The sequence below is a fragment of the Amphiura filiformis genome, chromosome 12 (assembly GCF_039555335.1).
Source record: "Amphiura filiformis chromosome 12, Afil_fr2py, whole genome shotgun sequence".
NCBI lineage: Eukaryota > Metazoa > Echinodermata > Ophiuroidea > Amphilepidida > Amphiuridae > Amphiura > Amphiura filiformis.
Window position 1 is genome coordinate 63,469,903 of NC_092639.1, and position 144,179 is coordinate 63,614,081.

The 144,179-nt window shown below is 36.1% G+C and overlaps 3 protein-coding genes across 3 annotated transcripts; 1 reads left to right on the plus strand and 2 right to left on the minus strand.

Annotated features, from left to right (window-relative positions):
* The first annotated feature begins 36,356 nt into the window (after positions 1-36,356).
* Positions 36,357-53,056, plus strand: LOC140167009 (lanosterol 14-alpha demethylase-like). Its single transcript, XM_072190488.1, has 10 exons — positions 36,357-36,447; positions 37,332-37,457; positions 37,962-38,018; positions 39,685-39,848; positions 40,515-40,594; positions 43,161-43,290; positions 45,149-45,217; positions 46,476-46,571; positions 48,100-48,212; positions 50,714-53,056. Exons 1-10 carry the CDS (start codon positions 36,357-36,359, stop codon positions 50,955-50,957), a joined length of 1,170 nt encoding a protein of 389 aa, XP_072046589.1. The 3' UTR covers positions 50,958-53,056.
* Positions 53,057-75,337: 22,281 nt separating this feature from the next.
* On the minus strand, positions 75,338-109,949 carry LOC140166563 (cytochrome P450 1A1-like). Its single transcript, XM_072190057.1, is given in 11 exon segments — positions 75,338-76,264; positions 78,646-78,744; positions 81,749-81,777; positions 81,779-81,986; positions 86,109-86,234; positions 86,488-86,577; positions 86,580-86,695; positions 90,349-90,507; positions 92,269-92,365; positions 92,727-92,903; positions 109,779-109,949. Coding segments are annotated over 11 exon segments (1,524 nt in total). The 5' UTR covers positions 109,939-109,949; the 3' UTR covers positions 75,338-76,001.
* Positions 109,950-139,901: 29,952 nt separating this feature from the next.
* On the minus strand, positions 139,902-140,531 carry LOC140167010 (uncharacterized). Its single transcript, XM_072190489.1, has one exon. The coding sequence runs from the start codon at positions 140,529-140,531 to the stop codon at positions 139,902-139,904; it is 630 nt and encodes a 209-aa protein (XP_072046590.1).
* Between the last annotated feature and the right edge of the window lie 3,648 nt (positions 140,532-144,179).

Sequence of the window (144,179 nt, forward strand, 5' to 3'; positions counted from 1 at the left end):
AATATTCTATTTCATGCTACCCAATGACCCCCCTTTTTAATTTAGGTGGTATTTGTATTCTCCTTAAGAAATAATGAGATTTCTCAAATTTTCAAGGTGGCCAAGTTGTTTTTTCGCAGTTTGGCACTTATTAATGTGTACTTAATAATACTCTTTTGGCAATCCTGTGTACCCAATGACTCCCATTTTACAATTTGTTACCCTAATGACCATGCTTTTTTCAAGGTTTCATACTGAATGACCCCATTTTCATTCAGGTTGTGTACTGAATGACCTGATATTTTTGTAATTGTACATTTGACCTGAATGCCACCTACTTTTAACATGGTCGGGGCACATCCATGCCACTTTAGATAGGGAGTGCCTCCCCCGGGTAATGGGGAATAAGTTTCAGGTTTAGGTACTTGATGAATAGAGCCCATGCATTCGTCACATTATATTAGGTTTAGTTTTTATGCATGCAAAACCTTGGTCAATGAAGTGAGACGATTATATCTTCTACATGTAAATATCATGAAACTAACTTGTCTAAATATCAGATATATCGTTGCTATTTTGTGAAGGCATGTGACAGCATCTAGAAAGATGATATTTTGGCGATATATATCATGTAAATATCATATAGAAACTGACGATATTTGGACGAGATATATCTTCTAAGTATCATGAAGCTAGACTTATCTAACTATCAGATATATCGCCATTATTTTTGACGTGTTAGATCGCAACATCTAGAGAGACGATATTTTAGCGATATATAGCATGTACATATCATATAGAATCTAGCAATATGTTGACGATATAGTTAGGCGATGTATATCTTCTAAATATCATGACGTTAGACTTTGGCGATATTATCATGTAAATATCATATAAAGAGTAGCAATATTTTGACGATATTTAAACGATATATATCTTTTAAATATCGTGTGAGCTAGATTTGTCTGTATAATGATAGTTTCGCGATATATATCATGTAAATATGTATCGAAACACGATATTTGGATGATATATATCTTCTAAGTATCATGAAGCTACAATCAAGTGCAAATTTCCCTGGGACACTTGTTCATATTTCGCGCCTTCTGTTCAATAAAACCGGTCATATGAAGTTCACCATATGATATTTTATTTGTATAGTTTCCAACCTATTTCGAATCCCTCCTCCCCACCAACCAATGTTGGAGCAAAATATAGGTCATTTACAAAATGAGGCATTTGGTATACAACATTGCATAAGGGGTGCGGGGAGGTCATTGAACTATGAAAGTGTCCCAGCAAATTTGCACTTGATTGTATAGGGGATGCGAAAAATAATCTATTAATATCAATAAAATCGCCATAACTCTCGAACGCGTTGCTCGATTTTCATAATTTTTCAGTGATGTCAGGATAATTTCATTATGCATTACATGATTAGCCAATTTTTAAAAATTTTATTAAAATAAACATTATTTTGAATATCAAACCCTGCAATGCATGCATTTTTCAAGGAATATTTGACACATTGATTGGTTATATTAGAGTGGACATATAAATTCTCCTTTGGAAGAATTTACAAACATAATAAAAGCAAACCAAATAAGAAATTAAGAAAATATAGAAATAAATATAACAGAATCATGATGTTTGTCTCATCATTGATCTTTCAAACTCATTACCCTATTTCAAATGCTATTATCGGAATGCACGTTAAACTCTTTAATATAGGCCTTCAACTACCCATCACAGACACGCTAATTCAACGTAACAATGCCATGCCAAAAAGTGTATAATACAATTATATACAATTACACATTTAAAAACTCAAAAATAAAAAAGAGATAAAGAGCACGATTTAAAAGGAAACATATCGGCGACAATGAGCTTCGAACCGTAGCCTCTCATGATCACAAGGCAGTAAGCAAACCACTACACCATGGTTGAGCTTTTGTTATTCATGCGAATTTATTTATAACAAGGATAACAAGAATTAATGACGCAATAACGGTCTACCAGAATAATATAACTGAAAAGGTAATATATATTTATTTAACATTATGGTAGACCGTGCTCATTTGTCTTAAATGGAGGAATGATTACCAATAAACATATCAAAGTTAGGAAGGTATGTATAATGTGACCGTGTATATTCAAAATATACGTTAGATAAATGCTGAATACGACCAAAACATGAGTTTTAATGAATGAAGTTCATTAGATTGAAGCTCAATAACACAATACAGTAGCATTGCAATGATAGGATTAAATACGCTGAAATCGAATGCAATTGTCATCAGTCTCCCGGTGGCATATAGTTACTGGCCTTGCTTCTCGCCCCCGAGATCTCGAGTTCGAATCCATGTCATGCTATTTTTCTTTCTTTCTTTTTCTTTTTTCTTTCTTTTTCTTTTCTTTCTTTCTTTCTTTCTTTCTTTCTTTCTTTCTTTCTTTCTTTCTTTCTTTCTTTCTTTCTTTCTTTCTTTCTTTCTTTCTTTCTTTCTTTCTTTCTTTCATTTTTGTTCTTTTTTCCTTTATGTTGCCAATTTACATTTACATTTACCAATGAACTAAAGGGAAACAATTGTTTTGTTTTATGATTTTTTTTGTTATTTCAGTAGGTATTTTTAACCGATTGTACTCTATATTTCCAATATGATTTAATTTTGATTAGTTTTAAATTGTTTTAAAAGTGAATTTTGAGATAATGCGCTTATAATAGCAATCATGTGTCAAATATGCCTTAAATAGTGCATATATTACAGCGTTTTGATACCTAAAAATATTTATTTTGACAAAAATGACAATTAAAGTAACCAAAAATGCGCGATGTTATTTGTTTTAAATTAGTGAAAAATTCATGTCAATCGAGCAACGCGTTTGCGAGTTATGGTAATTTTACTGAAAGTAATAGATTATTTTTTGTCTTCTTCAATACAATCAAGTGCAAATTTCCCTGGGACACTTGTTCATATTTCGCGCCTTCTGTTCAATAAAACCGGTCATATGAAGTTCACCATATGATATTTTATTTGTATAGTTTCCAACCTATTTCGAATCCCCTCCTCCCCCACCAACCAATGTTGGAGCAAAAATATAGGCCATTTACAAAATGAGGCGTTTGGTATACAACATTGCATAAGGGGTGCGGGGAGGTCATTGAACTATGAAAGTGTCCCAGCAAATTTGCACTTGATTGTATAGGGGATGCGAAAAATAATCTATTAATATCAATAAAATCGCCATAACTCTCGAACGCGTTGCTCGATTTTCATAATTTTTCAGTGATGTCAGGATAATTTCATTATGCATTACATGATTAGCCAATTTTTAAAATTTTTATTAAAATAAACATTATTTTGAATATCAAACCCTGCAATGCATGCATTTTTCAAGGAATATTTGACACATTGATTGGTTATATTAGAGTGGACATATAAATTCTCCTTTGGAAGAATTTACAAACATAATAAAAGCAAACCAAATAAGAAATTAAGAAAATATAGAAATAAATATAACAGAATCATGATGTTTGTCTCATCATTGATCTTTCAAACTCATTACCCTATTTCAAATGCTATTATCGGAATGCACGTTAAACTCTTTAATATAGGCCTTCAACTACCCATCACAGACACGCTAATTCAACGTAACAATGCCATGCCAAAAAGTGTATAATACAATTATATACAATTACACATTTAAAAAATTCAAAAATAAAAAAGAGATAAAGAGCACGATTTAAAAGGAAACATATCGGCGACAATGAGCTTCGAACCATAGCTCTCATGATCACAAGGCAGTAAGCAAACCACTACACCATGGTTGAGCTTTTGTTATTCATGCGAATTTATTTATAACAAGGATAACAAGAATTAATGACGCAATAACGGTCTACCAGAATAATATAACTGAAAAGGTAATATATATTTATTTAACATTATGGTAGACCGTGCTCATTTGTCTTAAATGGAGGAATGATTACCAATAAACATATCAAAGTTAGGAAGGTATGTATAATGTGACCGTGTATATTCAAAATATACGTTAGATAAATGCTGAATACGACCAAAACATGAGTTTTAATGAATGAAGTTCATTAGATTGAAGCTCAATAACACAATACAGTAGCATTGCAATGATAGGATTAAATACGCTGAAATCGAATGCAATTGTCATCAGTCTCCCGGTGGCATATAGTTACTGGCCTTGCTTCTCGCCCCCGAGATCTCGAGTTCGAATCCATGTCATGCTATTTTTCTTTCTTTCTTTTTCTTTTTCTTTCTTTTTCTTTTCTTTCTTTCTTTCTTTCTTTCTTTCTTTCTTTCTTTCTTTCTTTCTTTCTTTCTTTCTTTCTTTCTTTCTTTCTTTCTTTCTTTCTTTCTTTCTTTCTTTCTTTCTTTCTTTTTTTGTTCTTTTTCCTTTATGTTGCCAATTTACATTTACATTTACCAATGAACTAAAGGGAAACAATTGTTTTGTTTTATGATTTTTTGTTATTTCAGTAGGTATTTTTAACCGATTGTACTCTATATTTCCAATATGATTTAATTTTGATTAGTTTTAAATTGTTTTAAAAGTGAATTTTGAGATAATGCGCTTATAATAGCAATCATGTGTCAAATATGCCTTAAATAGTGCATATATTACAGCGTTTTGATACCTAAAAATATTTATTTTGACAAAAAATGACAATTAAAGTAACCAAAAAATGCGCGATGTTATTTGTTTTAAATTAGTGAAAAATTCATGTCAATCGAGCAACGCGTTTGCGAGTTATGGTAATTTTACTGAAAGTAATAGATTATTTTTGTCTTCTTCAATACAATCAAGTGCAAATTTCCTGGGACACTTGTTCATATTTCGCGCCTTCTGTTCAATAAAACCGGTCATATGAAGTTCACCATATGATATTTTATTTGTATAGTTTCCAACCTATTTCGAATCCCCTCCCTCCCCCACCAACCAATGTTGGAGCAAAAATATAGGTCATTTACAAAATGAGGCATTTGGTATACAACATTGCATAAGGGGTGCGGGGAGGGTCATTGAACTATGAAAGTGTCCCAGCAAATTTGCACTTGATTGTAGACTTGTCTAACTATCAGATATATCGCCATTATTTTTGAAGTGAATTACAGCATCTATAGAAAGATGATATTTTGGCGATATATATCATGTAAATATCATAATAGAGAGTAGCAATATTTTGACGATATTTAGACGATATATGTCTTTTAAATATCATGTGAGCTAGATTTGTCTATATAATGATAGTTTGGCGGTATAATTATATCATGTAAATATCATATCGAAACTGACGATAGTTGAATGATATATATCTTCTAAATATCATGAAATTATATATATACCTGACGATATTTCTATGATATTTCTTGTTAAAGCAGAGGCTCACAAGATAGTCTCACAAGATATTTTCAAATAAGACTTGATAGTTGTTTGACGCTGCCATGATATTTTCAAATGAAACTTGATTGAAACCTTTATGACCAGTTGGTTATAACAAAAAATTAGTATCATATTAAATATATTAAGGGATATACATGTATACAAAACATGGCCTGGCCTGGCCTGGCTAGGCCAACTGAAAACCTGTGTTTTTTACCCGTAACACGCACAAAGTGGATTTTTGTTTTGTTTTTTTGTTGTTTTTTTTGAATGGAGGACCTGGATGAGCGACCCCTGTGTCCCGGCCCCTGTGTACGATCATGGAAATCAGGATGGAAATAGACTATCTGTTATTTCCATGGTACGATGTGCCTTAATAAAATAATAATCGGCGAAATTATATTACCGGTAGTTTGAAAGCGAAAATATTTCATTAATAGACACAATTCTAATTTTAACACCAGAATATGTTTAAAAGATGTGGTTTTATCTGACATTACTGAAAAATGGAGTATCGAACGACTGCTTTCACCACGACTATGCATAACAATAAAAAGTGCAGCTGCAGGTCAGTAGCGTTTTGAGTGAGTCCGTGGTAATGCAAACTGGCCTTCAGATATTCTTTATTACCAACTTCTATTATTATGCGGCATTAAATGTCGGCTCAGCGATAACAAAATTATAATGACAATTGCAATATATAATAATAATGCTAAATCTGTGTCAGAATGCTACATGAAAGACGACGTTTAACCTTAATAATTAAGAAAGCGATCAGATTGATGATTTTATATCTGTCATTGTTAGGTGAGATAATCCCACAGATTCAAGCAATTCCTACATTCAATCAGAGAAGATGAAAAGAGAGGAGATTTAGATTAAGCTGATTATCCCAATTATTGACTCCCACGTCAGCATTTGAAGTAAACATTTTTTTACCTTTCGTTAGGGAGGCATAGGAGGAAGGGGTCAAAAGTCCGATTACGTTTGTAAAAAAAGTAGTTATAACATCGGTCAAAGTTGATCTTTTTTAAGGATTTAATATATAAATTTTAGTATTTTCTGAAGTACGATATTGACATTTTACAGTGGTTGCTTCGAAATAATTTCAAATCAATATAGAGTGCAGTAATCGCAACCTGCCATTTGTAAGTTCATTTTTAATCAGCTGTACCGCACCACCTTGATTGATTCTTTTTTATTTGAAAATCCAGCAAGACATTATTTTAAACAAAAAAAAAAGGTATGAAGAAAAATATTTTAAAATAAAATAGAATATTGGTTTCTTCCAAAACGTGATCAATATCATTGCATGCATTGTTGCACTCCTCCACATCCCCATCCACCATAGCGACGGTCCTGTATCCTATGAATCCGGGTTGGAATTTTCGATATTTGAAAACTTACGTTAGAAGGGAGGGGGAGGGGGTTAGCCTTCTAACGAAAGGACTTTCGTTTATAGGGCTTCACCGAACTTTTGGGTTGTTCCCTCTGAAGAGAAAGTTTATCTGTTTTCAATGCAATGTGATATTCAGTCTCTCTTTGAATTATTTTAAACCACTTAAGGGAAGGGGTATGAACGTTTGGACAGTATTTATTTTGGGACATTAGAGCACATCAGACATATCGAATTGCATTCTGAATACGAAGAATGTCCTTCTGATATCAAATAATAATGATTTTTGAAATTCGCAATTTAATACACATTTTATGGCAAATCATTAAAAATTGATATTTTTAACCATGTTAACAGTACTCGAAGTAAACTTTACAAATCTGATGATTTATACTTAAAGTGTATGTATGTGGGATTAAAAGCCGACGATCAATTGAAAATTTTGACCTTTCGTATTGGAGATATGGATTTTTTCCCCAAAACGCTAAAAAATTAGGTCTTTTGGGAAAAAAATCCATATCTTCAATATGAAAGGTCAAAAAAATTTTCAATTGACCGTCGGCAATTAAAAAATTAAAATTATTTGATATCAGAAGGCCATTCTTCGTATTCAGAATGCAATTCGATATGTCTGATGTGCTCTAATGTCCTAAAATAAATACTGTCCAAACGTTCATACCCCTTCCCTTAATGATTTAGAACATTGCATGATTGTCCCTAATCCAAATGTTCCTAATCATGTCATGATTTATAGCTGTTGATTTCTTGGTTTTCAAATTCTAGGGAACATAAGACAGTTTAGAATTTGGGGATGTATTTTAACATGTTTAGAAAGACATAATTCAAGCATGGTGAATTTGGCCGGAGAATCGAAATTGCACAATCATTAGGTAAATTTTGCTTATTTTTCCGCATCGAGCTCATGAAATATAGTAATTTGAAACCATTTTTGGACATTCAAAAAATTTGGTCAAAACATTGTTAATTTTTGGACATTCGTTAGGCGTATTAGACCACATTTCGCTCTAAATTCATTTTTCTGCATTGATCACGTTTCATACCCGGGTGTCTTGGAGTAATTGGATACGATTTTTGGACATTGAAAATGTTGAGTGTTTTGATGAATATTTTAAACTCATTTATCACAAACAATCAGCCTGATTTCTTTCATGAAGTTTTTTAAAAAGCTTTTCATTTGCATTTTGAAAGCAATTACTCGGATTATATCGGATTCTCTCATCGTAATCTCTTTAAAAGCTTTATCAATGCTCGGTGTTTAAACATAATAAAAGTTGGTGATAAAGAATACTTCAACTCCTGAATACCTTGAATTAAAAAAAAGCTTTTCATTTAAAAAAAGGGAAGGACTTATATATAGCGACAACCTCGAAAGAAATTACTTTTGAGGTCCTCGCACAATATTCCTTCCAAAGACATTTTTCATTGAAAGATAAACAAGAATTCCTGAAAAAAATTGGTGTCAGTTCCAATTTACAATGTAATTATTATTGGCGATATATCATGTAAATATCATATAGAAACTGACGATATTTGAACAATATCTTCTAAATATAATGAAGCTAGACTTGTCTAAGGGGCCGTCCATAATTTTCCCCATTTTCACTTACGTACAAAGCGTACGTAAGAGGGAGGGAGGGGGTACAAATCCTGGGCATGTGTACGTAAGAAAAATGGCGATTTGTTTGAGCAATATAAAAATTGAAAGTGAAAAATTATGGTATTTTCCAATATTTTGTTCATAAGTTATAACCAATTGACCTAAAATTGTTCAATTCGTTTTAACAATTTCTTTAACATGCCGTACAAACAATGGTTTTCGCTTTAATTTTGAGTCTAATATGCAGAAGCACAGTGGTCCTATTTTACATTATGCTTAATTTATTTCATACCAAAAGTATTTTTTTATCTGCGCTATACGCTAGGATCGACATGTGGATTGTCACTGTTGCGACAAAAGACATGGAACCCATAGATTAGTTGCAAGAACATACACCAAACATGCCAAAGAGATGTCCCCTGGTCCCCCCTATATATGATCCCGGGGGTTCTAAGTGGAAAAGAGAGTATAGGATGTTCAATAGATTTTGGAGTGCATTAGTCATTTAGTTTAGATTCGGGCTGCATTTTAAGCTATATTTTAATTTATTGATGGCTTTCGTTTTCATGAAAATATGGTTTAAAAAGGAAGTTTTTTCAGCATTTCTCAACTTATCAGTAAAAACATTAATCATGTTAATCCAGAACCAACTGTCCTCCTGGAACACTAATACAATCCTAACCCTAAACATAATCGAACCTTTAACCTATAGACTCTAACCAAAACCCCAACCCAACATCTCAATTTTGCTATTAGTAGTCGTGGAAATCCTTCGTCATTTTATTTGTATGTAACTCGAGGGAGGGAGGGGGGTAAAAAGTTACGTACGCTTTGTACGTAAGTGAAAATGGCGAAAATTATGGACGGCCCCTAACTATCAGAAATATATCGCCATTATTTTTGACGTGTAAGATCGCAGCATCTAGAAAGACGATATTTTTGGCGATATATCATGTAAATATGATATAGACGATAGAATATCATGACGTTAGACTTGTCTAACTATCAGATATATCGCGCCATTATTTTTGAAAGGCATGACAGCATCTAGACTAAATGTGATACTTAGAAACTGATGATATTTGGACGATATATACCTTCTAAATATCATTAATCATGGTTGGAATTCCGAAAGGTGGTTTAACTTAAACCGGTGCTAACTTAAACCTGGGTCTAACTAGTCCCGGCTTAAGCCTAAACCTAGGTTTAAGGTATTTTACGATTCCGAAAGCTCGGACTAGTTAGACCTGGGTTTAAACCTGGGTTTAAACCTAGGTTTAAACCCGGGTTTAGCTAAACCTAGGTTTAAACCACCTTTCGGAATTCCAACCCTAGAGTTTAAAGTTTATGACAGAATCTAGAAAGCTGATATTTCGGCTATATATATCATGTAAATATCAGATAGAAAGTAGCGATATTTAAACGATTATAGTCTTCTAAATATCATGACGCTAGATTTGTCTAACTATCAGATATATCGCCATATTATTTTTGAAGTGAATCACAGCATCTAGAAGGATGATAGTTTGGCGATATATATCATGTAAATATCATATAGAAAGTAGCAATATTTTGACGATATTTAGACGATATTATATCTTTTAAATATCACGTGAGCTATAGATTTGTCTAATGATAGTTTCGTGATATATATCATGTAAATATTATATCGAAACTGAGTACCATGAAGCTAGACTTTTCTAACTATCAGATATATCGCCATTATTTTAGAAGTGAATCACAGTATCTAGAAAGATGATATTTTGGCGATCATGATATCATGTAAATATCATATAGAGAGTACCAATATTTTGACGATATTTAGACGATCTTCTAAATATCATGTGAGATAGATTTGTTTGTATATAAAATTTATAATGATAGTTTGGCGACATCATGTATATTATAAATATCATATCGAAACTGACGATATTTGGACGATATAATTATGTCTTCTAAATATCATGAAGCTAGATTTATAACTGACGATATTTCTATGATATTTCTGGTAAAACCAGAGGTTCACAAGATATTTTCAAGTGAGACTTGATAGTTGTTTGACGCTCTGATGATATTTTCAAATGAGACTTGATAGTTGTTTGACACTGTCATGATAGTTTTAAGACGATAGTATCGATGATATTTGATATTTTGTGACGATATTTTTCAAAAAGACCAATCCTGCACCTTTATGCAAAATGTTCAACCAGTACTTCATTTCTAATATATAATGCGATCAAGCAAAATCAGTCGAAACTCGGAAATATTGATTTTGTGATAAAGGTAATTAACACCGAATTCTTTCATTTTGGATGTAATTAAATCCACTTTTTTTTAAACTTCAAAGAAATTCACTTTGTGTTGGAAATATGATTTTGAATTTCCAAATCATTATCTAAAACAAATTTGTTTTTAAATGGACTGTAAATAGTTCACTTTATTTTTATTTGAGCCTTATCTGGTAGTTGATATTTTTTGGTGGCAAACTAGGCTCGAAGTTTAAAAACATGATTTAAGAAATGTATTCCTTTGACAATGGTAGTGATGATGATGATGATTATGGTGATGATGGTGATGATAATGATGATGATGATGATGGTGATAATGTTAATGATGACGACGAATCACTGTCAATTTTTTTATTTATTTCTAAAATGTCATTACCATCGGAAAGGAAATTGTAAACAAAACGCAAAGTACGGAAACTAGTCTTGGGACACTTGAGGACCACGCACCATATTCGACCCCTCCTCCCCGTAACAATGTTGATTTGGGTCTTATGAATAGCCTCCGTGTTCGGACTCTGCAATTTTGAATCCTAATTTGTTTGGTCACGGGAGCTTAATAAAGAACCCAACATTGATTGGTGGGGAAGGGGGAGGGGAGGGATGGGGTGTTAGGAAAATGTTTAGGTTTGAGCACTTCATTTGCATTCTTTATAAACAAGTAGTAACCTTCAAATTAAATGACGTTTAGTCAAGTGTTTGCTTAAACATTGATATGGAGGGGAAGGAATGTGAAACATTAATGTTACATTATTGTTTTGCCTGTCTTGCCGCGTGTTATGTACAACCAGACGCACATTTTTCTCGCTTCATAATATTTTGCAATGGTAGCCTGTTTTAACACACAGATGCATAGCGAAGCATATATAACTGTCTCTCTCGAGGACAACATTAGAACTTTTACAATGAAACAATTCCCAGTTCATTTCATTAAGATCCACAACATTCTCATCTATCAGGGGAAGTTCTTATACCCCAATACATGTGTACATTCATTGAATGACCTTTGAAGATTTGGGTACAAAAACTCATACTCTGCAACTTGAGGTCAAATTTTGCACTATGATTATGTAATTGAGGTTATTGAACTGTGCCATTGGACGAGGCTCTTGTGGTCCATAGTGTTTGCTTTGAAAGGATACCTTACGTAACCAAATTAAATCGGCATACTCCCCTCAAACATGTTGAAGGACGAGCAAGGTCTGCTGACCTTTTATGACGAGAGGCTAATTATGTACTACGCATGTTTGTGCGTAAGCACACTTGTTTGTCATATACGCGTACTGTGTTCGCACACGTATCGCATTTTGAATAGTATGCGTATAATGCGCAATGCGTTTTGGGCGTTTAAACATTACTAGTAAAATGTACTGGAGATGCTTGTGCGTATGTGTATGATTTGGAAATTCAAAATCATAATTGCCAAACAAAGTGAATGTCTTTGAAGTTTTAAAAAAACTGGATAAAATTACATCCGAAATGAAAGAATTCAATGTTAATTGTTTCCTTTTGTTTTGGAAGTCTTCAATTGCTCATATCTTTGGAACTGGTTGTTCAATTTCAGTGGAGTTTTATGCAAAATGCAGCTTTGCAAATGCTATTTACTATCCTATAAGAAACTGAAAATTTAATATTTCCGAGTTCCGACTGATTTTGCTTGATCGCATCACATTATAACCAGCAGAAATAATCGATATTTCTATTGTGGCTTGCAAAGTCATCCATCCATGGGTACATTTGCGAGTTGATTTTGACAAAATTGGTAGTCGAAGTTGAAAAATGGTGCAATCAAAACCGAAATTCTGATAAAACTATGACATATAGCTTTATATGATGTGCTTTAGAAAGTTGGGAAATATCTTTCGTTAGCGAATTATGTTACTTTGAAAAGCAAAAACGTTGACCCCCAAAAAAGCCAGTGAAAATCAAAAATCTTACACTAGAAGCCTAAATTTCACACCGAAGTTGTAACACCAGGGTTTGAAAAAAATATACAGCACCGAGCATTATAGTTTTCTTCTGACATTTACTGAAGAAATGAAAATATTGCTTTTCATTTGGCCGAGAAAAATAATTTACATTGAAAAGGTTGCTCATTTCAACATCAAATTCGATCGTTTGTATTGTCTCATTAAATGACTGAGAGTTTTGCATAACAATAGATATCGTTGTGAGTGCTTATTCATTAGCTGAATTTATACTTTATCGCTTTATAATAATAACAATTGTGATGTACATCACTCTAGAAAAAGCGATGGTGGGCATGATGGGTAATGCATAATGGGGATGCAATATCGCTTGTAGTTGTAAAAAGTGATGCATCGCTTGCTATAAAAGCCCTGCATGCTTTTATGGATTGGAAGCCTCTATATCGCCGCAAGGAAGTTGCAATTTAAAAAACTGCGATAATTTAAAATGGCGGCAATTTTGCAATGAACAGCAAATCCACCAAAAATTTCTCATATGTATATCTATAATAAACATCTCAAAAAAAAGTAACTACCCCCCTTAAATAATGACCATTATTCAAAAACGGGCTATTGTATTACAAATCTGTAAAATTCGTTTGAAGCCGAATTTATTTCTGCGCATTTTGACACCTCATCTGATACAATAGCCCAGAAAACAATAAAATACCGGTCAATTTAATATAGTGATGTCCAGATTTGCAATTACAACAATACAAAAACACACAGATACCATTACACAAGACTTCCTTCCATTATACTGAATACAAATCAATAGATTTTACTGCAACTTTCAAATCGGGATTCGTTGCGATCATTCAATCTGGCGCGAAAAAGAATGACACTTTTATTAAATCGAACGCACAAGTTGCGAAATTGACCAGGAAAACTTATACATGTCATTTTTTACCATTCATTTCTGTGTAAAATTGCAATTGCAAAGTGTTTGTCAACACATCATAAAAACGGGGAGCCCCCTAATATTTTTGTTATTTCCCAAACCCTTGCCCCAAGCTTGAAGATAGTGTTTGCAATGTGTTTGTAAATGATAACCAAGAACTTCTTAACATGTCTTTTCATCACAACAATTTTAGAAACAAAGTAACGGAGCAAAGAAGAAAAATAACAAAAATATTTGAAAATCTCCCAAAATCGGTGAGGGTGGGGACGATATACATGTTATTTAATTTTACTTGTACCTAATGGAAAAAAAACGGGTAAAAACGAGAGAAAAAAACGAAAATAATGGAATTAGGTTACACAGGGACTCGAACCCGTACCCAAGTTTTACAGCTCAAAAGTCAAGTGTAACATAGTCCAGTCAGAGTTTTTTAGCAGGCCGAGAGTGGGGGGGATTTTTGGCGGGCCATACGTAACGAAAAATAATGATCTCAAAGTGACTAGGCTATATGTAATAGTGTCAATACAGACTGTTATGGTAAACAAGCTTATCGCCCCTGCAATGTCGGACGTATCGATGGCGAAAAACTTCGTTTTTTGCAATATTAGCCTTTTGGAGTGAAAATGAAAGTGACAGAAAGTTGAGAAATAATGTAACAAAAGAATTTTTGTCATGAAAGATTCTCGAAAATGTTCCCCCAAAACGGGCTTCTCAAATAAATGGCGACATTATTTCTTTGATCGGTTTGTAGTACTAACCCTAACACCCATAAACACCACAAAATATCACGATGAAAACCACTGCGCATGCGTGAATCCCAGGGTCTGCGATGACGCAATCATCCTAAGTGTAAAATGCGCACGGAATACGCGGATTTATAATTGAAGATCAAATTAAAAAGACTAATTTGCGTCTGACGTCAGGGCAACGGCGCGGTGTGGTTGGTTGCTGAACTGCGCAGTACTGCATTTTTGGTCTGGTTGACAGGACGTCAGACGCAAACTAGTCTTTTTAATTCGGTCTTCAATAATAGGGGTTCTCTACCGGAAGTCAATTTGTGCCGAAATTCCTTCCCACAATGCAATATGCGTATTGCATAACAAAGAATATTGATTAACCTCCGAACTGTATCTGTTGACTGTTATGCAAAACACTTATTGCATTGTGGGAAGGAATTTCCGGTAGAGAAACCCTAAATCCACGTATTGCTATCCGGGGCAGCGTTACCCGTGTAGCTACCGGTCCGTGATCGTGTGCTTCGCATGCCGGGGGTCAAAGGTTCGAATCCCGGGGGTGCCAAGTGACTTCTTATTCTTCTTCTCTCCTTCTTCGTATCTTCTTTAACTTCCGATATCAAAAAGCAGGGTTTGGTGTTAGGGTTAGAAAAGAGAAAGTAATCACTTGGCGTCGTTTTATGGTTCTTGACGGGACACTCATTTAAAAAAACAAAAAACAAAAACAAACAAACTTGAACATGTTTTCTATCTTGTCAACCTGGTGCGTGAAAAGGATACAAACGAAGGATATATTCAAACGGAACATAACAATTACATGTAGATATAGGGCCTAAACATACAAAAAATAATGTAAAGCTATATCCAACGCACCAACATTTCTCCATGGGATGGGTATATACAAAAGATGGCCTGGCCTTGCCTGGCCTGGTCAATGATGGCCAACTAAAAAATTTTATGTGTTTGTCAAAATGTCAGATCCTGAATAAGTATTACTACACATTACTGGTTGAGACACGATAATACGCCCAATAAAGACAGCCAGTTCCAAAAATTGCTTATCCATAGCAAATCATGGCTATTCCTCTTTGAGCTCATAAGGCATGCTGTATATACTAGGTGAATGATGTCCAGTAGCGTAGCGTTGCCCCCTGACAAAAAATGAAAGAAAAAGGTGAAAGTGAAAATCAGGAGGAAGACAAAGGAAAAGAAAAGGGGCACTGAGCCCCTTTTCTACCAAAATTCAGCCCGATCATGGGCCAAAATAGTGTAAGAAACGTTTTAGATTTAGGAACCTGGTAATCTTCATTATTTCTCGTGTGGTACTTGTGCAGAGTACTCTGCCTCACAAAATACTTTTGAAATGCTTCTGGAAGTTGATTGGTAAAATGTTTATACATAAAAGTACTTAGTTCAAGATCATAGGTATCGTAAACATTAAGGGGTACTACACCCATTGCATTTTTTTTGCGGTTTTTTTGCATTTTTACGGCATTTGTTTCATTAACTGAATATGTATCATATAGCAGGTGTTGGCTGTGGGTGTTGGCTGACATTGTGCTTCACATTTAGTTCAGTTTTTGTCCGGGATAAATGACTACGGGACAAAATCGGACGGTATACACGTCTTTAAAGAGTAAAGAATTTTAATATAATATTACTTTCTTTTTTATTTATACAAACGTGTATATCGTTCGTTTTTGTCCCAAAGTCATTTTACCCCGGCCCAAAACTGAAATAAATGTGAAGCACAATGTCAGCCAACACCTGCTATATGATAAATATTCAGTTAATGAAACAAATGCCGTAAAAGTGTGATTTGTTTGACTGTTTATCGTCTGTAGAGCGTATATTTATATACATGCATCTTGAATAGCATTATATATATTATAGTTTAAGCCTGTTTGGTGTCTCCATTGGGCTGGCCCAGGGCGCCCCAAAAGGGTAAATTCGGCCCTTATCACAGCACTTAATTTCTTGCCATCTCTAATATTTTTGTTCGTGATGTTTCTCAACAGGATTTGAATTTACCACCAAGATTGCCATCCAAGATTCCTTTCCTGGGATCGGCTATTGAATTCGACAAGAATCCCATCACATTTCTAAAGAATGCTTATGATAAGGTAAGTCTAATCTAATGCAAAGCTGAAATACCGTAGAAATTCGACAATAAGCATATGTGCCTATTAACGAGTTGCTCGCAAAAGAACGAATTGTTAGGGTAGTTTAAGCGATTTCATTTTTTCTTTCAATTTACAAATATTTGTAACATAGATATTTCTAAATTTAAAGAAAAAAAGAAAGCAAAAGTTTAACAAACTACATTAACAATTCGTTCTTGTCCAAGCAACACTTTAATAGACACGTACACTCTAAATTAGAAAGACTTAAAATTTAAATCTTAGTTGAGACTTGAAAATTTTGAAGTCTTTAAGATTTATTTTACGTGGGGTTTGATTTAAATTTTCTTTGGGATCGGGAAAAAGAAAATCTATTTTTAAATCTTTCGAAAGACTTAAACATTAAACCAATCACAACGCGTTGGTGCGTGCACGTGATCAAATGGAAACGTTTTCCTCAGGTGGTGGTCGTCGTGCATTCTCTAAATTCAGTAAATTTTCATCGTCAAATTGAATGGGATTATTTTGAAATTTTAAAACGCTTGAAATATCACAAACAAATAGGCCTATGTTAATAAATAATATAAATACAAGCTAAAACCGTTGGGGTTCGATAATGAACCGCCGGAACCCCACAAAACTAACCGAGTATATGGAAAATGCCATACGGCCGGGCGGTTTCACAAGTTGCCGGCTCGATAATGCCATTCGCCGCCTGGTTTTCCTGGACTGCTCAGCCGCCATCTTTCTTTTGCGATTTCATGTGGTAGCGAGCGAATGAAGTGATATGGACGAATTTGTTTTGCAGAATGACATCCCAGATGCTGTAATATGCTTGTTGTGCACGAAGGGCCAATATGAACATTATCTTCAATCGCCGAGGTAGTAGTCTGTGCTTCTGCTGTATAAGCTTTGTTTTGTTTGTTTTATTTATTCTTTTGCCTGTGTTACTCATTCAGTGGATGTTTTAAGGTATCCTCTGTTCTTCCATGAGGCCCAGGGGTCACATTAAAATATACATCAAAATACACAATAAAATATACATCAAAATACATCAAAATAATTTAACAAAATATTTAAGGTTATTAATTCTTTTAAACTGTTGTGATTTGGTAGTTCACAGCATCTTACGAATGGTAGTGAGCTTTGGCAAAAACTGCATTGCTCAATTCGTAGCGAGCGTGTAGAAGAATTAAAATATCACAGATATACTTTTATAGGTGCTGCGGTTCTTGAGTTACGTTGTAAAGAGGTCTGAAACAACAACACTTTTGTAAAACGTACATAACTCATTAACAACAATAAATTAAGCAAGTTTGCAAAGTATATGATTTGTAGAATGAACTTTTGCAAAGCATCAAGGTGTTAATTTTCAATAATATATTGATCTAGATAATGAAAATCGATTTTTAGGTTGCTTCGACCAACAATACCTCGTCTACCCTTAAATACATAGGATCCATAAATACAAATTGATTACTATACACTTATTTGCTAGAGCTGCTACACTGTGTTTCACGCATTACGGCGATCGTCAGGCAACTGATTGCTGAGATGCACACACAAAGCTATTTCTTTTTCTTGGCACGTTTTGATGGTTTTGACCCGTGCCTGCACTTACTGATCAATTCTGACCTTTTATTTATGAAGTTCTTGAGATTGATTATTTTGATAATTTCCAGTTTTTCATCTATGCATAGGTTACACTGCCCTGATTGTCTTCTTTCTGTGTTTGACTCGGTTACAATTTCCCATTTAATTGAATAGTCCTTGCCCTTTTTCTTTAATTCCCAAATGTGTTTCGATAGTTCTGTTTCTTTTTCATATTTTAAGTGCCTAAACGATTTTGTGTGGTTGTTGAATCTCTCTTTGAATGTCCCTCCCGCTAAGCCTACATATGATTTGTTCATGCTATCTGATTCTACTACCGCTTTATACACGATTTGTGATGATAGGCACTTTCCCCGCAAGGGGCAGCTATCTTTTTTCCTGCAGTTGCATTTTCTCTGCATTTTGCTGGGTTTTTTGGTGACATTGTTGTTGTGCGTTTTGATTATGGCACCCATGTTGCTCATGCAACTGTAACTGACTTTGGCGCAGTTTCTGTTGAAAATTTTGTGAAGCTTGCTCCCTGGTGGAAAGTGCCTATCCAATAGTTTTAGAAATGTACCCCCAATGTTAGATTTTACATTTCTGCTATAAGGTGGGTTAAACCAGAGTACTTTTCTCTTTCTGTTCTTCTTCTTTCCCTTACTGCTTGCATCTGCTGTACTGCCTTTGCTATACTTTATTTTCTCCTTGTAACCGCTTTTGCTAAGCGCATCATTGTATGCTGTGGCAGCTTTGTCAAAGACTTCTTGGTTTGAAGATAGCGTGGATATTCTTTTCTCAATAGCAGCTGGCATATGTCTCACAATGGATTTTGGGTGGTTAGATCTAGTATTTATGTAGATTGGTTGGTTATTAGGCTTCATAAACGGCTCATGCACACCTGTACTTAGGTCCATGCATGCGTCCAGGAAGTCTACTTTCTTGAGTTTCACCTGCACAGTTATTTTTAAACCAAATGACTGGAAGATCCGTATTAGATTCTTCCTCATTCTATCGCATTGTGTGCCTGAGCACTTTCTGAGGACCGCCAACCCATCATCCCTGTAGAGGCCTATGCCAGCTGTGTTGAGCTTACTCTCGAGGTTGTGGAGAATAAACAAGCCTACCATTTCACATATCTCCGCGCCGTCATACGCGCCCATTGCGACATCGAATGCATTTTCCACCCCCCTCTTTACCCATGGTTGTCCCTCTGTGTCATAAAGAAGTGTTTTCCTAGCGTGCATTATTGTTTCATGCTCGGTTTCAGATACCTGCGTGAATTGCTTAGCCCATGTTAGCGCGTTATTCAGGAGGCTCTCCGTTATTGAGGGGTAAAAATCCACGATATCGAAGACCATGAATGTTAGGTCATTTTTTTCTTTCAGGTTGTTGAACCATTCTAATACCGTCTGCGTATTCCTCCATTGATTTACCTGTATTGCGGATCTGATTTGATCGTTCATTCTGTCGAGCATACGTTTGCTTATGTAGGAGATCAGAATGGACGGGTAGAGAAAACATTGTCTTTAGCGTAATTAATATTAACCAGCAATTAATAAGGAAATATCTGGAAAAGAGAGCCCTGGGAGATAATCATTCTGTTTACCCCAAAAATATATATTACCATAATCAAGCCATTTATCTCAAGTGTTTGTCCACCGTTTATCGGCACCTTCATTCCCCCCTCTATTATTATTCGGGTATCATTTTGATCAAACCATAAAAGGTAATCAATAATATCACCAATTCTGAGATTTTTCTCTCCTCCTTATTGTGAAGGATCAAAATGCATAATCCCAAAATTAAGTTAATTGGGATTATAAAACTAACGTTGCTGGGATCTTTACCCTATCGTGATTGGTCCAAAATGATCAGGAGATGGCCTAACACACCCTGGTCTGAAAAATCAAAAGAAATCCCAGTGTCTTTGATTTGTGACAACCATCGGGAGAGGACCTGTCTTCAACTTCACTCCCCACCATCTAATCAGACTTATCATTTTGCCATCAAGAACTTATGTTATTCAGCCATCTATATACAACAGCCTAAATAAATATATATTTAACCAAAAGTTATTGGTATCCTGCGTATGTGTTTTCATCGGTGCTCCTCCAAAAGAACCTGCCCGTTACTCGCTCACCATCTTCATTCAGCGGTAACAACTGGTGCCGTGACCAGGATGTGTTAGGCCATCTCCTGATCATTTTGGACCAATCACGATAGGGTAAAGATCCCAGGGCCTAATTGCGGCCACCAACGTTAGTTTTATAATCCCAATTAACTTAATTTTGGGATTATGCATTTTGATCCCTTCACAATAAGGAGGAGAGAGAAAATCTCAGAATTGGTGATATTATTGGATTACCTTTTATGGTTTGATCAAAATGATACCCGAATAATAATAGAGAGGGGAATGAAGGTGCCGATAAACGGTGGACAAACACTTGAGATAAATGGCTTGATTATGGTAATATATATTTTTGGGGTAAACAGAATGATTATCTCCCAGGGCTCTCTTTTCCAGATATTTCCTTATTAATTGCTGGTTAATATTAATTACCCTAAAGACAATGTTTTCTCTACCCGTCCATTCTGATCTCTTGGTCTACTTCTGGACATTACCATTATATTGTGCACCCAAGCACAATAATTGCTACCAACTTGAGTGGTCACATCATTTCATTTCTTTGAGGAAGAAAACAACATTATCATGATTATAGCTTACCTCTATTGATGGCAGTCACAAAAGACTTCACATTTCAATTCACTTGCTGCTTTTAAGGTTGGCTATATGCATATTTTATTATAAGAGAGAGAACGTTTTAATATGGCATGTATATGTCACTATGACTCTACATAAAAAGACTTGTAATGTCTTCATCACCTCCAAGAAACATTCTGTGATATGAACACCTCCATGATATTGCAACCAAGTTCAGCACCATTTCATCAATTTCCACGTGGACTGTGCAACCCCTCCTTATTAACATTGCGGACACGCCCCTTTACAAACATGACGACCTTCTTCATTGTAGGAACGACATTAACATTGGTACTTCATTGGCTCCAGGACAACAAGGATAGTGCTACACATCCATGAACCTTTAATTTATGGACACCTCATATGGACATTTTGCTTACATGACCACTTACATGACACTTTTGTTTATTTTCATAACTGATTTACCTGCATGCTTGAGTTACTTCAATGTTTTATTTACATTCATATTTATATGTCATAATGTTTTTGTTCTATATACTTACACTATTATCCGATGGTTAGGTTTCACTTACCTCAATATTATTTACTCTGTTATTCTCGTTTTTTCTTAACATTACTTTTACTGACGTACGGCCAATTAGCCATACCAAATTTTATTCCTTATTATATTTTGATACAAGTCATTTGATCCCTTAACTTCATTTTATTATATTTCCGTCCTATTCAGTATTTCCCAGGTTCTCTGATCTATATATATCAATTATTTTCTCTGCTAGTCCATGCATGGTCTCCTACACGTATTAACCCTCCTTTATTATTTTCTACTTAGCATCATCAAGCAGGTCCTCGTCAGCGCGCGATGACGACGGTCCCGCTCTCATTTAGGACAGATCCGGAGGATCTTTACGTGGAGGGGGAATAATGTAGGAGATCAGAATGGACGGGTAGAGAAAACATTGTCTTTAGGGTAATTAATATTAACCAGCAATTAATAAGGAAATATCTGGAAAAGAGAGCCCTGGGAGATAATCATTCTGTTTACCACAAAAATATATATTACCATAATCAAGCCATTTATCTCAAGTGTTTGTCCACCGTTTATCGGCACCTTCATTCCCCCCTTTATTATTATTCGGGTATCATTTTGATCAAACCATAAAAGGTAATCCAATAATATCACCAATTCTGAGATTTTCTCTCTCCTCCTTATTGTGAAGGGATCAAAATGCATAATCCCAAAATTAAGTTAATTGGAAAACTAACGTTGGTGGCCGCAATTAGGCCCTGGGATCTTTACCCTATCGTGATTGGTCCAAAATGATCAGGAGATGGCCTAACACACCCTGGTCTGAAAAATCAGGAGAGATCCCAGTGTCTTTGATTTGTGACAACCATCGGGAGAGGACCTGTCTTCAACTTCACTCCCCACCATCTAATCAGACTTATCATTTTGCCATCAAGAACTTATGTTATTCAGCCATCTATATACAACAGCCTAAATAAATATATATTTAACCAAAAGTTATTGGTATCCTGCGTATGTGTTTTCATCGGTGCTCCTCCAAAAGAACCTGCCCGGTACTCGCTCACCATCTTCATTCAGCGGTAACACTTACTTTTCCCATTTCACTTTTTGTCGGATTGATTAACCTGCACTTTGGTTTATTGAGAAAGTTTTCCTTGTGGTCTTTCAGTGTTATGAAAGCTTGTTTCTTTGGTGTTGTGTCTAGCCTATCACTTAATCCAAGGTTGTTAGCGATAGCGTTGAACTCATTGTTTATTTCATTACTTACTTCCTCATCCGCTAATTTGTATTTTTGCGTAATGTTCTCATTGAGAAGCTTCTCGTAGCTGTCTCCGTTCATTTTGTACATGTTCCTGGTTTTGTCCCCTTTGACCAGTACCTTGTCTGTTGAATTTATTTCTCTTACGTCATTTGCTAGTTCTTGTTGAAAATGGTCGTCTACTTTGCGAAATTTGCTTACCATGTCCAGTAAATCCGTTTCAAAACCTGCCATATCATGAATTTGTGGTGGTGTCCTTTTTGATTTGAGGCCATAATAATCCTGGGTGCTGTCAGGAGGGTGAAAGTGCATAGGAACAATGCCGGAAACGACGTCACGCTATTGTTCGACTTAAACTACATCATTTTTAACCCCTTCCGTTTCCGTTAATACAGCTTTAGTCTCCTCCACCTTCGCAACACGGTACGTGGAGTGACTGGAATCACAATGACAGCGGAGGAGAATACTAGCTGGTCAGACAATTTAATTCTATCAAGCATATAATACCTGAACAATCACCGTCATTTGATCGATTTACTACAGAATATATTGTATACACAAAATATAATTTTAAAATTGTAAACCTGTTAACTTATATACTTGTGTACTAAAGTATAAGGACACGTGAATAAAATCATGTAGAAGACAAAATGGCCGCTAATCCGCCTATTGTCTAGACTTAAACTACATCTTCCGGTTTGTTACGTAATACTAGGATGCCATGCCCTGGTGCTGTTATCGCTGGTGTCACTATTGTCACTGTCATAATCGAGCTCTGGTCATAATCCTCGTCTTCTTTGGTCAGACAAAAGAATGCCCTCCATCGCATCCTTTTGATTACACTTTCTACCTTTTCTAAAAGCTTCTTTGTGTACTCTCTGCAAGATGGTGGTGGAATGTTTTTATCCGAGTAGTTCAGAGTAAATAATTCCATGCTTTCGGATGTATAGTCCTTGTCGTGATAAAAGAGTGCTCAACCCAAACATTATATTTAATAATATGATCCATAAATATATATTGGCATACACAATCATGAACTTAAAATGGGCAAACTAACCCATATTTACAATTTTAAAATAAATAACCAACACAGCTCATCAAATTTAAATACAAAGCCCTTTTATCAAAATTAGAAAATTCAAAATTCAGAAATTGCAAGCAAACACCCAAACAAAACTTGGGGAATTTTTCAACAAAAGAAAAGATTTCAGATTTCCAAAATACTGCATAAAAGGCATGTTTTTGAAACAAAATAATCAAACAAAGATTTCAGACAGCATAGTATTTATATAACAAGAAAATTCATCATTTAGTATTTGAAATAAATAAACACCTTTCACAAATTATAAAACAATTAAAGATTTAAACATACTAAAACTTGATATTGTAAGAAATTTCATCATCATTTCAATTATTAAATATACACATTTCAAAACTAAAATTTATTTCAAGCTTACCTATACACATGATATAATTTATAAATGGGTAAGCTTATTTCCATTAAGGATCGCACTCGGTCACTGCAGTGAAACTGGATCACTGGCACTGCAGACTATTGCTTGAACTTTATGAAAGTAGTCCTGACTTGGTATTACTGCTGTGAATAGACGTATTGCTTGATAAGAAGTCACACAAGACTTGTATTTAATATCGATATTTAAATCCCCATAAAGATTTATATTATTTTGAAATAAATCCCAGATATGCTTAAAAGTAAATCTTAAAGGACTTGAATATTAAATCCAATGGACTTGCATTTTTAAATCCCTGTGGGATTGAAATTGATAAAACTTTGCAAAGACTTATTTTAATCCTATATTGATTGGTCCCTAACTATAGTCTCTTATGAAGTCATACCTCAAGGAATAGCAAATTTACTAAATCATATGACCAAAACTGGAGATCACCCTAAAGAAGTAAAGATAGGAATACTAAAACCTTTACCAAAACCTGGGAAAAAACAGGGAGCACCACAAAACTAAAGACCTACCATTCTATTATCTGTAATTATAAAAATTCTTGCCATCATAATGACCATGATCACAAGAACGGCAGAAAAGTTAAACAGCCGTATACCGATAACTCAAGCAGTATACAGATCAGGTAGAGGTACAACAGAACATGTATTTACCATCAAAACTCTTGCTGAAAAAGCAATAACATCATCAAATTATGAAATAACTATTCTTTTACTCGATATGAGTAATAAGCCTTTGACACTATCAAAAGAGACTTACTCATGGAAGATTTAAAAGAAGTACTCGAAGATGTAGAAATACAAATGCCGGTAGATGCATAACAATAGAGGGTGCAGGTCAGTAGCGGTCTGAGTGGGTGGGGATGTAATGCAAACTGGCCTTCAGATATTCTTTATTACCAACTTCTATTATTATGCGGCATTAAATTCCGGCTCAGCGATAACAAAATTATAATGACAATATTGCAATATATAATAATAATGCTAAATCTGTGTCAGAATGCTACATGAAAAACGACGTTTTACATTTTTACATAATTAAGAAAGCGATCAGATTGATGATTTTATATCTGTCATTGTTAGGTGAGCTAATCCCCAAGATACAAGCAATTTCTACATTCAATCAGAGAAGATTAAAAGAAAGGAGATTTAAATTAAGCTGAGTATCCCAATTATTGACTCCCACGTCAGTATTTGAAGTAAACATTAAAACCTTTATGGCTGAAAGTTTCCTCTTCAATTATCTTGCGCCATAGATCACGACGCGGAAAATATGCATTTTTTTCTGCTCGCTACCATAGCTACGCTCGCAATATATAGATCTAGACCATTAAGGTTTTGCAAATTGGGGTGCTAATACTTTTGCATGTGCAAAGTGGTGGGGGCAAAGATATTTTGGGAGGCTAAGCGATTTTTGGCTATTTATTTATTTATTTTATTTTATTTTATTTTATTTTATTTTATTTTATTTTATTTATTTATTTATTTATTTATTTATTTATTTATTTATTTATTTATTTATTTATTTATTTATTTATTTATTTATTTATTTATTTATTTATTTATTTATTTATTTATTTATTTATTTATTTCAAAAACTCCGGTGTTGCCGAGCTGGTGTTGACGCTTCTGGTGTTAATTTACGATTGATGGATTAAGGGCTCTGAGCATTAAGATAGCACTCTCCGAAAAGTTTTTCGATAAATTCATTAATTTCTCAAAAAGTAAAAAGGTTAACAAATCGTGGTTAAAATGAAAGTCACTATTTGGGGCCTAATTATCGTATCATTACAAAAGGTCTGACACCAATATAAACATTTGTTTCGGCGTCCCAAGTTCATAGTCATTAACGCTCACGCACTTTTTTTCAGATGGCCAAGAATTGCATATTTCGGTTTCAGCAATTGCCCGAAAAAAAGTGGCATGTTTATAAAATATCATATAGAAACTGACAATATTTGAACAATATTATATCTTCTAAATATCATGAAGCTGGACTTGTCTAACTATTAAATCGCCATTATTTGTTGACGTGTAAGATCGCAGCATCTAGAAAGACGATATTTTAGCGATAGGGGCCTATATATCATGTAAATATGCTAAATAATAAATGCTAAATAAGTGCTCTTAAAACTTCTATGAATGGAAGACAATAAACAATGAAGACATAAACATTTGAAGTACTTTTAAGCTTGAAAATCAAAGGATGCCTACATTTTCATGATCAAAAGAGGTGACTGACCTTTTCAAATTAAAACTAAACCATGATCTATAAAAAAGATAAGTACTTTCAAATATTATGATGGAAAATAATAAGTTTGCTTCATAATGATCATGATCAATTACAGATGAAAATATAATTTGATATGAAACCAAAAAACCCTACATGCAGAATACATTTATGATTCTACATAAATTTAGGTCATGTAAAATGACAAATACCATATTAAACCATAATTTTACATAGCTATGATGGAAATAATAAATTGCCACAAATGATGGATAAAACATAATTTGAAATGAAACCAAAAGTAAAGGGGGGTTCTTGACGCCGGTTACACATGTAAACCGCTCAAATTTCTTGAGCAGGTACTAACTATGATTATCTTCATACATACATCATTGAAATTTTTGTTTGAAAGATCGTTTGCATGTTTTATGCAAAGCGCCTTCACATCCATATTTGGACGCAAAACAGCCATTTTAAGAAAACGACAACTCCAATTTTTATGCAACTTTCATAAATGGAATTCTAGACATCAATTACATACAAATCAGCACCAACTTTAACAGAATTAGGCATATAATAATGATTATTGTCAAAATATTAATTTTCAGACCCCCCCCCCCGTCCAAATACTTGTTTTGGTCGGCACCAACTCATTTCTTGGCAGATTTGGATGAACAAATTTGAAACATCAGGATTCCTTAACCCACTAAATGTAAATATCATATCGAAACTGACGATATTTGGACGATATATATCTTCTGAATGTCATACAGCTAACCGACAATATTTCTGATAAAACCAGATAGTTTCAAATGAGACTTGATAGTTGTTTGACGCTGTGATGATCATGAAACCTGATAGTTGTTTGTCGCTGCCATGATAGTTTTAATACGATAGTATCGACGATATTTTGTGACGATATTTTTCGGTTCGAGGCTTCTGGGCTCTGGGGGGTGTTTTTTCATATCCTGTCCACCTACTCCACTGATCTGTACATGATAATATCAGATTACTACCTCTCTTCGTTGTCATGGTCCTGAGAAAATAACCAGGGAAAATTGCTGATTCCAACCAGTTTTTATGTCTTACTCACAACACTGTAAAGTTCTCAGTGTATTAAACATGTTAAAGGGGCAGCAAGAAAGAATTAGAAGGAGCCTATAATACACTGAGAACTTTACAGTATTGTGAGTAAGCCATAAAAACTGGTTGGAATCAGCAATTTTCTCTGGTTATTTTCTCAGGACCATGACAACGAAGCCCGGCAACGAAGAGAGGTAGTAATCTAATATTATCATGTACAGATCAGAGGTGGGTGGACAGGATATGAAGGCACATGAATAAAAGAATAAATCGAGAAGCAAAAAAAAAAAAAAAAAAGAAAAGAAAAGAAAAGAAAGAAAGAAAAATGAAAAAGAGGAAAAATTAGAAAAAAACACCATCCCAGAGCCCAGAAGCCTCGAACCGAGGCTACGCCTTTATGAAATCGTGGAGGACTGGGCTGATATGATCGTATTACTGTCTGTCCAATTAACTTAGACACCCGGTTTTTATGATTTGATTCGAAAAGTTTTCACTTTGGCAAAAAGTCATGAAAGAAAGGTTACTAAACACGGTCAGACCTAACAGAAATTATTAGTAAAGCGATGAAAACATATTTTTCCTTGTCTACTTTTATTCAATTTGGACCGATTTACAGCAAGATATCTGGGTCCAGGCGAATATTCCTAATGACTTGAAACTTTTGATGGGATAATCTATTTAGAGTAAGGGGTGTTTGAAAATTGTAATCATGCATATTGATCAGTGATACCACCCTTTTGTCTGTGATATAATAATAGATTTTTACTAATTCACAATAATGGCGGTCTACTCAAATGCATTCAACAAATGCATGTTTGCAATCTACCGCGAGAGTTCCTCTCACACACATAACAAATACACTACGATCAAATAGGTTGATGACAATATTTGATTGAATGGACTGCACTGTGCCATGATTACGGTGAAGGCCACCGGTTCAAATCCTTTGTTTGGAGCCAATCAATAATTTCATGCACAACCTCTTTAACTCAAAAGATGTCACAGTTGGTGCATCATAACAAATGATAGGGCAAGTATGGGTTTTTTTTATCTTTTCAGTTTCCGTAAGTCTTTCAGTAAGTTACTGTAATCTGACTTCATTGTTAACTCTGAAGTACCAATCAGCTTATTTCAATAGAGGTGATTGCTTATGTCAATAAAACCGGGAGAAAAAAGATTACGTTAACACCAGTGTTTTTAATGGTCTAGCGCCCTCTCGTCTTTACATTGGTAAATTGATCTACATTATTTTGACAAAATGCATGCCAATCCGAATGACAAAGTCCACTTTTTTCTGTAAAAACGTTGCAAATAAGCCCTAAAATCACAAAAGGTCCGCTTATGAGCCTGTTGAACCCCAAAGCACTTATGCATGGCCACAGTGTCGCCCTTCCATCAATGTCTATTTCTACTCCCTATTTTGCTTCCTCCTGACCCCCCCTCCCCCATGATCAGTCTCCCCCACTCCCTCCCGGTCCATCCTCTCTCCTCTCGAGTTCTTCTTTTTCTAGTCTTTCCGGTCTCTCCCTCTCCTCTCTTTCTTCCTCACCCCTCCCACTCTCACTTGTTCAGTCTCAAGTATTTCCCTCCCTCTCCATCCCTTGCGAAATTTATCAGTATGATCCATGACTGAAAATAAGCTCTGCAAAAATAAACATTTAAAATAAACCTGAGCCTTGCATAATAGACCCAACCAATTATCAGATTAGCTTGCAATAGGTACGAATGAATAGAATACATTATCTTTGCTCCAATGCAATTCTTTTGTATTGCATTTCAATATAAAACATGATTCCCAAATCACCAATTGTACGCGCCTCATTGGGAGATATTTGACTATTTTAGACGCTCGTTTCATCGCCAATATGAAAGACTTTTGCTTATAACTTGGCAAATGGTTAGTATATATTTCAATGCATGACTATTTTTAAGAGCCACTTACCTCTAGGCGTAAGTGCATATACACCAAACACAAGTCAATTGAAGCCGTACAATTTACCGCGAATTTAGGACCGTAAAATTTAGACTCTTCTTTTGTCTAGATTAGCACCCAACCGCACATCTCAAGGTTTTATGTAAAAAATCAATATAACTTACCAAAACGAAAACTGAAATTCACGAGCTTCAAATTTGCAGTAACTAACAAAAGGCTAGAATAAAAGATTGGTCACACCTGGGAGACTACCACTTCAGAATAACAATGACTTACAAAAACTTTTACGGATACGGAAACAGAAACTGAAAAGATAAAACGACGGTATGCGTCTGGAGTGTATTGTGGATTATACAGGGTGAGTCAAAAAAAGTGCAATAGAGAAAAGAATCCATTTTTATTTAAGAACTGAGTTGAACTTTTTAGGTTTTAAAACATTTTATATATGATATATCCATCAGCAACCTTGTGTGAAAAAACCAAGGAATTAGCATTTACCGTTTTGTTTTTATGACACATTTTATACCGATACCCAATTTTAATGTTTGTCCACGAGACATCTAAAATTTGAATGTCAGCGCACTCTGTGAAAGGTAGATTTGGAACAACCGCCATTTTCTTGGCATTGAAATAAATTGGAGCACCCATTGTTATTGCCCTTAGTCTTTTTAAGGAGAAAACAAACATTATTTGTTGTTATTTTCATTTTACCTTTACTTTAAAGATGTTTATTCTCAATCAAAAACATACAAATTTGTTGGCTGTTTATTTTCAAATGCCAAATGAAATGCGCGCAAATTGAAGTGGAGTGAATTACAGAATATCCAGTAAGTTGGACATATTGGGGTTTAAAAAATGGAGTTGGGATCGAGTGAGGTATGAAGGACTTAAAATAATATTAGAAAATCTGTTTGAACAGAAAAAAAAATTAAAATAACGCAAAACTCAACCTTATTTAAGTTAAAGTCAGTTTCAGAGCTGGTGCCTTTACCGTGCATTGTGTGCTCTCATTCAAAATACATGGTATCTCGTGGACAAATAACGAAATTGGGTATCGCAGCAAAAGGACCTATAAAAATTAAACGGTAGTCGCGATTCACTTCATATTTTCACAGAAGGTGACTTTTGAGTGTGCCATTTATAGAATTGTTCAATGATGGGAAGGTTTGACTTGGTTCTTGCATAAATATTGATTCTTTGCTCTATTGCACTTTTTTTGACTCACCCTGTACTCCTCACCAATAACATCAGAACATTCATAGGACATACAATTTGTATTTTTTTAGAATCGGGCCAAGCCAAAAGCATGCACAGAAGAAGATTCAAATACCGCGCCGAATTGTTGTAATTGGCTGAGGGACAGCTATGATCACTGAGTTAATACACTAAGAATAAATATGTCAATTAGAAACACTGTCTGCATTTCATTTTATGAACTGAATTATATTGAACAAATGTTTTTGGTGAGGAGTATAATTAATTTATTATTCATCCATTCACTATCCAAAATCATCATACCTACAAATCTGTATAATGAGACCTTCCAAAATAATGGTACCCAACTTCAACCGGATTATTTTTAAAGAGTTGAGAAAAACCTTAAAATTTCAATAGAATTTCTGGTAAACTCTCACTCAATGCTTTGGAAACACAAAAATCCCGTTAGGTCTCAGCGAATGTTAACACTTTTCTTTCATGACTTTCTTTGAAAGTGGATATTTTTTCAAATAAATAACAAAAACTGGGTATCTAAGTTAATTGGACAGACAGTAATTTAAACAATGTATTGATGTAATAGTGCAAAGATTACGGGTCTGAATTTAAAAATGACAATTTCTAAATGTTATGAAAATGTTTCACTTTTTAAATCAAGAAGTTTGTTATAGCACAAATATGACCTGTAGCATACTCATGAACTTGAACATGTAACCTGGCAAACAGGACTTTTATTTTCAATTTGTAGAGTTGAGACTACGTCTCGTCCAATATTTTAAAACTCATAGCTCGACCAATAAATATGGGCTCAATCGATCCAATTTTATATCACTATTTGTTCTGCACCAGTAAATGTAAGCCATATGTCAAAATAGAATGTTTTTCTTGACCAGTAAATTAAGCAAAGTTATTTCAAAGGAATTTTATATCCTACCATACATGTTGACTTACTGTCTGTTTAGTTCGCAGTGCAGATTTAATAAACTCAACCCAGAAAGTATCGAAACGATTATAGATGGTCAGATTATCGAGAACTGAAATATGTAGCAAAAACTTATTTAATGTATATAAAGCGCGCTTCAGACTCCGTATTGTACGTACAATATTGTATGTACAATACTTTTCGTGACGTCAAAAAGTATTACACGTGCAATAAATAGTATGAACCGGGAAAATGTGTATTTTGCTACAATCATTGGTTGCTTAATTGATACGGAGTTGCCAAATTTCTAAGAGTGGTAAATTTAGTGAGTGCTCTACTACTTAACATCTTTTAATGTCTTCTTGTATTCAACTGTACTTGAATTATTATATAATCAATGGGCACCTTTTTAAAGTTAATAATATTAATACTAATATTAATAATATTAAAATGTTCAACTCGTCGTGGCACGTATATTTATTACACGTGTAATAATTTTTGACGTCACGAAAAGTATTATACATACAATATTGTACCTACAAAGCGCAGCTTTCTCCTGCCCATTTTGATACCTCTTTTGTTGCTCTACGATATCATTTGGTCGAGTTATGCTTGAGTGGCTTCAAGTCGGATTTTGAAAGTTGCACTTAGCTCCTATTCAAGCCAAATGCGTTCGTCGTGTACACACACACCCCACACCCCCACACACCCACACAAAATCAAGACAAAGGGCACCAATGTGCTCTGTTCACTTAACCATGAACTTTACTTTATTTTAATCCTTCTACTTCCAACTTCAATACTTGCTACCCTTTACTTATCTTTGACTTATCTCATGAACTCTTTCTGCTGACATCTCAATACTTGGTGTGCCCACCATCACTGTCTGTCACTGCCTGGATTCGTCGTCGCATGCTCTGAACAAGATGTCTTATCTTTCCTTGGTCAATGTCTCGCCATTTCCTGAGCAGGATGCGCCGAAGGCCTGTCAGGTAATCTGACTTCAACAGGAGGGTGAAAGTGCATATAGGAACAACGCCAAAAACTACGTCACGCTATTGTTCGACTTAAACTACATCATTCGCCATTTTGTAAATATTAACGCATGATCGTTGCTTTGAAGTTTCCACCGGATAGTCTGTGGATAGCGTAAGAGCATGCTTTGACCATGCACAAAAAAATAATTGACAGGTGTATCATGAAGATGTTTAAGATTGATTCATAGATGTTTCAAAAATTACCGTCATATTGCATAGATTCATCAAAGAATGGTTTGAAGTACTAACCTTATTTAGTAATTTTACAAAATCGGGAGAATTTTACAAAATCAATGTTTTTACCTGTCGGTATTACAACTCGTGAAACACATTAGTGATGTGCCTGGGTGACCTAATCTACTAACCTTTAACGTTTCCTCTATGAACTCTAACCCTCCTGCAATATGGCGCCTATTGTCTAGAGTTAAACTACATCTTCTGGTGTGTTACGTAATACTACGATGCCTATCCCATTATATCGATCCCTGCTTCAACCTCATATTGATTTATGCCTACCATTGTTGACCATTGAGTACAATTGATGGTCATCGCAATCAATTTATCCAACTAGCGACACACATACTCATTTGAATTTGGCGGACAAAAGCAATGGTCATTTATTGGTCACAGTACAACCCATTTGACTTGAATAGGAGCTAAGTGCAACTTTCAAAATCCGACTTGAAGCCACTCAAGCGCCCATAACTCGGCCAAATGATATCGTAGAGCAACAAAAGAGGTATCAAAATGGGCAGGAGACAGCTGCGCTTTATATACATTAAATAAGTTTTTGCTATATATTTCAGTTCCCGATATATCTCATCATCTGTAATCGTTTCGATATTTTCTGGGTTGAGTTTAGTATTTAATAGTATTTAACTTAAGCTGTTAAAGGCCCATTCAGTGATTTGCTCATCCGGACGATCGTAAAAATGATCAAAATTCATATTTTGGTACCATTGTCATTGTCATAGATGTGCTAACATAACCTTCTAGTACAATAGCTCAGCCGAAAGCCGTGTATAAAAAACAAAATAAGACATTTTACACGAATCTGCAATTTATATTCTGACAGTAAATAAATAATAATGTCATTTCCTTGTTTTTTGCCCAAATTTTTCATTTCAGAAATACCCAATATCAATTTTAAAGACGTGTCATTCACTTTTAAGGGATTTATACACAATTTTAATTATTTATACTTTCGCTGGAATCACTGAATGGGACTTTAATTATGTTGCAATTAAAGACCTGAGCGCAAGAAGACCGTAAGTCCGCTTGGCCCCTCAACATGTATAAACTTACGTTACGTATAGTTTCTCAGGGTTTTATGATATTTAATACATGTTCCAGGGTGAAAACATCATGAAAGGTTGTGAAAGATTTGTTTTGGCCCCTGAACATGTATAAAACATTACCAAACTATACGCAACTTTAGTGTATACATGTTGAGGGGCCAAGTAGACTTACGGTCTTCTTGCGCTCAGGTCTTCAATTAGTTACAGATTAACTCAATAGTGGACACATTTATTTTGCCAATCATACTTTTATCAGTGTTTTACTCTATATATGTAGCATATTTTGTGTGGTACAGGTTGCTTTATATTTTATCAAGCTTTTGCCAAGTACAGTACTGGTCTACTTAAAAAAAATACCCTGTTCTGCCAAATGAAACATAGCTAAATACTAATCCTTTAGGGAGTGTTCAGAAATACCTTGGTGGGGGCTGAAAAATATGTAGGGGGTCATAAAATGTTTGGAGTTCTGAATGGGGGTTAACATTTTTGGGTGTGTGAACAGGGGGGGTTAAAACCTATTTGGCACGTGGGGGGTAAAATTTTCGTGCGCTGCGCACACAAATGTTCCAGTAGAACCAGAACAAACGTACATGGCAGATAAGGGTTATTGATCGCGTACATGACGTATTTTGATTAATCGTTCAATACTCCACTGTTTATAACTTAATTTTGGAGCTATGTGTCAGTTCTTTCTGGTCTGCTCTTTAAATCACTAAAAAGCTGCAATATCTTTGTTCTTCGTTCACATTTTGCAACAATGTTTTATGTAGTACAGATTATTACCACTGTATTTTGACCATTATCTTATATTCCAATCATAGGTGGCGGGAGAATGGGGGTACAGGTTCCCCCCTATTTTTTCCATGTGGGACATCCCGTAACATGCGCGTATTTTTTTTTTTTGGGGGGGGCTTTGGGGGCGCCAGCCCCCCGGGGTAAAAGTATGGGGCGGCCAAAATGAAGGGGCGGCGGAAGGAGAAGGGGGGCAAAAACAGGGGCGGCAAAAACGAAAGGGGCAGCAAAAAGAATTAGTAAATAAAAAAGGGCGGAAAAATTTGATAAAGCATAAAAAAATGTTCAAAATTTTCTTCAGCCCCCGGGGTTGGGGCGGCCACGGTACGCCACTGCGTAAAATCCTTAGAAGAAAAATGAAGCAATAATTGCCCTGTAAAGCTTCGTATTTAGCACAAAAAGTATCAAGTGGTTTGGGCCCAAATATGGTAAAATTGCAAAATTTTGCGCTTCGAACACACTGGTCCATCAAATAGCAATACACATCTTCATCTGGGGCTAAAATAGTCTTATATAAGTTTTTCATGCGTAACAAAAGGTCTCAGTAAACCCAGAACTTATTCCCCGACCCTATGTCTACTTGTATACAGCAGCCGTTCTCCGGGAATGGCTACCCCGACCCCCCTCTCCTTAATGCTTCCGCCGCCAATGATTCCAATTAGCTCCAATCATTAATGGATGGTTTAGAATACTGGGTGGCACTTGCACAAAATTTCACTGCACATGAATACAAGTTTTATCGTTAAATTAATATGTTTCCTTTGTCCTTTGAGAAAAATGAAAATTCGTCACACAATTTATCAGGGGGTGTAGTACCACCTTAATGTATTATTTATTTATTTATTTATTTATTTATTTATTTATTTATTTATTTATTTATTTATTTATTTATTTATTTATTTATTTATTTATTTATTTATTTATTTATTTATTTATTTATTTATTTATTTATTTATTTATTTATTTATTTATTTATTTACTTGGAGAAAGATGACTATCTTCGTGCAGAGTGCTCAATGCATCAAGAGCTAATAATACGGGCAGAACTTGTGGAACGAAAGTTGTCTATTGATCGCATTAGCGTGAAACTGAAGAGTTTTCATTTGGCAAAATTGACAACAGTACAGAAAATAACAAATAAGCAATCAAGCCACAAGAAACGCCCAGCCAAGTCAATGTGCTGGATAACCCATAAAGTTGGCTAAGTATGCCAACTTATTTCCAATATTTCCAATGGGGTCCATAAATGAAAAGGTGCCTCCAAAAGGTGATGAAAACAGAGCCACAAAAGAGGGGACAAAAGTGATGATAAAGATAAAGATAAAGATAAAGATAAAGATAAAGATAAAGATAAAGATAAAGATAAAGACGACGATGATGATGACGACGACGACGACGATCATGATCATGATGATGGCTTCAATTCAATTGGACCTTCATTTTGTAATTTTTTCAAATTTCCAACTTCCTCAGACACCCCCCCCGTGATGTCGAACCTTAGCAGTCCTTAGAGATAGCGGACCGGTGCGCCTTTTAATTTTTGGAAATTTCATTTTCTAATCTTTTTCATAACCGATTATCAAAATTAAATTTTAGCCTATACTAAAGATTTTTATTGCTTACACTTGTGCCAAGTCTTAGAATTTTGTGACAATTTTCCCTCAAATTGAAAAAAATATTATAATTTGAATTTGATTGCGCCGCTGTATTTAGTGCTGTATTTTTTATGGAAGTAGTTCTTTTGATTTTCAGTGCTGTAGCAAAATTTAGCCACCAACCTTGATTCTGATTAAAATTTGCTTTATTTTTTCTCATTTGTTTTATTTGTCATGCTCAGTATGGAGATGTGTTCAGCTTCACCATGGTAGGACAAACCTTCACCTATCTCATTGGTCCTGACGCAAGTGCTCTACTACTTAACAGTAAAATGACCAACTCAATGCAGAAGAAGTGTATGCCAATATAACAGTGCCTGTGTTTGGTAAAGGAGTGGTGTTTGATGTACCAAATCCTGTAAGTCTATAGATATTCTCCTTTGCGCAAAGGGGTGTAAGGAGAAATTTTAATAAACCCTTTGAAGCAAGTAATTGCCTCCAAAGAATCCGTCCAAAATATGGTCGTCTCCAGAAAGATCCCATATTCTTGTATGCATGGATTTTGAAATAATGCATTAATATATAGTATCATTAAACAGAAATTTGTAGAATTTAATGGAATACTGGCAGAACTCGCTTGATTTTACAACTTGCCATGTTATTGTCTGATTGTCTGATACAAAATTAAGTAAGTTCCAGTATTAGATTAAATTCACTATAATATCAATAAACAGAATTGGCAAAATGAATTGATGCGTGTAACAAATGCAGTTGGTTTTCATTGTAAAGTCATTGAATTTTACAAATGTTTGAATAAATAATCAACAGAAAATCATCTCTAATTGTGTTGCAACCTAATAACCAAATACCTTAGATAAAGACATTATAGTACTCTGGGTGATTGTGAAGCAAAATACATTGCCTATAGATCTGATTCTATTCTAAAAGTTCACATTTTATAAACTAAATGTATAATGAATGTAATGGAACGGTTCTCAATTATATTTGTTCGCGAGCCTTGGACATGTTGGAGGGCCAAACTCTAGTCAAAAATCTGTGTTAGATGCCCGAATAGACCTTGTTTTGCTCGGTTTACTGTATCTTTTAGAGCTGCGCAACAAGAGCCAACCACAATTAGTCAGAGGGCCGGGTTTGGCATGTGGGCTGCCTATTGAGAACCAATGCATCCATAACCATTTTGATGGACTGATGAAATTTGAATTTGTTTTGTTGATATCTAGTTGTTTTAGAACAGAAGAAGATTTTGAAGACAGGAGTAACCAGCCGTCAATTTAGGAAACATGTTCCTCTTATCACAAAAGAAGCTCAGGAGTACTTCAAGAGATGGGGAGATAAGGGGGAGACAGGTAAGAACTATACATGATCTTGAATAAGAGTATGTCTTTTGATGAAAGAGAAACTGACATGAAAACACTCTATAAAATATAAGTGCATGGGAAGATCATTCTATTGGTCGACTATAAACCGGTATATAGGAGTTTCAAAAGGTGAGAATCAATTTATTTTTTGCAAAGACCTTAAAATACCTTTGGAAAATTCCAGTTTGATTCTCCAAAAATTTCATGCAACATGTTGATGTGATTGTTATCAATTTACACAAATAACAGTGAATTAGAAATCCTTTTGCATTACTAATAAATAGAGGACTACAAGTTGGATATATTTGGGGGAGGCCATACTAGCTGCAGCTTCCTCCTGTCACCATTTGTGTAGCTTTCAACAGCATTGCAGTCAATCATTCTGCACTCTCTCTTGCATGTGTTTGCACTTCCCATTCAAACAACTCTATGTTCTGGCAATAGTTGCTGAGAGGGGTTGATTTAAATGTGCTTTTCCTCATTTTCCTGCAGATCTGTGTGTTGCCGTGTCTCAGCTGCTTGTCCTGACTACTAGCAGCTGTTTACATGGTAAGTAAAGATTTTAATCTACCACTTGTAAGGTAACTTTTATGTTATTGTGGTTTTCCATAGTGACAAATACAAGATAAAACCGTCCCTGTATAATCTTGACCCAATTATGCGAGGTGCCAATCACAGACGGTGATATTGGTAAAAATAGCTTTACACTGCAAACACTTTGATGCCCTGAACAGTCTGTATAATACAAAGGGATGGTTTGCACTAATCTGACATTCATCATTATGGAGCAAAAAACAATGAAATGCACAACAAAACTGCTAGAAAGGTAAGGCACAACATCTTTTTTGGTCCTATAGTGCTATCGGTGCCCGATGAGGTACCGATGGCACTTTGTATAGTACCCTGAACATTTGTTAAGTGCATTCGTTTTTATTTAAATGAAAAACAGTAACACTATGCAACGTTTAGTTACCAGTGTACTTCGGTTATATCTATAAATGCGCTTTTATAAATGCGCACGTGACCCATGGGCACGACATACCAAGACCAGCAAGCGTGACCAAATCCTCATGCAATGACCACTATACAGAAAGGGATAGGAACTCTGTAGATAAATATCATCAAATTTAACTATTAATTGAATTGCAACATTATTACACATTTTGCAATTCCGAATTTGTAATATGTTATCAAAAACAATATTTTGAAAGCATTTGACGACGGAACAAATATTAAACGACGGAAACGTTTACAATAATCACAACGTTGAATTGAGCAGTTTCATGTTGTTCCACCTTCGCATTCAAATGTATAGAAAGACCACTCGCTATGTACCTTCTTTTCATTTATATTCTTGTACATTATTCGAGCTGATAATTTGTTTTAAATTGTAAATAAACTGTGTGTCTGTGTTTTCCAGTCAATTGTTTTGGAAAAAAGGGTATGGAGTTCATTAGAGGAAGTTTTGGATGAGAAAACGGACATTTTGATGACATTTTGATGATATTCTCATTCTTTTGGATGAGAAACTTCCTGGTGTGTGTGTCAATCATTATTGTCTTATTAAAACTGGTGAGAATTGCTAATCCCCACTGAGCTCAAAATAAACATTATTATTTTCTCATCCAAAAGAATGAGAAAATTAAATTCTATCCATGTTGGCCGTTTCTCACCAAAATGTCCGTTTTCTCATCCAAAACTTCGTCTAGTGGTTGTGTATGCCTGTTTGTTGATATTGGATAAGGCGTGCGCTAGACTGTAGTTAGGATGTGGTTGCAAGGGTGTGTGGAGTGTGGTTATGGGGGTGTGTGGTATGTAGGGGTGTGATGGTGTTGCGGTGTATTTAGTTTGTGTAGGGTGTTTGTAGTACGAGTGTGAATTGGCAAATGTGTAACTGGAAGTAAGGTATACATACTGCTATAAGGAATGTTATTACTATTATTATGGTTTTTTATTCAACGTCTTGCTTTTTTATGCTTTTATAATTTTGTTACTATCGTTTTAATAATTTTGTGTGGGTTTTTGTTTTGTTTTGTTTTGTTTTTGTTGTTATATGGCTTAAAATGTGAATGATATTTGTTTATATGGGTATTCTGCCTTTGCTGATTCACAAGTTGAAATTTAAAAATGTTAAGTATCTGAGAAATGTAGATGCAATATTTAACATTTCAGTTTACGAGAAAGACTACTTCTTTTTAAATGATGTTTCATCTAGGTAAAGAGATTCGTTCAATGTTGAATGAAAGAGTGGCACAGCTCTATGCCGACCTAGAGAGTGGATTCAACACTCTGGGATGGCTCTTCCCACCTTGGGTCCCTTTCCCCAGTTTCCTTACGCGAGACCGAGCTCATCGTGAATTAAAGAAAATATTTTACAAGGTAAGCTTGTTTTGCTACAATATATGTTGAATGAGTGTTATAGACATTAATTGAATTTTATTCAATGCTTGGTACATTGCAAAGCACAACAAGAACCTTGTTTGTAGAAATGAATGAAAGAACACTCAGGTTGCATCCACTGGATCAAGTATAGGGGCACTGAGATTCACCTGCCCAAACTAACCTTGCAGAGTTAGGGTGAAGAATATGTAATTATTTATATTTATATAAAAGTCATAGACGAATCCAATTTCACGCATTCCTACACCTCAATGGCAGCCATAGCTGGGTCCCCGTCGGCTCCATCTCACCTAAAATGTGAAATGATGCGCCTTGGAGGGTATTTTAAACTGCATTCTATCACCCGTGTTACACGTAGACAAAAGAATGATGACAGTTTATAACACAAAAGAAACAGTTTGGTGCTGCGGGGACCCAGTAATGGCCGACCAAATCCTGACCATGACTTGGCTCGTTGGATTCGTCTATTCGGGAATCCATTGTTCTGTTATTTTAATTGTCAATGGTGTACTGACTGGGAGGGACTAATTTCCCCCAGCACAATATACTAAGACAAACGTGACCCAAAAATGATGTGCATAGACCAAAAGTAACTCATTTTTTTGCATTAAATGAAGTGGGTGGACTACTTTTTCTTTTCTGTAGGCCATAAAACAAAGAAGAGAGTCTCAAGAAGAAGAAGAAGAGGATGATATGCTGCAAGTTTTGATTGATACTAAGTATAAGTATGTACTTTTACCTGGTGGTGCTTAGGATGGGGTATATATAAAGTGTTTAGTGTGCATTTAGATACAAATACAAAGTGTGATAACGTATAAACCGAAGAGAAGGTGTTGATTTTATTTTGGATTTATGATGTGTAGGAGAATAGGTTTCAAAATAGGAAATATTTTCCTGGAAAGGCGCTTCTCTTCCTTTGATTTCTGCTTGTGGCAGATCCTCTTTGATCATGTTGATGTCGATTGGCACTGGAGCCCCCGAGAACAAGCAGTACAGGACAGATGACACTGTTGCAATCAACCTGGAAAGACCCAATGAAGTTGGAAATTGCTTTAACAACCTTAGATGTGTCCTCATCACTTTGACTGATGCTTGATGGCCGCAAGTCCTTGTGTGATGTCGAGTGTTGTCATATCTGCTAGTAGTAGGCATGTCCACTAAAAATTGAAGTACTTTTAAATTGATTCAGACCTAACTTATTGGCTGGGAATTAATGAAAGAACCATTTTGGCATGAAAACCACCCATCATGACAATTGTATCCAATGGCGTAGATTTCTTATTGACATGGAAGGGGGGTGGTGGGGTTGGAGAATATTTCTTGAAGTATAGTGAATCCAGCACCTTTTGGCGACAGATTAAGTTAATGGTACAAATGCACGCGTAGCGCCTCGAAAATTTTTGCCATATTGAAGGTAAATTGATGAAACATGGTGCCAAATTGAAATAAATTGTGAAAAAATTGCCACTTTTGAGTGGCCAAATTCGCGGTTAATTTGGTCAGAAACCCACATACATGCATACAGGCGTCAACATTGGGGGGATGATTGTATGGACCACTCCTCTAGCAAAATGTTGGGGGGATTTATCCAACATCCACCCCCCCTCCCCCGGATCTACGCCTATGATTGTATCCTTAAATATCTGTGACTTCTCCCACAGTAGAGCAAATACCTTCTTAGCAACAGCCAGGTCACTGAAATATCACTATTGTGTAGGGCTGTCCAACTTCCCTTAGCTTGAAGTATCTTGCAACACTTTCAAAATATGCTGAACCCGGATCTATGCTGAACCGTGCGTTGTCTGTCAGTGGGGCAAAAACATGAGCCATGTACTTAATAATAATATTGAATTCTGGTGATCGTTTGAATAACTTTCTGCATGAAAAATAAAGACCCAACCAGCCCATGACGGAAATGAACATATTGGATCTGCAATGCCCTAGTGCAGAACCCGGGTGCATAACCAGAGAGGATCCGATGATTCTGACATGGCAACATCATTTGGATGTGATGCTCTAGTGTAGTTGTAGAAAGCGTGAGATTATGCTCTGCCTTGCCTTTTATAAAGCATGGCTCAATATCATGTGGTCTGTATGTGACGGATCGATCCTTTGTCCTTGGACTGAAAAGAATTAGGAGTGTCGCTTGAGATGCCACCATCATAACTAGAAATGTAACTAATGTTAGAGCTTAAGGGGGTACTACACCCCTGGTCAATTTTGTGCCTATTTTTGCACTTTTCTCAAAAATTATGGTGCATTGGTGGTAAGTAAGATATGTATATTATAGGGGCAACGACTACAACTACTGCACTGAAAATTCAGCAACTCAGGGCAAGTAGTTATTGATTTATTGATCAAATATTGGTTTTCCCTCAGTTTGACTGTAACTCCACAACTGTTGTCTGTGCTGAAATAAATTTTCCAGTGCAGTAGTTGTAGTCCTTGCCCCTATAATATACATGTACATATCTTACTTGTCACCAATGCGCTATAATTTTTGAGAAAAATGCAAACATAGGCACAAAATTGGGCAGGGGGTGTAGTACCCCCTTAAATAACGTAAAATAGTAAAATTAGATGTAGTTTTTCACAACCTTTCAAATAAAACTCTTTACAAATAAAGGTAGACATCGAATATGCCCAAATTATGAATTTTGTCAACGATTTACAATGTCTAAATTAAAGAAACTCCATATGTTAACCCTTACACCCATAGATACCACAAAATACCACGATGAAAACCACTGCGCATGCGTGAATCCCAGGGTCTGCGATGACGCAATCTCCCTAACTGTTATATCCTCACGGAATCGCTGCCTGGGGCAGCGTAATCCGTGTAGCTACCGGTCCGTGATCGTGTGCTTGACATGCAGGGGGTCCAAGTTTCGAATCCCGGTGGTGCCAAGTGACTTTTTTCTTAATCTTCTCTCCTTTTTCGTTTCTTCTTTAACTTCCGATAGCAAAAAGCAGGGTTGTGTGTTACGGTTAATATTCAGTATGAGACCATGGTAAATCGTCAAATCTGTGTGATTCAATGGGACGATTTACCATCTCACTTTTACCAGCGTGGTATTGATAATGCACATAGAATCGTTACGTTCACGCGGGATATTTAATTGACCATCCCCCTAATGATACAATTAGGTTGTGAGTAAGTGGGGGGATGAGGCTGTTGATCACGAAGTGCCCTATTAACTGGCAATTGTGCTATTCCATCATGGCAGGATAAGAAAGAAACATCCAAATGTTTGCTTCGGAAGTTCTATGTTAATTTTGCATTTCTCATAGAAATGGCAAGCACCTTACTGATGAGGAGATAGCCGGTTTGTGTATAGCACTACTGATGGCAGGACAGAGTACAACAACTACTACCAGTTCCTGGTTAGGATTCTTTCTAGCACAAAATAAACAAGTACAGGTGAGAATACAGCAAGCCAAAAAATTAAGGTACCAGTTAGGTTCACCCCCTGTATATCCTAAACAAAGGCAGATATGTAATATTTAAGACCTCATTCGTTGAAATTGTTTAAGAAATAAAGATTGTTCGCAAACAAGATAACTAGCGCTGTACTTTCATTGATTAGCACGAAAAACTAGCGTCGTGCTTTCATTGATTAGAACACAAATGTGCAACTTTTATTTCGTATCTTCATCAGGTTTTGGACTACCGTTTCTTTAATTCTCAACCAATTTCAACAAATAAGGTCTTAAATCAGAGCTAAAGAGTACAGGCATCGGCTGCTTGTTTTAATTTTGACACATTTGTCTTTATGTAGTATATACAGGGGTGAACACAAGTGGTACCTTAATTTTTTGGCTTACTGTATGTTATTGGTTCAACGGTATGAAGAGGTCAGAATCAAGTCTGATTTTGTAAACGCTGTTTTTTATTATTTTTCTAGTTACTATACCTTTTTTAAGCCAAATTGTGAAATAGCGTCTATTATGGATCATAGTATTTTCAACAACTCCTCCTATACCTTTGTACAGGAACCAACCGTTGTTAATCCGTGATGAATCCACACTTTTACTATAGCGTATACGCGAACGCGAGCGAGACTACGCGTTACGCGAGAGCGGGTAAATTCGTCATGTTTGGAACCTGTGTGCGTATGCAAGCTTTACAAATTAAATTCAGTATTTTTCAGCGGCTAAACATTGCAGTTTTATTCTGTAGTTTTATCCCAGTTTTATTGCTGATATTAACAGAAAAATTATCGAAGTTTTTGTAAGGCTGAGTGGCAATGATTAACTGACATTCCTCATGAAATAATACGATCTTTAGCTTCTTTTCGTTGTTGAAAGGGATTCAATCATGTTTCACCGTTGTTCATTTAGGGGTTCATTCATAGGATTGAGGGCATGATCGCTGTTTATGCCCGAGGCGTGAGCCGAGGGCATAAATCAACGATTATGCCCGAAATCCTATGAATGAACCCCGTTCATACATACCCAACATTCTGAACATTGTTAGCAATCCAAAACAAATAAAGTTTACAAGTTTAAATAACATTTTCATACCGTTTTCCTTCAAAAATTGGGAGGAAATGAGTAGGCCTACTTGCAGGAAGCAGCGCGTGAGGTCAACGGCCGGAAGTCAACGCGTTCATCTCTTGCGCTGCGCGTGTGATGGGCGCGGTGACATACGCGTGTATGCAACACTAGCAAATCGTGAATCGCGTTAATTGGGTTCCAACGCTGCGTGACGCAGCTTGTTTATGCCCTGCGTACTGGTCATAAACGGTATTTATGACCAGCAAAAAAGGGCGCAAATCCAATCAGAAACGTCGTTATATCGTGAGTATGTATGAACACCGTTTAACAACTCGCGTCCGGCGCGTCTGCGTGGTTTACTTCGCTCGGTAAACCACGCAGACGACGCGGCCGCATCGTTGTTAAACGGTGATGAACAACGGTAAAACATGATTGAATCCCTAAATGAATGGAGTGACTTGGATATTTTGTGTGTGATTGATATGTTTTAAGGTTCACATTTCACCAGGGCTGAATTTACCACATGGCCAGTTGGGCCCAAGATCCAGGGGTCCCAAGTGGGAAAATTTAGTGAAGCATTGTTTTGGAATGACAAATAGGTTACAGAGTTTTGGATGTAAAACATGGATCCGGATAATGAGTACTTTGATTGGGTCACATTATACAGCCTTATGTTCAGAATTCTTACTCATTTTCTTCGACAAATCTTCATGTTCAGATGAAAAATTTGCAACATTTTGGTGTATTTTATTTTTAAGCACTGTGTTGTGTTTATGTTTCAGGAAAGCTGTTATGAAGAGCAACAGCGCATCTGTGGGGCAGACCCAGAGTACATTCCAGATTATGATGAGGTAACAGTCTAATAATTTGCTTTAAAAGTTACCTTTTTCAGAGTCTTTGCAGTGACGCAGCTTGCGACACAATCACGGCGTCTTCTTACAATCCTCCGGTCACATGGTCATATTCATTTGAATGAAGATACCGTGATGGCGTCGCAGGATAAGTCGCTGCTAATACCAAGACTCTGAAAAAGTAATAATAATTAAATACTGCGCCCAAAAAAGTATCTTTACACTTGGAAAAATAATCACAATTTCAAAACAGAACCATATTGGAATAAATTTGTTTATTTAATAGATGCACTATCAAATCCGTCACATTATGACACCCCGTTGAATCCAATGTGACTTCAAGAAGCAAAGTTACAAGCATTTGATTAGACGTAGGTCCAGTTTTAAAGGTGACAAACTGGCCTATTCAAAACTCCACGGACTAAACATCTGGTTTGAGAGTGGTGAATGGCTAATTTATGCGTGCCTTTAATTTAAAACAAAAGGAACAAAAGAAAACTGAAACAAAAGAACTGAGAAATAAAATGAAAGTTATGAAAAGTACAGAGAAGTAAAAACTGAAATAAAAACTGCTTTAAAAAAGCTTCATTGAAGAAACTGTGTTGTCTCTTTGTCTTTGTTGGAATCTTTTTGCGCCTTGTATAGACCAGTTTGTCACTTTTAAAACGGGACGTTCGTCTATTCAATTGCTTGTAACTTTACTTCTTGTGGTCACATTGGATTCAAATAAATTTACCCAAATTTAGTTTAGTTTTGAAATTTTTTGAAATTTAGTTTTGAGATTTTTCTTCCAAGTGTAAGGATACTTTTTGGCGCAGTATACAATATAATGCAAGTGTAGGGATCAGGATATTTGGCTTCAATATTTTGTACATTTCCGTTGTGCTTTGCATGTTCATTACAGACAAGAGACAGACTGTAGTAAAGATTTGACTGAGCCTTACATAAATGACATCAAGTACAAATATTTCATGTTGATTAAAGACTAGGGCTATGGAGTTTTTTGAAGAGTGAGAGAAAAACAAAATTGCTTCACTGATGCGTTAAAATGATTTCCCTACCGAACTCTGTATAAGGTATACATGAAAATTGCAAAACGACAACTTCCCCACTTCGGCGGGGAAAAAATGCCGGCAAAGGCAGCGAAAAAGAATATGCTTGACCCTTACCCCCCGATAATATCTAATAGTGCGTCCGGAATATTTTACCTGATCCTACATAAATGACATTAAGTACAAATATCTCCTGTTTATTACAGACCATGCAGATGACCTATTTAGACCGTTGTGTGAAGGAAGCCTTACGTCTCCGTGCTCCTATTCCGACTATGTTAAGATTGGCTAAAGTACCACTGGTAAGTGTGCGTATAAGCCCTTTCGCAATTCCAGAATCATGATGCATCATGGGTATTATTTGCCGATAAAATTGGAGATGAAGACGAGGAGCCTGCAGTACGTTTGCAATGGTGGCGAACTTTGCACTACCTTCAAAAAGATAATTTTGTAAAACATTTTTTATTCATTCCTATGTTAATATTTCCTGTGAAATTCAAAGATATTGTGAAGGAGTGTCAGCGAAATTCCAGTACAAAACGTTTATATGCAAACTTTAAAGTTCACCCCATTGAAAATGTACAGTAGCCTCATCGTGTTTATCTCCAATTTTATCGGCAAATATTACCCATGATGCACCATGATCTGGAATTGCCAAAGGGCTTATTCAAACCAAACAATTTAGTGCCGCTGCGGACTTTTTAGTGGATGTAGAATATTCTATGTAACACGTCTTTGTTATTTAATCTATTACCATTCTAAAACTTCCAACGAATGTTTGATGACGTAAAATCATTACATGTTATCGATTTTAAGTATCAAGCATTCGTTAGAAATTTGTACTACTGGAAATAGATTAAATAACGAAGACACGTTACATCGATATTATACGTCGAATACTCATAGTCTGTAGCAGCCCTTATATAGGCCACCAATAGTGACTCACTATATTGTATTGCCACTCATGGGGACCAAATCACCTCTGCCATTTTTCAGAGCAGTATGATAGCACATAGCTTGTTATCAGTAATGTCCCATTCCACCAAAAACAAAAGGAACGACTTTGAAAATCAAAAAGTGCTTTAGTGAGACAGTCTGTCAATCAGCAGAGATAAATGACACCCCAACACAATTCTGACCATCAGCATTGCAGTACAAATGTACATGAACAATCTCGATTTGGACCAATATGCATGTTTGGCTATGAAACCCCACCCGACTTAGTGTCCATGTAACGGGACAGTAGGTTGATTGACAGCATGGTTTGATCTAGTCGATACAAAAGTGTGACAAAAGCCCAATCGCTATTCTAACTTCCGGTTTTGGAGAGCAGTTTTGGGACACTTTGACCTCTGACATATCGGGAAAATTGACGTAATTATTATTAATTTTCTTATTATTGTCATAATTTTGATCATTAAAAATACCAAATAATTAATTTATAAAATACTAATATTTTTTATATTTGTTTTAAATATTGTAAAACATTTTAGATTATATTTTGTACGTACAAAAAACCAATATTTCTGAATTTTCTGAAAGGTCAAAGGACAAAGTGTCCCAAAACTGCAAAAACTGTAGTACAATGCATTGCAAACTTCCAATGCCGATTGGGCTTATACACTCATCCTTTCTCTTTTCCATTCTAAAAATCTACATGTATTATAGGCATCTAATAGTGTCAAGAGCTTGCTTATAATATTGCTACCTCTACACGTAGTTAGTTGCTTTATTGTTATTCTCATGTATGACAACATAGTGATTATTCTCATAAAGCATGCTAAAAATATTGACCTGTACATTATCAGTTACCTTCATCTTTGTTTTTAGAGCTACAGAGGCTACACCATTCCACCAGGACACACAGTATGTGTGTCACCAATTGTTAACCAGTGCCTTGATGAGAACTGGTCACCAGACCCAAATGCTTTCAATCCAGATAGGTAAGATTGTGTTTGTGGGGTGTAATTACCGGGAACAGTGGCTCGTAATCATAGGGTTGCGAGTTCAAACCGCGGCGGTGGTACTAGCGTTTTGTGCCTTTAAGACAAGACTCCTAACCTCTAGCGTCTCTATCCATCTAGGTGTATTAGTATACAAATATTAACTGCATGTCTATCAGTTCAGCAGAGTTTCATTTTTTGGAAACATTCTATTAAGGAAGTTTTTCCCACAATGCACTGCCCTGGATTTTAGTAGTCCTATTTGAAAAGACAATGTTTTGGGTAAGGAAGTGTGTTTAAGTTGATAGCTTTTACTGACAGCAAATATGGTTGTATTTAGATAATGTTGATGTGTTCTTTGGCTTTTATTTTATTTTATTTTATTTTATAATCTTTCATGGAGAGCTTGACAAAATGTTCCCAATAAATATTACTATATTACGTAATAATATACGGACACGACATTACAAATACGATCGTGCCAACAACCATAATAAGACTAGATAGTTAATATAAATATGCAACTTTCTATCAGAGCAAATAAATTTCTTGTCGTGCAATTTTTAAGTAATATTAGTGTTTTAATTAATTTAGTCCTGTACACTGAACCATGTAACAAAACTGCCCCCCCAATAAAATCGCTTAATAATTTCATGATAATTAATATAGAATTATAGAATAAAATATAGAATTATGCTTATATATAGCTATGTTTGCAATATTTGTCGCTAATCTGTTTAGGGGTAACGAAATAAAATAAGTTCTTTAAAATGCCCGCCTTCCAGAATGTTTCCAGAAAAGGAAACTCTGCCGAACTGTCTGTGATGAGTGTGCTGGTCGAAGTAAAACCACGAGGTGAAAGATGGGTTGTTCAATTCCTTAATGGAACAATACATCTTCCACCGATTGATTATATTCCATTTCACAAATTTAAGACAATAGTTGTTTTATAGCACTATACATAAGTTAATTAAAACAGTGGCGTAATACAAAATTGGCGCCCTACCCCCCCGAGAATATCTTACACAGTGATATCGTAGGCAGTGGCGTAGCTAGGGGTTGTGGCGCCCAGGGCTAAGGTTACATAATGCCCCCAACCCATTCTTGAATCAATCGTGGGCATCGCGCAAGAAATATTGGACAAATAAAGCCTACCACTAATTAATTTTGGTTACTAGAAGTTGAATATCGGTCTTAAGATGTTCTTTCAATTGATTTTGTGCTGACAATTTTGACTTTCATCGCTTGGAGGGACACAGAATCGATGCTGAATTGGTCAATTTAGCGCCCCCTAATGGTGGCGCCCGGGGAACGTTGCCCCCTGCCCGCCCCCCCCTGCCCCCCCAGTTACGCCACTGGGAAGGAAATACCTTTTGTCATCAGCACTTCACATTTTGGGGTACATTTTGGAGAAAGAGAGGTGGGTACTCCAAGATTTTTTCTTACACCTCCAATCCAGACAATATGTAATAGCATGCAGTGCGGGGTATTTATTTTTGCGGGCCCCTTTTATCATGTTCATTCCTACATGAACCGGTTTACTGCGTTTGAGTACTTTTGTTTTTATTATTTTGTTTGATCAACTATTATATTTAATTTAAACATGATTTAAGACATGTTCATGGTACATGAATCTATCATGTATTTAAGTTATAATTTTCTTTTCAGTATAATTAGCCAGAGTTTTGTCAGTGCAACGAGATTGTGTATTTCCAGTTCACATGCGCTTGAGTACTTTATTGTGCCTTTGCAGTTTATTTTGCTGAAAGTACTGTTTACATTTACCATAACGATATTCCAAATTAGAGTAAATGCCTTTGTTTCACTTGTTCTATCATGCATTTCATTGCATTTTCCATTTGCATGTATTTGGCACCCTGTTATTTTTTTTTCTTCTATGTTAACATAGGATATGTCATTGATGGTGACAGCTGGTTGGTTGGACTCGGCAATTTTGTTGTCTACCAACCTGCTGCCATGTCAAATAAATGCCATATACCTGTATCAAGGGGTTACAGAGCTAGAGGCCTTTGGGCCTCAATTGTAATTCCTTCACTCATCGTTGTATTATGCATTTCCATAGTTTATTATATATGTATTATTCCTTATATCTTTATAATGTATTATTCTTATGTATTATTCTTGTATCATATAATGAGTGAAAAGATAATAATAAATCTATCTATAAGGCGCACGCAAAAAGAAATAGAGTGCACTGCATGCTAAGTCTTAAAAGCTGACTCCTATATTGTAACTTCATAAGTTGAAGATGAATAACTGTTTGCAAAGAGGGCAAGTAAAATAACAAGTTAAGCAAGTGGATTACTATTAATTGGAATTGTCGGCAAGTGGATATTTTAAAATTCTGCGAAGCCTAGGGGTATAGATGTAAGTAATAAAATAAGGTACATCAATTTAAAATGGTTGGCATTAGTGATAAAATATAATATAGGTCTAGTAATCTCGACAAGGTTTAATTTTATGTTTGCCTTCATTTGCAGGTTTCTAGATGAAAGTACTCTCAAGAGTGATAATTTCAACTTCATTCCATTTGGTGCTGGGCGCCACCGCTGTATTGGCGAACACTTTGCTCAGCTTCAAATGAAGACCATCTGGTCAGTACTACTAAGGAAATTTGAATTTGACCTTGTTGATGGTCAGTTTCCACCAACTAACTATGCAACCATGATACACAAACCAATCAATCCCAATATTAGGTATCAACTGCGCCAAAAGTCACAGTAAACTTTGGACTACCTTCTCAGGGAATAGATCACCTGTAATATGTAGTGTTGAGTATGATATTACATATGGACAAAATTTTGATTATAATTGCAGACTATAGTTCGCCCTCTATCCCTGAAACACTACATCTAATCCTAATCTGATTTTAGGGGATGACTACATTATGTAATTATGTCACATTTTATGTTCAAAACAGCCACATGTGTTTATACCTAAATTATTCTTGGAAATGTAAGGTACAAAAGAATGATTTTATCACCAGTAGTAAAGTGCCGTAGCCAATTTGTTTACTTAAGTAGAGAAATTACAGATTTATGTAAAATGTTTTATTTTGTCTTAATACACGGCTTTCGGGTTAACCACTAGCAGGCTATGTTAGCACATGACACTAACAAAGGTACGAAAATGTGAATTTTAATGATTTTTACGATCCTCCGGATGAGCAAATCACTAAATGGACCTTTATGGGCTCTGGCAGCAACGTTTGGACAGTATTTTTGTGAGACATGAGAGCACATCGGACATATGGAATTGCATTCTGAATATGAAGAATGTCCCGATATCAATTTTTTTTAATTCGCGTTATAATGCATATTTTATGGCAAATGATTTAAAATTGATATTTTTGATATTTAACATTCCTCGAAGTAAACTTTATAAATCTAGTGATGTGAACTTAAAGTGTATGTAGCTGGGATGAAAAGCCGAGGATTAAAAATTGAAAACTTTGATCTTTCGTCTTAAAGATATTGATCCCCCCCCCCAACAAATTAGGTCTTTGGGGAAAAAATTATAAAGTTTACTTACTTTTCATAATATGTGGCGAATTTCAAAAACTCAAAATTATTTGATATCAGAAGGACATTCCTCGTATTCAGAATGCAATTCGATATGTCTGGTGTACTCTCATCTCCCACAAAAATACTGTGCAAACTTAAATATCCATTTCCTTAATGTAATGTTAATTTGAAACTATTCTGTTGTAAATAATGACAGTTGTAACAAATTAGTGAAAGAGAATTTATATGTTGAAATGCATCAAAATTCAAGCAGGGTCTTACAAATATTGATAATAAATTTTGTATAGAAATGATAGACTACTAAATGGAAATTATGTTAATAGACGTGGTGGTGTAGCTTTTTATTTTAACAAAATCTGTATTCACAAAGTAAGAGATGATCTAGTTTTAAATCAACTTAAACTGCTTATTATTGAACTAAAGCAGTTTAAAAGGAAACCCATAATAGTTAATGGTTATATGGTATAGACTGCCTGGGACATCTATTGTTCTATTAAATCTTCTTAATCACCTACTTCAAGTAGTTAAGTCAGAAGGGTAAGATTATATATGTGACCCGTTCTGACAAAACAAGAAACAAGTCGCATATTTGACATTTTATGATTTGAATACAAATGTCAGCACAGGACAATAAGCTTCAAAATGATACTAAAATTATATACATAGCATCAATACTTTTCAAGATATGGATAATTTTGCAAATGATACCTTAATATTTTTCCCAAATTGCTATTTTAAGTAATGGGCTAATTAGTTTCCTGCTTTACACAGGATTGAATAGGGATTATCATAGTTCAACTGTCAATTATGATTAAATAAACCTCTTATTAACCCTAACAAGGAACATGCTTTTTTGCTATCGGAAGACAGAGAAGGGACGAAAAAGGAGAGAAGATGAAGAAAGATTTCACTTGGCACCCCCAGGAATTGACCCCGGGACCCCTCGGGTGCCACGCATACGATCACCGACCTCATGCCACGGGGGAGTCGCTTGCCCGGCCAGCGACTTGGTGCCCATAAATGACTTAGGGTGATTGCGCAATGCCATCACTTGGAATGCATGCATGCGCAGTGGTTTTCCTTGTAAGATTTTGTAAGATTTTTAGGTGTTAGGGTTAATAAACGAGAGATAAGATTAACTCTAGTCAACCAGATAAACATACCTTGGAGCAACCAACGTTGCGGCCAGAACCACTGACCTTCAGCTGGGTTGTGATGTTAAAGACATTGACTCCCGATGACGTCACCTTGTGACGTCATTTGGCGAGGTAGAGTTCTGATGGTTCTGTCCCATCACAACCCAGCTGAAGATCAGTGCTTCTGGCCGCAACGTTGGTTGCTCCAAGGTATGTTTGTTGTTGACTAGAGTTAATCTTATCTCTCGTTTATGATTCCCAGATGATTGAGAGTATTCACAACTCTTATAAATAATAAGTACTTTCAAGGATTTAAAAGTCCACTCAGTCCCAAGGTCAAATACCATGAAATTAAGAATTCAAAAATTTGAATTTGTTTATGGGAATGTCATCTGTAAAGGCACATAACTCAAAGACATGCCTGACGACTTTTCCGGGTTTTGTTGGAGCTGGTCACATATATGGGTGATTTAAATGTGGTCAATTAACAAGAACTCCTAGGTGTTACACAAGCAGACGCAATGAAATCTGTAGTAATGTGAAACGTGTACAGCTAATTATGAAACCAACCAGGTTATAAGAATATTAAAATACTCACTGAGGTTATTAATTGTATAAATCCTTCTAAGATATGTGATTCTGGAGTAATTCATGTTGGTATAAGTGATTATTCAATATCATATCCAATATGGGGTAAAAAAACAACAACAAAGGATATGTAATGAACCAACAAATGAAATGAGTAATGATAAAACGCATACAGATAACCATAGCTTCCGAACATCTCGTACTTACAAGAAATTCGATGAAACTGACTTCCAAAATGATTAATCTAAAAAATAAAAAAACTGGGATAGTACATTTAATACAGGTAATATTAACATCTCAGCTGAACTATTTGTAAACTTATTTTTTGATATAATTGACAGGCATGCCCCTTTCAAAAAGTAGGGAATTCGTAAAATGTTTTCTCCATGGATTACCGATGATGTGCTAAATATGATGCATTAACGTGACAAACTTAAACAGAACGTGACGGAACTCAAATTGTTTAATTTTAACCTGCAAATCTTGGAACATTTTGCACCTCCTTATTTGCGTCATATTTTCAATCATGTAAACAAAAGCTATATTTCCGTCAAAGCCAAAGTAATGCAACTATTCTGCTACCAAGAATAGAATACAAACTAGTGGCACGTGGTGGTCATAGACCACAAACCTAGCTAGGGCATGTTGGTGTTTTGGAGGTATCTGACCCCTGCAAAATATTCTGTTATGGTCACTAAAATGACCCAGGCCAAAATCACCTGCTTCGGGTTCACGCAACACCAAACACTCAAACACACTGTTTATTACATAGAACACATGATTATTTATTAATTAATGCAGTATGGCTATCAATTTCTTATACAATATTACAACAATTATCAAAATTATTACAATAAAGCTTTCTTTATGCTATGGTTACTTAGCAAAGCCTGGAGATCTTGATTGGCTGACTTCCTGATGAGATTCCGTTGATGGTCTCAGTTCTTGATCCAAGATCCGGCAATGTCCGCGATCCTGTCTATCCAAGGTAAACGTAAACCCCTGGTTTACCACAATCTCAGTCTAAAGTCCTGATGACTATCTTTTCACTATTCTAGCTACTATGCTAGTGTTCTCCAACTGGTCTTCTACGTTGACCATAAACTCCTCTCTTGAAGATCTCTTGAGCAAGCTTTCTGCTCCACTTGACAGACAGATAACACTCTATGCTAGTCCAGCAAAATATCACAGTTCGGTGATGGAGACTTCAGTCTGCCGCTTCTTTGAGCCGACAAACAATAAAGCACTACTGGCTTACCGCCTTTGGCTGGCGTATTTAATTCTCTCCAAGTCTGCTGCCTCTCAAGCATTCAACCTCAAGGCTTTTGTACTATTTCTTATGATTCCAGATTAATCTAAACTGTTACAGCATTCAATTATCCCATATGGTGCATTACATCAATTCCCAAAATAGTGCATGAAATTGCCACAAGCCAATCAGATCACTTACTCTGTACACATAGTTCTAAAATAGCCCATTACCTCAACACAAACCAATCAGACACTGTACCCCGATTTTTGGCACCTTGCCAGCACTTTACTACTGTGGTAATTAAGTATTCATGACCATTAGAGTATGATCTAATTGTTGCTAGAACTTTCTCCACATTACTAAATATATGAATTTCTTGATCACTTTAATCATTAGCCTTGTAGAATATTCCATGCACAAACAAATGGAGATAAATATCAAAATAAATGAAAATTAATGTTTGATGACAAAATATATAACTTTTAATGATTATTATGGAATAATTTTGGGTGGCACATAACAATTCCAAAAATGTTCCCCTGGTCATGAGGTATGTTGTCACCGAGTTTGAGCCCCATACGAGTTACATATGTCCAGATAATACAATTCTAAGATTTGACCCCAGATGACCTTTCACCTGACCCATGCATGATGCTCCTTAATGTTTCCCTGGTCTTGAGGTTTGTTGTCACCATGTTTGAGCCCTGTACTTCTTACAGATGTCCAGAAAATGAAATTATAAGATTTGACCCCAGATAACCTTTGACCTGCCCCCTGCAAAGTATTCCAAAATGTTCTCGTGATCATTAAGCTTGTTGTCACGGAGTTTGAGCCCCGTACCCCTTACATATGCCCAGAAAATGCATTTAGATTTTTTGTCACCGAGTTTGAGCCCCATACCACTTACAGATGTGACCCTTAATGACCTTCGCCCCCAATTCTGAGTGCCAGCTGTGGGCACTGGGTATAGCGGATGCATATGTGCAAGTGACGTCATTGTGCTATGTAATATGTGGCAGAAGAAGCATTTTGGAGGTATTTGGTTATATACCGAAAATGCCCCCCTTAATGACCTTTGACCCCGATTCTTTTTGCACCCTATGGGCACTGGATATAGCCGATACACGGCTGTGCAAGTTACGTAATTGTAGAGTAACATGTTGGAGGAGAAGCATTTTGACGTTTGTTGCCAGAAGAAGAAGAAAGAAGAATCGGATAGAAAATCGGAACCTAGCTCGGGGTTGTAACCCCCCAGCTAGGTAAATGCGCAATCTGTAGCGGTATAAAGCTGGAATGAACTATAAAATTATATCCATAACTCTTTAACATTACTATTAATCTTTAAAAAAAACCGTAATACCTGTAAGTATATAACCATGAAAGTGTCATTTTGGGTTTTGATAATTAATAATTTTGTATTTATAATATGTTTAAGCCTAGTTAATAAGCTTTTGTAATTATTTTATATGCTTATTTATGCACGACCCCAAGGAAGAACAACTTTTATTGAATTGGGCTTGCCGTGTTGAAAAAGTCTAATATAATTATTAAAAATATTTTTAAAAAAATAATAACGGTTAGTCAATGAAAAAGAAGTGAAAGTGAGTCCGACTCCGAGTCTTTGTTGTCCGAGTCTGAGCCTTTGATGTGCAAGTCCGAGTCCTCAATGTCTGAGTCCGAGTCCTTATATTATATTATATTACTCTTATGGCCCATTATTCAAAATCGCGAACTGTGATTTGTTAAAACACGTCACGTGAGAGCCCATTATTTAAGAAATAAAGGGTAATGCATTATCCTTTACACCCAAATAATGTGTCCGGGCAGTAAAAACGTAAATAATGGGTGAGGCGCGATTTTGAATAATGGGTCGTAAGAGTAATAGAATTATAAACATAGTCGAAGCATAGTGTTATTTACTAGTGTTAAATCCACAAAAAGCCCTAGTAGTGAATTGCGTAATAAACATTGTTCCTGCCTATCAATTCATATTCTATTACCTCCACGACCCATTATTCAAAATCGCGCACTGTGATTTGTTGAAACGCGTCACGTGAGAGCCCATTATTCTGCAATAATGGGTCGAGCGCCGTAACACATTCTACGCACAGCATCACGCTTGGTTACGCGTGCAATATTTCCTCGGCAGTAAAAACGTAAATAATGGGTTCGGCTGCGCCTCACCCATTATTTACGTTTTTACTGCCTCGGACACATTATTTTCGTGTAAAGGATAATGCATTACCCTTTATTTCTTAAATATACACCAAATTTCTACCCATCTCCCATATTAAGAATATTTATAAAGTAAATTTATTATAAAGTTTTTGCCTCATGGGAAGGCCGAAAAAAATAATGTTTTGGTTCTCGTTCCCTCCCTCCTCAATTTCTTCTATTTTTTATATATACATTTTTCACAAAAAAAAATTGACTAAAGACTGCTTTAGGAATGCTTTATATATATATAAAAATGAGTTCATTAGAGAACAAGGATCATTTCCAAGGATTTTTGTTTGTGGTAGGCCTACTATAGGCCTATCCCTAAGAATCTCACATTTGAAACAAAGAAAAGAGCCTCCTCCTTTCCTCGGGCGCTGTTGGGAATAATTGAAAACTACTAACAATACTAATTTTACATAAAAGAAAAAACCTCCCTCTCTCATCAATTCATGAAAATCCTCTGGACGAGAGCCAAAACATTAATTTAATAGAGCCTAACGATTTGCTTACACCCACAGTTTCCCAATTTCCAGTGCATTGTTATGTACTCTACAGAGAAATTGTTTCATACTACTAGCTGCCTTGACCCGGGGGAGGCACTATTAACCGCGTATAAGGACTTTCCAAGATTACCCAAAGCAAGTATTTTTCCCTAACGTAAATTAGTTTAAAATGGACCAACAGCAAAGGCTGCGCCTACGTGCCCTATTGTCCTATTTCGGCTTAAAATGGACAGAAACCCTTCATGGCAGTTATTACTAATATTTATTGCAGCATTTCGGCAAAAAATAACAAATTTGAAGGAAATCGAACATTATAGGTTTAATGTAAATTACTACCCAAACGATTATTTTACTGTTATGATTTAATTGTGATGGAACACCTAACACCGCCGATAGCTCGATCAGCCAAGATTCCTGAAGAAAAACCAACGAAAAAACGCACGTTGGGAAAATACAAAATAGTGGTCTCCCGGGGCCTCGACACAAGAAAGATTTGTTCTCTTCTAATGGCCGGTGCCTTGTAGCCTACTCTTACACTAATGCAAGCCTACGCTCTGATTAAAACTTTCACATAGGCGGGTGCGAAAAACGAACATTATGTGGCACGACAAACATTTCATATGGAACCTTCCAGCGATTGAAAAAAGCAACAAAGCTATCCAATAGAAAAGTACATTTCTTATTTAGTTTGCAAAGTCAATAAGTTTGAATCGCCCAAATGCAAAAGCTTCATAAACAATATTTACAAGCGGCGTTGCCATTCTTTCCAAGAAAATAAACAGAAAGAGCAAACAAACCTGTCGCCCATTACCAGGAGGGTGAAAGTGCATAGGAACAATGCCGGAAACTACGTCACGCTATTGTTCGACCTAGGCTACATCATTTTTAACGCATGCGTGTTCGTCAATACAGCTTTAGACTCCTCCACCTTCGCAACACGGTACCTGGAGTGACTGGAATCACACTGACGGCGGAGGAGAATACTAGCATAAAGGTGCAGGATTGGTCTTTTTGAAAAATATCGTCACAAAATATCAAATATCATCGATACTGTCGTCTTAAAACTATCATGACAGTGTCAAACAACTATCAAGTCTCATTTGAAAATATCATCAGAGCGTCAAACAACTACCAAGTCTCACTTGAAAATATCTTGTGAACCTCTGGTTTTACCAGAAATATCATAGAAATATCGTCAGTTATAAATCTAGCTTCGTGATATTTAGAAGACATAATTATATCGTCCAAATATCGTCAGTTTCGATATGATATTTATAATATACATGATGTCGCCAAACTATCATTATAAATTTTATATACAAACAAATCTCACATGATATTTAGAAGATCGTCTAAATATCGTCAAAATATTGCTACTCTCTATATGATATTTACATGATATCATGATCGCCAAAATATCATCTTTCTAGATACTGTGATTCACTTCTAAAATAATGGCAATATATCTGATAGTTAGAAAAGTCTAGCTTCATGGTACTTAGAAGATATACATATCGTCCAAATATCGTCAGTTTCGATATAATATTTACATGATATATATCACGAAACTATCATTATTCAGACAAATCTATAGCTCACGTGATATTTAAAAGATATAATATCGTCTAAATATCGTCAAAATATTGCTACTTTCTATATGATATTTACATGATATATATCGCCAAACTATCATCCTTCTAGATGCTGTGATTCACTTCAAAAATAATATGGCGATATATCCGATAGTTAGATAAATCTAGCGTCATGATATTTAGAAGACTGTAATCGTTTAAATATCGCTACTTTCTATCTGATATTTACATGATATATATAGACGAAATATCAGCTTTCTAGATTCTGTCATAAATTTTAAACTCTAGATTAATGATATTTAGAAGGTATCGTCCAAATATCATCAGTTTCTATGCCAAAGTATCACCTTTAGTCTAGATGCTGTCATGCCTTTCAAAAATAATGGCGCGATATATCTGATAGTCAGACAAGTCTAACGTCATGATATTCTATCGTCTATATCATATTTACATGATATATCGCCAAAATATCGTCTTTCCAGATGCTGCGATCTTACACGTCAAAAATAATGGCGATATATTTCTGATAGTTAGACAAGTCTAGCTTCATTATATTTAGAAGATATTGTTCAACTATTGTCAGTTTCTATATGATATTTACATGATATATCGCCAATAATAATTACATTGTAAATTGGAACTGACACCAATTTTTTTCAGGAATTTTTGTTTATCTTTCAATGAAAAATGTCTTTGGAAGGAATGTGCGAGGACCTCAAAAGTAATTTCTTTCGAGGTTGTCGCTATAATTATATAAGTCCTTCCCTTTTTTTAATGAAAAGCTTCTTTTTTTTTAATTCAAGGTATTCAGGTATTCTTTATCACCAACTTTTATTATGTTTAAACACCGAGCATTGATAAAGCTTTTAAAGAGATTACTATGAGAGAATCAGATATAATCCGAGTAATTGCTTTCAAAATGCAAATGAAAAGCTTTTTAAAAAACTTCATGAAAGAAATTAGGCTGATTGTTTGTGATAAATGAGTTTAAAATATTCATCAAAACACTCAACATTTTCAATGTCCAAAAATCGTATCCAATTACTCCAAGACACCCGGGTATGAAACGTGCAGTTAGCAACCTGGACAACCGATTCTTTTGTTCTGCAAGGCTCACTCAGTCATTTAATGAGGCAATACAAACGATCGAATTTGGTGTTGAAATGAGCTAAATTTTGCGTTACACCTTTTCATTGTAAAATTAATTTTCTCGGCCAAATGAAAAGCAATCCTTTTCATTGTTTCAGTAAATGTCAGGAAAAACTGTAGTGCTTGATACTGTATTTTTTTTCAAATCCTAGTGTTAAACTTAGGCGTGAAATTTAGTCATTTAGTGTAACATTTTCGATTTTGATAGGCTTAAACTCTGCCCGCGAGCCTTTTTTTGGATCAACCTTTTAGCTTTTCAAAGTAAGATAGTTCGCTAATGAAGGATTTTTCCCAACTTTCTAACGCACATCACCGTGAGCGATATATCATAGTTTTGTCAGAATTTCCGTTTTGATTTCACCATCTTTCACTGTCGACTGAAAAAATTTCAAAATCAACACGTGAAATCTAAGGCTAGTACTAGCATTGTGGATCGATATCCCTGGGTTTAATAGGAATACCGGCATGGCTATAGTGTTGCCAGAACTTCAATATAGCAAAGAAATTCCCAGACCAATAGCGCTCCTACTGATCATGTTTAACCAGAACACCCAATTGGGGATTTAATCGCTGGTCGGGCAATTTGCTTTCAATGAAAAATTGACCTGGATAACAACAAAGGAAATATCGACTATTTCTGCTGGTTGCTCTCGAGATAAAAGTACTCACCATTACCTACTTTTACTTAGTTTGACATTTTCGGAGCATGAATGGAAAAAGGGTAAAACAAAAACGGAAATTCTGACAAAACTATAACATATAAACCCACACGATGTGCTTTACAGAGGTGGGAAATATCTTTCTTTAGCAAACTATGTTAGTTTGAGACGCTAAAACATGAATTCCGTAAAAAGCTCGCAGGCGAATTCAAGGCCTATAAAAATCAAAAATATCACACTAAAAGACACAATTTGATGCTTAATTTTAACACCAGGATTTTAAAAAAAATGTAGCCTATATCCAAGCACCAAGTTTTTAACTGACATTACTGAAGGAAAAAAAATATTGCTTTATTTGACCGAGAAAATTAATTTCATAGCAAAAAGGTGTATCTCTGAATTGTGCTGATTTTTACATGTATCGATCGACTTTTAGCGCGACTAAGCATTTCTAAAGAATTGGTTGTCCAGGCGGCTGACTGCGTGGTCAATGCAGAAAAATGAATTTAGAGCGAAATGTGGTCTAATACGCCTAACGAATGTCCAAAAATTAACAATGTTTTGACCAAATTTTTTGAATGTCCAAAAATGGTTTCAAATTACTATATTTCATGAGCTCGATGCGGAAAAATAAGCAAAATTTACCTAATGATTGTGCAATTTCGATTCTCCGGCCAAATTCACCATGCTTGAATTATGTCTTTCTAAACATGTTAAAATACATCCCCAAATTCTAAACTGTCTTATGTTCCCTAGAATTTGAAAACCAAGAAATCAACAGCTATAATCATGACATGATTAGGAACATTTGCATTAGGGACAATCATGCAATGTTCTAAATCATTAAGAATCAGAAAATTGAGTGATAATCTATAACAAATTACCGAGTTGCAAAACTTTTCGAGATAAAAACTCGAACGGTGGTGATGCAACTGCAAATTTCACTTTTGCAAACCTAATCATTCACCGAGTTACGCTGCATATTCACCTCACTTTTTTCAATCTTAGTGATTAAAGTCTAAAAATGAGCAAAAATACCTTAAAAAAATATCCAGGGACCTCAAAATATTGAGCATCAGTTACTATGTCTGCCTAACAACTACATCGCGTCAAACAAAAAAATCTTGCGTCTTCGCGTACCAACACGCCGCGTCAAATAAAAAAGCGCGTATCATTTAGTTCGCGTCATCTCGCGACATCGCGTATCAACACGCTGCCTCTAAAGCAAGTGGGAATAATAAACACGGAAAATCAAAATGAGTGAGAAGAGTGCATGGGTGCCATGGGTTGGCGAAATTATTTAACAATCCGCGATGCACGGGTGACCATCAAATTTTGCGAACATGGCAAAAATACAAATTAATAGCCGTTATAAAATTTTTGAGCATTGGACCTACTTATGCTAACTTATAAATTGTACATTTTCTGTTTCACATTCACAAATGTTTTAGCAGTTGACTAGGAAGAAATACTAAAACCATGATTTATACTAGGGACAAATAAGAGGCCGAGCGGATAAGAGGAGAAGAGGGATGTGAGCTAAAGGAGAACAGTGGAAAGAACAAGGAGGATAGGGGACAACACGGGGGGGGGTGGTAACAAAGAAAAAGTTGATCAAAATGAATTAAATGAAACGACTGATCAATCGGTAACAAATTAGGGAGTTGGTAAAATTGTTCGCAATAAAAACTCGGAGGGTGGTGATGCATTCGTAAAATTGCATTTATTTACGAACCGCGAAAGACGGGTGACCGCTAGTTAGTATAAGAAAAGATTTCTAAATGGCGAAAAATAACGACGGGGTCAAAATATCAACCCTTTTACGGGGTCAATTTTATTTAACCCTATTCGTGGTCGGGGTCATTTTCAGTTACTGACATCATATTAAATTGACCCCTAAAAGGGTCGTATTTAAATGACCTCAAATATAGTCATTTTTCGACCCACGTTCCGGGGTCATTTTCAAACCGGGACCCATGAATGAAGTCATTTCAACCACTTTAGGGGTAATTTTCTAATCATGACCCCTGGATATAGTCCTTTTTTGACACTAATAGGGTTATTTTTCAACTGACTCTATTAGGGGTCAAATAATTTTTTGTCATTTTTAACTACAATTTGGGTCAAATCATTTGACTTCATGTACCGGGTCAAAAATGACTTCAATGGGTTCGGGGCATAGTTGACCCTGCATGTGGGGTCAAAAATGACTACTTTAGGGTAATTTTTGACCAAACAATGCCAACACAAAGTTTCTTCTATACACTGATTGAGAAATGGGGGGCGCACTTCCATATAATTATTGGTACGCGTCATGTGCAAACACGCAACTCGCAAAATACCTAATACGCAGGGGTGTGTATGCATCGTTCTCAAACAATGCCAACACAAAGTTTCTTCTATACACTGATTGAGAAATGAGGGGGCGGGGTACTCTCATAGATTGGTACGTGTCATGTGCCTGGAGGACCCTTGTTGAGGCAAACTCTACACCAAATGAACCCCGTTTTTCATCAGCTAACACCCAATGGTCCTTTTTTGTTTAAAAGAAATTAACACCAAATCTGCAAATTCTCAAACCATGTTAAAAATTACTCAATGCTGAGAAACGCCCACTGACCCCTTTTTGCAGCGAACACCCAATGATTTTCGTTTTTAAAAATCTGCAAATTCTCAAAACATGTTAAAAAACTGAGATGATAATACCGTATATCAAATGTACCGTATATCAAATTTATTTGTCTAACTATCGTTCTCAAAAACTAGCTAGATGATAGGTATCAAATTCATCTATCATTCTCTAGATCTAGATAGATTATATGCAGGGCACAGAGTATTACATTTGAGAGGACACTCTATTCACGTGGTTTTTTCCAACGCAAAAAGATTACGAATTTTGATGGTTTGCAAGTAAAGAGTGTCCGCACTATCGACTGATTACGTAACTGTTATGAATAATTTATTAGTTTTTCAATGCAATCGCCTCGACCCATTAGTACGTATTATCTGTATTATCAAAGTACTGTGGAATAACAATCCGGTGAGTTCAATGAACTACGCCCTAGTTTCAATGGCGTCTTCTCTCCATACACAGATGAACAAATACAATAGAAGAGGTCAGCACATATGACCTGCTTTAATGACATGTTATATGAGTTGTACAAAAAGCTCAATATCGAAAAGATAAGTATTCGTTTGTGCATATGGACTGCACATTGAACATGCAAAAAATAAGTCACTGTAATTTAAACAAGAAGTGGGATTTTGACATACTGTAAAAACATGGAGTAAAACGACTAATAAATTCTGCCATCATGGCGTCAGGTCAATGGTTCATTATATCCCGTATGTTTCTTTTAATTCATTAATATTCGAGACCAATTTTGCTACCCATTTATATGTACACAGGCGGATCTGGGATTTTTTGTATTTTCGTTTCTTTTTAAATAACAGATTCTGGTTTTCCAGTGCACGGGGCCGCCAGGGTGATACTAACAGAGAGTAGTTATTCTTGAGAGGGCACTCACCTCATTTGCATGGCAAAATTACCCGTCTCCTCTGCAGCCAATTTGGTTTCGCTCCATCGAAATCAAGCTGGTCACGGAGGAGACTACTTTCCTTTGTGTTTGTTCATTTGTGTATGGAGAGCCCTTCTTGGAGTCCGTTTGGACTCAGGCTACGCTCTCAGCTAGAGTCCGACGCTGCATTGTACTAGAAACACCTTCTCTGTGAACTCGCTAGAGCAAGGAAAATAAAAACTGGTTTCATTACTATCTGTTTTTGAGCTTGTTTGCAGGTCTGCGACCATGGTGTTACCACAACTGTCTTTGCGTCATTAACATGTGCTGGAGTCTAGCACAGGTCAACCAAAGTCCCGGATTTTAATAAGACAATACGCCGTAGAAGTGACGTCATAATCGGATTAACTACCATAGCAATAGATGAATACAATTTTTGAATATACCGCGCTGCACTGCAGCAGGTTGCACTCATCACCTGTCTTCAATAATAATTATAATAGATTGAATACAATACCGCTCTTTTCAAATAGACTAATATTACAGGCGCAATCTATGGTTCAATGCATCGGTACCGCATGAACGTTGTAGTGCGGGGCGATATAGCCAAAATTGTATTCATCTATTGCTATGGTAGTTTGTTTGTTTGTTTGTTTACCCAGGTTGGTCCGTGAGGAACACATGCTAATCCATGGAAAACCATGGACCGTTCCAAGCTCATACAAATGCACAAGCCTGGATAGCCAGTGTAGGCTAATATATGCATGCTGGCCTAGATAGCTTTGATAAACAAAGCAAGAAATGGAAGAAAATAGCTAGGAAAAGAGAAAGAGAGAAGGCCACTCCCAAACACAATTGTACAATTTTACTCTTAGCCCTTACTTCGTGAGAAAGGAAACTGGAATTCCAATCTCAGGCCCCGATGCAAAGGCTATAGTTAATCCGATTAAATACGTCACTTCTACGGCGTATAATGATTGACACACACACCAGGAAGTTTCTCATCCAAAAGAATGAGAAAATTTAAATTCTCACCATTTTGGCCGTTTCTCATCAAAATGGCCGTTTTCTCATCCAAAACTTCCTTTAGTGTATTAAGTTAGGCCTATTGATCCTAAATTTGCTGGTAGGGTAAAACTCGTTTGTGGGGGGGGGGTGTTTAAATAAGTTGGCCACACATGCGTATAGGCCTACATTATCATACTTGAGTGCCCCTCCCCCCTCCCAAACCATAAAAGGCACTCATTAATATCACCAATTCTGAGATTTTCTCTCTCCTCCTTATTGTGAAGGGATCAAAATGCATAAACCCAAAATTATCCTAATTGGGATCATACAACTAAATAAAAAACACCCTGCTCTGAAAAATCAGGGGGAGATCCCAGTGTCTTTGATTTGTGACCACCAGCGGGAGAGGACCTGTCTCCCGCTTTACTCTCCACCATCTAATCAGACTTATCAATTCTTTTTGCCATCAAAGAACTTATATTATTCAGACCTCTATACCGCAGCCTAAATAAATATTTATTTAACCAAAAGTTATTGGTTTCATGCTTGTGTATTTTCGTTCGTCGTACTCGCTCCTAAAGAACCTGCCCGTTACGTGAACCACCATCTTCCTTGCCGTAACAGTGTTGTCAATTATCGTTACTTGTGTCCATGGATATGACCCCATGTATAAGTAGTCTTCATAGAATTCACACAGTCTATGCCATGTCATTTACGGATACAAAGAGGATAATAATGTTGAGGGCGCCCACAAAATCTTACACCGTCTTACACAATGTTCCAAGGCAAAGTTCAGTTTAATATTTACTCATCGTACAAATACAGACGTTTTATTGTGTGATGATGTTGTCTGGATGGGTGGACAGTTGTCACACTGTGGAAAAACAACAACCGGGAATCCGCATTCATTTACAAATAGCATTAAATTAGTATCACATAGTGGCCTCCGTGCAGTGGAAAACCTTAATTCTTTCATCAAAAAGAAATGAAAATGACAAAAAAACCGGATCCACCTGTACGCCTATAAAATGGGCACAGAAATTTGTCTCAAATATGAATGAATTTTAAGAAACATACGGGATATGATGAACCAATGACCTGACGCCATGATAGTAGGATCTATTAGTAGGTATATCACCTCAAAAATAAGCGCAGCAGAAAAACGTTATTTAATGTTTCTACACGAATGAGCTTTATTAAAGCTTCAAAAATCAAAAAACGGAATTGAAATCGGTCAATGCATTGTGATGTAGTGTCAATTTTAAGATGCTCGTAAATGGAATTAAAACCTGCCACAAATGGCTATTATGACAAAATTGGCACATTTCGAGATTTTGAAGGGTTATTTGGACGCTTGCTTGAAAAAGCAGCGTTAATTTAAGTACCACAGGTTAAATGCCTATCTTTCCTAACTTCGTTAAAGAAAACAAAATTAAAAATCTATCATTGAATAATTATAATAAATTTACCAAATATACTATTTTAGCAAATTCAGCCAATCTGCAGACAAATTAAAGGTGAAAAAATGACTAAGTTCAGCTAATTAATATGCAAAATTGATGCCAATAGAAAACCGTACATGATATCAGGGTGCGGTTTTTTTGCACACATATGTATACAAAGTTATTTCAATTGATAACAAAAAATACACAAAAAGTAATTAATTATGCAAATTAGCTAATTACAGGTAATTATGTATTCATGATATTTTTATGTAAATTAGGCATGAGTAATTTTGGTTTTTTCAATATTTAATGAAAGTCTATTCATTCACCATAAATTTGTCAAGTATGAACCTGTTATGATGTTGAATAAAGAAACTGCAGTTAATTACTTAAATATAATACAAAAAATACGAAGTTTGACATTTTGACGATGTCTGGAATAGAATTTTCATTTTTTTCTGTAAACATGGTATGTGTCACCATTGCTCAAAGCCAAATCCGAAAAGTAAAAATAAAAATTCATTTGCAATGAGACTTTAAATTAACATTTTGTTATCTGGATTAACACGGGAAGACAAATGGTAAACGGAAAAGCCATTCCCACTGTATCGCGTATACAAAAATATTATGGCCTTGGACACACACAATGGCTTAGAGCTATTGAGGTTTGGAAAATTACTCCCTAAAAATATCTTTGATATAATGTTTTGTTTCAACTAGTTTTCTCGAAGTGTGTCATTCGTTGTCGACGGAAATAATTTACATGCTAAGAAGGATTAGTATTTCAGCTAAATGGTGGTAGGTCCCTTTATTTCAATAGGCCTATATTTACTGATTTATGAGCGATCTTCAAAAATCCATAAAAACAGGCAGTAGCTCTTAAACAAAACAATTTTTAATTTGGGGGGACCCGATAGTAGCCTCGGGAAGGCTTCACACACCATATATTAAAAATTCAAACAATTTGGATAAATGAAGCATAATGAGAAATTCATTTATCGACATGGATGTTTTCTAAAATTGGCCAACTTTGAAGCGCGCGCTTTTCAATTCACTGTTATGCTTGCATGCACAGTGTAGCAGAATGATTGTGCAGCCACTGTGACATACCTACTATTAGTCGTTTTATATACAATGTATATACCGTGTTGTCATAATACCAATATTTGACATAATATATAACGAGTAATATTTAGTATTGTAAATATGCAGTTCATATGCACAAACGAACACTGATCTTTATGATATTCAGGTTGTTGTACATCTCATATAACATGTCATATAGGAGGTCATATGTGTTGACCTTCTCCTATTGTATTTGTTCATCTGTGTATGGAGAGGATTAGCGCCATTAAAACTCCATCAGTATTTGGGCGTAGTTCAGTGAACTCATCAGATTGCTATTCCAAGTACTTTGATAAATACAGATAATATGTATTAATGGGTCGAGGCGATTGCATTGAAAAACTAATAAATTATTCATAACAGTTACGTAATCAATCGATAGTGCGGACACTTCATTTACAAACCACCAAAATTCGTAATCTTTTAGCGTTGGAAAAGAAACCACGTGAATAGAGTGTCATAGCCCTGATACTAATTTAATGCTTTTAAAAGGTATTTCTAGTATAATGGCTCTCCATACACAAATGAACAAACACAATAGAGGGGTCATTCTGCCATGCTTCAGGAGAAGTGTCACCCGCTTGATGCAGGGTATCAAATTCGTCAAACTAGGCCATATCGCCGATTTTGATAAAATGTCCTTGCTACCTTTCATCTAAATATCGCCATCTAGATCAAGCTGAAGATATACAGGGTGTCCCAAAAAAAGAGGCCCCTCATTGCGCCCTCTTTTTCTCCTATTTCTGAAAAGTTGATCAAATGTATTTTGGTATGTAAAGAAACCTGAAATCGTTAGCTATAATAAACCAAAACAATTATTTCAATCGGTTCACAATTTTTGTTTGAAGATATGCCCTCTTTAAGAAATGTACCCGTTTTTCACTCTGTCCACGGATGATGTTTGGCTACATCAAGGATTTGAACGAAACACACGGTTAATGACATGGATAGATAATAGCATTAGGCTTGGGAAAGCATTCACTATAAGCGAGCATCACCAGCTAGCTTCAAACATCTTCGCAACCCCGTATTACTGCTGCATTCGTACCAAAATACATGTGATTTACTTTTCAGAAAAAGGAGAAAAATAGGGCGCAATGAGGGGCCTCCTTTTTTTGGGACACCCTGTATATCAAATTGTCTAACTATCGTTCTCATGATCTAGCTAGACGGTATATATCATTTGTCTAACTATCAGATATATCGCCGATATCCTTGTTATACATTTCATCTAAATATCGTCATCTAGATCTTGCTAGATGATATATATCAAATTTGTCTAACTATCGTTCTCAAGATCTAGCTAGATTATAATCAATTTTGTCAGATATCCGATATAATCAGATATATCTCCGATATTTGATAAAGTTTCTTTTCTACTTTGCCCTATTTAAATATCGCCAGCTAGATGATTTATCAGATATATTGCCGATATTTCATAAAATAAAAACCTATACTTTGTCTATCGTTCTATCGTTTCTAAAATCTAGCTAGACGATATCTATTATTTGTCTAACTATCAGATATATCGCCGATATTTTATAAAATTTCCAAGTTCCTACTTTGTCTAATTATCGTTCTCAAAATCTAGCTAGACGATATCTATCATTTTGTCTAACTATCAGATATATCGCCGACATTTTATAAAATTTCCAGCTACTTTGTCTTACTTAAATATCGCCATCTAAATCTAACTAGACGATATGTATCGTTTGTCTAACTATCAGATATATCGCCGATATTTTATCAAATTCCCATGTTCCTATATATACTTTGTCTAACTATCGTTCTCAAAATCCAGCTAGACGATATCTATCTCAAAATCTAGCTAGAAGATATCTATCATTTTGTCTAACTATCAGATATATCGCCGATATTCATATCATTCTCAAAATCCAGCTAGACGATATCTATCATTTGTCTAACTATCAGAAATATCGCCGATATTTTATAAAATTTCCAAGTTCCTACTTTATTTAAATATCGCCATCTATATCTAGCTAGACGATATGTATCGTTTGTCTAACTATATCAGATATATCGTCGATATTTCATAAAATTTCCAAGTTGCTACTTTGTCTAACTATCGTTCTCAAAATCTAGCTAGATGATATCTATCAGTTGTCTAACTATCAGATATATCTCCGATATTTTATGAAATGTCCAAGTTCCTACTTTGTCATTTGTCTAACTATCAGATATATCGCCGATAAATTTCCAGCTACTTTGTCTTACTTAAATATCGCCATCTAAATCTAACTAGACGTTTATACTATTTTGACTTATCTAAATATCGCCGTTTAAATCTTAACTAGACGATATGTATCGTTTGTCTAACTATCAGATATATCGCCGATATTTTATAAAATTCCCATGTTCCTATATACTTTGTCTAACTATCGTTCTCAAAATCCAGCTAGACAATATCTATCATTTGTCTAACTATCAGATATATCGCCGATATTGTATAAAATTTCCAAGTTCCTACTTTGTCTAACTATCGTTCTCAAAATCTAGCTAGACGATATCTATCATTTTGTCTAACTATCAGATATATCGCCGATATTCATGAAATTTCTATGCTATTTTGTCTTATCTAAATATCGCCGTCCAAATCTAACTAGACGATATGTATCGTTTGTCTAACTATCAGATATATCGCCGATATTTCATAAAATTTCCAAGTTCCTATATACTTTGTCTAACTATCATTCTCAAAATCCAGCTAGACGATATCTATCATTTGTCTAACTATCAGATATATCGCCGATATTTTATAAAATTTCCAAGTTCCTACGTTGTCTAACTATCGTTCTCAAAATCCAGCTAGACGATATCTATCATTTGTCTAACTATCAGATATATCGCCGATATTTTATAAAATTTCCAAGTTCCTACTTTGTCTAACTATCGTTCTCAAAATCTAGCTAGACGATATCTATCATTTTGTCTAACTATCAGATATATCGCCGATATTTTATAAAAATGTCCAGCTACTTTGTCTTATCTAAATATCGCCATCTAAATCTAGCTAGACGATATGTATCGTTTGTCTAACTATCAGATATATCGCCGATATTCTATAAAATGTCCATGTTACTTTGTCTTATCTTAATATCGCCATCTAAATCTAACTAGACGATATGTATCGTTTGTCTAACTATCAGATATATCGTCGATATTTCATAAAAGTTCCAAGTTGCTACTTTGTCTATATCGTTCTCAAAATCTAGCTAGACGATATCTATCATATCTAAATATCGCCATCTAAATCTAACTAGACGATATGTATCGTTTGTCTAACTATCAGATATATCGTCGATATTTCATAAAATTTCCAAGTTGCTACTTTGTCTAACTATCGTTCTAAAAATCTAGCTAGACGATATCTATCAGTTGTCTAACTATCAGATATATCGCCGATATTTTATAAAATTTCCAAGTTCCTACTTTGTCTTATCTAAATATCGCCACCTAAATCTAACTAGACGATATGTATCGTTTGTCTAACTATCAGATATATCGTCGATATTTCATATAATTTCCAAGTTGCTACTTTGTCTTATCTAAATATCGCCATATAAATCAAGCTAGACGATATGTATCGTTTGTCTAACTATCAGATATATCGTTGATATTTCATAAAATTTCCAAGTTGCTACTTTGTCTAACTATCGTTCTCAAAATCTAGCTAGACGATATCTATCAGTTGTCTAACTATCAGATATATCGCCGATATTTTATAAAATTTCCAAGTTCCTACTTTGTCTTATCTAAATATCGCCACCTAAATCTAACTAGACGATATGTATCGTTTGTCTAACTATCAGATATATCGTCGATATTTCATAAAATTTACAAGTTGCTACTTTGTCTTATCTAAATATCGCCATATAAATCTAGCTAGACGATATCTATCAGTTGTCTAACTATCAGATATATGTCTAAATATCACAAAATATCGTGGCACTATCAAAAATATCTAAATTTCTCCCTATCTATTAGTACGTAAAATATCATTCATCCACCCAAAAAGACCAATCCTGCACCTTCCTCAATACTAGCTGGCCAAACAGTTTAATTCTATCAAGCATATAATACCTGAACAATCATCGTCATTTGATCTATTTACTACAGAATATATTGTATACTCAAAATATAATTTTAAAATAGTAAACCTGTTAACTTATATATTTGTGTACTAAAATATAAGGACACGTGAATAAAATTATGTAGAAGACAAAATGGCCGCTAATCTGCATATTGTCTAGACCTAGGGTACATCTTCCGGTTTCGTCACGTGATTTCAGATGCCTATCCCGACATTCATTATTCCTGCCATTACCCGCTAGCTGGGCCCGCTATATAACCAATCAAAGACAGTTAAAGCCCTGTTATAACATTTCCATAAACAATAGATTAGTATTTCATTTCCATAGTTAGCTTTACTGTCAGATATGTACCCTTTTGATTTTAAACCGAACAACTGAGGTAAAGGAAAGAAAATTGGAATTTACTACCAGCGCCGATGTCGTCAATGCGTGTCACTTCATTCGGTTATGCTACCACACGATCCTTTATTTGTGTCGCCATGTACATGTACGTATTGTGTTATGAACATCGAGTACGCGTTCGACTAATATTTCCATCGTAATAATAAAACGACGGTTCCTGCGTTTTATTCAAAATCTCGGATTGTGACTAAACTACAGCACCTAGAGCCTTGATTTTTGCAGGGTATGTTAGTTTAATTAAGTACGTTATAAATTATGTAAAAACGAATTTTTGAAAAAATATTGAGGGCGTCTTCCTCAGCAAATGCAAATGTAATCAGGCACGGCAATGCACAAGTCATGCACGCAAATAAGTATGCTGTATTCGTGCATATGCTGCACTTTGTGTGGGTTTTCTTTATCACTAAATTTCTCCTTTTCTGAGCATATGTAACATAACCTATGTTATTTTAAAATAGCAGTCGGCTATATACAGAGGTGAAAAATACCCTTTTTGTCATGATTTTCTAAATAGTTTTTATTTATTCCTTTTACCCTATCTTAATATGAATGAAAAAATTGTTGGCCTTGGTCCAACAAAAAAGTGTGCAGGGCAAAAATCCAAGATGGCTGCCATTTTCCCCGAAAAATCACATTTCATTCATAACTTTGTCATTTTATAGTGTATTTACTTGATTTTGGTGCCTAACCCTATAATTTTGGGGTCAAGTAATCTGTTTATGCATCCAAAAATAGTCCTAAGCCATCACATGCTGATTTAACAAGCTTTTTTTTGACTAAATCTGAATGTTTTTTACCTAATTAGTATATTTCGTGAAACATGTCTTCAAATCTGTTTTATAATTATATAGATTCCTTGACCCGAAAACATGATGTTAGACACCAAAACCAAAGTTGAAGACCCACAAATGACGAAGTTATGGCCGAAATGTGATTTTTGGGGAAAAACGGCGGCCATCTTGGATTTTGGCCCAGCACACTTTTTTCTTGGACCCGAGACCAAAAATATTGTCATTTCATGTTGAGATAAATACCGTTTATGACCAGTACGCAGGGCATAAACAAGCTGCATCACGCAGCGTTGGAACCCAATTAACACGATCCACGATTTGCTAGTGTTGCGTACACGCGCATGTCACCGCGCCCATCTCACGCGGAGCGCAAAATATGACGCGTATCACGCGTTGACTCCCGGCCGTTGACCTCATGAGCCGAGCTGCTTCCTGCAAGTAGGCCTACTCATTTTCTTCCAATTTATGATGGAAAACGGTATGGAAATGTTATTTAAACTTGTAAACCCTTATTATTTTCATCTGTATTGAATTGCTAAGAATGTTGGGTATGTATGAACGGGGTTCATTCATAGGATTGAGGGCATGATCGCTGTTTATGCCCTCGGCTCTCGCCTCGGGCATAAACAGCGATCATGCCCTCAATCCTATGAATGAACCCCTAATTTAGAATATCTAACTAAATATCACCTATGTATAGCCCACTGCTATTTAAAATATATAAACTGAACAAGATGTCTTGGTATACTAGCGTACTACGACCACACAACAAAATAATATAGTACGAATACAACTAGTCAACCCCAGCAAACACAGCAATGTTTTTACAACGTTTAAAACATGTTATATATTGGGTTTTGGTTTAGATATAGTAACAGGAAGTTCATTGCCAGTTCGTTAAATTTATCATAATTTATCATGAAACAAATTAGGCCAACAAATTCTTCAGTCCCAAGTTATTTTCATTTAGATCATGTATTTTCTCACGGAAATAGATGTTTACAACTTTGGTTAAAAACACCTAACAATAGGTACATATTTTCTACCAGAGTTTCCGTGTTCATAATAATGGAGCAACAAAGACTATTATGATAGTAACCCGATTTAGGGCAATTCCAACGGATAAGCCGTGTTAATGTGTGTTAAGATTACTAATTATGATTATGGTTCATACAACTTAACAAGATAATCCACGTGTGATATCAGGAATCGGTGGACGAATCAAGGACGAATATTCTTAATTTGGTAGACAAGTTCCCCCTGGCACTAAATGACACGTTAATGTTAATTATGATAATGTATTAAATTGTTTTGAACGTACCAAATTTATAAGCTCCACGTCAACAAATTTCATAACCATAATTTCTGCTGAGTAATGGTTTCGTAACCAACATTTCTGCTGACGTGGCAGCCTCCAAAAACAGATAAATAGAGGTCCCAAACTCGAGAAGAGTCAATCAGATCCTAGACTGGAGTCAGACCGTTGGTCTTAACCGAGAGAGTAGCTCTCGATAGCCTTACCGATTCATGATATTCAGGTGAATATCGGTAATACTTAGAGAAAACGTACTGCATAGGCCTGCGTGCCGAAACTTACAACATTAAGAGGAGCTTGGGTATTAACGTAAAATACTTGCGTGTATTTTTGTCTGATTAATACTTTGCAATTAATTCCTGTAACCCAGTTGTGAGCCCCGCACGACCGGCGTTATAATATAAATGTTTTGCTAACATTAAATGTGGGGTTATATAACGGTCATGGAAACGTTCTAAAACGTTTTGTATGAAAACCCACTAATAACAATATTTAAAAAAATATTTTCAAATAATGTTAATTTAAAATAAGTTTTGCAAACGTTTTTACCAAATATTTTGTCAACACTTAAAGCAATAATGTGTGATTTGCATAAAAATAAAAATAAAATTCCTATTTAGTTATTTATTTAAATAAAAATAGATTCCTATTTAGTTTTTATGTTAGTTTTCACTGATAGCTACTGATCACATTGTCCCCTTTTTAATTTCGAGCCAAACAAATGACTTGAAACGAAAAAAAATTGCTATTTCATTCCAGCGCCTATAATGCGTGTATTTAGCTCGCAGATTATAATTATCATGATTATCGGGATGAGCTTCACGCAGCTGATGGGATTCAAACCAGACGTATAAGACAAATAGCGATACACACAAAGTTTATGCGTCAAGTCGACGTACGGCGCCAACAATGCGTGTATAATCTCGCCAATCGTATTATTTATCATGATTATTGGCAGCGCTACACGCAGCTGGTGTGATGTACGAACAGCGATATGCATACAGTTTATACGGTACGTCACTTATTCAATGATTCAATATGCACACGCAGGCGACGTATTTATTCAGCACTCGATCGGTGAGCTCAGAAAAAACCGGGGATACCCGATATTATTATGTTCAGGCTTAGTCTTCATAGGGCATTTATGTACACCAATGGCCATTACAATGGTACAAAAAGTATAAATTCGAAAAGAAATGAGGGCATTGCTATGGAGCAAATCACACATTATGGCTTTAAATAACATATGATGTTAGAATATTTGCAGTAGGTTATCAGCAAATGTTTTTAATGTTATTAAAACGTTTTATACCATTTATATGTCCTTTATATAACCCGACATTTTTAAAAACGTTTTCTGACAATCTTTTCTAACCTTTTACGAATGATGTCGAAAAAGTTTTGTGTTTGTTGGGAATAATATGCCCATTTAATATGTACGTCTCTTCATGATGACCTCATAGGGGTCCAACTCCCGCACAACGCTTGGCCCTGACTTAATGCGGCCCAACAAGGATTCAACTTTGTCGCCAGGTGCTTTTGAGATCTCGTAGTTCTGCACGAACCAGGTAAAAATCAGGAACAATTCTGCTTTTGCCAGAGATTCTCCAAGACATGACCTTCTTCCGGCTGAGAATGGTAAGAAACTATTGGGATGCTGACGTACTGAACCAGAATCATCCAAGAAGTGCTCTGTTAAAGATATGGGGTTATGACAAATCAGCCAAACTCATAATCATGCTATATTATTATCAGGTATATAGCATTCACAGAATATTGGTAAAACGACTCATTTGGTCACTGATGATGACGCTATCGGCTGACGCTATAGGTGCCCCGATATGTATCGATAGCCTTTTGTATCGTACCCTGAACAAAGTACTTTCGTTTTAAATATTTAAATAAAAACGATAAGGCTATGCTACTAATAATACTAATTATGAGGGTCATTCACAAAGTTCTACATCCATCATCACATCTCTGTGATCGTACGTGGCAGGCAATTGAAATTACCCATGACTATTCTACAAAATAAAAGTTATTTGATGAGAATGTGATTTTTGGTTATTAAGATATGTTGGTTAAAGCGAATACAAATTTGATACATCGGAAACGGTTAAAAACTGAAGCCAAAAGTTTAGTAATCATCCTATTGTAACTTTGGGTAATTTCCATAAATATGTTTTCAAGATGTACTGTGGTTGTCCAACTGCTTACCCAGAATAAATACTGTGGTCCTATATGAGCTCCCTAACAAGCCTTGGGACTTTAAAACAAAATGAATATGTGTTATATGAGAAGAAAACATCGAAGTGTTCAAGAGACAAACAAATCTTTTGTATATAAATAATTTGTAATTACGTTCTATTTTAAGCTATGGATGGACCTTGACGTGGAAATTAGATGAACAGTTTGTTAATAACCTTGTGTATATTTTAATAATACAAAACCTGTAAGATTAATTTGATTTTAACTTATGAACCAATTAATATAACTTTGACAACAAGTGCTCACCCGATTGAAGTCAACAACCTATGGAAAGGGTTAAAATATGAAGGATATTGTGAACATGTATCGGTTTTGTTGTGCAAAAGACATGATACCCAATAAAACTGTACTAAACTCAACCCAGAAAGTATCGAAACGATTATAGATGGTCAGATATTCGGGAACTGAAATATATAGCAAAAACGTATTTAATGTATATAAAGCGCAGCTTTCTCCTGCGCATTTTGATACCTCTTTTGTTGCTCTACGATATCATTTGGTCCAGTTATGGGCGCTTGAGTGGCTTCAAGTCGGATTTTGAAAGTTGCACTTAGTTCCTATTCAAGCCAAATGCGTTCGTCTTGTACACTCACACACAATCAAGGCAAAGGACACCGATGTGGTCTGTTTACTTAACCATGAACTTTACTTTATTTTACTCCTTCGACTTCCAACTTCAATACTTGCTACCCTTTACTTATCTCGGACTTATCTCATGAACTCTTTCTGTTGACACCTCAATACTTGGTGTGCCCGCCATCACTGTCTATCACTGCCTGGATTCGTCGTCGCATGCTCTGAGCAAGATGTCTTGAATAGGAGCTTAATGCAACTTTCAAAATCCGACTTGAAACCACTCAAGCGCCCATAACTCGACCAAATGATATTGTAGAGCAACAAAAAAAATATAAAAATGCGCAGGTGAAAACTGCGCTTTATATACATTAAACATGTTAAATAAGTTGTTGCTATATATTTCAGTTCCCGATATATCTGACCATCTATAATCGTTTCGATACTTTCTGGGTTGAGTTTATCTGCAAGCATTAGATATTGATTAAATTATTTAAACAAAAATAAATTGCTTTAATCATTTTCAGTAATCAATCGGTACTGATTTCCCCGGGTTATTTCCACATAGATAATGGCAACCGTTTTGATAAAAATTAGCCTTTCTTTTCATGTACTAAATCTGTAATTCACTTTAACCAACGTATCTTAACAACCACCAATCATACTTTAATTAATTAACTTTTATTTTGTAGCCAAGATATAAGAGAATAATCATGGGTAATTTCAATATCCTGGCACGTAAGTGATGTTGTGATGTAGGTAGAACTTTTTGAATGACTCTTGTATTATACTCAATACAGTTTATGATAGAAAGAGTCATCGATACCTAACCGGGCACTAGCTGTTATCATTATATGACCAACTTGAATGTGGTGCCCAAGCACAGCAGACACACGTGATATGATATGTAAGTTGTACATCAAACGAAAAAACCTTGAAATTGGCTGTATATTGATTTGAGGTAAATGATATAATTACAAAATTAGAGTTGAAAGGTCCGGTTACGAAAACAGAGCAATGTTTTTTATGGACTTGATGTTCACTTCGGAAAGGTCTCAACTACCATTAATTGAACTTGAACTAAACGACTAGATAATTCTGATCAATGAAACATGGGGATATTCAATTTGCCCAAGTGACGGGCATGGTTTTTCATTTCACTGCTTGAATGTGTCCTGCAAATGATTTTCTATAAATAACATTTTTATGAATGGACAATAGCTGTGACGTACCTGGCTTAAAGAGTTTCGGTTTATCCCAAATCTCTTCATCAAAATGCAGCGCATAATGGTTAATGGAAACCATGGTGTCCTTTGGAATTTGAAAGTCATCTGAAAATATATTGAAAATAAGTGGCCAGGCAGCTGAGGCTTCTTCATATACTGAAACGAGCAAAAGACCTAACCTCATACTGAAGTGTTAATATTAGGCACTGTACAAGAGTCATGTCTTAAAGTGGTAATACGTAGCACTCAAGTGCAGAGTGATAGCATTCTCTTTTGTTATGCAGTTGATGCTGTTTTAGTTTTGCAATTTATTTCGTATTATTTTTTGATACCATAGATTATATAAACTATAAATATAAAATATGCCCTTCCCTTTTTAATATTTAGGTGACCTTTCTATAGTATTTAAATTAAAAAAATGATGATAATAATAATAATAATAATAATAATAACAATAATAACAATAATAACAATAATAACAATAATAACAATAATAACAATAATAACAATAATATAACAATAATAACAATAATAATAATAATAATAAAAATAATAATAATAATAGAGAAAAAGAAAAAGAAAAACAACGCTGTGGTAATGTCGGCTATAAACGCGTCGCTCGGATGACTTAGTGGCGTACGCGTTTGTCACATGATAGAGAGATTGCGGAGAGGCGTTCACTGCAAACGCCATACGGGTTACGGATTTCTGCATTTTGCGGTAGAACGTCATAGTCCCGTTCACATCCAAACTAGCCTCCTACACAGCCAGTTTGTGTCCGTCCTAACGCTCGTCGTTCCTAGTATGTTCGTGATAGCCGCATAGAGTCTGAACCAAGACTACGTGTAAACGCAATTGCAATCATGATGGCGCTATGCTGAGACAAATAATCTAAAGGTAATAGGAAGCACCCATTGATTCACCTTGGGTGCATCGAACCAGAGAAGATTATCTTCTTTCATCGAACTACTTTCCTCGGTATTGATATGCAAATGCGACTGGCTGTAAGCATTCAGTCCAGATTAGCGATATTTGAGTTTTGCGGGCTATTGGAACATGAGTATAGGCCTATGTTCACACGTGTATGCTATTTGTCTAAATAATCTAAACAGAGTTTGGTGTTGGATGCCTAGGAAGTCTTGATGTATATTATTCGAATAACAAGAAACAAACTCCATTATCATATAAATAATACCCTGTTTACTTTCTAAAGCAAAATGAAAATAGATAATCTAATATGCCTAGTTCGATTACTACCCAGCAAACACAAATATTACAGAAAACGTTAAATGTCGGGTTAAAGGTTATGTGAGGGTCAAGGGCATTAAACGTTTTAATAACATTCAAAAAACCTTTTGTTCAAAACTTGCTGATAAACGTTCTAACACTATAGACACTTAAATATGTTTGCCAAATGATATTTTACTATAGCATTTCGAATTTTGGCTTAAAATGTTGTTGTATTATTTTTTCAGTATAACACGAGTTTTCATGATTTTTATGTAAACATACATCGATATGTTATAAAAATGTTTGAACTAAAACCAAAAACATATGCATTATCATGTTTTAAAAACATTTTTGAGTTAGCTGAATAGTAAATCCATAAAAAAACACTTTGACAGCTGTTTAATGCACAACGAAAAAGCAAGGGGAAAAATAGCGTTGCACGAACTTCTGTTCCCCGTCCCAAACCATAGACCATGCCCAAACAGACAATTATACCGCATTTATGCCGTAACACGACACAACGCCTCTTCGCAAGCTGATTTTTGGACGGCATTTTCCACACACAAATGAATAGGCAATCTGCCCGTTCGAATTCGCGTCGAAAAAAATCGAAATTTGTTCACTTCTTCTTGTCTATACGAGATCAAATGTGACGTGTCATGTCAAAAGGAGACACTTTTGGGCAGGTTATCAATTTTGAGGTTTTTACATATCCTGAATATAGAGATATTTTGCTGCACAACGCCGTTTTCCCCAATGAAATCGGACATTCCAAAGCGAAGATATTGAGTTCGTAAGTTATGGTATTATGAAATTGGAAATTGAGATATCGGCTTTTGAAAATATTATTGACAATGTTGAGAGTAGGAATCACCTTGAAAAATATCTCAAAAAATACAAGATGCCAGTTATACTCCGGTTTAAAACTATCAGACAATATTTTTAACATTAATAACATCACAAATTCGCAACAAACCCAAATTGTGAAAAAATCATCCCCGGGCAGATTTTTGGCTATTTCTCCATTTAAGATCCTGCCCAAAAGTGTCTCCTTTTGACATGACATGTCACAAATGTTAACCCCCAAAATGGATATTATTACATGTCGGACTCTACTTGTTCTATTAGGATACTTTGATTCGCTTCATAACAAGATAAACATAACATTTTTCTGCATTTTATAATGCGTTTTTTTGTCATTTTGGAACGTCATTTTTGCTACCAACCGCAACGTAATCGCCTTACGGTAATTCCACGATTGACCAATTCACAATAGATTTCACCCTCTAGAGGGCATAATAACCGATTTTCGACTAATGTAGCTTGCCGTTGGCGTTCCCGTGTCACGTTTCACGTAAATTTCGCAATCTCTCTATTACCTCGATATAAATGTCCCCCTTTTCTTGAATGGATATGAAAAAATAAATATCTAACTTAAATTTAATGTATAAAATACATTGTTGCTGTTTACCAATTAATTGTAAATTGTCGTGCAAATATGGTTCTCCATTCAAAATTGATATATGACACGTGATACGTCAGTATGTCGAATGGTGATTGAATTCATATCCGTATTAACTACACAGCCGCAATATACCGAGATAATGGCGTATTTCGCATATTTATGACATAGTGATGTATGGGGTGTATGTCACTGGTATGTCACTATGTCGTCCAAAAATGGGGAATGTTGTGCACAATTTTCCCATTCAGTGACATAATTAGTGATAATACTTAATTAATCAATGATATATAGATACATAGATTATGAAACTTATCTCATTTTGTCAAAAATGGCTGATACGCCGGTATGTCATTATAACGACAATATGTTTGACCTACACCCATCGTACACACACAAACATGACTTTATATTTACCTAACATAACATCACATGTTGTTGCGTGGCACACCCAATGGACTGATAGAACTGAAGCGTAAAACTTCCATCGTGGTTGCTTCTGTATATGGTAGGCGCCCTCTATCTTCCAAAGAGCACAGTCTCTCATGACCTACGACCTCTTCGATTTCCATGGCTACCTTCTTTTGTATGTCAGGATATTCTGCCATAATAGCCAGTGTCCAATGGAGTGTAACGATAGTTGTATCTGTTCCCGCTTTGATTGCAAATAAACAGTATGGCATACATTAATGTACAAATAATGGCAATTTGTTAAGCAATTTCATTTTCTCTTGATTTACTCCCTTGATTTACTTTTAGTTTAGTCCAACGGCCTCCTTGGTCTCGACCACTTTTGGGGTGGTGGAGTGTTTGCGAACAGTGTTGCCAAAACTTTTCAGTGTCAAGGCGCGGCGCATTGACTCGCCAGGCCGCGGTAAAGGATTCTCAAGTAGCCCAATTTTTAAGCTTCCAAAAAAGCGCCCAATACCGGATATTTGGGCGGATTTACCCGAATTTAGAACGCAAAACACCCAATTGGGCGGAAAAGCACTTGACTTTGAAACTTCCGGTACTTACTGGGAAGTTACTGACCGATCAATAAATGGTCACAAAACCCATTGTAATTTCAATTTGGAGCTTCAAAGACTCAAAACCTTTATAAATCGGCTAAATTGAAAGGAAAATACATCAAATTAGTGCCGCGGCCTGAGACTGGCAAAAGTAGCCCAATTTTAGACAAGTAGCGGCATGCTTTTTTGAGTAGCGGCAAGTGATCGCCAAGTAGCCCAATTGTGCGCCTAAGGCGCGGCGTTGGCATCACTGTTTGCGAATCGGTCGCGAACAACAAGTCATACCTATATGTGACCCGTTCTGCCAAAACCAGGAACAAGTCGCATTTAATAATTTGCATAAAATGTAAGCACGGGACAATAAGCTTTAAAATGATACCAAAATTATATAAAAAGCATCAATACTTTTCAAGATATGGATAATTTTGTAAATGATACCTTGATGTTTTCGTGAAATTGCTATTCTGAGTAATTGGGCTAATAGTTTCCTGCTCTACACATATGGATTATCATAGTTCAACTGTCAATTATTGATTAAATAAACCTCTTTTTAATAAGTAGGCCTACTTCAAGGATTTGAAAGTCCATTTATATAGGCCCAAGGTCAAATACCATGAAATTAGGAATTCCAAAATTTGATTTTTTTAGGGAATGTCATCTTTAAAGACCTATAACTCAAAAACATGCCTGGCGACTTGTTCCGGGTTTTGTTGGAGCTGGTCACATATATTTTTAGTGTGCCGTTCTACTACCCACGGAACTACAGGGATTAATGTGGAGGTTTTGTTGGAAAAAATGTTGAATATTGCAAGTTCTGGACATAAGTGCTGGATTTGTGATAAACTTTGATACTTTGATATTTTTTCACACTACTAGTCAAACTTGTGCATAGCTAATACATGGGGCTGATTAGGGTGGTTGACACAAAATCACGGGTTTTCTGTTAGCAACACAAACCTATGGCGAATTTCGTTAGTTTGCGATCTACAAAACGAGGCAAGCTATCGATCGTGTATTTTGTATTAAAGTCACCACGTCCACATAACAGAGTCGATAGTTTACCAAATCTATTATGTTGAAGAGATTCAAAACGTCCCCTGGAAAGGTCAAGGAATACCGGAAATGGGTCAACTTCTATTGTCCCATCAGAGAGCAGTATTTTGTTTTAACAGAAAGTCTAATATGCATATGGGAATGGATTAATAGTAGTATCGAAATAAGGACTCGTTGGTAATAATGTGAAGGGAATGTGTATCTTGTATAAGATTATATGAAACAGGGAAGACCGGGGCAAGTCCGCCCTCGAGCCAAATCCGCCCACCCCGTGTTTCTGATCTCGTGACTGCTGGAAAAGTACAGTGATGATGTAATTAGCTGGCACACGTTATAGCTAAGTATCCAAGAAAACAAGACAGTCCGACACATCTCGGCACAGAAATTATCGTCATAAAACGTTACCGAGTCAAGGAAGTTTACTTTTTTAGAATTAGTAATATTGTAATAATCTCAAGACCTTGCAGAGACGGTTTTCATTCTTATATTTATTTGGAAGGTGAACGTTTTGCCCAACATTTTGTGTAATTAAAAGATCGACATCTTGTGTTTAGTAGGCATAACACGAGGTAAAGCAAAAAACTACCGTTGGGGCAAGTCCGCCCTGTATGGAAAGGGGCAAGTCCGTCCTGTGTTTTCCCCAGGCGGACTCCCGGGCGGATTCGCTCCATCTGCGTATTATGCAAAGTTACGCTGCAAATCCGCCCTTGCAGCGTGATTTTTATTTTCCATTCTCCTGCCGTTACTGAAAGCTCTATGTTCTTACAAATGTGGTAGTATTTAGCTACAGTATGCAGCTTTAACGCTATAAAACTATAGCCTTCTAACATGAGAATTGCCCTCTCTAGGCGAGATTGGAAAAAATAGGGTGGACACGCCCCGGTCTCCCCTACAAGTAGTAAATGAAGTAACGGAAACTTAACCTTTGACATCTGACCTGACCTTCCACCATGGCGCCATATATCAATCTAGTCAGTCGGGATGTATTATTGATATTAAAGGGCAGGTCTATAGCAAAAACAAGTTTATCTCTATTCGAAGAGAATAATGATTACATTACAAGTTGTCACTTGTTGCAATTTTTTGTGCGTATTTCTCCTGAAAAAGGAGAAATTGTGTGGGTAAAGGTCAGCCTCGTACGTGTTCTTCCCCTGTTTGAAGCGTACGTGTTCTCCCCCGTTTGACTGATGACGTAGGTAAATGAAGCGGACACTTTATCGTGCTCTCATCATACAATCACAATCACTTTGACAAGTTTGACATTAGCAACAATGGGTTGTACTATCACTTACCATAACAATGCTGCATAACAATATGCACGCTATTGTTCTCTTTCGGGAACAAAGCCCACGCAGTAATTGTTACTATGCGTTTGCTTTGTAATATTTCATCCAACTGAAACTATAGCATTGCAATATACAGGGAAATCAGATACATGAGCTTGTGGACTAACACGGTTTATATGATAGTCTCAGATGAAATTCCAAGCTCAAATTATGTATTTATTTTTTAGGCCTAATATTTCTCATGATATTGATATACATATGAATTGTAATATCACAATTGTCTAATATATAAAAAAGAAGCGGCTGATTTTATCCATATGTTTAAAAACCATGAAATTTGTAATACTTAATTAGGATTTTTTTCTGTGAACAGCAGCAGTTCTGACGTATGACGTCACTGGTGTTCTAGGCCAAATCTGTCTCGTTCGAAGGAACTCACCGCTTAAGTTGGTTTTTGCGGAATATCAATTTTAAACGTCTTATTTTCTCAAAAAAGGAGTCATTTTCATTGTCCTCATAATATTACCTTGCCAATGATATGTTGTTTTTGCTATAGACCTGCCCTTTAAATGAAAAAAAAAAAAGTTTGTCAGGCATGCAGCAGATAGACTGTTTACCTTAAGCAATGTTAGGTGAATTTGAAAAATAATATAACCAACAACGAGGTAATTTTTTTCGAATCTAATATTACTAATAATATATTATATTGTTATTCAATATTATATTGTAGCAACAGGTGGAAATGCAAATACACACTATACTATACTTACTAAAAATACAAAATACGCTAAATAACAATATGTGACGTGTCATGTCAAAAGGAGACACTTTTGGGCAGGATCATAAATGGAGAAATAGCCAAAAATCTGCCGCTGGGTGATTTTTTCACAATTTGGGTTTGTTGCAAATTTGCGATGTTATTAATGCTAAAAATATTGTCTGATAGTTTCAGACCGGAATATAACTGGCATCTTGTAGTTTTTGAGACATTTTTCAAGTTAATTCCTACTCTCAACATTGTCAATAATATTTTTAAAGGCCGATATCTCAATTTCCAATTTTATAATACCATAACTTTCGAACTCAATATCTTCGCTTAGGAATGTCCGATTTCATTGGGGAAAACGGCGTTGTGGAGCAAAATATCTCTATATTTAAGATATGTAAAAAACTCAAAATTCATAACCTGCCCAAAAGTGTCTCCTTTTGACATGACACGTCACATATTATCTTCATCATTATTATAAACTTACTATGATCTAACGCCACTGAAGGTCAACATCAAAGGAATCTGTGTACATTTTGAATCCACAGCGAGCACAGCGAGGGTACCCTTTCCCAAGTTTAATGAATAGTCTTTGTTTTATAATCGTAGGTCCTATTCTGGGATCTTACCAGCTCGTACCCATGTATTGGACTGATATTTACCTCCAAAAATATCACCGACGGTTCCTACCAGATGTGTATCAGTAAGGGATTCCACGAGATCGCTGCCTTCGTCTATAGTTTCCTTCTGTGCCAGAAGTAACGAATCAAATATGTCGCGAATATTGCCTGCAGAAACAACAATATTCATATCAGGCTTTTGAGCATTATAATAAAACTGCGTATTGTATAGCAATGCAATGCAATAGTTTGATATAAAATTCGATCGATCGAGCCCATATTTATTGATCGAGCTATGAGTTTTAAAATATTAGACGAGGCGTAGTCGAAAACAGGGCACCAAATCTCCTTTGAGAGAGTGTGCAGGGCAGATAGAGGATTTACAAATATTATTATTTTTCAACGTCAAAAACTTACGTACATGGGTCAAATGATTCGCGATGAAGTTTCAATTCATCACACAAAAAGTTGAAACTTTCTTCTAGAAGCTGCTTCAGTTTTCGGATACCAGGGTAGGAAGAAATCGCAAGACAGGGAAAAAATCAGCCGGCATGCCCACTCCAAGAGCTTCAAGCGTCTCACGGCTCAGGCGAACGAACCACGTAATCCTTGGATCATCCAATTCGTACCTATAAATATGAATTACTACAGATTTTGAGTTGAGAGCAGAACCGGGGACTATTGTGCACTATTATACACAAGTATAGGCTACTCAATTCAAGTTGAAGTTCATTTGTATTCATCTCAATTCACATCATTGTTTAAAATAATTGTATTCATCTCTTGCTATGGTAGTTAATCCGATTAATTACGTCACTTCTACGGCGAATAGCCCATGCAGCTCAAGTATCGATACAGCCGAGTGGGCAATGCTAGTTTTTCCTATGGAGGTTATCCACTTCACTCATGTATGATTCTAACAAAAGGAGCTGGTTCCCGTAGTATTCCTCATTCAAAACAATCCAATGCATGACCTCGGAGTTACCTCCATGACTTTGGCGGGCTACTTTGAAACAGCAATGATTGTACATTTACGTTGTTTTCGATTTTCTTGTTCCGTTTCGCGTTGATTTCCGTGTTGCCAATATCGCTTATCACACGACCTATAAGCGCCTGCCCAATGTGCGCAATGTGACGTTACTATAGCACAAGTAAGAAACAAGACCACTTCCACTGATGACTTTAATCAATTAATTACAATAATTAGCAAAAGTATTTGATTCTAACAATACCGTCAATGTAACTAGAAAGGCAATTACTACAATATATGTCCTTTTAAAAAAATTGTCCGGCTGATACCTTATAAAAGAGTCGATTTAAAGATTTAGAGTAAAAGTCAATGTTTGGAAATAACCAGTGTTGGAGACTGTTTCACGGAAAATCAAGAGAGTTCGAAAGCAGAGCGCCCTGAATCCTAAAGGTATTCTCAGCCAGCCTGGTATTGGTAAGGATTACAGGAAACAGGTGTCGTTGGTGTGGATGTCTTTGTTGGTTATGAAATAGTCGGGATCAGTAGTATGAGATGGTAGTTGGATATGGAGGTAGTTGAAAATAAATCGGGCTGCTTGGAAAATGTCCCGCAAAATGTTAAGGTTACGTAGGGTGAAAATTCCACTCAACTTGTCTTTTGTTTTTTATTTTTTATTTATGAAGTATATATATGTATATATTAAGCATCTCAGAGATATAGATTGAAAAAATTGTATCAACAAAGTATTTTTTAATTATTTTTGTATATCAATATTTGCTCTAGATATCCCACAGCACCAATTCTTTTTTAAAGACAGTTCTTGTATTAAGGGGACATTACACTAAATCCTTCCGCATTTGGTGTAACTCATGGAAGAAAGAGAATGTTTGAGGGCTATCATTTTCTTTGGAAGGGGAATCCCAAATATACATGGGGGCCCGTGGGTTAGATTTTAAAAGGTATGCCAACATTTCCCGTCACCCTCCCCTGTTCTCGGCCAATATGCAAACTTTAAATGGCCTAGATATTATGATGCAAGCAGGAAATTCATTGCAGATTTGAGTGTTTCTGTAGTGTTTCCTAAGCCTTATAAAGATGCACTGTAAATGATTGCCAAAAACTGCTTCCCCCCTCCCCCCTCCCCCATTCTACCCTCCCCCAGGACTCATAATTATTACGCACCTGGTTACTTTCTTGTATTTTCACATGTATTTCAATGGGACATTTATTTAGTGATGTGCCCCCTTATAGTGATTTTTGTTTTCATGTGTTGCCAGTGCATGAACTGGCAATCCTATCATTTTCATTTGATTTCTAAAATCACTGAAGCATAAGCACAGTGGAGCATGAGTAGACAAAATCTTTAAAATAAAGTACTATCACCTTGGCCCTGGCAACACTAACTAGCATTGTAAACAACTTTGCACATGGTTTGAACATGATATCAATTGTGTGGAGATTTTGGCAGAAATTTGTCAATTTCTGCAAGTTTTGTGAAAATCAATTGATACTTCCCATGCAGTAAGGATTATCAGTAGTATAGGAGCACTGCACCTAGAATATTATGGGATTGTGAATAGATACTGTGAAATAGCAGAAAATGTGAGTACTTGAAACTAAATTTGTGCATATCTCAAAACTCCATTTTGGACCATTTGGCCTGATATGCTGAGATAAAATAAATTATTTTTAATATTTCCTTAGCTGATTCATAAAATTTTGATATGCATGTGTTAGCTGATACTTCGAAGAAATAATGTAGGGAATAATTGTGTCGATATAGTTGCACATCACATTAATATTGTCGTTGCAAAAAAGACGACATTTACCCTATCATTTTCATTGATTTCTGTGAACATGTAAGCTTGCTGTTTCAAATCAGGACGACTTATCGAAAGAATAAATAGGTACATTATTTCATTGGTTTGTTTGTAACACATATCCGAAATCGCAATGAAATCGGTCCCTCTCCCCATATTTTCCTGGCCTCTTTCCCAAAAAAACCTCATGCTCGAGAAGTTGAACACAAATTGAAACACTTACAAAGTACATTTGTGTATGAGCTATGACGTTTAAAGTATTACAATAATAATCATTAGAGTGTCAACTTTAAGATGAAGTACTATTTTTAGGACTACCATGTTTATTTATTGAAAAACAAATTATTTTAGGTGGCTATGTGCAGCCAATTTGCCTACACAAAATTTCAAAATCCTGTATAACCTTAAGGTCTTGGATTTTAAGCGTCCGGACAGAATTTAATAAAGGGTCAAACTGAGTAGGTACGTATTCTGATAATGAGAGTTTTTGCATTAAAAAGTGTATAGCGGTGGGAATTGTTCTTGTTTGTTTGCTTTATTTCTTCTTTAACCTGGGATACTCAATCAGTTGAAAATACAATTAATCATCTATTCTTCCTTGTCAGCCCCGATCATGGACCCGGGATTATGACACAGTAATTAAGATATGACGAAACAAGAGTATTGTAAAGAGCGATCAAAGCTTGAGAGGGAGGAATGGTCTAACCTTTCTATTGATTTTTTCTTACCATTATATTTCGAGACAATTTTTGTGATAAGGGATATTTAGAAGAAATTTAGTAACATCAACTTGCTCAATTAATTTGTCAATGCGAATTTTAATGGTTAACGGTGGAAAGCGGATATGTTATTTTCAAATAAAATGAAATTAGTATTTCTAATATTTAGAGAAAGTTTGTTTAGTTTAAACCAACCAGATTAAAACATTAAGTTCTTTATTTAACATAGATTCAAGTGATTTTTCTTGTCCTTTTACGAATAGATTATATTAGTATCATCTGCTAACATGATAAAAATGAGTTTTGGTGCGCACTTGGGGAGGTCATTAATAAAAGGTAGCTAGGAAAACCTAGGGAAACCGCACTTAATTAGCGAAGTGCAAACTGCTTCCTGTCATTCAGGTAGTTTTGAATCCAAAGATTGGCAGATTCCCTACCCAGCAAAGCTTTTTGACGATAGATGTAACCATTGACCACAGGGTTGTTTAGGGGGTGGAGGGGTGTGTGCGGTGGGTTGTATCAGAAGTGTGTGTGGGTGTATGGGGTATTTGTGTGTTGAGCGGGGTGTATGAGGAGGGTGTGGGGGTGTGTCGGGTGTTTGTGTGTGGGGTGGGGTTGTTTGAGGAGGGTGTGTGGGTGTATGGAGTGGTAAGAATATTATGTTTGTCTACCAAGTTAATGATGCTCATGAAAATATATTCGTGAATTTTACATGCATACCTTATGACTAGTGCATCCAAATCATAAACATCTTTTATCTTTAATACACTTACTTGTGTGCAAAACAAAGCCTACCAAGCATGGTGTAGATACCTAGGCATACCACTTGTTTAGGGTCGATGGGCTTCCCATGCTGCTCATCTATTCGTTTTCCTATGAGTTCTGTGACTTCGTGAACGATACTTTCCAATTTTTTTCCAGTCGCAAAATTTCTGGAAAAATGTTAAAGTAATATCGGGACGTTTACATGAGATATATTTTTATTTTTACCACCAAGTTTTCAATATCATATATAATGTGTCTTTTTAATTTTGAGCTTCGGTCAAACAAATGAAAATAGCTATTCCATTCCAGCTCCTATATCGCCAATACGTGTCAGCCAATCAGTAATGAGGCAGGTCGGTTCAATGATTTATGAACACCCCATAGAAAGACAACGAACATCAAAAATCTCAAATTTTGTCACATATACACCACCTTGGACTTGAGTTTTAAAGGATATGTCTATTAAGGGGGTACTACCAATTTTGTCCCTATTTTTGCATTTTTCTCAAATATTATAGGGCAAAGGTGACAAGTAAGATATGTATATTATAGGGGCAATGACTACAACTACTGCACTGAAAATTCAGCAACTCAAGGCAAGTAGTTATCGATCAAATATTGGTTTTCCCTCATTTTTGACTGTAACTCCACAACTGTTGTTTGTGCTGAAATAAAATTTCCAGTGCAGTAGTTGTAGTCCTTGCCCCTATAATATACATATCTAACTTGTCACCAATGCGCTATAATTTGTGAGAAAAATGCAAAATTAGGCACAAAATTGGGCAGGGGTGTAGTACCCCCTTAAAGTACATTGCAATCGTGAAAAAAAATGTTGAGAATTTTAAATATATAAATAAATGAATAAATTTCGGATTTATATAGCGCCTTTTTCCAGATCTTGGAGGATTCACAGCGCTGTAATGTCGCTGCCATGGTGAATCATCACAATCAGATCGCATCAACTAGGCCAGTTGCTACCGAACCTGGTGCAAACCTATCCGCACTTAGATTGTAATAATCTCCAATTATCTGTGCAGCTCCCCAAATTCCATTGGGTGAAGGAAGTTTTTGATAGCCAAATAACTAATCACCAATTTTTGAAAGCAGGGGAAACCGGAGATCCCAGAGAAAACCTGCGAAAGCGAGCATGGAACCGGGATAAACCAAGTGCACATACAGTCCTTGGGCACGGCCGGGGCTTCAACCCGGGACCTCAGTGGTGCAAGGCGAGGGAACAACTGCGCCAAATCGCTTATTGACCTTTTCCCTCTATCCCACAATGCACTATTTCAGGGGGTATGACGTAGTCAATTAACCTCATAGATCGTGTGCATCCGATGGTCTTTGCAATTATTATGTCTTAATATGGGCATACTGATTCCATTATGCGGATTATCGTAAAGGTCATCGATGTTACTAATTATGCAATTATTGAATACACGAGTGATACAGTTACGGAGCGATGCAGAACATCTGTGTAAGAGATTACTTTTTACATTTTATTTTCATCTCCGAAAAAAAAAAGTGACACGGACGCCGATAATTATATCACTGCGTGTCCCGACATTAGTTTTTCACCTCTTGGTCTATCAAATGTAGACAAAGTTAGGTTTCAATAACAGGAAACTTTTTTTTACGACGACACCATGTCAATAAGGCATAGAAATGTTGTTTTTTGTCCCCGAAAGGTATTAGTGATCGTGCGCCATTATCATGATTATCGGTGATTCCTTTTTTGTGATGAAGGCACCAGCCGAAATGTCCGTATTCCAGAACGTAATGAACATAAATTTACTCCCCCGGGGAAATGGATGTATTTTGCGACACTCATACCCCCTGGAATAATGCATGATGGGAAGATGGGAAAAAGGTCTATATGAAGGGCATCAAAACTAGAAAGTATTTTATAATCACCTTATCATGCTCACCTTATTGCAGAATGGCTCAATTTTCTTCTGTGAAGTTTCCATGAAACACTGTAATCGGATATTACAATGTTCTTGCGATTTTCGCTGAGTATTGCAACTGAATAAAGTGTATTAAAATGGATGTCATGATTAGTTTAATATTTTAAGATTAAGGCGAGTCGAAGCTTTCAGGGGATATTTGGCCCATTCCTGCCAGTATTCACAATGTTCTAATAAACCCCTTTCTTGGACGCTCGAAGACAGTTTCTCTAAAAATCCGATGTATATATCCCATTTGATAATACCGGGTCTAAATGATTCTACCAGGAATTTTTTTTCGTCTTTTCTCCCAAAAACCGTTATTTTGCCACCGTTGATCAAGAAAGCTGGCTATGCCACTGGCTACAACTTAGTATTCCAAAGTCCCTATTTCTATATATTTTAGCCCCTATCTTTACCCACCCTACGAACATACATACGTGAATACAAGTCAGGTCGTCCTGCAAACTCATCTGGTTTTCTGACCAGAGCATCTTTGACTATATCTATTTGATTGAGAACTACCATCCATCGCTGTCCCATTTTCACGCTAAATACATTGCCATACTTCTTTGTCATTTCCTTAAACGTCACATAAGGCGGTTTATCTCCGAAATCTGAAAAAAAAAACGTTTGTTTTCTTGAAACCTGCATAAAAATGTTCATTTTACAAATGTACATTTTAGGCATAACATAGGACATCGAAGATTGGACAGTAAATCGTAACATTCAACTAAAAAGTAAACACTTTTCAGAAATAACCATTGCTACCACTAACATCGACAGCACGTTGTTACTTTTAACATGTTTAAAGTATCTAAATTACAGGCCTTTGGTGGCAAAATTAGCTGTATCTATAGAATTGACATCTCCTTTCGGGGTATGTGCGTGTAGGTGGGGATGTATGAGGAGGGTGTAAGGGTGTATGGTGTTTTTGCATATATGGTGTGGGATGGGGTGTATAAGGAAGGTGTCTGGCTGTATGGAGTATTTGCGTGTGAGGTGGGAGTGTATTGGGAGAGGTGTGTGGGGTGTATGAGGAGGGAGGTGGTTGTGTGGAGTGGGTTTGGTGTAAACAACATTTATTTTCATTTTAGACTTTTTTATAGTCTATGTTTTCTTCATTTCAGCTTAATTTAGCAGTTGTCATGGTTGTGTGTAAATTCCTATTACTATTAGATACGTTGTAATAAAACACGATTTTAAATATTTGTATATTAATTTTCTCTGAGGGTTTGCAGCAAAATTGATATTTTATTTTCCTTGGTATGGGTTTCAGTTGTGGCTAGTAGTCAGGTAATGATGATGGTGATGATGATGATGATATGATGATGATGATAACGACGACGACGATGATGATGATAATGATGAAGATGATGATGATGATGATGATGATGATGATGATGATGATGATGATGATGATGATGATGATAATTAATACACAAACGACAAAGAGGAACAAACATGCCTAGCATGTAATTCTATTTTAACATGGAAACGTTTGACCTCTTATCTTCTCGCAAACTAAGATTATGCATATCTTATCTCTTCAATAAACATTGTAAAAGTCGATTTGGCCTTGACACGTGGGGCTTGCCGAAAATGTGAGCATGTCTACTATTTCCATGCTGTGAGTGATACCATAGAAACGTGCTCTTTGTTTAAACATTACAAGTAACATGAGTGGCAAACATTAATGTTTCATATTGCTTGCAATCCCCCCCCCCCCCAAGCAATGTTGGAGCCAATTCTAGACCAATTGTCCGTTCCTGTCTCAGTATCAAAACAACATTGACTGGTGGGTGCGGGAGGGGTTGAGAATTTCATACTAAATTAAATCCTCATCACTGCCATCATCGTCACCATCACGACTCTAATAATCATCTGACATCAGTTGTATTATCCATCATCATCATCATCATCATCATCATCATCATCATCATCATCATCATCATCATCATCATCATCATCATCATCATCAACAACAACAACAACAACAACAACAACAAAAAACATCATCATCATCATCATCATCATCATCTAAACCATCATCATCATCACCATCATCATCATCATCGTCGTCGTCATCATCATTTACACTATAGCCACACAAATAGAAATCTTACATTAACTGCAAGTCATCAGAAAAACAAAATATTTTAAACAAATTATTGTTTTATTACTGTGCGCACAGTTTGCAACAATAACATCAACTGCTAGATTGCTCAAATGAAAAATAAAATAGACTTTCAAAAATCTATAATGAAAAAATATTTTGTTAGAAGTATGATTTAATATAGGCATGAGCCAAGTATGTTTTCTGCTATAAGTATGAAGACGTATTTGTTTAGCATGAAAACATACTTACTAGGGGAATGTGTGTGTATCGTCCTTTCGATAAGTATGATATCATACTTAGTGCTTGGGGGCAAAAACATCGGCCAATTTGGAATATTGCTAACATGTAAGTATGGAGCCACACTCGCTAGGAGCAAGGTGTGTATAAAGAAATTTGGATAACTACACAATTCAGAAGAAGTGTAAATTGACAATATGAACAAGAAAGAATGAAAGAAAGAAAGAAAGAAAGAAAGAAAGAAAGAAAGAAAGAAAGAAAGAAAGAAAGAAAGAAAGAAAGAAAGAAAGAAAGAAAGAAAGAAAGAAAGAAAGAAAGAAAGAAAAAAGAAAGAAAGAAAGAAAGAAAGAAAGAAAGAAAGAAGTTGAGGTAAAAAAAGCTTTTAAACATATCGTACAGAAGAGGATAGGAAAAGTAATATTATTAAAAAATAGCACTACAGAAGATTCGAACTCATGGCTATCATTATAACCTATTATAGTTCACAAGTCACAGCCTCTACCGCTGCGACACGAGGAACTCTCTGAACAGTTAATCGATTTATAATGTATATTAAGTTATTCAATGTACGTATGGTCCGTGGCGTGATAGAAAACTTAACTGAAACGTATCAAATAGACATAATTTTATCGGTTTACTCCGAATATATTTGTTGGCAATGTATTTAGGGTTGTAAAAATAAATTTGGAATTTGGATTCATTAACTTCCCCACGGTCGACAAAATTTAAAGAAAGAAAATTACATTGATTTCTTTTTAAACTGATTGTGTCGACCGTTAGCGTTATACTTATTATAAATAAATCTGCACAACTAACAACGGCCCTCCTACAGTGTATAGTGGTTTTGTTAATGCTTTGTGATCACGAGATCTAGAGTTCGAGTCCCATTGTCGCCTGTTTTTTACTTAAAAATCTGCACCTTATCCCTTTTAAAATCTCAGATGACACCTACGTCGGTTCAAATTTTAACAAAAATAATTATGATCAATAAAGAAATCTGTGAGAGTATAGATTTTAATTAGCGATGTCTCAAGAATTTGAATAGATATGATTTGGTTTATCGTTCATTATCGAACTCCATGCACACGTACATTGTCTTTACCTAGAACTGGCTCATTTCCTCGGACAACGAGGCAGCTACATGGCTTAGGACGCGCGAAGCGCGCCCCATGTTACGCGGCTGAACCCACGACTCGGACAACGAGGCCTATTCATAGGCAAAAGCAAATTAAAACAAAAAAAATGGAAAAAAAAAATGCCGGGAATTGAACCCACGCCCTTCCGTTAACTGTCAGTCTCCTTATCCACTGAGCTATTGAGGTGTTGTTATTCTACGTGCACCTTTGTACTATAGATTCATTATAAACGAATAAAAAGTGTTAAAAACTAATCCACTTGTTTTATGCAATAATAATTGGCTTATTGAATAGAGAACCACGGTATTCAGACCTGTTCTTCACAAATTAGATTCCAAAACTTGACATAAATAGAAAATTGCACGGTATGCAAGCCAGTAAACATTATAGAGACATAGTATTAAAATCTTTATTGTGTCTGCATACCGTAAAACTCATACATTGATATGGTCTAAATTATCCCAAACAAATCGAGTATCATTAAATAGCTCAATTGGTAGAGCGCGTACCATTTAAACGGGAAAAGTTAACCACAGGGGTTCGAATACTACATGCTTTTTTTTATTTTGATCCCGTTATTTTATTTTTCCTTAGTATTTACTTCTACAGAATAGATTTCAGATTTTTGTTGATCGAAATAATATTTTACAATGTGTTTGGTCAATGATGTCTTCTGCTATAAGTATGAAATTATACTAGCTGGGCATGGTGTGATAAGCCTTTTGATAAGCATGAAACCATACTTAATATTCAGCTAGCTTAGTATGCAATCTGCTGACTTCAGATATGCAAACTGTTAAAAACAACATTTATTTTCATTTTAGACTTTTTTATAGTCTATGTTTTCTTCATTTCAGCTTAATTTAGCAGTTGTCATGGTTGTGTGTAAATTCCTATTACTATTAGATACGTTGTAATAAAACACGATTTTAAATATTTGTATATTAATTTTCTCTGAGGGTTTGCAGCAAAATTGATATTTTATTTTCCTTGGTATGGGTTTCAGTTGTGGCTAGTAGTCAGGTAATGATGATGGTGATGATGATGATGATATGATGATGATGATAACGACGACGACGATGATGATGATAATGATGAAGATGATGATGATGATGATGATGATGATGATGATGATGATGACGATGACGATGATGATGATGATGATGATGATGATGATGATAATTAATACACAAACGACAAAGAGGAACAAACATGCCTAGCATGTAATTCTATTTTTAACATGGAAACGTTTGACCTCTTATCTTCTCGCAAACTAAGATTATGCATATCTTATCTCTTCAATAAACATTGTAAAAGTCGATTTGGCCTTGACACGTGGGGCTTGCCGAAAATGTGAGCATGTCTACTATTTCCATGCTGTGAGTGATACCATAGAAACGTGCTCTTTGTTTAAACATTACAAGTAACATGAGTGGCAAAAATTAATGTTTCATATTGCTTGCAACCCCCCCCCCCCAAGCAATGTTGGAGCCAATACTAGACCAATTGGCCGTTCCTGTCTCAGTATCAAAACAACATTGACTGGTGGGTGCTGGAGGGGGTTGAGAATTCATACTAAATTAAATCCTCATCACTGCCATCATCGTCACCATCACGACTCTAATAATCATCTGACATCAGTTGTATTATCCATCATCATCATCATCATCATCATCATCATCATCATCATCATCATCATCAACAACAACAACAACAACAACAACAAAAACAACATCATCATCATCATCATCATCATCATCTAAACCATCATCATTATCACCATCATCATCACCATCATCATCATCATCGTCGTCGTCATCATCATTTACACTATAGCCACACAAATAGAAATCTTACATTAACTGCAAGTCATCAGAAAAACAAAATATTTTAAACAAATTATTGTTTTATTACTGTGCGCAGTTTGCAACAATAACATCAACTGCTAGATTGCTCAAATGAAAAATAAAATAGACTTTCAAAAATCTATAATGAAAAAATATTTTGTTTGTATGAGTACGGTGTGTGGGGTTGTTATGGGTGTATTGGGGGGTGTGGGGTATATGAGGAGGGGTGTGGGTGTATGAGGAAGGTATGTTGGGGTGTGGGGTGTTTGTGTGTCTGAAAATTTGCCACTGTTTGGTCCATGATGAATTGATTACATTAATAGCCAAATGAGAATATATTCAGGAATAGTCCATTCGTTTACCCTTTGTCCTCCAGTGACATCTTTAAATATCTGCTTTCATGTAGTTTAGGAGTGTGCATTAATGATGACCCCCCCCCCCTCCCCCCGGGTAAAACTTCCAAACGGCTTGCCAAAAATTGCTTGCCCCTCCCTACCCCCTCGACCCGCCAAAAATTGGATCCCAATTTGCGAACCTTAAGGGGAAGGGCAACACTTATAGATGCTAGGACACCAACATTTGGTCATCTTATTTATGAACAAAAGAAATTGTTTCGCACTATTTTAAAGGTCTTGCCATCACCGGTTGAAATGGTAACGGCGGCCATGTTTGATTTTTATGACATTTGTTGCGCACAAGTTTTTCACACTCTCTCAAACTTTGTTTTTCCTGAAATTTGGCAGGCACAAAGCTAGATACACATTAAAAATGTTATGAAGCCGAATTTTTACATTTCAATTAGGATCTGGTATAAATGGCCTCCATTTTTTTTTTTTTTTTTTTAATTTTCAAAAAATAACACTCAAAATATATCTTCATGTGTCCCTCCAAACAACATTCGTGCCAAATTTGGTAGCAATCACATAATGGTTGCTGAGAAAATAGTCCAGTATAGCCCGTATACATTTTCCAAACGCGGGCAAACTCTGTGGGTGTCCTAGACATCAGACAACCACGACATCCTCTTTATTCAATTAGACAGTCTTGATTTAGTAGGGATAGAGACCTCAATGACCCTTGTAGGTCAAGCAGATTCCGAATTATTGTCATTTCATCTGGCTAATATGATGATTATGGTTGCTACGGGCGGCCATCTTGGATTTCAGGTGTCTTAGACCTCAGACATCCATGAAACCCCCTTCATTCACTCAGCCAGCCTTGATTTAGTGGGGATATACACCTCAATGACCCTTGTAGGTCAGGCAGATTCCGAATTATTGTCATATCATCTGGCTAATGTGATGATTATTGTTGCTACGGGCGGCCATCTTGGATTCCAGGTGTCCTAGACCTCAGACATCCATGCAACCCCCTTCATTCAATCAAACAGCCTTGATTTAGTGAGGATAGACACCTCAATCACCCCTCTAAGTCAAGTAGTTTCAGAGTTATTGTCATTTTACCTGGTTCATAAGTACATTTTGGCGGCCATTTTGAAAAATGGCCATATACAGAGTTTGCCCGGGTTTGAAATTTTCCATTACAAAATTTGGAAGACCTATGCATACCTTACTCGAATCAACTTTCAAACTTTCCTCTTTGAAAAATGTATACGGGTCTGTAGGACAGGGCCTGGACTAAAAGCTGCGCTTGAGGTAAAAAATTACGCGAAACGACATCTGGCAGAAAATTACATTTTAAGTTTGGAAACACTGAATATGTTAATTAAGTAGCAATTTTAGCAAACGTGTTTCTTTCAAAAATAACATTTATACTAGTTATTAGCATTTTAATATGCAGTAAACATATTAAACTACTCAGAAATGAATTTTTCTAGTTATTAGCATTTTAATATGCAGTAAACATATTAAACTACTCAGAAATGAATTTTTATCCCAAATTCCTCCAACATCATCCCTTGAAAACAATACAATACATAAGAAATACATTATGTGTATTAGTATAGGACAAAATTCAATTCGCGTGACTTTCTTCCCTTTGGTTACCCGCAACTTTAGAAACAAATGTCCGATTTGATTCAAATAAAAAGCAAATAAAAGCCACAATTCTAACTTGGTTTGATTTAGAGACAAAAATACCTTATTTCAAAATTTCAAGTGTTGTCCTTCCCCTTAAGGGATCTAAAATGAGCGTTCATTGCGTTTCGACAGTATTTTTGTGGGACATGAGAGCACCTCAGACCTATCGAATTGCATTCTGAATACGAAGCATGTCTTTCTGATATCAAATAATTTTCATTTTTGAAAATCACAATATAATACAAATTTTATGACAAATTATAAAAATTTGATATTTTTCAAATTTTTGATATATAACAGTCCTCGAAGTAAATTATATAAATCTAATGATATATTCTTAAAGTGTATGTAGCAGGAAGGAAAAACCGACGGTCAATTGAAAATTTTGACCTTTCATATTGAAGATATGGATTTTTTCCCAAAAAGACCTAATTTTTTTTGTTGTTTTGTGAAAAAAATCCATATCTTCAATACGAAAGATCAAAATTTTCAATTGATCGTCGGCTTTTCATCCCACCTACATACACTTTAAGTATAAATCATCAGATTTATAAATTTTACTTCAAGTACTGTTAAATATCAAAATATCAATTTTAATGATTTGCCATAAAATGTGTATTCAATTGCGAATTTCAAAAAATCAAAATTATTTGATATCAGAATGACATTCTTCGTATTCAGAATGCAATTCGATATGTCTGATGTGCTCTAATGTCCCAAAATAAATACTGTCCAAACGTTCATACCCCAGCCCTTAAATGGTCTAGATACATGTTGCAAGCACAGCGAGAAGGATAATTTGCATATTTAAGCATTACCGTACTGCTTTCCTAAGCCTTTTTAGTTTATTTCATTTAAAAGGTGCCCTATGAATGTTTGCAAAAATCGCTTGCCCCCTCTCGGTTTGCCAAAATTGCCCCCCCCCACCTTTCGGCGCGCCTAAAAATCCCCCCAACACAATTTTACCCTTCCACTAGATACAGACTTTAAGGTACATATTTCGAGGTGCATAACAGACACAAAATTTGTGTCATAACAAACACCAAATTGGTGTCGATGACCTGACATGCATGCATTCTTTTGTGATGGTCTTTCAATTTGTGCCGAGTGTCCTTGGCATACTTGACTATGCTTCAGTGGACCCAGGCGCGATATTGGTCATTTAGCGCGTTAGCGCGCGTTAGCGCGCCAAGATGCTAACAATGCTAATTAGCGCTGAAAGAATGAAATCCGTGCTATTACCGCTATTTAGCGTCATAGCGCGCAATAATCAGATGAACGCTAACAGGTGCTAATATTCAAATAACGCTTGCGTGCTATTTGAAATTTGCTAATTTATTTGCTAATTCAAAAGCGTTAATAACGCTAATAACGTGTATTAGCACACAATGTGCTATTAGCACTAATGGCAAGTACTAGCGCAAGTAATGCTAATGGCGTTATTATCACCGAATAGCGTGTCATTTGTAATTGTGCTATAGCAACAAAATGTTAAAAGTCATAGTAAATGGCGCTACCAGCGCTAATAGCGCTATTATCGTGTATTAGCACACAGTATGCTATTAGCGCTAATAGCAAGTACTAGCGCAAGTAATGATAATGGCGTTGTTAACACCAATTAGCGTGTCATTTGCAATTGTGCTATAGTAAGAAAATATCAAAAGTCATAGTAAATGGCGCTACAAGCGCTAATAACGCTATTAGCGTGTATTAACACACAATATGCTATTAGCGCTAATAGCCAATACTAGCGCAAGTAATGCTAATGGCGTTATTAACACCGAATATCGTGTCATTTGCAATTGTGCTATAGTAACAAATTATTAAAAGAGCCATAGTAAATGACGCTACCAGCGCTAATAGCGCTATTAGCGTGTATTAGCACACAATATGCTATTAGCGCTAATAGCAAGTACTAGCGCAAGTAATGCCAATGGCGTTTTTAACACCGAATAGCGCGTTATTTGCAATTGTGCTATATTAACAAAATATTAAAAGTACGCTATCAGCGTTAATAGCGCTAATAACGCTAATAACGTGTATTAACACACAATGTGCTATTAGCGCTAATGGCAAGTACTAGCGCAAGTAATGCTAATAGCGTTATTAGCACCGAATAGCGTGTCATTTGCAATTTTGCTATAGTAACAAAATATTAAAGTCACTAGTAACTGGCGCTACCAGCGCTAATAGCACTGTTAGCGTGAATTAGCACACAATATGCTATTAGCGCTAATAGCAAGTAGTAGCGCAAGTAATCAAAATTGTTAAAAATTAACACTTTCTCTACATAAGGGCGCTATTAGCGCTATTAGCGCTAATAGTGCTAATAGCGATCATTAGCGTGATGTGCGCTATTAGCGCTAATATCAAGTACTAGTGCAAGTAATGCCAATGGCGTTTTTAACACCGAATAGCGTGTTATTTGCAATTGTGCTATAGTAACAAAATATTAAAAGTGCGCTATCAGCGTTAATAGCGCTAATAACGTGTATTAACACACAATGTGCTATTAGCGCTAATGGCAAGTACTAGCGCAAGTAATGCTAATAGCGTTATTAGCACCGAATAGCGTGTCATTTGCAATTGTGCTATAGTAACAAAATATTAAAAGTCATAGTAAATGGCGCTACAAGCGCTAATAACGCTATTAGCGTGTATTAACACACAATATGCTATTAGCGCTAATAGCCAATACTAGCGCAAGTAATGCTAATGGCGTTATTAACACCGAATATCGTGTCATTTGCAATTGTGCTATAGTAACAAAATATTAAAAGTTATAGTAAATGGCGCTACCAGCGCTATTATCGTGTATTAGCACACAATATGCTATTAGCGCTAATAGCAAGTACTCGCGCAGGTAATGTTAATGGCGTTATTAACACCTATTAGCGTGTCATTTGCAATTGTGCTATAGTAACAAAATATTAAAAGTTATAGTAAATGGCGCTACCAGCGGTAATAGCGCTATTATCGTGTATTAGCACACAATATGCTATTAGCGCTAATAGCAAGTACTCGCGCAGGTAATGTTAATGGCGTTATTAACACCTATTAGCGTGTCATTTGCAATTGTGCTATAGTAACAAAATATTAAAAGAGCCATAGTAAATGGCGCTACCAGCGCTAATAGCGCTATTAGCGTGTATTAGCACACAATATGCTATTAGCGCTAATAGCAAGTACTAGCGCAAGTAATGCCAATGGCGTTTTTAACACCGAATAGCGCGTTATTTGCAATTGTGCTATAGTAACAAAATATTAAAAGTACGCTATCAGCGTTAATAGCGCTAATAACGCTAATAACGTGTATTAACACACAATGTGCTATTAGCGCTAATGGCAAGTACTAGCGCAAGTAATGCTAATAGCGTTATTAGCACCGAATAGCGTGTCATTTGCAATTGTGCTATAGTAACAAAATATTAAAGTCACTAGTAACTGGCGCTACCAGCGCTAATAGCACTGTTAGCGTGAATTAGCACACAATATGCTATTAGCGCTAATAGCAAGTAGTAGCGCAAGTAATCAAAATTGTTAAAATAAACACTTTCTCTACATAAGGGCGCTATTAGCGCTATTAGCGCTAATAGTGCTAATAGCGATCATTAGCGTGATGTGCGCTATTAGCGCTAATATCAAGTACTAGTGCAAGTAATGCCAATGGCGTTTTTAACACCGAATAGCGTGTTATTTGCAATTGTGCTATAGTAACAAAATATTAAAAGTGCGCTATCAGCGTTAATAGCGCTAATAACGTGTATTAACACACAATGTGCTATTAGCGCTAATGGCAAGTACTAGCGCAAGTAATGCTAATAGCGTTATTAGCACCGAATAGCGTGTCATTTGCAATTGTGCTATAGTAACAAAATATTAAAAGTCATAGTAAATGGCGCTACCAGCGCTAATAGCACTGTTAGCGTGAATTAGCACACAATATGCTATTAGCGCTAATAGCAAGTAGTAGCGCAAGTAATTAAAATTGTTAAAAATTAACACTTTCTCTACATAGGGGCGCTATTAGCGCTAATAGCGCTAATAGCGCACATTAGCGTGATGTGCGCTATTAGCGCTAATAGCGTGCGGTGTACCAATAATGTCATCCAGTAGAGACAGCCCGTCACCATTAAGGTTAAAGGCCTCTCCTGAGTTCCAGTATCAAAAAAAACATCAAGGCGTAGAGCTGGCAGGCCCGAGGCCGGAGACTCCCATACGACGACTAAGTGGGTCCAAGTGGGTCCCCAATATAATGGCCCCGCAAATCATGAAAGCAATGAGTAACCTTGAGGTTGACGTGCTGTCTATACTGGATGACGGGCTGTCGATAACGATATGCCATTTTGTTATCAACATCCCATCACCCACTAGAGACAGCCGTCGCCATGAAGGTGTCACCTTGACTCCATTATCAGCAAAAAACATGAAGACCGCAGGGCCGGCAGGCCCACTCCAAGTGGGACCCCAATCTAATGGCCCCCGCAGGGCATGAAAGCAATGAGTAACCTTGAGGTTGACGTGCTGTCTCTACTGGATGACGGGCTGTCGAGGCCGGAGACTACCATACAACGACTAAACACTCCAAGTTGGACCCCAATATACGACAACTAAACACTCCAAGTGAGTTCCAATATAAAAGGGCCCCGCAAATCAATACATTTTGTGTGACCGCTGTCCCCACCATCAGCAAAAAACATCAAGGCCGCAGGGCCGGTGACTCCCATACGACAACAAAACACTCCAATTGAGTTCCAAAATAAATGGGCCCCGCAGGGCAAGAAACATAGTGTGACACCTGTCCCCAACATCAACAAAAAACATCAAGGCCGCAGGGCCGGCAGGCCTGAGGCCGGTGACTCCATACGACAACTAAACACTCCAAGTGAGTTCCAATATAAAAGGGCCCCGCAGGGCAAGAAATTTTGTGTGACCGCTGTCCCCACCATCAGCAAAAACATCAAGGCCGCAGGGCCGGCAGGCCTGAGGCCGGTGACTCCATACGACAACTAAACACTCCAAGTGAGTTCCAATATAAAAGGGCCCTGCAGGTCAAGAAATTTTGTGTGACCGCTGTCCCCACCATCAGCAAAAAACATCAAGGCCGCAGGGCCGGCAGGCCTGAGGCCGGTGACTCCATACGACAACTAAACACTCCAAGTGAGTTCCAATATAAAAAGGGCCCCGCAGGTCAAGAAATTTTGTGTGACCGCTGTCCCCACCATCAGCAAAAAACATCAAGGCCGCAGGGCCGGCAGGCCTGAGGCCGGTGACTCCATACGACAACTAAACACTCCAAGTGAGTTCCAATATAAAAAGGGCCCTGCAAATCAATAAATTTTGTGTGACCGCTGTCCCCACCATCAGCAAAAAACATCAAGGCCGCAGGGCCGGCAGGCCACACGCCGGTGCCTCCCAAATACTCCAAGTGAGTTCCAAAATAAATGGGCCCCGCAGGACAAGAAACTTAACCCCTGTCCCCAACATCAACAAAAAACATCAAGGCCGCAGGGCCGGCAGGCCTGAGGCCGGTGTCTGCCATAGGTGGACTAAACACTCCAAGTGAGTTCCAATATAAAAGGGCCCCGCAATCAAGACATTTTGTGTGACCGCTGTCCCCACCATCAGCAAAAACATCAAGGCCGCAGGGCCGGCAGGCCTGAGGCCGGTGACTCCATACGACAACTAAATACTCCAAGTGAGTTCCAAAATAAACGGGCCCGCAGGACAAGAAACTTAACCCCTGTCCCCAACATCAACAAAAATCATCAAGGCCGCAGGGCCGGCAGGCCTGAGGCCGGTGACTCCATACGACAACTAAACACTCCAAGTGAGTTCCAATATAAAAGGGCCCCGCAGGTCAAGAAATTTTGTGTGACCGCTGTCCCCACCATCAGCAAAAACATCAAGGCCGCAGGGCCGGCAGGCCTGAGGCCGGTGACTCCATACGACAACTAAACACTCCAAGTGAGTTCCAATATAAAAAGGGCCCTGCAATCAAGAAATTGTGTGTGACCGCTGTCCCCACCATCAGCAAAAAACATCAAGGCCGCAGGGCCGGCAGGCCCGAGGCCGGTGACTCTCATACGACAACTAAACACTCCAAGTGAGTTCCAATATAAAAGGGCCCCGCAGGGCAATAAATTTTGTGTGACCGCTGTCCCCACCATCAGCAAAAAACATCAAGGCCGCAGGGCCGGCAGGCCCGAGGCCGGTGACTCCCAAATACTCCAAGTGAGTTCCAAAATAAATGGGCCCCGCAGGACAAGAAACTTAACCCCTGTCCCCAACATCAACAAAAAACATCAAGGCCGCAGGGCCGGCAGGCCTGAGGCCGGTGACTCCATACGACAACTAAACACTCCAAGTGAGTTCCAATATAAAAGGGCCCCGCAAATCAAGAAATTTTGTGTGACCGCTGTCCCCACCATCAGCAAAAAACATCAAGGCCGCAGGGCCGGCAGGCCTGAGGCCGGTGACTCCATACGACAACTAAATACTCCAAGTGAGTTCCAAAATAAACGGGCCCGCAGGACAAGAAACTTAACCCCTGTCCCCAACATCAACAAAAATCATCAAGGCCGCAGGGCCGGCAGGCCCGGGGCCGGTGACTCCCATACGCCACCTAATCACTCCAAGTGAGTTCCAATATAAATGGGCCCCTCAGAGCAAGAAATTTTGTGTGACCGCTGTCCCCACCATCAGCAAAAACATCAAGGCCGCAGGGCCGGCAGGCCTGAGGCCGGTGACTCCATACGAGAACTAAACACTCCAAGTGAGTTCCAAAATAAATGGGCTCCGCAGGGCAAGAAACTTAGTGTGACCCCTGTCCCCAACATCAACAAAAAACATCAAGGCCGCAGGGCCGGCAGGCCTGAGGCCGGTGACTCCATACGACAACTAAACACTCCAAGTGAGTTCCAATAAAAAAGGGCCCCGCAAATCAAGAAAGCTAGTGTGACCGCTGTCCCCACCATCAACAAAAATATTAAGGCCGCAGGGCCGGCAGGCCTGATGCCGGAGACTCCCATACGACAACTAAACACTCCAAGTGAGTTCCAATATAAAGGGCCCGCAGGGCAACAAAGCCAGTGTGACCACTGGCCCCACCAACAACAAAAAACATCAAGGCCGCGGGACCGGCAGGCCCGAGGCCGGAGACTCCCATACGACAAGTAATCACACCAAGTGAGTTCCAATATAAAAGGGAACCGCAGGGCAAGAAAGTTATGGTGACCGCTGTCCGCACCACCAACAAAAAACACCAAGGCCGTAGGGCCGACAGGCCTGAGGCCGGAGCCTCCCATACGACAACTAAACACTCCAAGTGAGTTCCAATATAAATTTAGCACAATTGCATATGACGTGCTATTACTCGCTATTAGCGGTAATAGCGTTATTAGCGCTAATAGCGCCCTTTCCCTAGAGTTAATTTTTTTTTTAATTTAGCACAATTACATATGACGTGCTATTACTCGCTATTATAGCGCGCTTTCCGTAGCCTTAGAATCTTTTTTAAATTTAGCATAATTGCATATGACGTGCTATTACTCGCTATTAGCGCTAATAGCGCGCTTTCCCAAAAGTTAGAATATTTTCAAATTTAGCACAATTGCATATTACGTGTTATTAATCGCTATTAGCGCTAATAGCGTGTCACCTTAGTATTTCCTTATTAGCATAACTAGCAAAAACACTGCTAACTATTCGTTATTAGCGCTATTAGCGCTAATAGCGCGTCTCCTTAGTAGTTTCTTATTAGCATAACTAGCAAAAACACCGCTAACTATTCGTTATTCGCACTATTAGCGCTATTAGCGCGTCTCCTTAGTATTTTCTTATTAGCATAACTAGCAAAACACTGCTAACTATTCGTTATTAGCGCTATTAGCGCTAATAGCGCGTCCCCTTAGTATTTTCTTATTAGCATAACTAGCAAAACACTGCTAACTATTCGTTATTAGCGCTATTAGCGCTATTAGCGCTAATAGCGTGTCCCCTTAGTATTTTCTTATTAGCATAACTAGCAAAACACTGCTAACTATTCGTTATTAGCGCTATTAGCGCTATTAGCGCTAATAGCACGTCCCCTTAGTATTTTCTTATTAGCATAACTAGCAAAACACTGCTAACTATTCGTTATTAGCGCTATTAGCGCTAATAGCGCGTCTCCTTAGTATTTTCTTATTAGCATAACTAGCAAAATACTGCTAACTATTCGTTATTAGCGCTATTAGCGCTATTAGCGCTAATAGCGCGTCCCCGTAGTATTTTCTTATTAGCATAACTAGCAAAACATTGCTAACTATTCGTTATTAGCGCTATTAGCGCTATTAGCGCTAATAGCGCGTCCCCATGGTATTTTCTTATTAGCAGATCGAGCAAAAACACTGCTACCTATTCGTTATTAGCGCTATTAGCGCTAATAGCGCGTCTTCTTAGTATTTTCTTATTAGCATAACTAGCAAAATACTGCTAACTATTCGTTATTAGCGCTATTAGCGCTATTAGCGCTAATAGCGCGTCACCTTAGTATTTTCTTATTAGCATAACTAGCAAAACATTGCTAACTATTCGTTATTAGCGCTATTGGCGCTATTAGCGCTAATAGCGCGTCCCCTTAGTATTTTCTTATTAGCATAACTAGCAAAATACTGCTAACTATTCGTTATTAGCGCTATTAGCGCTAGCGCTAATAGCGCGTCCCCTTAGTATTTTCTTATTAGCATAACTAGCAAAACATTGCTAACTATTCGTTATTAGCGCTATTAGCGCTATTAGCGCTAATAGCACGTCCCCTTAGTATTTTCTTATTAGCATAACTAGCAAAAACACTGCTACCTATTCGTTATTAGCGCTATTAGCGCTAATAGCGCGTCTTCTTAGTATTTTCTTATTAGCATAACTAGCAAAATACTGCTAACTATTCGTTATTAGCGCTATTAGCGCTAATAGCGCGTCCCCTTAGTATTTTCTTATTAGCATAACTAGCAAAACATTGCTAACTATTCGTTATTAGCGCTATTAGCGCTATTAGCGCTAATAGCGCGTCCCCTTAGTATTTTCTTATTAGCATAACTAGCAAAACATTGCTAACTATTCGTTATTAGCGCTATTAGCGCTAATAGCGCGTCCCCTTAGTATTTTCTTATTAGCATAACTAGCAAAAACACTGCTACCTATTCGTTATTAGCGCTATTAGCGCTAATAGCGCGTCTTCTTAGTATTTTCTTATTAGCATAACTAGCAAAATACTGCTAACTATTCGTTATTAGCGCTATTAGCGCTAATAGCGCGTCCCCTTAGTATTTTCTTATTAGCATAACTAGCAAAACATTGCTAACTATTCGTTATTAGCGCTATTAGCGCTATTAGCGCTAATAGCGCGTCCCCTTAGTATTTTCTTATTAGCATAACTAGCAAAACATTGCTAACTATTCGTTATTAGCGCTATTAGCGCTAATAGCGCGTCCCCCGTAGTATTTTCTTATTAGCATAACTAGCAAAAACACTGCTACCTATTCGTTATTAGCGCTATTAGCGCTATTAGCGCTAATAGCGCGTCTCCTTAGTATTTTCTTTTAGCATAACTAGCAAAATACTGCTAACTATTCGTTATTAGCGATAGTAGCGCTAATAGCATGATTTGCTAATGCTTTGCTACTAATAAAAAATGTTCTGGCTATTATCGCAATTAACGCATTTTCCTATTAGCACTGCAATTAGCGCTAATTCCCATAGCCTTATACACTAACATAACGCTAATAACAGTAATAGCAAAATTGCGCTAATTGCGATAATAACCAATACCGCGCCTTGCTCCTTCAGTGGTCATGAAAGGATTCAATAGATAACCTCTGCCCCACTAATCCCCAGCTATTGTCTGAAATTGCACCTCGGAAGATATATTATAACAACTCAGTCCCTCAAATGATAGTCATATAACGACCAAAAGATAAATGACTGACTATCATTGAGGACTGAGTTCCGCAGTCTACCCTTCCACCAGGGCTCATAATTACTGCACAACCCCTTATGTGTCCTAAGTTTTTAGCATACATTAAGTGATCTTTCTCATCATTCTAGAATATACCTGCGTCAACGATGAACTTACCTAGCAAATTTCCCAAAATAGGCAGTCCCGTAGGTCCGGGTGGCATCCCGCTTGGTCTTCGCACATTCCAATAAATAAGTGATGCGAGAATGGTAAGCAATGCCACGGTAATAGTTCCACTGCTGGTTGTAAAGATGGTCTCCACAAAATCAAATATCATGGTGATGGTGATGAGAGTATGGGTACAGAATGTGGCGAACACTCAAGATTAATTCATGTGATATGATGGCTCTGTAAATAGCCGTTGAGGTGTATTGAAAATTCAGGCAGTTGTGTCACTTCTGCAATTATTCATACATAGTCCATTTGTTCATCCATTTGTACATCTATGAATAGATGCGACGGGATTACCTGCGGAATCTCTATTGTATTATTCTATTAACCCTCCTCGACCTTCTCTAGGTGTAAGCCAGGGCTATGACACTCTATTCACGTGGTTTCTTTTCCAACGCTAAAAGATTACGAATTTTGGTGGTTTGTAAATGAAAAGTGTCCGCACTATCGATTGATTACGTAACTGTTATGAATAATTTATTAGTTTTTCAATGCAATCGCCCCGACCCATTAATACATATTATCTGTATTTATCAAAGTACTTGGAATAGCAATCTGGTGAGTTCACTGAACTACGCCCAAATACTGATGGAGTTTTAATGGCGCTAATCCTCTCCATACACAGATGAACAAATACAATAGGAGAAGGTCAACACATATGACCTCCTATATGACATGTTATATGAGATGTACAACAACCTGAATATCATAAAGATCAGTGTTCGTTTGTGCATATGAACTGCATATTTACAATACTAAATATTACTTGTTATATATTATGTCAAATATTGGTATTATGACAACACGGTATATACATTGTATATAAAACGACTAATAGATCCTACTATCATGGCGTCAGGTCATTGGTTCATCATATCCCGTATGTTTCTTAAAATTCATTCATATTTGAGACAAATTTCTGTGCCCATTTTACATAAAGGGGCAGGATTGGTCTTTTTGAAAAATATCGTCACAAAATATCAAATATCATCGATACTATCGTCTTAAAACTATCATGACAGTGTCAAACAACTATCAAGTCTCATTTGAAAATATCATCAGAGCGTCAAACAACTATCAAGTCTCACTTGAAAATATCTTGTGAACCTCTGGTTTTACCAGAAATATCATAGAAATATCGTCAGTTATAAATCTAGCTTCATGATATTTAGAAGACATAATTATATCGTCCAAATATCGTCAGTTTCGATATGATATTTATAATATACATGATGTCGCCAAACTATCATTATAAATTTTATATACAAACAAATCTATCTCACATGATATTTAGAAGATCGTCTAAATATCGTCAAAATATTGGTACGCTCTATATGATATTTACATGATATCATGATCGCCAAAATATCATCTTTCTAGATACTGTGATTCACTTCTAAAATAATGGCGATATATCTGATAGTTAGAAAAGTCTAGCTTCATGGTACTTAGAAGATATACATATCGTCCAAATATCGTCAGTTTCGATATAATATTTACATGATATATATAGCCGAAATATCAGCTTTCTAGATTCTGTCATAAACTTTAAACTCTAGGGTTGGAATTCCGAAAGGTGGTTTAAACCTAGGTTTAGCTAAACCGGGTTTAAACCTAGGTTTAAACCCAGGTCTAACTAGTCCGAGCTTTCGGAATCGTAAAATACCTTAAACCTAGGTTTAGGCTTAAGCCGGGACTAGTTAGACCCAGGTTTAAGTTAGCACCGGTTTAAGTTAAACCACCTTTCGAATTCCAACCATGATTAATGATATTTAGAAGGTATATATCGTCCAAATATCATCAGTTTCTAAGTATCACATTTAGTCTAGATGCTGTCATGCCTTTCAAAAATAATGGCGCGATATATCTGATAGTTAGACAAGTCTAACGTCATGATATTCTATCGTCTATATCATATTTACATGATATATCGCCAAAAATATCGTCTTTCTAGATGCTGCGATCTTACACGTCAAAAATAATGGCGATATATTTCTGATAGTTAGGGGCCGTCCATAATTTTCGCCATTTTCACTTACGTACAAAGCGTACGTAACTTTTTACCCCCCTCCCTCCCTCGAGTTACGTACAAATAAAATGACGAAGGATTTCCACGACTACTAATAGCAAAATTGAGATGTTGGGTTGGGGTTTTGGTTAGAGTCTATAGGTTAAAGGTTCGATTATGTTTAGGGTTAGGATTGTATTAGTGTTCCAGGAGGACAGTTGGTTCTGGATTAACATGATTAATGTTTTTACTGATAAGTTGAGAAATGCTGAAAAAACTTCTTTTTTAAACCATATTTTCATGAAAACGAAAGCCATCAATAAATTAAAATATAGCTTAAAATGCAGCCCGAATCTAAACTAAATGACTAATGCACTCCAAAATCTATTGAACATCCTATACTCTCTTTTCCACTTAGAACCCCAGGATCATATATAGGGGGACCAGGGACATCTCTTTGGCATGTTTGGTGTATGTTCTTGCAACTAAACTATGGGTTCCATGTCTTTTGTCGCAACAGTGACAATCCACATGTCGATCCTAGCGTATAGCGCAGATAAAAAAATACTTTTGGTATGAAATAAATTAAGCATAATGTAAAATAGGACCACTGTGCTTCTGCATATTAGACTCAAAATTAAAGCGAAAACCATTGTTTGTACGGCATGTTAAAGAAATTGTTAAAACAGATTGAACAATTTTAGGTCAATTGGTTATAACTTATGAACAAAATATTGGAAAATACCATAATTTTTCACTTTCAATTTTTATATTGCTCAAACAAATCGCCATTTTTCTTACGTACACATGCCCAGGATTTGTACCCCCTCCCTCCCTCTTACGTACGCTTTGTACGTAAGTGAAAATGGGGAAAATTATGGACGGCCCCTTAGACAAGTCTAGCTTCATTATATTTAGAAGATATTGTTCAAATATCGTCAGTTTCTATATGATATTTACATGATATATCGCCAATAATAATTACATTGTAAATTGGAACTGACACCAATTTTTTTCAGGAATTCTTGTTTATCTTTCAATGAAAAATGTCTTTGGAAGGAATATTGTGCGAGGACCTCAAAAGTAATTTCTTTCGAGGTTGTCGCTATATATAAGTCCTTCCCTTTTTTTAATGAAAAGCTTTTTTTTTTAATTCAAGGTATTCAGGAGTTGAAGTATTCTTTATCACCAACTTTTATTATGTTTAAACACCGAGCATTGATAAAGCTTTTAAAGAGATTACGATGAGAGAATCCGATATAATCCGAGTAATTGCTTTCAAAATGCAAATGAAAAGCTTTTAAAAACTTCATGAAAGAAATTAGGCTGATTGTTTGTGATAAATGAGTTTAAAATATTCATCAAAACACTCAACATTTTCAATGTCCAAAATCGTATCCAATTACTCCAAGACACCCGGGTATGAAACGTGGTCAATGCAGAAAAATGAATTTAGAGCGAAATGTGGTCTAATACGCCTAACGAATGTCCAAAATTAACAATGTTTTGACCAAATTTTTGAATGTCCAAAAATGGTTTCAAATTACTATATTTCATGAGCTCGATGCGGAAAAATAAGCAAAATTTACCTAATGATTGTGCAATTTCGATTCTCCGGCCAAATTCACCATGCTTGAATTATGTCTTTCTAAACATGTTAAAATACATCCCCAAATTCTAAACTGTCTTATGTTCCCTAGAATTTGAAAACCAAGAAATCAACAGCTATAAATCATGACATAATTAGGAACATTTGGATTAGGGACAATCATGCCATGTTCTAAATCATTAAGGGAAGGGGTATGAACGTTTGGACAGTATTTATTTTAGGACATTAGAGCACATCAGACATATCGAATTGCATTCTGAATACGAAGAATGTCATTCTGATATCAAATAATTTTAATTTTTTTAATTGCCGACGGTCAATTGAAAATTTTGACCTTTCATATTGAAGATATGGATTTTTTTCCCAAAAAGACCTAATTTTTTTAGCGTTTTGGGGAAAAAATCCATATCTCCAATACGAAAGGTCAAAATTTTCAATTGATCGTCGGCTTTTAATCCCACATACATACACTTTAAGTATAAATCATCAGATTTGTAAAGTTTACTTCGAGTACTGTTAACATGGTTAAAAATATCAATTTTTAATGATTTGCCATAAAATGTGTATTAAATTGCGAATTTCAAAAATCAAAATTATTTGATATCAGAAGGACATTCTTCGTATTCAGAATGCAATTCGATATGTCTGATGTGCTCTAATGTCCCAAAATAAATACTGTCCAAACGTTCATACCCCTTCCCTTAAGTGGTTTAAAATAATTGAAAACAGATAAACTTTCTCTTCAGAGGGAACAACCCAAAAGTTCGGTGAAGCCCTATAAACGAAAGTCCTTTCGTTAGAAGGCTAACCCCCTCCCCCTCCCTTCTAACGTAAGTTTTCAAATATCGAAAATTCCAACCCGGATTCATAGGATACAGGACCGTCGCTATGGTGGATGGGGATGTGGAGGAGTGCAACAATGCATGCAATGATATTGATCACGTTTTTGGAAGAAACCAATATTCTATTTTATTTTAAAATATTTTTCTTCATACCTTTTTGGCACGAAAAAAATTATGACTTGCTGGATTTTCAAATAAAAAAGAATCAATCAAGGTGGTGCGGTACAGCTGATTAAAATGAACTTACAAATTGCAGGTTCGAGTACTGCACTCTATATTGATTTGAAATTATTTCGAAGCAACCACTGTAAAATGTCAATATCGTACTTCAGAAAATACTAAAATTTATATATTAAATCCTTAAAAAAGATCAACTTTGACCGATGTTTTAACTACTTTTTTTTACAAACGTAATCGGACTTTTTGACCCCTTCTCTCCTATGCCTCCCTAACGAAAGGTAAAAAAAATGTTTACTTCAAATGCTGACGTGGGAGTCAATAATTGGGATAATCAGCTTAATCTAAATCTCCTCTCTTTTCATCTTCTCTGATTGAATGTAGGAATTGCTTGAATCTGTGGGATTATCTCACCTAACAATGACAGATATAAAATCATCAATCTGATCGCTTTCTTAATTATTAAGGTTAAACGTCGTCTTTCATGTAGCATTCTGACACAGATTTAGCATTATTATTATATATTGCAATTGTCATTATAATTTTGTTATCGCTGAGCCGACATTTAATGCCGCATAATAATAGAAGTTGGTAATAAAGAATATCTGAAGGCCAGTTTGCATTACCACGGACTCACTCAAAACGCTACTGACCTGCAGCTGCACTTTTATTGTTATGCATAGTCGTGGTGAAAGCAGTCGTTCGATACTCCATTTTTCAGTAATGTCAGATAAAACCACATCTTTTAAACATATTCTGGTGTTAAAATTAGAATTGTGTCTATTAATGAAATATTTTCGCTTTCAAACTACCGGTAATATAATTTCGCCGATTATTTATTAAGGCACATCGTACCATGGAAATAACAGATAGTCTATTTCCATCCTGATTTCCATGATCGTACACAGGGGCCGGGACACAGGGGTCGCTCATCCAGGTCCTCCATTCAAAAAACAAACAAAAAAAAAAACAAAAAAATCCACTTTGTGCGTGTTACGGGTAAAAAACACAGGTTTTCAGTTGGCCTAGCCAGGCCAGGCCAGGCCATGTTTTGAATACATGTATATCCCTTAATATATTTAATATGATACTAATTTTTTGTTATAACCAACTGGTCATATAAAGGTTTCAATCAAGTTTCTTTGAAAATATCATGGCAGCGTCAAACAACTATCAAGTCTTATTTGAAAATATCTTGTGAGACTATCTTGTGAGCCTCTGCTTTAACAAGAAATATCATAGAAATATCGTCAGGTATATATATAATTTCATGATATTTAGAAGATATATATCATTCAACTATCGTCAGTTTCGATATGATATTTACATGATATAATTATACCGCCAAACTATCATTATATAGACAAATCTAGCTCACATGATATTTAAAAGACATATATCGTCTAAATATCGTCAAAATATTGCTACTCTCTATTATGATATTTACATGATATATATCGCCAAAATATCATCTTTCTATAGATGCTGTAATTCACTTCAAAAATAATGGCGATATATCTGATAGTTAGACAAGTCTAGCTTCATGATACTTAGAAGATATATATCATCCAAATATCGTGTTTCGATACATATTTACATGATATATATCGCGAAACTATCATTATATACAGACAAATCTAGCTCACACGATATTTAAAAGATATATATCGTTTAAATATCGTCAAAATATTGCTACTCTTTATATGATATTTACATGATAATATCGCCAAAGTCTAACGTCATGATATTTAGAAGATATACATCGTCTAACTATATCGTCAACATATTGCTAGATTCTATATGATATGTACATGCTATATATCGCTAAAATATCGTCTCTCTAGATGTTGCGATCTAACACGTCAAAAATAATGGCGATATATCTGATAGTTAGATAAGTCTAGCTTCATGATACTTAGAAGATATATCTCGTCCAAATATCGTCAGTTTCTATATGATATTTACATGATATATATCGCCAAAATATCATCTTTCTAGATGCTGTCACATGCCTTCACAAAATAGCAACGATATATCTGATATTTAGACAAGTTAGTTTCATGATATTTACATGTAGAAGATATAATCGTCTCACTTCATTGACCAAGGTTTTGCATGCATAAAAACTATAACCTAATATAATGTGACGAATGCATGGGCTCTATTCATCAAGTACCTAAACCTGAAACTTATTCCCCATTACCCGGGGGAGGCACTCCCTATCTAAAGTGGCATGGATGTGCCTCGACCATGTTAAAAGTAGGGGGCATTCAGGTCAAATGTACAATTACAAAAATATCAGGTCATTCAGTACACAACCTGAATGAAAATGGGGTCATTCAGTATGAAACCTTGAAAAAAGCATGGTCATTGGGGTAACAAATTGTAAAATGGGAGTCATTGGGTACACAGGATTGCCAAAAGAGTATTATTAAGTACACATTAATAAGTGCCAAACTGCGAAAAAACAACTTGGCCACCTTGAAAATTTGAGAAATCTCATTATTTCTTAAGGAGAATACAAATACCACCTAAATTAAAAAGGGGGGTCATTGGGTAGCATGAAATAGAATATTTGGGGGTCATTGAGTACATGATTTTTGTTAAGGGGGTCATTGGGTAATAGGTAAGTCCATAAAACAAAAAGGGGGTCATTGGGTACAAGCCGGTTTGAAAAAGGGGTCTTTCCGAGGCACATGATGCATATCTGTTATGGAAGTGCCCCCCGGGCCCCATTACAAACGGAATTACAAATGATATGAGAGCTTGTTTACGAAAGTTAAACTTAACATCTCCGAAAAAGGCACCCCACAATACTAAAATACCACACCAATCAATCATGTTCAACGACATCAGCCACGCCTATACATCAAAAATAGTACAAATTGCAAATGGTACTCAATGTTGATTAAATAGTTACCCAATATGAATACAATAATTTAAACAGTTCAAACACCTTACTATTTTGTTCATGTGTGTGTTGCATCATTTTTACACCAATCATACATGTTAAACGACTAGTAGGCCTACACGCTCAAATCAACAAATACTAACAGTACACACTCAAAATCAGCTACGTCTAAATACAGGGTGTATCAAAATGATTGGTACCCATCAGTATCCAGTGAGTATGGACAAGAATACTCAACAAAATGCAGTATAAGATCTACCTTTTTGTAGATTTATGTCATAAAAAGCCATTAAACAATCAATATTATTGTAGTCATTTCTAGAGGATCTAATGTTGAATTTCACAGGAGAATGTGTTTTATTAGACAACAAAGCTGCACACCCTGTACACTCTAAACAAAAAATAGAACAATGTTGAGTAAAAAAAGTGAGCAGAGCAACAAAATTAGTCAAATGATACTCAGTATTGTTTTAATTATTTTTTATTACTTTGTATCTTGCTTGTTCAGTCATAACTCGCAAATGCAAAATGGGAATCAACTGAAATTTTGGGAATAAGCTTTTTTCGTGAATATCTACTGACAAATGTCATAAAAAGTGGATACTAGGATCACGAAATCCTCCTTTAACATTCCGTACATGCCACAACACTTATTAAATACCACACCAATCAAACATGTTAAACAAGTTATTCCTGAAAAAAAAAACTGGTGTCAGTTCAATCGGACATGGTTATTATTATTATTCAATTGCGTGAGATACAATGTTAAGAAAAAACGGAACAGAGCAACGCAATATACCCCATATCAATGTTAGACATACGCAGGGGTGTGTATGCATCGTTCTCAAACAATGCCAACACAAACTTTCTCCTATATATACACTGATTGAGAAATGAGGGATGGGGGTATTTCCATATATTGGTAGGTCTACGTGTCATGTGCCTGTTTTTGAGGCAAACTCTACACCCAATGAAGTTCAGCTCCATTCATTAGCTTCACACCCAATGACCCTCTTTTTCATCAGCTAAAACCCAATGACCCTCTTTGTTAAACATGTTAAAGAGATTTACAACAAATCTGCAAATTCTCAAAACATGTTAAAAAAAATACTCAATGTTGAGAAAAGGGGGGAACAGAGCAACGCAATATACCCCAGGGGCTAATATATCATAACATGTAGACATACGCAGGGGTGTGTATGCATCGTTCTCAAACAATGCCAACACAAACTTTATTCATCAGCAAGTTACACCCATGACCACTTTGTAAAGAAATGTATAACCAAATCTGCAAATTCTCAAAACATGTTAAAAACATTACTCAATGTTTAAAAAAGAACAACGCAACGCAATATACTACCATACCGTGGCTAATATATCATAACATGTAGACAGATACGTAGGGGTGTGTATGCATCGTTCTCAAACAATGCCAACACAAAGTTTCTTCAATATATATACCATGTATGTATCACTGATTGAGAAATGAGGGGAGCACTCCCATTGGCACGTGTCATGCATACTGCAGTTACTGTCCGTTTTCCTATACACAATACACAGTGCTCTCACCATTGACGCGTGACCTCTACAAATGATGTATGTTGGAAGAACGGACACTTGCCTAGTTAACATCACTGTGTGAAAAATAACCAGCCAATATTTAATTTATTCTCCAAACTTCTAGCAAATATATTTCTCTAACATGACCTAAAATTACAGCTACAATCTACGAAAAAAGTCCTTGGAACGCTTGGTACACTCTGTTGAAATTCCGGGCAGAATTTCACATGATCATGGAAATGACGTATATTTTGCCCGGGAACAAGCATGACATCTACAACAATTATTTACCCTTCCCCTCTCCCCATCAATCAATGTTGGAACACATCGGGAAACCGCTGAAGACTTTGGTATTTCTCAACATTGCACGGGGAGAGGGGTGACAGTTTTCCGTTATTTACACGCAAGCGTTCCAAGACATTTTTCGTTGATTGTCTCTACCGAATGCAAAATATTTCATCTAAATTTCGTTTTTGAAAAAAAAAAAAAAAACGGAATGTCGTATGAGCTTCATATTGCACACGATTTGAGAGTGGATTATATGCTTTGAAATCATAACAAAATTGTTAATAAAGAAATTGGTTTATTTAGGGAGTGGTCACTGAAAACATCCCCTATGCTAAACTACACACGTTTCGTAATTATGGCTCTAATCTGCTCTAAAATGTCATTTTTGTCCCATAACTTAAAAACAAAATGTTGTATGAGCTTCATATTGCACACGATTTGGGAGTATATAATATCCCTTTGAATCACAATAAAATTGTTGATAAAGATGTTGGATTATTTAGGGAATGGTCACTGAAAACACCTCCTATGCTAAATTACACACATTTCGTAATTATGACTAAAATCTCGTTTTTGTCTCATAATTCAAAAACACTACAAATATAGTTTTAAAAAAATATTACAATGTTTTGCAGTATGTTTTCCAAAATGTTTTTGAATGTTATTAAAACGTTCTGTACCCTTTATGATATAACCCAACATGTAAATGTTTTCTGTAAAACTTGCGTTTGCTGAGTATAGGCTTATCCGAACGAATCAGAAAGATTGTGATATAACAATTTGAAACAACTCATTTCTGAATATTATTTATAATAAAATACGCTTTTGCGGTGAAAAAAAAAAAAAAAAAAACAACAATTGAATACACTTAAAGAAAAAAAATCGAACACCACGGGGACTCGAACCCTTCGCATCAATCAATAGTCAAAAGATTACCAGTCGAAGGACTAAGCCGTTGCGCCACGCTGCCATTTCGCAATCGAAGTAATCAGTTTTGGTCTTTTATAGTAGTCAGGTATCGGGGAAAGTGTAAAGCTGCATAGTGCAAAATGGCAAAGTGGATCAGTTTACCATAATGACAAAATGGTCCAAAATCGACATTTTATGGTTTTAAGCCGCATCTCATGGAGCGTGACGTTCGTTTACCTTGGCTATACCAATTGAGGATGTTTGAATACAAAAGGAATGACAAATTGATCGCATTTATGACATTTGTTAACAGTTTGCCATTTTGAATTGAAATAAATATCTATACGTATATATTACTATCAATGCAGGGCAAACTGCTCAGTATGCACGCTATTCAATGCAGCAGTTTACCATTACAGATTACCATTATGGGTTTACACTTTACACCCTTTGACTATTCGTGTTTTGTTTGCGTGAATCATTGCTAATTTATGAATTCATTATTTTCAATGCTTCTTTTTTTTCTTTCTTTGTATTAAAAATAAAGAAAGAAAGAAAAAAAAAAAAAAAAAAAAAAGGAAAGAAAGAAAAAAGAAAGAAAGAAGGAAAGAAAAATGAATGAATGAATGAATGAATGAATGAATGAATGAATGAATGAATGAATGAATGAACGAAAGACATTTGAAATAAATAAAAACATGAACGTGGAAAAGTTTGAAGTGACCGCTTATAGGTTCAAATTGCAAGTAGCTTAATCACGAAGCTCACGTGGCCGAGTGGTTAAGGCATAGGTCTTGTAAACATGAGGTCCTGGGTTCGATTCCCAGGCGGTATTACTTTTATGTTTCATTTATTATTTGCGACAGTGAACCCGGTGAAAATATTTGCTTATTATAAATACATGAAGTATACATTTTTGATTTATTTTTTCTGTCTTTCTTTCTTCCTTTCTTTCTCTATGTTTGATTAATTAATTTAATTATTTCTTTCTTTCTTTCCCAAAAGCCCCCAAATAAAATACTTTCCGATTTAAATGTGATCTTATAATAGTCCTACAAACTCCCTCCGCCCTACCCCACATACATCCCACGCCCAACACCTCACGCACACACCACCACATTATACACACACCCCATACACAAAATGTGCAGCACAAATCTGCTGAAGATAGTTGTTACATCATGTCAAAAACAAGTTAATGCTATCTACTGAAGATAGTCGTAGTTTATTATTGACTTCATTACAATCTTAACGTACATGCGGTTTTAGTATTTAATTAAAACTCATTTTTCTGTTTTGTAACGCTCGTTCACCTATCTGACAAGTGCTATGAAGGTGAACTTTAAATATTAATTTCAAAAATAAATTAAACAACTCGGAATCATGCAGCTTAGAGCCGTGATACGATTTCTCGGTTTTAAGATATAGCATAAAATGTCATTAAATGCGTGTATGTTAGGGTATGGGGTGGTTCAGTGTCCACTCCCTGAACAAACCAATTTCTTTATCAACAATTGTATTTTGATTCCTAAGTACATGGTCTACTTCCAAATCCTGTGAAATATGAAGATCATACAACATTCTGTTTTTTGAGTTATGGGACAAAACTACATTTTAGAGCAGTTTAGAGCTATAATTGCGAAATGTGTGTATTTTAGCATAGGGGTGATTGCAGTGACCACTTCCTAAAAGCCAATTTCTTTATCAACAATTTTGTTAGGATTCCAAAGCATATTATCCACTCTCAAATCGTGTGCAATGAGAAACTCATACGACATTCCGTTTTTGAGTTATGAGACAAAAACGAAACTTAGATGAAATATTTTGCATTCGGCAGACGATCTCTGAGATTATATTTGAAATCATAACAAAATTGTTAATGCAAATTGGTTTATTTATTGGTTTATTTAAAGTGGTCACTGAAACCATCCCCTATGCTAAAAACACACGTTTCGTAATTATGGCTCTAAACTGCTCTAAAATGTCATTTTTGTCCCATAACTTAAAAAACAAAATGTTGTATGAGCTCATATTACACACGATTTGGGAGTATATATATCCCTTTGAATCACAATAAAATTGTTGATAAAGATGTTGGATTATTTAGGAATGGTCACTGAAAACACCTCCTATGCTAAATTACACACATTTCGTAATTATGACTAAAATCTCGTTTTTGTCTCATAATTCAAAAACACTACAAATATAGTTTTAAAAAAATATTACAATGTTTTGCAGTATGTTTTCCAAAATGTTTTTGAATGTTATTAAAACGTTCTGTACCCTTTATGATATAACCCAACATGTAAATGTTTTCTGTAAAACTTGCGTTTGCTGAGTATAGGCTTATCCGAACGAATCAGAAAGATTGTGATATAACAATTTGAAACAACTCATTTCTGAATATTATTTATAATAAAATACGCTTTTGCGGTGAGAAAAAAAAAAGAAAAAAGAAAACAACAATTGAATACACTTAAAGAAAAAAAATCGAACACCACGGGGACTCGAACCCTTCGCATCAATCAATAGTCAAAAGATTACCAGTCGAAGGACTAAGCCGTTGCGCCACGCTGCCATTTCGCAATCGAAGTAATCAGTTTTGGTCTTTTATAGTAGTCAGGTATCGGGGAAAGTGTAAAGCTGCATAGTGCAAAATGGCAAAGTGGATCAGTTTACCATAATGACAAAATGGTCCAAAATCGACATTTTATGGTTTTTAAGCCGCATCTCATGGAGCGTGACGTTCGTTTACCTTGGCTATACCAATTGAGGATGTTTGAATACAAAAGGAATGACAAATTGATCGCACTTATGACATTTGTTAACAGTTTGCCATTTTGAATTGAAATAAATATCTATACGTATATATTACTATCAATGCAGGGCAAACTGCTCAGTATGCACGCTATTCAATGCAGCAGTTTACCATTACAGATTACCATTATGGGTTTACACTTTACACCCTTTGACTATTCGTGTTTTGTTTGAGTGAATCATTGCTAATTTATGAATTCATTATTTTCAATGCTTCTTTTTTTCTTTCTTTGTATTAAAAATAAAGAAAGAAAGAAAGAAAGAAAGAAAGAAAGAAAGAAAGAAAGAAAGAAAGAAAGAAAGAAAGAAAAAAGGAAAGAAAGAAAAAAAAAAAGAAAGAAGGAAAGAAAAATGAATGAATGAATGAATGAATGAATGAATGAATGAATGAATGAATGAATGAATGAATGAATGAATGAATGAACGAAAGACATTTGAAATAAATAAAAACATGAACGTGGAAAAAGTTTGAAGTGACCGCTTATAGGTTCAAATTGCAAGTAGCTTAATCACGAAGCTCACGTGGCCGAGTGGTTAAGGCATAGGTCTTGTAAACATGAGGTCCTGGGTTCGATTCCCAGGCGGTATTACTTTTTATGTTTCATTTATTATTTGCGACGGTGAACCCGGTGAAAATATTTGCTTATTATAAATACATGAAGTATACATTTTTGATTTATTTTTTCTGTCTTTCTTTCTTCCTTTCTTTCTCTATGTTTGATTAATTAATTTAATTATTTCTTTCTTTCTTTCCCAAAAGCCCCAAATGAAATACTTTCCGATTTAAATGTGATCTTATAATAGTCCTACAACTCCCTCCGCCCTACCCCACATACATCCCACGCCCAACACCTCGCACGCACACACCACCACATTATACACACACCCCATACACAAAAATGTGCAGCACAAATCTGCTGAAGATAGTTGTTACATCATGTCAAAAACAAGTTAATGCTATCTACTGAAGATAGTCGTAGTTTATTATTGACTTCATTACAATCTTAACGTACATGCGGTTTTAGTATTTAATTAAAACTCATTTTTCTGTTTTGTAACGCTCGTTCACCTATCTGACAAGTGCTATGAAGGTGAACTTTAAATATTAATTTCAAAAATAAATTAAACAACTCGGAATCATGCAGCTTAGAGCCGTGATACGATTTCTCGGTTTTAAGATATAGCATAAAAATGTCATTAAATGCGTGTATGTTAGGGTATGGGGTGTTTCAGTGTCCACTCCCTGAACCAACCAATTTCTTTATCAACAATTGTATTTTGATTCCTAAGTACATGGTCTACTTCCAAATCCTGTGAAATATGAAGATCATACAACATTCTGTTTTTGAGTTATGGGACAAAAACTACATTTTAGAGCAGTTTAGAGCTATAATTGCGAAATGTGTGTATTTTAGCATAGGGGGTGATTGCAGTGACCACTTCCTAAAAAGCCAATGTCTTTATCAACAATTTTGTTATGATTCCAAAGCATATTATCCACTCTCAAATCGTGTGCAATGAGAAACTCATACGACATTCCGTTTTTGAGTTATGAGACAAAAACGAAACTTAGATGAAATATTTTGCATTCGGCAGAGACAATCTACGAAAAAAGTCCTTGGAACGCTTGGTACACTCTGTTGAAATTCCGGGCAGAATTTCACATGATCATGGAAATGACGTATATTTTGCCCGGGAACAAGCATGACATCTACAACAATTATTTACCCTTCCCCTCTCCCCATCAATCAATGTTGGAACACATCGGGAAACCGCTGAAGACTTTGGTATTTCTCAACATTGCACGGGGGAGAGGGGTGACAGTTTTCCGTTATTTACACGCAAGCGTTCCAAGACATTTTTCGTTGATTGTCTCTACCGAATGCAAAATATTTCATCTAAATTTCGTTTTGTGTCATAACTAAAAAACGGAATGTCGTGTGAGCTTCATATTGCACACGATTTGAGAGTGGATTATATGCTTTGAAATCATAACAAAATTGTTAATAAAGAAATTGGTTTATTTAGGAGTGGTCACTGAAACCATCCCTATGCTAAACAACACACGTTTCGTAATTATGGCTCTAAACTGCTCTAAAATGTCATTTTTGTCCCATAACTTAAAAACAAAATGTTGTATGAGCTTCATATTGCACACGATTTGGGAGTATATAATATCCTTTGAATCACAATAAAATTGTTGATAAAGATATTGATTATTTAGGAATGGTCACTGAAAACACCTCCTATGCTAAATTACACACATTTCGTAATTATGACTAAAATCTCGTTTTTGTCTCATAATTCAAAAACACTACAAATATAGTTTTAAAAAATATTACAATGTTTTGCAGTATGTTTTCCAAAATGTTTTTGAATGTTATTAAAACGTTCTGTACCCTTTATGATATAACCCAACATGTAAATGTTTTCTGTAAAACTTGCGTTTGCTGAGTATAGGCTTATCCGAACGAATCAGAAAGATTGTGATATAACAATTTGAAACAACTCATTTCTGAATATTATTTATAATAAAATACGCTTTTGCGATGAGAAAAAAAAAAAAAAGAAAAAAGAAAACAACAATTGAATACACTTAAAAAAAAAAATCGAACACCACGGGGACTCGAACCCTTCGCATCAATCAATAGTCAAAAGATTACCAGTCGAAGGACTAAGCCGTTGCGCCACGCTGCCATTTCGCAATCGAAGTAATCAGTTTTGGTCTTTTATAGTAGTCAGGTATCGGGGAAAGTGTAAAGCTGCATAGTGCAAAATGGCAAAGTGGATCAGTTTACCATAATGACAAAATGGTCCAAAATCGACATTTTATGGTTTTAAGCCGCATCTCATGGAGCGTGACGTTCGTTTACCTTGGCTATACCAATTGAGGATGTTTGAATACAAAAGGAATGACAAATTGATCGCATTTATGACATTTGTTAACAGTTTGCCATTTTGAATTGAAATAAATATCTATACGTATATATTACTATCAATGCAGGGCAAACTGCTCAGTATGCACGCTATTCAATGCAGCAGTTTACCATTACAGATTACCATTATGGGTTTACACTTTACACCCTTTGACTATTCGTGTTTTGTTTGCGTGAATCATTGCTAATTTATGAATTCATTATTTTCAATGCTTCTTTTTTTCTTTCTTTGTATTAAAAATAAAGAAAGAAAGAAAGAAAGAAAGAAAGAAAGAAAGAAAGAAAGAAAGAAAGAAAGAAAGAAAGAAAGAAAAAAGAAAAAGAAAGAAAAAAGAAAGAAAGAAGGAAAGAAAAATGAATGAATGAATGAATGAATGAATGAATGAATGAATGAATGAATGAATGAATGAACGAAAGACATTTGAAATAAATAAAAACATGAACGTGGAAAAAGTTTGAAGTGACCGCTTATAGGTTCAAATTGCAAGTAGCTTAATCACGAAGCTCACGTGGCCGAGTGGTTAAGGCATAGGTCTTGTAAACATGAGGTCCTGGGTTCGATTCCCAGGCGGTATTACTTTTTATGTTTCATTTATTATTTGCGACGGTGAACCCGGTGAAAATATTTGCTTATTATAAATACATGAAGTATACATTTTTGATTTATTTTTTCTGTCTTTCTTTCTTCCTTTCTTTCTCTATGTTTGATTAATTAATTTAATTATTTCTTTCTTTCTTTCCCAAAAGCCCCCAAATAAAATACTTTCCGATTTAAATGTGATCTTATAATAGTCCTACAAACTCCCTCCGCCCTACCCCACATACATCCCACGCCCAACACCTCGCACGCACACACCACCACATTATACACACACCCCATACACAAAAATGTGCAGCACAAATCTGCTGAAGATAGTTGTTACATCATGTCAAAAACAAGTTAATGCTATCTACTGAAGATAGTCGTAGTTTATTATTGACTTCATTACAATCTTAACGTACATGCGGTTTTAGTATTTAATTAAAACTCATTTTTCTGTTTTGTAACGCTCGTTCACCTATCTGACAAGTGCTATGAAGGTGAACTTTAAATATTAATTTCAAAAATAAATTAAACAACTCGGAATCATGCAGCTTAGAGCCGTGATACGATTTCTCGGTTTTAAGATATAGCATAAAATGTCATTAAATGCGTGTATGTTAGGGTATGGGGTGTTTCAGTGTCCACTCCCTGAACCAACCAATTTCTTTATCAACAATTGTATTTTGATTCCTAAGTACATGGTCTACTTCCAAATCCTGTGAAATATGAAGATCATACAACATTCTGTTTTTGAGTTATGGGACAAAAACTACATTTTAAAGCATTTTAGATCTAGAATTGCGAAATGTGTGTATTTTAGCATAGGGGGTGATTGCAGTGACCACTTCCTAAAAAGCCAATTTCTTTATCAACAATTTTGTTAGGATTCCAAAGCATATTATCCACTCTCAAATCATTGTGCAATGAGAAACTCATACGACATTCCGTTTTTGAGTTATAAAAAAAAAACGAAATTTAGATGAAGTATTTTGCATTCGGTAGAGTGGATTATATGCTTTGAAATCATAACAAAATTGTTAATAAAGAAATTGGTTTATTTAGGAGTGGTCACTGAAACCATCCCCTATGCTAAACAACACACGTTTCGTAATTATGGCTCTAAACTGCTCTAAAATGTCATTTTTGTCCCATAACTTAAAAACAAAATGTTGTATGAGCTTCATATTACACGATTTGGGAGTATATAATATCCCTTTGAATCACAATAAAATTGTTGATAAAGATGTTGGATTATTTAGGAATGGTCACTGAAAACACCTCCTATGCTAAATTACACACATTTCGTAATTATGACTAAAATCTCGTTTTTGTCTCATAATTCAAAAACACTACAAATATAGTTTTAAAAAATATTACAATGTTTTGCAGTATGTTTTCCAAAATGTTTTTGAATGTTATTAAAACGTTCTGTACCCTTTATGATATAACCCAACATGTAAATGTTTTCTGTAAAACTTGCGTTTGCTGAGTATAGGCTTATCCGAACGAATCAGAAAGATTGTGATATAACAATTTGAAACAACTCATTTCTGAATATTATTTATAATAAAATACGCTTTTGCGGTGAGAAAAAAAAAAAAAACAACAATTGAATACACTTAAAGAAAAAAAATCGAACACCACGGGGACTCGAACCCTTCGCATCAATCAATAGTCAAAAGATTACCAGTCGAAGGACTAAGCCGTTGCGCCACGCTGCCATTTCGCAATCGAAGTAATCAGTTTTGGTCTTTTATAGTAGTCAGGTATCGGGGAAAGTGTAAAGCTGCATAGTGCAAAATGGCAAAGTGGATCAGTTTACCATAATGACAAAATGGTCCAAAATCGACATTTTATGGTTTTTAAGCCGCATCTCATGGAGCGTGACGTTCGTTTACCTTGGCTATACCAATTGAGGATGTTTGAATACAAAAGGAATGACAAATTGATCGCACTTATGACATTTGTTAACAGTTTGCCATTTTGAATTGAAATAAATATCTATACGTATATATTACTATCAATGCAGGGCAAACTGCTCAGTATGCACGCTATTCAATGCAGCAGTTTACCATTACAGATTACCATTATGGGTTTACACTTTACACCCTTTGACTATTCGTGTTTTGTTTGCGTGAATCATTGCTAATTTATGAATTCATTATTTTCAATGCTTCTTTTTTTTTCTTTCTTTGTATTAAAAATAAAGAAAGAAAGAAAGAAAGAAAGAAAGAAAGAAAGAAAGAAAGAAAGAAAGAAAGAAAGAAAGAAAGAAAGAAAGAAAGAAAAAAAGGAAAGAAAGAAAAAAGAAAGAAAGAAGGAAAGAAAAATGAATGAATGAATGAATGAATGAATGAATGAATGAATGAATGAATGAACGAAAGACATTTGAAATAAATAAAAACATGAACGTGGAAAAAGTTTGAAGTGACCGCTTATAGGTTCAAATTGCAAGTAGCTTAATCACGAAGCTCACGTGGCCGAGTGGTTAAGGCATAGGTCTTGTAAACATGAGGTCCTGGGTTCGATTCCCAGGCGGTATTACTTTTTATGTTTCATTTATTATTTGCGACGGTGAACCCGGTGAAAATATTTGCTTATTATAAATACATGAAGTATACATTTTTGATTTATTTTTTCTGTCTTTCTTTCTTCCTTTCTTTCTCTATGTTTGATTAATTAATTTAATTATTTCTTTCTTTCTTTCCCAAAAGCCCCCAAATGAAATACTTTCCGATTTAAATGTGATCTTATAATAGTCCTACAAACTCCCTCCGCCCTACCCCACATACATCCCACGCCCAACACCTCGCACGCACACACCACCACATTATACACACACCCCATACACAAAAATGTGCAGCACAAATCTGCTGAAGATAGTTGTTACATCATGTCAAAAACAAGTTAATGCTATCTACTGAAGATAGTCGTAGTTTATTATTGACTTCATTACAATCTTAACGTACATGCGGTTTTAGTATTTAATTAAAACTCATTTTTCTGTTTTGTAACGCTCGTTCACCTATCTGACAAGTGCTATGAAGGTGAACTTTAAATATTAATTTCAAAATAAATTAAACAACTCGGAATCATGCAGCTTAGAGCCGTGATACGATTTCTCGGTTTTAAGATATAGCATAAAAATGTCATTAAATGCGTGTATGTTAGGGTATGGGGTGTTTCAGTGTCCACTCCTGAACCAACCAATTTCTTTATCAACAATTGTATTTTGATTCCTAAGTACATGGTCTACTTCCAAATCCTGTGAAATATGAAGATCATACAACATTCTGTTTTTGAGTTATGGGACAAAAACTACATTTTAGAGCAGTTTAGAGCTATAATTGCGAAATGTGTGTATTTTAGCATAGGGGGTGATTGCAGTGACCACTTCCTAAAGAAGCCAATGTCTTTATCAACAATTTTGTTATGATTCCAAAGCATATTATCCACTCTCAAATCGTGTGCAATGAGAAACTCATACGACATTCCGTTTTTGAGTTATGAGACAAAAACGAAACTTAGATGAAATATTTTGCATTCGGCAGAGACAATCTACGAAAAAAGTCCTTGGAACGCTTGGTACACTCTGTTGAAATTCCGGGCAGAATTTCACATGATCATGGAAATGACGTATATTTTGCCCGGGAACAAGCATGACATCTACAACAATTATTTACCCTTCCCCTCTCCCCATCAATCAATGTTGGAACACATCGGGAAACCGCTGAAGACTTTGGTATTTCTCAACATTGCACGGGGAGAGGGGTGACAGTTTTCCGTTATTTACACGCAAGCGTTCCAAGACATTTTTCGTTGATTGTAGGTTAGATGTTCAGAAATGGTCGCACTTTTGTAAAATATGAGTGAGGGCAAGGCATAGCTAGCCAACTCCCCGTGTTAATTGAATGGAGATTTGACCGAAAATATTGGTATCGGACCGCTCACTTCTGAAGGATGCCACAAAAAAAAACGGTACAAGCTACATTTAAATTATTCTATGAAATTCTAGAAAATATAGTTTTGTAACATGTCCTAAATTTTTAGCTAATTTAGGTGTTTGGAGAGGGTCGCACTTTTGTGTTTTAGGAAGGATATGTAAACGACAAATAACACCAAAAATATGAAGAAATTATTTCCAAACTGTGTTAAGTCAACAATCATTATGTTGCTCATTTTCAATATGAATACAATAATTTAAACAGTTCAAACACCTTACTATTTTGTTCATGTGTGTGTTGCATCATTTTTACACCAATCATACATGTTAAACGACTAGTAGGCCTACACGCTCAAATCAAATGACCACTTTGTAAAGAAATGTATAACCAAATCTGCAAATTCTCAAAACATGTTAAAAACATTACTCAATGTTTAAAAAAGAACAACGCAACGCAATATACTACCATACCGTGGCTAATATATCATAACATGTAGACAGATACGTAGGGGTGTGTATGCATCGTTCTCAAACAATGCCAACACAAAGTTTCTTCAATATATATACCATATGTATCACTGATTGAGAAATGAGGGGAGCACTCCCATTGGCACGTGTCATGCATACTGCAGTTACTGTCCGTTTTCCTATACACAATACAATACAAGGCATAGCTAGCCAACTCCCCGTGTTAATTGAATGGAGATTTGACCGAAAATATTGGTATCGGACCGCTCACTTCTGAAGGATGCCACAAAAAAACGGTACAAGCTACATTTAAATTATTCTATGAAATTCTAGAAAATATAGTTTTGTAACATGTCCTAAATTTTTAGCTAATTTAGGTGTTTGGAGAGGGTCGCACTTTTGTGTTTTAGGAAGGACTAGAGAACGACAGCATTTGTTGTTGCTGGTGCAACTTCAACTTGAAATTGAAAAGTAAGAGCTATTTACAACAGCTTCAACTGCAATGCAGTTGGCACTCTTTGCAATTAATGAGTATATATGGTGCAATAAGATTCAGTTAGAATGAGAAAGTCCGTCTCATTATACTGGTACTACATTTCCCCTAGTTACAGCGCGATCGATCGGAGCAACTGTAAATTTGACCTGACCTTTGTGGTTTCATACTCCCCAAGTGTTAGGAATCATTTTTCCCGAGTTACAGCTCAATTGGAGCAACTTTACATTTGACCTGACCTTTGACCTCAGACGACCTTTGCGGTTTCATACTCCCAAAGTGTCAGGGATCATTTTCCCCGAGTTACAGCCCGATCGGATCAACTATAAATTTGACCTGACCTTTGACCTCAGATGACCTTTGCGGTTTCATACTCCCCAAGTGTCCGGGAGCATTTTCCTGAGTTACAGCCCAATCGGAGTAACTTTGAATTTGACCTGACCTTTGACCCCAGATGACCTTTGCGGTTTCATACTCCCCAAGTGCCTGGGATTGTTTTTACCGAGTTACAGCCCAATCGGAGCAACTTTAAATTTGACCTGACCTTTGACCTTGGATGACCTAACAAAATGCAAACGTAATATGAATTAGCCATTTGTATAATTGCTTCAACTTGTTGTGCAATCTGGGAAATATATGTATAGAACTGCCAATGCAGTAACTTGATATGGAATGGGATAACAGTAGACGGGTCCAAGCGTTTCTCTATTCTGAGTGATGACCTCATGTATAGAACTGCAAGTCCAAACGTGAATATTTCTTGGCACTGATTCTTGGCTCAAAGCAATAATTTTCTCTATTCTGAGAAATTATGTCAAAAACTGCCAATTTATTTTATACTCACTCAATCTTTCTCCAGTAGACAGGTCTAAACCTGCCCCAGATTCTTTGCAGTGCTCCTAATATAAACTTGAATCTTGGCACAGATTCTTGCCTTTTCTATATTCTGAGCGATGACCTCATTGGACAGACACATTACACATTACACGTTACAAAGTGCTCCAAACTAGTATATGGATATGTAAACGACAAATAACACCAAAAATATGAAGAAATTATTTCCAAACTGTGTTAAGTCAACAATCATTATGTTGCTCATTTTCAAGAATGCTGGTTAACAAAAAGCAGGTCATTGTCTCATTTCGTGAACAAAGGTCCACATACCATTGTGTCCTTCCGTTTCCTTTATAATCGGTTACCCAACTGAAGCTATAATACTTTACTATAAAGCTTTATTGCGATATCGCACATGCAAAAACAGACACATGTGCACAACCAGAGAAGATCCGATTTAATCAGTTGAGCTGTTTCAATGAGTGTTATCTTGGTTTAATAGCTTTTAATGGGGTTTAAGTCCTGCAAAGGTCGAGATGAATTCTACTGTAGACATGACTGCATCATGGTGCCTGTCAATAGACCCCTGTTAAATGAGGCAAACTCTACACCCAATGAACCCCTAACTATCAGATATATCGTCGATATTTCATAAAATTTCCAAGTTCCTACTTTGTCTTATCTAAATATCGCCACCTAAATCTAACTAGACGATATGTATCGTTTGTCTAACTATCAGATATATCGTCGATATTTCATAAAAGTTCCAAGTTGCTACTTTGGCTAACTATCGTTCTCAAAATCTAGCTAGACGATACCTATCAGTTGTCTAACTATCAGATATATCGCCGATATTTTATAAAATTTCCAAGTTCCTACTTTGTCTAACTATCGTTCTCAAAATCTAGCTAAACGATATCTATCATTTTGTCTAACTATCAGATATATCGCCGATATTTTATAAAAATGTCCAGCTACTTTGTCTTATCTAAATATCGCCATCTAAATCTAGCTAGACGATATGTATCGTTTGTCTAACTATCAGATATATCGCCGATATTCTATAAAATGTCCATGCTACTTTGTCTTATCTAATATCGCCATCTAAATCTAACTATATAGATGATATGTATCGTTTGTCTAACTATCAGATATATCGTCGATATTTCATAAAAGTTCCAAGTTGCTACTTTGTCTATATCGTTCTCAAAATCTAGCTAGACGATATCTATCATTTGTATAACTATCAGATATATCGCCTATATTTTATAAAATTCCCAAGTTCCTACTTTGTCTAACTATCGTTCTAAAAATCTAGCTAGACGATATCTATCATTTTGTCTATCAGATATATCGCCGATATTCATAAAATTTCCATGCTATTTGTCTTATCTAAATATCGCCATCTAAATCTAACTAGACGATATGTATCGTTTGTCTAACTATCAGATATATCGCCGATATTTCATGAAATTCCAAGTTCCTATATACTTTGTCTAACTATCGTTCCCAAAATCAGCTAGACGATATCTATCATTTGTATAACTATCAGATATATCGCCGATATTTCATAAAATTTCCAAGTTGCTACTTTGTCTAACTATCGTTCTCAAAATCTAGCTAGACGATATCTATCAGTTGTCTAAATATCAGATATATCGCCGATATTCATAAAGTTTCCATGCTATTTGTCTTATCTAAATATCGCCATCTAAATCTAACTAGACGATATGTATCGTTTGTCTAACTATCAGATATATCGTCGATATTTCATAAAATTTTCCAAGTTCCTACTTTGTCTAACTATCGTTCTAAAAATCTAGCTAGACGATATCTATCAGTTGTCTAACTATCAGATATATCGCCGATATTTTATAAAATTTCCAAGTTCCTACTTTGTCTTATCTAAATATCGCCACCTAAATCTAACTAGACGATATCTATCATTTTGTCTAACTATCAGATATATCGCCGATATTTTATAAAAATGTCCAGCTACTTTGTCTTATCTAAATATCGCCATCTAAATCTAGCTAGACGATATGTATCGTTTGTCTAACTATCAGATATATCGCCGATATTCTATAAAATGTCCATGCTACTTTGTCTTATCTTAATATCGCCATCTAAATCTAACTATATAGACGATAGGTATCGTTTGTCTATCAGATATATCGTCGATATTTCATAAAAGTTCCAAGTTTCTATTTTGTCTATATCGTTCTCAAAATCTAGCTAGACGATATCTATCATTTGTATAACTATCAGATATATCGCCTATATTTTATAAAATTCCCAAGTTCCTACTTTGTCTAACTATCGTTCTCAAAATCTAGCTAGACGATATCTATCATTTTGTCTATCAGATATATCGCCGATATTCATAAAATTTCCATGCTATTTGTCTTATCTAAATATCGCCATCTAAATCTAACTAGACGATATGTATCGTTTGTCTAACTATCAGATATATCGCCGATATTTCATGAAATTCCAAGTTCCTATATACTTTGTCTAACTATCGTTCCCAAAATCAGCTAGACGATATCTATCATTTGTATAACTATCAGATATATCGCCGATATTTCATAAAATTTCCAAGTTGCTACTTTGTCTAACTATCGTTCTCAAAATCTAGCTAGACGATATCTATCAGTTGTCTAAATATCAGATATATCGCCGATATTCATAAAGTTTCCATGCTATTTGTCTTATCTAAATATCGCCATCTAAATCTAACTAGACGATATGTATCGTTTGTCTAACTATCAGATATATCGCCGATATTTTATAAAATTTCCAAGTTCCTACTTTGTCTTATCTAAATATCGCCACCTAAATCTAACTAGACGATATGTATCGTTTGTCTAACTATCAGATATATCGTCGAGATTTCATAAAATTTCCAAGTTGCTACTTTGTCTAACTATCGTTCTCAAAATCTAGCTAGACGATATCTATCAGTTGTCTAACTATCAGATATATCGCCGATATTTTATAAAATTTCCAAGTTCCTACTTTGTCTTATCTAAATATCGCCACCTAAATCTAACTAGACGATATGTATCGTTTGTCTAACTATCAGATATATCGTCCAAGTTGCTACTTTGGCTAACTATCGTTCTCAAAATCTAGCTAGACGATATATATCAGTTGTCTAACTATCAGATATATCGCCGATATTTTATAAAATTTCCAAGTTCCAACTTTGCCTTATTTAAATATCGCCACCTAAACCTAACTAGACGATATGTATCGTTAGTCTAACTATCAGATATATCGTCGGTATTTCATAAATTTTCCAAGTTGCTACTTTGTCTTATCTAAATATCGCCATATAAATCTAGCTAGACGATATCTATCAGTTGTCTAACTATCAGATATATGTCTAAATATCACAAAATATCGTGGCACTATCAAAAATATCTTAATTTCTCCCTATCTATTAGTACGTAAAATATCATTCACCCACCCAAAAAGACCAATCCTGCACCTTCCTCCCATTTTATAGGCGTACAGGTGGATCCGGTTTTTTTTGTCATTTCATTTCTTTTTGATGAAAGAATTAAGGTTTTCCACTGCACGGAGGCCACTATGTGATACTAATTTAATGCTATTTGTAAATGAATGCGGATTCCCGGTTGTTGTTTTTCCACAGTGTGACAACTGTCCACCCATCCAGACAACATCATCACACAATAAAACGTCTGTATTTGTACGATGAGTAAATATTAAACTGAACTTTGCCTTGGAACATTGTGTAAGACGGTGTAAGATTTTGTGGGCGCCCTCAACATTATTATCCTCTTTGTATCCGTAAATGACATGGCATAGACTGTAAATTCTATGAAGACTACTTATACACGGGGTCATATCCATGGACACAAGTAACGATAATTGACAACACGATACGCGACTGTATTTAGGGGCTAACCACTAATAATTAATAATGCCGGGTAGGGCCTACTCCTGGGCGACTCGTGTGGGTAAGGACGCTTAGGACGGTGACCAAATGAGTCTCAAATTTCACCGGGGAGGGGGGAGGGGCACTCAAGTATGATAATGTAGGCCTATACGCATGTGTGGCCAACTTTTTTAAACACCCCCCTAAAACGAGTTTTACCCTACCAGCAAATTTAGGATCAATAGGCCTAAGCTAACTTAATACACTAAAGGAAGTTTTGGATGAGAAAACGGACATTTTGATGAGAAACGGCCAAAATGGTGAGAATTTAAATTTTCTCATTCTTTTGGATGAGAAACGTCCTGGTGTGTGTGTCAATCATTATTGTCTTATTAAAATCCGGGACTTTGGTTGACCTGTGCTAGACTCCAGCACATGTTAATGACGCAAAGACAGTTGTGGTAACACCATGGTCGCAGACCTGCAAAAAAGTTCAAAAACAGATAGTAATGAAACCAGTTTTTATTTTCCTTGCTCTAGCGACTTCACAGAGAAGGTGTTTCTAGTACAATGCAGCGTCGGACTCTAGCTGAGAGCGTAGCCTGAGTCCAAACGGACTCCAAGAAGGGCTCTCCATACACAAATGAACAAACAGAAAGGAAAGTAGTCTCCTCCGTGACCAGCTTGATTTCGATGGAGCGAAACCAAATTGGCTGCAGAGGAGACGGGTAATTTTGCCATGCAAATGAGGTGAGTGCCCTCTCAAGAATAACTACTCTCTGGTGTAAGCATAGATGAACTCCTGGATGGGGCAGCTTTAATTAGCATGAGGCCGCATTGATATGTAAATAGCGTATTGTTATTTAAATTTGCGCCCAGACGTATTGAGGGCGACAGTCATGTTATCCAGACGGAGAATGGCTGCATATGCCGGGCATGTCAATTTGCTGAGTGAAGGCTGATAATCACCTTTCTGTATAGGTAATAAGCTAGTATATTTCGTGTACCAGTTGGTTATAACAAAAATTAGTATCATATTAAATATATTAAATGTATAAACTTTGAAATTTACATGAATTTGAAGAGCAGAGCTTCGAAATGTAGCTAAGTCAGGTGATGTGAAATTCTGCTGCGTGACCCCCTCTGCGTGGTAGAATTATATTCATAAAACATTGAATTTAACAGATATCATGGGTAGCCAACCACGATTTATCAGCATTTAAAATATATGTTAATTAACAAAGATAAATAATAAAGAGTACAAATGGCAATTAACTAGTAAACAAGCCTGAAATCTTAAAATGTTGCCACGTGATTTCCCGAGCACATGATATGTTAACATGTGACCACTATTCAGATTTACCGTAAATATTTGGAGTATGCTTGCACATCATGCACATAGATTAAATAAATTTCGTTTGCACAAAACCAGAAATTTACTCACGATTGACGGTTTCGTCTATCATGGGCGATAGACATCTTCAGAATGATGATGGTAGATCCTCACCACTTCCGGTTTGCCGGATCCCGACCGTAGATGGTGTATCAGCCAGGAGAGGATCATATACGTGACTTAAGAAGTGGGCGCCCTCGTCTCTATTCATGACGCTGGCTCCCCTTTTCCTGATCCAGATGGATTCCTTTATGTATCTTGAATTGGGATCACACTCTTTGCAAAGGATTTTCGCATTGTCCCAATTAATGATGTGGTTTTGTTGCACGGCATGATCTGCTATGGCCGATTTTGACTGTTCACTACTTGACTGTTTACGAGTTTGACGAGTAAAGTTTTGCTTTGTCTTGGACACCCTGGTTGTTTCTTTCTGGTGTTCCTTGAGCCGAGTTTCGAATTTGCGACCGGTTTCCCCTATATATGAATGATTACAGTTGGTGCACGGGATTTCATATACACAGTCAGTGGTGCTACGGGGGTCGATTTTGTCTTTTGGGTGTACAAGAATCTTACGAAGAGTATTGTTGGGTTTCATTGCCGTGGCTATGCCGTGTTTGCGGAAAATCCTGTTAGCTTTCTGTGACAGGCCCTCTACGTACGGGACTACCACGAGACCTTTTGACTTGTTATTGCTGTCCTTCTTGGTCTTCGGCTTAAGGCTACATGCTCTTTTTGGTTGAAATTTTTGGCGGGAAATAATCCCGCCAAAACATTAAAGTAATCTTTTCCCACAACTAAATATCATAGTCAGGAAATTAATGATGCATCTGGTAGCTTAGATCCTAACTTTCATTGCACTTAGTTGCAATTATCCCAGAAAATTCTTGATTTGTTTTTACAGAGTCTTGAATTGTTGATGTTTTTGATCAAAAACATCACTCGGTGTATTTTGAAACTCGAGGCATTAACTCTTCTCAAATTAGCCCCAAATCATAATTTATTATATGCATGTGTAGCAAACACCAATGGGAATAATTGGACGTTGTTTGCGGAGCCTAAATTTGGTTTGATTTTATTTCACAATAATTCTAAGGTGAGAATTTTGACCTGACATTTACTTTTTGGATTTCAAATTTAAATTTATTGATATACATATTTTGAATAAATAAAGAGTACGCTTACCTTTCTGCAACACTTCCCGGTATCATTAAGCATCTGCTGATAACCAACATTTTAGCTGAAAACAGTCCCTTCCTATCATTTTTGAACAAAATATGGTTCAAAAGTCCGTACGCTGCGTGTATAAACTAGCTCAGCGAGATAACGAACAGAGCTATTTACGGTGGGGTATCTATTGTAAGCTATTAGGGTAGGCCTATAGTATATCTTCCCGCAAGTGACAAGATGTGTCAAGCAGGGCGGTATGTTCAAACGCTATTGTCTGGATCATTGAGTATCGATTGAGCACGTATACATGCAGCACGGATGTGTGTGGTCCTCCCAGGTTTTGACATAAATTACAAATGACGTCGTGAATGACCCAGCGTTTTCATTTTATTATTACTAAATTAATCGTCGTTTATCACGAGTGCTAAGAGTTGTACCAGTTCAATTCATCAAAATTAATTTGTATTAAATGAAAAACAAACAGACAAGTAGAGTCATATGTCTTTCTATGACCGTATTCCTACCAAAATCAAAATCAAAATGATTTTCAATACACTAGAAACGTGTTGATATGTATATCTTTGAAAATCGCCGAATGTTAACCACAGTCACCGTGGCACAGCATAGGCATCTTTAGCATTCAGTGAAATTGGCAGTGGTTCGAACCCCGGTGAAAATTTTAGTATTTTTTATTCTTTTTACTAATGCGCTGTGCCGTTTTACAAACACGCCCCTGAATGAAACTCATGGGCATGTACCCTTAACCTGTTTGTTTGCCATCTTCTCTTTAACCTGTTTAAAGGACCAACGGGGGTAGCCACACCGGCTTAACGCTTGTTGGATCTTCTCCTCTTCCTGTTTCTTGTCTCCCTCTTCCGTAACAATACTGTTCATCCTGTCAAGGAGAGTGCGGACTACACCTAATTTGTGGTGTATCGGGTGGTGTGACTGGAAATTAAGATATTGGTCTGTATGTGTGACCTTTCTGTAAACGAGTAGCTTTACCGAGCCATCCGCTTTCCTTACTATAAGTGTGTCCAGAAACGGGATGGTGCCCTCTTGCTCTTTTCATACGTAAACTTTATATTGCCTGTGGGATCGCTTTGGTTGATATGGTTCGTAAGATTGTCGACCTGGTCTTCCTTAACCACCTCCAAAATATCATCGACATATCTTTTCCATAGTCTTGGCTTGCAATCTAACGGGGCTGAAGCTAGCGCATGTTGCTCAAGGAATTCCATGTACAGATTTGCTACTACAGGTGAGACCGGGCTCCCCATGGCCGCTCCAAACCGTTGTTTGTAATTTGTAAATATTACCACGGAATAAGAAATACGTTGTAGTGAGGACAAACCGTAGCAGGTCCAACACATCCGTAACTGACAGTAGGGTTCTCTTTTTCAAGGTTTTATCCGCTTCCAACCGAGATTTAATCACTTCCAAAGATTTCTCAATAGGCGTGTTAGTAAACAATGACACAACGTCATGGGAGTTAAATATCTCTCCTTCCTCAATCATGACCTCCGCCATTTCCTCCGCTAAATGCTTTGAATTATTGACGTGGTGTTCCGTACCACCTACCAACGGGGCTAAAATATCCGCCAAGGCTCGCGAGGTCTGGTATGCAATAGTACCGGTATAATCAACAATCGGTCGAACCTTATTACCCGGTTTATGAATCTTGGGTGTACCGTATATTCTCAGGACATTTTCCGCTGTGGGGTAGAGGAGATCATATTGTGATCTAGTTATTTTTTCCTCTTTCTTTAGTCTGCTCAAGATTGTCACTAGTTCTCTTTTGTACTTTTGCGTGGGGTCAGATGCAAGCTGCTCGTACGTTCTTGCATCGCTCAGCATCTCAATTTATCCTCATACTCTGAGACTTCCATAATGACCGTCGCTTTACCCTTGTCCGCTGGGAGTATGAGCACAGATTTTTCATTTTTAAGCTCATTAATCGCGCGTCTTTCATCCTTAGTGATATTAGACTTTGGGGGTGTAGAACTGCGCATAGCCCCGGCCATTTCGGACCTAAGTAAAGTGGCTTCATTTTTTGGTAACTTACGGCAAGCCAACTCAGTGGCGACGATGTAGTCCTCGTAATTGGTAGCTTGGTCGGAGACGGCGCAAAATTGAGACCTTTGGCTAGTACACTCTCTTGTGACTTGGTGAGGTTATGCTTGGAAAGATTAACAACCCATTTCTTTAACTGCTCGCCTCCTAACTCCACATTCTCCGGTGTATTCCTCCTTTCCTTCGTGCGATGTTGTTGTTGCAACCGATCTAACTTTTCCATGTGCCTCCATTTTGTTTTATTGAACTCGCTTTCCGATTTCCGGGTCACGTGTTCACGTATATGATCCTCTCCTGGCTGATACACCATCTACGGTCGGGATCCGGCAAACCGGAAGTGGTGAGGATCTACCATCATCATTCTGAAGATGTCTATCGCCCATGATAGACGAAACCGTCAATCGTGAGTAAATTTCTGGTTTTGTGCAAACGAAATTTATTTAATCTGTATATCTACAAACCTGATGAATCTATTCAGTGATCATGCACATACACTGTGCATTTCTTTACTTCCGTATAAAATCAATAATTCATGCTGGGAGCCAAGTAACATTGTCTGCTCAGAGCAGAGTGGTATTTTATTTTACTTGAGAGCATAATAGTAGGGATGCCCACTCTCAATACAGTTTCCACTAGAACGATTTTTCATTTACTGTGTGCGTGCACTCACACACGTATTGTCTATGGAGAAACTGATCGATACAAGAAATCCCAGGCATGTTAAATGGCGTACATACTTGTTTTGATCCAAATGTAGGCCTATATCAGGGTGTTTCAAGAAATTCCTGATTCCACCAGAAAATATTCACCAAACTTTTTCCTGTTTGGTCAGTAAATATAGAGAGGACCTTCCTGCATGAAGAGATCAACTTTTTTAATGAAAAATTTAATGAGATGAGAACTACAACAGGTTGCAGTGACACCATTCCGTGCATCAGGTGTTCAAACGCAATTATCTCCGAATTTGGAGTGAATCAGACAAGCAAACTTACATACTCATAAAATTTAACTATTTATGAAGACAAAATGTGTAGGATGTTAAGAAATTTAAGAATGTTTAAGCCTACTGCGGCCCATCTCAAATCATGCACTTCCCCGTGCACTTCTCACTACCATGTCCATTTCATAGGGAGTATAAAAACCGGGGACCATCATGGCTTCCATGCACACAGTGTATTGCTCAATGTAGTAAAGATAACCTTTGAGTTGGAGCAAATTTCTCAAAATTGGTAGTGATTAATGTTACCAAACTTATGCCATGATGAAATATAATAATTTTTGAAGATAAAATGTGCTGACCTTAAAAGATTGAACAATGTTTAAGACTACCGCTTTTCATTTGAAATAATGCACTAATTGTTCATCTCCTCTATGGAGATATTTTCCATGGCGGCCATCTATGATCATGCTTGAGGTTTCAACAAACAAACCATGGGTTTTGAGGTCTTATAGTTTTTGTTGTATGTCAACAAAATCGATTAAATTTTCAGGATGATCTTATTTTCATGTTGTTATAAGCAAATATAATGTTCCAGATAAGATAGTTAATAAATACATTAAGAAAAAGTACCTTAAAGTTGCACTTTCTGTTAGTATTCCTTTTTGGACTTTAACTTTTTAACATGTTCTAGCAGCCCTATATAAAACCGTGACACTCGAAAGGCCATATCTCTGGAATGAAACGTCCGATTAAGATTATTTAAACGCCAAAATGTTTCTTTCATCAATTCCCATCCAATAAGTTAGGACTGAATCAATTTAAAAGTACTTCAATTTTTAGTGGACATGCCTAATAATAGAAATACATAAAGACGAATAAGGCGCCATGATGGAAGGTCAGGTCGGGTATCAAAGGTTATTATAACTTAAATACTACTTGTATTTCCCACCTTGCCTCTGTCACATATTTCCTTCATATTATTGACAGCAAGTCCTAATTTTGACTTTGCTATTGCAAAATGTCATTTCATATCAAATTAGTAGACTTTCTTTGAAAAAAACATATCACTGGTGCCTGATGGGAATACCCGTCCGCCATTTCATTAAACTGGATCGTTTTCGCCTGTTTTGTGCCCAGATGTATTGGGGGCGCGCTATACTCTCATTGAACAGGCAAAGTTCGCAAAACTAACAACGTTGTTATTTGCCAAACTCAATTAACATGATTCAAGGGGTCGAACATGAATTATTCATAACGAGCTATAACGGATCGATAACTGGCCTTACTTTCTAGCTAGTAAACCAGCTGAATCTTTCATAGATTTTGCGTTGCTAATAGAACAACCGTGAATTTAGTGTCACCCCCTTGGTGTAAGGCAGCTTTTATTTGCACAACTGTTGGAACTGTATTGTGTTGTAAACTTAAACTTAGGTGCAAAACGGGTGATGGAATGCAGTTTTAAATTTCCGCCAAGGCCGAATCATTTCACATTTTGGATGCATTGTAGCCGACGGGGACCCAACTAAAGCCTGCTAGTCAGGTGTAGGAATGCGTGTATTTGGATTCGTCTATAGCAAGGCTATAATAGACGAATCCAAGGAGCCAAGTCATGGTCAGGATTTGGTCAGACATCTTTGGGTAGCCGCTAGCACCAACCTGGTGTTTTGAGCGTCCAATTTTGCAAATAAAAACCGCCTAACACCTAGAGAAGATGCAAGGACGAGGAGGGTTAATAGAATAATAGCTAATAATATATATAATGGAGATAATTCCGCAGGTAATCCCGTCGCATCTATTCATATATAGTCCTTTTGTTCGCAAGTACATCAATGCATAGATACCGCGTGTAGTTAATCCAATTATTATGTCACTTCAACAGCGAATATACCATGCTGTGCGTTTTGTCGAAGGGAACTGTATTGTGTTATTCTTTGACTGCCTGTGTTTTCGCGGAAGGTGTAAAACGGGTGATGGAATGCAGTTTAAAATTTCCACCAAGGCCGAATCATTTCACATTTTGAGGGCATTGTAGCTGACGACTACCCAACTAAAGGCTGCTAGTCAGGTGTAGGAATGCGTGTATTTGGATTCGTCTATATACAAGAAACACTTCTGGATGGTTCTGTGATCACTAGAGAGGGGTGTACCTACCAGAACAATAAAATAAAAAAGGACCTCAAGCCCCTCCTCCTCCTTTTTTTAAAACCCGGACGAAGAACATGTTTTTATTTTTACTCGGCCTAAGTTGCACTGCACTGCCTGCCGTGAATCAAATCATCCTCCAGACACGCTCCAGAAGACATATGCAAATGCATGGAGCACAATACCAATCACCTGTTTAACGGGTATTGATCAAAGTAATTCTTTGTACTCCATGCATTAGCATATCTTATGGAGCGTGTCTGGAGGATGATTTGAATCACGGCGGGCAGTGCAGTGCAGCGTCACACCACTCTTCGCCATACATACATTCTCCCAGCCACATTTTCCTA

Excerpts from the sequence above, each read along its gene's own strand:
- LOC140167010 (XM_072190489.1), bottom strand. The coding sequence starts at position 140,531 with ATGCTGAGCGATGCAAGAACGTACGAGCAGCTTGCATCTGACCCCACG.
- LOC140167009 (XM_072190488.1), top strand. The coding sequence starts at position 36,357 with ATGGTAGGACAAACCTTCACCTATCTCATTGGTCCTGACGCAAGTGCT. Across the intron at positions 43,291-45,148 it reads CACAAAATAAACAAGTACAG|GAAAGCTGTTATGAAGAGCA; the intron begins GTGAGAATACAG and ends TTTATGTTTCAG. Across the intron at positions 48,213-50,713 it reads AATGCTTTCAATCCAGATAG|GTTTCTAGATGAAAGTACTC; the intron begins GTAAGATTGTGT and ends CTTCATTTGCAG.